Below are 144,179 nucleotides of genomic sequence, written 5' to 3' on the forward strand. Positions count from 1 at the left end.
CAAAACTTAATTGGTTATGCAAAATATAAGCCCAGTACTACAAACTCTTAGTGCGGGGAGTAACCCTTATTCACATAGCACCATGGAAGTCAGGGGCTACTCAAGAGAGTCCTTGCAGCATCAGATGCTATTACAGAATATTTTGGGGGTGCACTATGCATTATTTACATAAATAATTTACACCTGTCAAAAGAATAGATTATTACTATTTATAGCTACAGTCCCTAATGGGGGTCAATACTCCTAATGAAATTGGTATCTGTCTACTTATTTGTATGGCCTACTTGGCCTCATTAAATACATATTAGGAGGATTATTGAACTATGGCACATTGCATTTTAAAGTGACTTGTAAACACAGCTTCTCCATACTGAAATACTTTGTGATAAGACTCTCACTCTATGATGTCCTGGGACCCAGTGAATTCATACTTTTTTTGTGTGTTTTCGTAAACCAGATGGGTATTTTGCCAATCAACCAGAAAAGGTTGGTTGAGGATCAGAAGGAGAGTGGAGATGTGGAAGGTAGAACATTGTGTTGTCAGAAACCTTCTGTGCCCATCGCTTTCACAGACTTAATTTGTGATCTTTGCAAATCACATAACTTCTCCTTGCCTCGGTTCCCTGCCCCCCATGGGGATAAGTAACTATTTCTTATCTCATTTTGAGAAGGCACCTAATACAAAGTGCTATAGAAGTTCAAGATTTTTATTCAAGCCAACTATTAAAATGCTCTCTTCCTTTCTTTCCCATACAAATACACCCTGGCATTACCATGTCAAGGAATTAACATCGGTAACTTCATTAGTGGTAACAAAAATGTGGGGGCACCCTGAGGAAAAGTTACACAAATCACCCCAGGTCACTATATGCTTTAGATCTTACCCCAAAATCATGCTCCAGCCAATTCCTTTAGTAACTAAACTAAAGTGTTTTTAATAAAAGAAGAGAGTTATTGAATGGTTAAAGGAATCCTATACTTTACAATTGATTTCACAATCTGTAGGGCAGGGTAAGTCTGCTGGCTTGCAGTAAGTCTCTCTGGATCACCCAAAAGATGAGGGGTCATCAGTCCTTTGTTCAAAGCTTCCTTGTTGTTAGAAATCACAGTCCAGAGAAGTGGAGCAGAATGGAAGCCAAAGATGTGATGTCACAGTCTCCTCTTTTATACTTTCAGACCATGTGCCTGTAAAGTTACTGGCAAAAAGAGGGAGTCTTAGATCACATATCTCATTGCATCCTCTGGCAGCCAATGCCTCAATTTTCTCTTAAATGTCTCCAGGAGGGGTTCACTGGGCAAGCTGAGTGTCCTTAATGAGACATCAAGCAGGCTAGCTGGCAAATCTATCTTGGGGCATCACCTAAGAAAACATGTTTGAGGTACAACACATAGCAAATATTAATAACTTCATCTACACATATAGATTTAAATAGAACAATACTTAGCAGTCTATAACTTTTCCATTCATACCTTACAAGTCATACTTTGTACAAGAACTGTGCAACAGTAGTGACACATTAGTGCAAACATGTACTTGTGGCACCTTAGAGACTAACCAATTTATTTGAGCATAAGCTTTCGTGAGCTACAGCTCACTTCATCGGATGCTGTAGCTCACGAAAGCTCATGCTCAAATAAATTGGTTAGTCTCTAAGGTGCCACAAGTCCTCCTTTTCTTTTTGCGAATACAGACTAACACGGCCGCTACTCTGAAACCAGTGTAAACATGGTCACCTTTCTTTTACAGTGTCACACCCCCTACATGCAGCAGTGGTTGCTCTTTTGATAAAGTGTTCTCATATAAGCAGCTAGAGCAAGACTAAAGGGGACCAGCGGGTGAAGCAGAAACTGAAATCAAGGACAATAATCTTCTGCCTTCTGCCTACTTCAGTCCATTCTTTTCCTACCACTTTGATCAAAAATTAGCAGTCCACACACTGTGTAAGGGCTTCATTTATCCTGTAGAACAGATGCAGTTTCCAGCATTCCACGGTGGCTTTGACGTTGTCAGGTGAATGTTGCAGCATCTCATTGAGCTGGCAATCTGTAGCTGGACAGGACTTCAGGGGGTAGAAAAGTAAACTCACAGAATGCAAATGCTGACGTACCTGCCTCCCCCTTTTTAAGATTATGGTGGGCCTAATAATGAAGGGAATTGAGACGTGCAACAGAGGCTAGGAGTTCCTTTGAGATTGTGACAATGCTAAAATAGACTGTTTTGCACAAGAAGAGGGGGCTTGAATTTAAGCTAAGGTAGGTTGAGATACTAAAGGAATGTAATCAGGAATTCTTTACAGAGAATTAAAACATGGAATAAAGTGACACAAACATCTACACGAGCTACTAATCAATGTCTACAAAAAAGAATTAGAGGAGTATAGGGAAGAGAAGTTGTACTGAGGCTGTACAATTGTTAAAGCATGGGAGTGGAGCTAGGTCTTGCTGATGAAAATGGATCCATTGTTTGTACTATTTGGAAGTCTTCATGCTGAATGTTAATGAGCATAACAAGCACAGGGTCAGTGGATTTTTTGCATTAACTATTTCAAACAGATAAAAATGGAGGATAAGCAGAATTAAAGGCAGAGACTTTCTTCCAGCCATTGAATGTTTCTTTTTTCCAAAGGTTTCAGAGTAACAGCCGTGTTAGTCTGTATTCGCGAAAAGAAAAGGAGTACTTGTGGCATCTTAGAGACTAACCAATTTATTTGAGCATAAGCTTTCGTGAGCTAAGGGTGCTAAAACTGAGAACATGCAACAATTCTAAATGCAATTACCCACGTTCATCTCCAAAGCAAGATTCAAATAAAATGCTGTTGCAATTCTAAAGAACTCAGTTACATGGTCTCTAAAATAAAACCTGCACTGATTTAAGACATTCTAAAACTGAAGGTATTATTAATGGTTGCAGTTACTGTATCTTTATAGAAACTAACCAATACTCAGTTACTTCAGGAGATATTATATGGGGCTTTCTAATTTTTCATCGTTTCATCTTGTGTAACAACATAAGAACAGTTTGACAATTGTCTGGGTTTTTTTTTCCAATCGACTATTACATAACAAATCTCTCTTAGCTCAGGTAATATTTATAAGTGTCTAAAAACCGCAGTTTCTTATTTCTGTAACTATAAAGGAGATAAGATATGACAGGAGATGAATTACATTCTTTATTACAGAAGAAAAATTGTGTTTGTAAACAGTGAATATTTGTTTTACTATTTTAAAAAGCTTTGAAAATATCTTTAATTCTACAACAACATAAAGGAGAATACATTTACCAAAAATATTCATTTTGGACTGTAATGACAGGAAACTGATCAGTACTCTGACATATATATTGTATACCTCGTGAAATAATACTAACTATTGCTTACCTAACCAACTTCACATGGGTCTGAAATGACAGTTAAGAGTTATGGTGATGATCATTATAAGATGCTTTAGAACCAAAGACTATCATAAGCATAATGGCTGAGAGCCACAAAGGTATTTAGATGCTTAAAACTCAGACTTAAGCACCTAAATCCCAGTTTTGGCACCATTGCGATCCACAAAACTTCACCAAAATATATAGGCACCTCTGTTCCTGCCTCTGGGCATGCACACCAATCCCTCCCTCTAGGCATCCTGATGCTTATTTCCCATCTGAGCCCCAGAGCAATTCACGAACTGGGGGAAGATAGAGAGAGAAGGTGGTGAGGAAATATCTGTCATTGAGTCAACTTCTGTTGGTGAGAGAGACATGCTTTTAGGCTTACACATAGCTCTTCTTCAGGGGGAAGATAGGCGTCCATCTGCATAAGTGGAGTGCAGGACTCAATCCAGTCCGCATGCTCAGAGGCTTTCTATTGGATTGGGTCCCATTCACAATCTGGCCACCTACCTTTATGACTTCTTTTACCCCAGTGGTTAGAGCACGTGTGTGGGATGTGGGAGATTCAGGTTCAATTCCCACCTCTCTGCCAGAGGGGGGAAACAAGGATTTGAGCAGGGAGTCTCCCACCTCCTGGGAAGATTCTCTATCACTGAACTATGGGATATTCTTGGGGGAGGGGGCGGCTCCCTCAATCTTCCTGTTGAAGCTGTCCCACTGTGGCTTAATAATGAAAGAGGGATTGGAACAGGGGGACCGGCCTGACTTAGGTGTAGTCTAAAAAGTTAGGTCAACCCAGCTACCTTCCTTGGGGGTGTGAAAAATCCACAGGTAGTTAAACTGCCTAATCCCCTCTGTAGACAGCACTAGATTGACAGAAGGATTTTTCTGTCAACCTAGCTACTGCCTCTCGGGGACCCCTCCTGTTGGCGGGCAAACCCCTGCTGTCAGCATAGGTACACTCAAGTAGAGAGAAGCCCCAAGTATTTATTGGTTTCAGAGTAACAGCCCTGTTAGTCTTTATTCGCAAAAAGAAAAGGAGTACTAGAGGCTCACGAAAGCTTATGCTCAAATAAATTGGTTAGTCTCTAAGGTACCACTAGTACTTCTTTTATATTTAAGTATTTATTGACAGTGGAAGAGTCATTGGGCCAGAGACAAAGAGAGTGAGGGAGAATGACTGTAGTCCATGGGCTAGGGCTGGTAGACGGGACACCTTGGGTCCAGTTCCCCTGCTCCAGTCCCTCTTCCATTATTGATCCACAGTGGAATAGCTTTAACAGGAAGATCAAGGGAACCCCACATTAGAATATCACATAGCCCAGTGATTAAAGAATCCTCCTGAGAGGTGGGAGAGACCCCTATTCAAATCCTTTCTCCCCCTCTGGCAGAGAGGGGGGAATTGAATCTGGGTCTTGCCAGGTAAGTACGCTCACCGCTGGGCTGAAAGGTATAAGGTGGGTGCCAGTAATATCACCTCCTCCTCTTGCTGTTTTGTGTGGCTCCTAACTCATTCCTGCAAGAAAACCTTAGGTGCCTAAGCCCGTCTGACTCCAAGTGGCTGGTTTCCATTCATGGGTGGACCACTAAGTTCAGGGCAGGTCTACACTAGAAGGTGCTGCAGACCGCTGTCGCGCATCTGCTGAAGATGCTCTAGGCCGTGCTCTCCCATCTGCCATCTCTAGGGAGTGCTCTCCCATCTGCATCATTACTCCACCTCCACGAGAGGAGGAATCTATGTCGGTGGGAGAGCACCTCATGCTGACATAGGGCTGGTGTGGACAGCGCTTGGGTCTCTGTAACTTGGGTCACTCAGGGTGGGTGTCTTTTTCATACCCCTGAGCGATGTAAGTTAGATTGACTTAAGAGTAGACCTGCCCTTAGGCATCTATCTCAGAGAGAGGGGTGAAACATAGCACACACCCTCTGGTGGGCATCTCCAAGACCCTTTGGCTAGCTTAGGTGACTCTGTGCCTACCACACTGGCTTTTTGTGGATTGCATTCTTAGGCACCTATTTCTCCCCTATCCTCATTCATTGTATAGGGAGGTTAGGCACCTAATTTGGTATTCTGGATCTCTGTGTTGTTCCTATGATGTTCTAGGTGCCTAAATGTTAGGCTCTGTGAGGTTCAGTATTGCAACACCTAAGTACCTTTCTGGATCCCACCCAACATGGGCATTCTGAATTAGCGAATGGTTAGACTTGGGCTCCACTAACCTACCAGGAATTGGAATCAGTCAAAGTAATCTTCTGTACTCTTGCTGTAAGATTTAACCTCGGACTATGGTTTCACAAGGTTTTGAACTGCACAATTCTACAACACTGCAGGAGTGTCTCTAGTTACAGACATTACTTTTGTTATAAATATCCCACAAAATCAGCTTATTACAGTGTTTTAAAGGCCTGAGTTCAGTTCTGGGAGTTTTCTCTCATCAGTCTCAGCCTGACGGACTCCTTTGCATCTTGCCTCACTTTTTTTAGCCATACCCCAGTTTTCTCCCATCAACAACTGCTTTTAATTCATACTCCAAAGTTCATGTGGGTGGCACCCTGCTGTAGAACTCCCATCTATACATTCAGCCTTTTTTAACCAACACTACAGTTTACCAGGGGCAGTGCTCTATGTTGAAGTGAATCCTGCCTTCAACTAGATGAGTTTCCTGTGCATTGTGGTCCATAATTCTCTTTGTAAACTAAACAGCCAGTGGTGTTTTATTTTATCATATGTAATGCCCAAAACAATAACAGCTATTTTGTTAAGATTTTAATACTTCTGCTTCTCTCACTTTGGGAAAGAAGAGCTACACTTCCCAGAAACAAGAGTGAGAGTGGTGGAGACAGGGTGTGTGTCAAGAAAAAGGATACAGAAAAAAACCCAAAGAACCAGAACAATTATTCACTAAGGCCATGTCTACACTGCCATTTGTGCTGGCAAACTTATGTCGCTCAGGGGTGTGAAAAAACACCCCCATGAGTGACATAAGTTTTGTCGGCATAAGCGCTCATGTGCCCAGTACTATGTCGGGAGGAGAGCTTCTCCCGCTGACATAGCTACCGCCGCTTGTTTAGGTGGTTTTATTATGTCGACAGGAGAGCTCTCTTTTATTGGCATAGAGTGGCTACAAAAGTGATCTTACAGAGCTGGGCTGCTGTACGTTTGCTAATGTAGCCATGGCAAGAAATTAAGCTGTGAGATTTCCTCATATTGCAAATGCCAATATGTTAGAAAATGCCTTGAGTGCAACTTCACCTTAAATAGACTGGGGTAAACCCTGTTACCAAAAGCAAAGTGGGTGAGGAACACTTTTCATTTGCAGCTTGAGCTTAAACCAAAATCACAAACATTCCTAAGAGTCAGATATTTCCATGCTTGATATTTTATTTCATCCCAACTAGTTGGAATCTGTCTCATTACATGTGATACAGACTTTTATTCCGGTAAAAAAGTGCAGAGTTATTTTTTGATTGGGATTTTTTTTTAAATTTCAGCTGGAAGAGAATTGGGTGAGCTCACTCAAAATTCACAATCTGTAGGAAGAAGAAAAGCCCAACATGAATGTCTCCTTTTCCTTCACTACACCCCCTATATTTTTCTTAGCCCTCCCCTCAACTGCTCTCCAAAAAAAAAAAAAAAATCTCCATGGCCTTTTCTCTGAAAAACAATCGTAAGTTTGATCATAGCAAGACATTAATAGTTTCTTTGACCATCAGACTCTAACTCCAGCTTTGTAGGATACAGTAAGATTTTTTTAAAAGAACAAATATAGAGCAAAAGAAACATATCATACGGATGGGCTAATTAGTGAAGTATACTGTGGATTCTCAGCCTGGAGGTTGAAGTATTGCCAACCTCAAGCATTAGAAAAGCATGAATCAGCTCCCTTGACATCATGAGATTGTCTTAAATATTTGAGTTTTTTGTCATATACAAATTTTGAGTTGTTTTAATTTGCTTTCTGATGTTTGAGGCTTTAGGGTCTCATATTTTCAAACTTTTCTCTGAGACATGACGTTTAGAAACTTACCTTTCTTTTTATTTCGTTAACAAAGCTGAGATTTTCAAGTAATAAAATGATAATAAAAATGATTCTATTAGCGGGGTCTTTAAGCAAAAGATTTTCAATAAAACTGAAGTGTTGGCAATAGTGGAGGTTGTGATCGCTCTGCCTGTCCCATGTAAAATTTTAGTAAAATTAGCAGAGGGTCCTGGCATGGAAAACATTGAGAAGTGAAGTAGATGATGTGACTCCTTCTGAAACATTTTAAAAGACATTTTGTATTTGGAGTACGGGTGGGGAAGTTTTAGAAATGAATTGTCTGACCAGTAAAGTCAAAGCTAAAAACATTGGTAGACTGCAGCAGATTGCAGTACTGGTCACATACCAAAGTATAAAGACTTCAATTTCTTGGAGGCAACCTTTTGGTTGTACTGCCATTATGAACGCACATGGTGTGTGTTCTTTATTAACACGTTGAAGATATATTGCCTCCACCAAGGAACTGATTTTATACCGTGTATAAATGGCTTGTCTACATTGGTAGTCTGCGGTTAATAGAAACATCATCTTTCTGAGTTTTTCCAGCGGGGCAAACCGCTCCCATCATACAACTGAATGAAAGGTGGCTGCCGTGAGGTGCCACTTCCTGGGACCTGAGCTAGAACTTAAGACCCACAAACATCTTGCCACTGCCAGCAACCTTGCAGAAGGCAGAGTCAGCCTGACCGAAGCCGAATTCTCCCGGCAGTGGAACATGTGGCAACTACACGTAGGGTGACCAGACAGCAAGTGTAAAAAATCGGGATGGTGGTGGGGAGTAACAGACGCCAATACAAGAAAGAGCCCCCCAAATCTGGACTGTCCCTATAAAATCGGGACATCTGGCCACCCTACCTACAGGGAGGGACAGATCTCCAGGGGCGAGCTGGGACTGTGCACCTGTGCCTCAGGGCAGCCCAATGGCTGACAGGTGTGACGCTTAAAGGGCAGCGCATCAGCCTGGTTGGCACTGACGTGCACTTGGAATGGCGGGTGTTTTTGAGGCTGTCTTTGCTGCAGCCCAATTTCACGCCCAGAAGGAAGGCGGGGGGGGGGGCTCCCTGTGTAGTCATCCTGCTCCCCTCACAGGGAGAGAGATCAGGCTGGACCCCTTGCCATCAACGGCCGCCTAGGCCTCTGGGCCGCAGAGAGGCCCGAAGCCCCCCGGCCGGCCCCATCGCTCCCCGCCCCCATCTCTCCTCCCCCCCCCCCCCCCCCGGCTCAGCTACTCTCCAGGCCCCACCCCTCTCACCCCCCCTTCCCGGCCGGCGCGCAGGCGCAGAGCCCTTCCCCTGCCGGCGGGGCGAGCTGCGCGCAGGCGCCCTGGTGACCGCCTGCCCGCCCGGCGGTGTGTGTGTGCGCGAGAGAGAAGATGGCGGCGGCGGGGGCAGCAGCGTGAGGAGCCGAGCGGACGCCGAGCTCCCCATTGAAGCGGGGGCGCCATGGCCTTAAACAGCGCCCAGGTAGTGCCTAGCCCCGGGGCCCGCCGGGCGGGGGGTGGCGGGGGAGCCTGGCCCGGCCCGGAGGGGCTCTTTGGCCCCGCCGGCCCAGGGGAAGCATGCTGCCCGGGACTAGGCCCAGGGTGATTCTGCAGCCTCATTGAATCTCCTCAGGGGAGTGGCGGGCCCTGAATCCCCCCGGGGCGGGGCGGGGTGGCCGCCCGCCCGCTCTGATGGGGAGAAGGGACCCTGGCCCTTAATCGCAGGCGTTTCACTGCGGGTTGGTGCGGGGAAGGGGCGGCCTCCTAGGTGTCCTTTGCGAGATGTTGAGATTCCTTCTCCCTCCAAGCCTGGGTGGGGGCGCGGGGGGGGGGGGGGAAGGAGGCTAATGGGCTTTTTGCGGGGAGGGGAAGTGATTCTATAATGGACAGGGAATAAGGAGTTTGGGGTTTAATTTGGGTTTTCCCCTCTTCCCAAACAAACCGTAGTGCATATGCTGCAAAGGGCTGAGTAACGAGATTAACATGGGCTGCGATGTGTGCGAAAATCCCCGTGTGTGTGTTAAACCAAGCAAGGTATCAGTGCAGGGAATAAAAATCCTGCATTTGGGATGTGTGTGTAATAAACCAGCCAAAATATCTATGCAGGGAATAAAAATCCTTAGCTTAGCTAGGAAAGAAAAATCCTTAGTTTAGCTAGGAAAGTTAGCACTTGAAGGAAAGTTAGCACATGAGGCTTGATTCTTTGGTCCAATCTCTAAGGCGTAAAAAAAAAAAAGCAAATGATTGTATGGGACAAGTTGAACATTCATCGCTTTGCGTGTGCAAGTTTTGTCCCCAATCAAAGTTTTGGGGAATCAATATGCTGTATTGGCAGATGTGTATTTTAAAAAACGAAGTTTTATGCTTGATCAGATTAAGCATAATACAAATAATAATAATATGCTGTTTTACTTCTTGAAAAAATATTTTAAGAAAATGAAAGTGTTTAGTGCAACGTGATAATGCATTAGTTGTGTGGCATATTTTTCTGAAAGTCATTCATCAAAGAGTTTGTGTAGTAAAAGTAGTGAATTAATGGTGATGGCTGTGCTTTTTTTTTAAAGCCAAGAATATACTTCTTGTCAATCTTGATTTTTGAGATGGCTGTTTTTGTTTATACTTGAGTGCTGGAGGCAATTGGTCTGTGTGGCCTGTTTATCTGGTTTTAATATTTATAATAAAACATAATGGTTACAAAGTTTCTTACCTTTAATTTCGTCTGTAAGCAGTCTATGGGAATTAATATAATTTTGTTTTTCATGTGATTGATCAGTATATGATATTGAACAAACAGAATACAACATATACCATAATGAAAATCGAGAGAAACTCAAAGTTAAGCTTTAAAGATTTTTGGACTCCCTTCTACCCCATCCCCAAGTGAGTAAAATAAGCAGGTGCAGTGCAAAAGACAGAAGTTCAGATTTTCTTGATGGCGAATGAGACATTTTTTGCATTGATGCTTAGTTCATTAAGTCTCTCTCTTTTTTTAATGCAAAGAAAAAGCACACAACTGATAATTTACCTTTATATTGTAGCAGTTAAAGTGGATTATACATGCAGCTTTGCTCTTTTTCCAATATACACTTTTCACAGTGAGTATCTTCAAGGCCACTTAACCAACTGTGGGTAGCACTATTGTTAGTGTGACTATTCTGTATAAACTGAAGCATGTAAGTCTTTGCAGGATCAGGACTGAAGTTTGTGTATCCTTCGGAAAATGAACTTGCAGATTTTTATTTTTTTTTTAAATCAATCATCTTGGCACTTTACAATTTTCATCTGCTGATATTTGTTTATTCACTGTCACTCATTACTTCTGAAGATACTCTAGTTTTTTAAGGTTTCAGAGTAACAGCCGTGTTAGTCTGTATTCACAAAAAGAAAAGAAGTACTTGTGGCACCTTAGAGACTAACCAATTTATTTGAGCATGAGCTTTCGTGAGCTACAGCATCCGATGAAGTGAGCTGTAGCTCACGAAAGCTCATGCTCAAATAAATTGGTTAGTCTCTAAGGTGCCACAAGTACTCCTTTTCTTTTTGCTAGTTTTTTAAATGTTTGCTTAAAACTCTTATGAGCATGTACTGTTATAATCCAGTTTTGCATATTGTTTTTATTTTGGCATCACTGTAGGTGCAAGTGATAGTATTTTAGGATAGCATGCTTTAAATGTTAAAGTAGGAAGAGAATATTATTTGGGAGAAAATAAATTTGAGTTTATCCTCAGGACTGCTCTTTCCAAAAGGAGATCCTGAAGAGAAAAAGTTCTTTACATACTCGTGGGGTGGGGTGTGTGTGGAAATGCAATTTTAGATGTAGATGTGATGGGTTTTTTAGTGAGAGTATGTTTTGATATGACTTGTCTGTTAGTATGAGTCTACATTGATGATTTATTAACACATTATGTGCATACCATCATGAAGAGACCCAGTAAAGGTATAAAGCATTTATTTTTCCATGTGACTATGAACTAAATTTGTTTGAGAAATATTTGTCTCCAAGGAAAAGTTCTTCTGATTCTCTGACTGTTTTGGGAACCATGAAACATGCAGTCTGTTTTCAGCAGAGCAATGTCATCATCCAGAGAGTTGAACTTTAATGGAATGGAGAAAGTGTATACACTGGGCTTTAATTCCATGTTTACTATATTTTTATTTCTGTTAAAGTGATAGCACATGACATTTTTAAAGGAGTATCTTGAAATGACAGTTTTGACAATGTGCTGTACAAAATGCATTTCAGAATATCCCAATATAATTCAAATATACTTGTCACTTTTGGCTTTTTTATTTAATCAAGCTATTTCATAATCATTTTAATCAAACACTTAAGTATAGTAGAGTGACAGGAGTGTTTATGGGCGTGTACTTCTGAGCACATTTAAAATCTGTTAGATTTTTTTTTTCTCTCTTCAAAGACAGAACTTGAAATAAACCTGTTGCATCACTGCTGGAGTCCTGTATACTATTACCGGTATTAAGCTTTGTTTTAACATTGGCTGTGTTTGAAACTATATTACATTAAGAGAGTTTAAAAAATCCTACTCTTAAAATAAATTTCATTCTTCAGCAAATGTTAGAAGTTTCTTTATTGGCAGTATTAATACACAGTGCTAGTCATGAATGCTAGGAACAGCTCCTATTTCTGTTTGTTTTCTTTATCTTTTTAGGTGGAATTAGTTGTATGACAAACTTCATGCATAAACCTTGTGAAAACAAATTAAATGGGGAAAGGGATACAAAAGTGGGATGAATCATTGCTTGCTTGCTTGTTCTTTGACAAGATTAATTTAGTGCCATAGAAGTAACTAGAAGGAAATTTGTAACTTTTTCCGTTTGCTGCCCCCCTTCCAAAAAAAAAAAAAAAAAGTCTAGACTACAGTACTGGTTCAGAGACCTTTTTTTACAATTGCTACTGCAGTTTGCTTATTTACTGACTTTTGTAGTGTCAGTTTACGGAGCCTGTTTGTTGCTTAGACACACTGCTACCTCCATCATGTAACTATTAGAAGTAATTCTAAAGTTGAAGGGGGGGGGAAGTAATGCTTTTGCATATAGATAAAGTATGCTGTTCAGTTTCTATTTGTTATGATACATGTGCAGCATGCTGTGTCATACAAAACAGACAGATCTGTTTGTAATAGAACTTGCTGGCCTTGGGCCATTGGATTATAGTCATTTGTCACTTTAATGCCATTTCAGCAATGTAGATGTTCATTTACAAAGAATTACACATGCTAGAACTGCAGTTTTTCTTCTTAGTGGAAGTGCTTTATTTGTGACCATTCAACATATAATTTAGGATTAAGGAACATTGTACAGAACAAAGGTACTTCATAGTAGAAAACCCTCATGGTATATTTAGATACATTTTAAAATTGGGATTAGAAATCCATATTCCTGTTTAATTACTAGTTTCTTATTTTAGTGAATAGGACTGTACAGACCTTTTGGGTGATATTACCAGTGGTGGGTCAGTGTTTTCTGGGGTGGGCGAAGGAAGGGGACAAGGGGTAGAACCTTTTATTTTCCCATTTTGTCTAAATAGTATAATAGGATTATACTGTTTTAAATTACCTAAAAGATATAACTTTGTACAAATCAAAGTTATTGCTAATATGTAGATTTGTTTGTTAAAATTAGTTGAGTTATTGTGCCAGTGAAGCACAGCAGTGTGTGTTTGATTATTAGGTACAGCAGTCTTAATACCTAGTTTATTTGGAACATCCTAACATCACCATTGTATTCTGGAGTTCTCTACTTCACTGGGGCTTGAAATAGCCCAAATTAGTTAACCTTCAGAGCATGCTGCAAGGCCTCTTTTCCTCCCTTGCTTAAACGGAGATGGGTAAGGCTGGGTGATCCTTGGGAGATTGTCTTGGAGGGGCTTATTAAAATTCTGTTGTGTGTTCAGGAATGCATTTTTAAAAGATTGTCGAGCCTACTGTGGATTTTTATTTTGTAGTATAGGAGAAATGGAAATAAATGTTTAATAACACTTTGTGAAAGTGACACTGGTTGTAGTTATTAATCATGTAAGCAGTGATGTAAATCTAAGGAGGATGTGGTTGTGGAATCAAGTTCATAATATATGTTAAAATTTAATTAACCGAGAATCAATAATTTTCTATTCTGTAGCTATGTTTTATTTTGATAAGTGTTGGGGATTGGCCCAACTATTTTGGAATTCAGATAATAAACTTTAAAAGGATTGCCAGTCTGCAGTTCACTATTGTATCTTGTTACCTGTGCACCTCTCTCTGCTGCCACTAGTTTGAATATTTGGGTAATTCATTTGAATGGAATGTTGTGATCTTCCTGTACAGCACATCATGAAGCTAGGGCAACATTATCACTTTGGAAAAGGGAAAAAAAGTACTAAAAGTTTATTTAAATACTTTTAAAGTGGGGAAGAGGATCTGGAGGCCTTCAAAAAGAGGGAGGAGAAGAATTTTATAGGAAAGCTCTCTGTATAAAAAATTCTAGTTTTCAAACTTCCTCTAAAGGTAATGTGTGGGGAAACATTTTAAAAAAAAATTATGAAAAGATTGAGTTCCCTCCAATAACAGTGTGCATGGTAGATGCTTTTTAGGGTATTTTGTTGGAACTGGGCTAAATATCCTAGAATCACAACAATAGTGCAGTGCGATCTGTATTCCCTGAGTACAGTGGAAAGGATTTTTCATTTCATACATCATTTAAAATTTACTGCAGTAATTTCACAAAGTTGGGGCATCTCCTCTTAACTCACAGTTCTTTTCCCATTGAAAGCTACATATTTGTCATGGATTTACCAGTATTATTACAATCCATATTAGAGTAAAGAAGCTGTACATCCGTCACAGAGAATTTTATTTGTGGTGAAAATCACGGCATTGAAAACTCCTTGTGGTTGTTTCTCTGCAGACATCAAAACAATTTTTAATCCAAAGCAGTACCTAGTGAAAAAAGGCCATTGTTATCGTGATGTGTATTTTACTGTTTTGCCATAGGCAGAGCATTGATCTTTACATATTGTGAAACTTAAAGATTGTTTATCCACATCATGCTTTTATTTTTAACAGTTTAACAAAATACTAATACAAACTTATTCAAGTCTTCAAATGCAGTATGTGGTCACCAGAAACTTACACTTTTGTTTTTAAAGCTACTGCATTTTCTTTTGCCCCCAAGGCATAGATCCTGCACTGCAGGATTGAAATTTTGCTGCACATGCACTCTTTTACTCTGCCCTCAATTGTTTTTTGGCCAGTTGCCTAGCCCAGTACAGGTCTGAAATAAAGGAACAGATTCAGAGCCAGCCACACTTCCGGTCTTGCGAGGCAGGAGGTAATGGGAGCAGAACGCAAACACAGGGAAGTGAGGTGTTTGTAAATTTTTGCGTGGTGTAAAAGTACCAAATTATTCTAGAAAGGGCATGGGGTGGAGTGAAGAGAGAGAGGGAAAATGAATTGCTTAATTTTAAGGTGGAGGTTGGATTTGTTTCAGCTGCCTGCCTAATGGTATTTGGTTTACAGCAGCACTTACAGGCCTCAACCAAGAGAGGCACTGTAGCGAGACACAGTAAAAGACAGTGCCCCACTTTAAAAAATTACAGTCTGAATAGATGAGCTGGACAAAGGGAGGGGGAAACAAAGGCATATAGCAGTAAAGTGACTTGTAGTACAGCAGGTTAGTGGCTGAATTGGGGGGTAGACTCTGGATCTCGAGTCCCAGTCCAGTGCCCTATCCACTGGACCATGCTGCCTGTAGTAGTGGTGTCTGATTGGACTGGTAATAAAAGAAAGTGAGAAATAATGACCCTGTAGAATGGAAATCCTCACTCCCTCTCATCCCTTGTCTCCTCCAAAAAAAAAAAATGTAAACCACTGCTGTTTGAATTTCTGGTGTGTGATCTGTTACTATTCACTGAAGTAAAATCCTAATGTAAGGTGTATTGGAAAATCAAATTAAAGTTATAAATCTTTTAAAAGAATTATTTAAATTAGTTATGTGCCCATCCACCATCAACTGAAAGAGCTTAAGACAAAAAATAAATATAAATTAACATTTACACAATAATTTAAACATTTTTGTATTGTAGTAGGGGAGAACTGATTTTACTGACAACTTCTTGGGATTACAAGCCACAACAAAAATAAAGTACATAATAAAACCATACAAGAGTGAAGAGGAATAGTCCAGTTTTAGAATATAAAAAGTAAAACTGTAAGAGTAAAATTTGCTTAGTCACCCAAGTTCCAGTCTGTCTTGGCAAGTTTGTCTTTTATTCACAAACAAAACTGGATTCTGGTGGTCCCCTCTGCTACTTAGATAGACAGCTCCCTAGCAAAATTGGTTTAAGGCACCTCCGAAAGAAGAGCTTACCTTAAGGTGCCTGAGATACCGTAATGTTGCCAGGAGCCCACTCCCCCAAGTTTGCTTTGTTAGGGTAAAGATAATGAACATGTTATCATGATTAGTACCTGTGGTTGTTATATAGAGGCCATTAAGGGTGATTAGTGTCATTGCTGGGGTTTGTTGTTATCCTCAGAATAAACTGTTCCACAGAATTGTTACTGATATCAACCATGAAAGCAGTGTAGTGCAGAGTGCTAATTAAGTTATTCTGAAAGTATTCTTTCAGTTGATTTTTCACTTCATGTAGTTTCTATCAAAAGCCTTCTTTGGGCTGTAGCTGTCACATTGCCTATTATTACTTTTTTTTCATATTCTAAACCTTTCTTAAGCAGTACACAAATACAATTTAAGGCACACTGAGGTTTCATTTTTCATATCACCTCTGAGTGGACTAGCAATCAGAATGGAGAGTGTGTGTTATCGACACTACAAAATCCAATTTTCCAGTCAGCCAGCTTGCCTTATCTATCTCTCTCCCAACCCAAGTGTCACCAGGAACAACAGTTTTATGATCAGAGCCGAGGTTGCCAGACTCTTTGCTTGTGTGGCCCACGTTTTAATACAAAGATAGTCTCATTGATCTCCTGTTCCTTTACATTACTGTGGATGACATCCCCTTTGGTTCATGATGGCATAATATCTGGTGGTGGCTACAGCAGTTGCCTACATGGAAAAGTATTATTAGGAAAGTATATCCTGTTTGAAGCTGTATCTTGTGCCAGTTTAACAGCTGGAAATATGGAGGAGCCAGCAGTATATGTCACTTGGCTTTCTGTGGGCCACCAGCAAGTGCTCCACAGACCCCAGCTTTGGACTATCTTGATTGTGTTGGGAAGACTTCAATGTGATCAACTTACTGCACAAGTTGCTGCAGTGACAGTTTGGAGCCACAAGTGTTTAAGCAAGACTTTGCACACCATGCTTTGTATATTATTTGACAGTGCTTCATAATGACTTTTTACATGATAGCCACTGTTTAAAATGTTATTAATTGTAGGCATTTTCTCATCTAATGAAGGCCAGAAAATAACTCTTCTAAAATCAGTTTAAGCACAAGGCTCAGTACACCCCATATACTTCAGGAGCAATCAAAAGTTGTACATACTGATCGTTGGCAAGCATGAAATCAGAAAAAAAGTTCTTATTCACCGAAGCCTTATTAGTTTAGTTAGTATCCTCCAACTACTTGAACTAGTGTTGTGTAAGTAACAATGTTAGTGATTCTTGTACTGCTGTTTATGAAATAACTGTAGATCTTGCTAGGAGGTCTTTTTAAAAGTGGATTTGAAACCACAAGAGAAAAGGACTATGCTGACTTCACAGTAGTAAGATTAAAATATCCAGAAATCTGAATTATAGTTTTGAAGCATTGTGGCTGTTTTACCACTAATAGCATTTTAGATATCACTATCTTAGTAAAAAGAAAAGGAGTACTTGTGGCACCTTAGAGACTAACAAATTTATTTGAGCATAAGCTTTCATGAGCTACAGCTCACTTCATCGAATGCATTCAGTGGAAGAGAAGTTAAACTTGATAAAGATGATAAATTGAGTTGTCTGACATTTCCAAAATCTAGTCCTCTCCATTCTTACATTCTTATTGGAATGTGCAAAAGGGACTAGAAAGATCTCAAGACAAATAAATTCCTATAAGAAAAACATAAAGGAAGAGTTTAATATGCCAGAAAGTTACAAAAGTGGACACAGTTTGTATACATTAAAATAGTTAGGCTTTCTACACTACAATGTTAGGTAGGTGTAAGTCACTTTGTGTCAGTCTATTTGTGCATGTATCTACACTCACATTTGTCTCCAGCTGATGTATGCAGCCTTTTACAGCAAGGCAGTAAAACCACCTTCCCGAATGGCATAGAGCCATGGTCAACCTACTGAGGTTGACACAGTGGAAGTATAGATGCTGCATGACTTGTCAACTCTACCTGTCCACCAACAGATGTTCCACCATGCCCAATTCCATGCGACAGTGATCACTCTGGTCACATTTTTAAACTTGGCTGCCCAGGGGCTAGAGACTGGAAACTGTTCATTCTTTAAATTCCTTGTGTTTTTGAAATTTTTTTCCCACGATTGTTCACCTTGTTGAGCACACCTAGTAGCTCACCTTTGTTGTGTGCAGTTGCCCAACCATGCTCTCAGGCCTTGTCTACACTATTGCTTAAGTCAGTATAAGTTACATTGCTCAGGGGTTTAACCTCCTCTCCCCGAGCGATGTAACTTACATCGCCTTAGTGCTGTGTCAGTGGAAGGCGCTCTCCCATCGACTTATTGCATCTTCACCAGACCTGCTAAATTGACGCTGCAGCATTGATTACAGTGGCACCAATTTAGCACAGTAGTGAAAACAAGCCCTAAGAGAGGTACTAGACACATTCTTGCCTGGATTAGACAGGAAGTATTGGATCTCCTGGACCTGTGAGGAAAAGAGGCTGTGCCACGCACAGCTACAGCCCAGCCATAGAAACATTGACATCTATCAGCAGGTTGTATGGGGGATGCAGGCGGAGGGGTATGACAAGGATCAGCAGAAATGTTGTGTGAAGGCGAAGGAATTTTGTCACAATACCACGTAGATCTTGTGCTGTGCTGCAGACCTATCACTTCTATAAGGAACTGCATGCCATACTTGGCAGAGACCCCACCAGCATCCTGCAGAGCACCATGGATATGTTGGAAGACTGAGACAGAGACTCCTGCCATGAACAGCCAGGGCTGGGTGGGAGGAGATGTGGCAGGGAACTCCAGCCATGCAACGATCCAAGACCTGTTTGAGACGCCTCCACAGTTTAGCCAGTCCCGCCAGGCAAGTGCAAATGAACCTGATGAAGGAGAAAGGAACTCTGGTAATTCTGTGCATGCAATTTTCCTTATAGTATTTAAATGTAAAGATGGTGCCCAGCCTATCCACATGTTGACAAGACAAAATGTGAAGCTGTTTACGTACAGAGGGATAAAAGATCTCTTGAGAGATCTTGATTAAACTTTCATGGGGATGCGCTGCAGTCTTTTCCCAAAGGGTACTAGGAATGTCTCTCTTATTTCTTCCTCCTAATAGGATAGTTTCCCACACATCTCTGCAATGAATTTGGCTGGCAACATTGCAGTAAACAGGCTAGCAGCATATGGGGCCTGGCAGCTTTGGGATGCCAGTAGCAGCTGTGTTCTATGTTCCTTTGTGACCCACGGGAGTGGGAGATCAACTAAAATCACCACCTCCAATGAAAAACAGTGCCAGTATTCAGTGCCATTGACCTGTATTCATACCCATGCGATAGGGACCAAAATTATATAGCTTCATGCAATAGAAAATCCTTCTGCACCCTTTCCTTGCCGTTGGGAGACATACTCATCATGGCTGGGGCTGGAGAGCAATACTGTGTTGAGTTGCTCCAAAACTGAAGTGTCAATAAGCATTTCTTATTAAACTTGTTTATGGAAATAAGGGAAAGGAGTTTTGAAACATTCCCCTTTCCCTTGTGACTTTAAATCCAATGGTACGTATGTCTGTTTTTTTTATCAGCAGCTTCTGGCATGGCTGCCTTGAGGGGTGCCCCCCCATGCCTGCAGAACGCCTAGCCCTGAGGATGAGAAAGAAGAGGACTAGGGAGGACGTGTTCTGTGAGATTCTGAAAGCCAGTGCTGCATCGAACTGTAAACTAAGGACTTGGAGGGCCAGTATGACTGACAGTATGGACAAAGACAGGACAGGAAAAAGTCCTAGAAGCCCCAGCAGGAAAAGGAGAGGGAGATGCACCAGGACATAATGGGGCTTCTCAGGTAGCAAACCCAACTGCTGCAGACACTGCTTGGCCTGCAGATCCAAAAATCCTGGACTTTCCACCTTTTGCTATCCTTGGGGTACTCCATGGTTGCTGCTCCCTACACCACTCAACGTAACGTGGGATCATGGGGTGCATTCTTATCCCTACCACTCCACTCCGGAGGACATCAAAGAAAGCCACAGCTTCCCATACACTGACCTGTGAGAACCACAACTGGTGCACGTGTAGCCACAATGGACTACCTTTGTGTACTCAAATGAACACAGTTTTAAATTTTCTAATTTTAAATTTTCACTCTGTTCAGTTATATTAAAAACTTGTATAACATTGGCTGTGGATTTTTTTTAAACATTGATTTTTCTGCCCTTTTTTCCACTCTATAAAGTTCTGTTTTTGGAGACTCAAATTATCTTTATTCACAACAAATATTGCAGAATGCATAGCAGTCATCAAACCAAACAGTAAATACACATTGAGCACCGCAGACTTCATAGCTTCACTGAAGCACCCAGCCATGTTTTGTAAATGTACAGCAAGCACCCCAGAATTCATAGCAGCACTCCAAGCTCCAGGTTCAGAAAACACTCCAGCATAGAACACTACTGTAGCTGACAGTTAAAGTGCTCTTCCAAAGCCTCTGTCAACTGCATAGCTCCATGTTCAGCTCTTGTAATGCCCCTTATGTCTGGCTGTTCCAAGTCAACAGGCAGCTTCTCCACTTCCACCCTAGTGACAGCTTTCCCTCTTTTGTCTCACACATTTTCCAGGAGGCAACATGTAGCTATAATCATTGGTCTGTTTTTCTCCCTGAGATCCAGTCTAGTGAGTAAACACTATTAGCGTCCCTTCAGTTTAACAAAAGCACATGGAACAGTCATTCAGCAGCTGCTCGAGCCAATAGTTGAATCTTTCCTTGGTACTTTCGAGATGATCAATGTAGGGCTTCATGAGCAAGGGGCAGGCTGGCTCTCCCAGAGTTACTATTGGCATTTGATTATTGCCAGTGGTAATTTGGCGGTTGGGAAGTGTATCCCTGCTTGCTGCTTTCTGAACAGTCCTGTATTTTTAAAGATGCATGCATCATCTACTTTCCCTCAGCAGCCCGCATTAATATCAGTGAAGCTTCCCTGATGCTACTTTTCTATGGTTATGCAAACATTGGGGGATCATTTGCTGTTGATGTACTCTGGGGCAAGTTGGGCTGGTGCCAAAATTAGGGATATGCATGCCATCTGTTGCCTTACCATAGTTTTGGAACCCCAGTGCTCAAATCCATCCACTGTGTCTTGCACATTGCTGAGAGTCACAATCCTGCATAGCCATGTTAATCGTCTCCTGCTAACTAATCACATGACAATGGACCTTAAATTGAATTTTCCAACTCCAAAATGATTTCCCACTGACTGGTAGCAATTTGATGTTTCAAGCTTCCAGAGTGTGATTGTCACTCACTTCTCCACTTTCAATGCAGCTCTTATTAAGATGTCCGTGTGCTGAAGGGCTGGGGTGAACTTGGGGCACTGATTCAGGCATTTGGCCTTTCACATTCAGAATTTATGCAGCTACTTCTTGTCATCCCAAACATACATTATGATGCAATCCCACCAGTCAGTGCTCATTTCTCGGGCCCAGAAGTGGCATTTCACCATTTGTAGCTGTGCAAGAATGCCACCAACAACCTTAAATCGTTTTTCACTGTGTCCCTCAGCAAACTGTCCTAGAAGAAATCCTCATAGCCCAAGTTGTTGAAATACTTCCTGGTGGTCTGCAAACACAGGAGAATTGTGTGTCCTGTATTTGCAACATTTATGATGATAGCCCAGAGCTCTGTGGGATCCATGCTTGTCAGGGATGACAGAGACCAAAAAGTGTTTTGCAGATTTGTAGGACTTCTATTAAAAAAAAAAAGGTGAGAAAATTATTGGATATGGATGGAATTGTGGGGTGGAATAAGTAAAATGCTGGAAACTTTACCACTAGCTCCCAGAGATCCCTGGGCAAGTCATTGCTATCCCATAAAACATTGCAAAATATCTCAAAAGGCATTGTACTGGATGTCAGCGCTTGCCATACTGCGTTACCTACCTGTGGTACATGGCACTTTACATCAACACAAGCACTCCTGGTGATTATGTGCAGCTCCAGTGCAAGCAGCCAAGTATGCATGCACCTGAGCAATACATAAACTTTGGCGTCTATATGGCAACATAAATTGCATCGACCAAAATTTGTAGTGTAGACATGGCCTTAGAAAATTAGATTTAAAGCCCGTAAAACTTACTTAGTAGGGGTCTTTCATAAACTGTTAAGGTAGGCTCCCCCAATACAAACACACTTTTTTTTAAAAAACAGACTGCCATGTTTTTTACTGATAAACCCTGAATATGTTAGTAACTTTATATTATCCTCTTGTAACTTGAAACATTGTTGAATCTCTTGTTGGCACTGTCAGTGTTTAACAAATAGGCATTCACTACATGTTTAGGGGAGAAAGAATCCCAGATCTGCTATTAGACTATGGAATTTTCTCCCAAGGGAAGTAGTAAAACCCCTATCGTTCGGGCCATTTAAAATAGAGAAAGTTTTTGTGAATGCACATTAGTAAACGTGCAGTAGATAAAGATACTGCACTGACCATAAGATAAGAAATTTAATAATTATTTAAGCCATCGCTAACTTTAGTCAAGCTCCATACAGGATCAAGATAAGGAAGAATATAAGGGTTCTCTGATAATCAAAGTGCTGTTTGCATTGCCAGACTCCCCTCCAATTTTTCAGGCCAGGTATCTCATCCTAGAATTAGGAGTGTAAACAAAGTTAGTGAAAGAGTAAATCCCACTTTTGTATTAATAGATCCATAGCAGTATATCCCTTAAAAAGCAAAATACTTCCAAAGCAAAATACTACACTGCAAACAGTTCTTCCCCTTGGAGAGAGAGGATGAGAATCAACATCTCATGATAGATGTTGGTCATGTTGCTTAATGCATCACTGGAAGATGCTTGGATACTGTGGTGATAAGAGCAGTGTAAGAACCTACATAGAATTACACCCACACAAACTACAAACTATGTGATAAGAACATTAAGGTTGCAAAGTCAAGCACTCAAAAAGTTAGGAATTGCCCCCGTGGATTGATTTAAATCACAAGCAGGAAACCTCAATTTAAATAATAAATTTTAATCTTGTTTTGCATTTGTAATTTTTAGTTATTTTCGAAAAGAGATGTTGATTCCTATTGGGTGGTATAATTTGGTATTACTTGTTGCAGACCAGGGAGGTTATATCTACACATTTTATTTAAACAATTATATAGCTTAACATACATTTATTTAGATACTTATTTTTTATTAGAAAATTATGAATGATGCATTTCTTATTTACTAGATTAAATTCTTACTTATGATTTGTGTCAAGCTGCGTTTGAGTGGAAGTTGAGATTCAATTAAAAATGCACAAAATTCCATTTTAAAGTTGTTTTTATTAGTTCCATAAAACTACCTAGAAAGTGCTAGGTACGTAAGAGAAAAACAAGTTTATCAAAACATGTTTGCATTTAAAACTAACTAAAGTAGGTAGTTAAATAAAGGAAGTAGTATGTGTAATTACTGAATTGCACTGGTGTTTCTATTCACCACATCCTTCAGGATTTTAGAATTGGTAGAGCTCATCTTCTTACCCTTCATTTTTATTCATAGGATGAATAGGTTGAAGAAAAATAAGCTTTCCTGCTTTTTCAACTCCCATTTGGTTTTTCAGTTTTGAGTGAACTAGTTGTTGAACTGAACTAACTGAATAAACTGAAATGAGGAAAATAATCTCTCTGTACCTGCAGAGCAGGCTACTATAATCAAAAGATGGTTTAGCATTTCCACAAAGTCTGATTCTAGGTGCTTTGCCAGTGACTTCCACCAATTACAATCCATTACAATCTACATACCACACTATGCTGACAGCTTGTGCCACACGCTCTCAAAGAAACTGCAGAACCACCTGATCAACATCCTCAACAGCAAACAGGGAAAGATTAAGAATGAGCTCTCAAAACTGGATACTCTCATAAAAAACCAGCCTTCCACACAAACTTCCTCGTGGCTGGACTTTACAAAAACTAGACAAGCCATTTACAACACACACTTTGCTTCTCTACAAAAGGAAAAGGACACTAAACTATCTAAACTACTACATGCCACAAGGGGCTGCAGCAATGGTTCCCTTAACCCACCCAGCAATATTGTTAATCTATCCAACTATACCCTTAGCCCAGCAGAAGAATCTGTCCTGTCTCGGAGAGTCTCCTGCCCCTCCACCCCCACAAACATGGTACAGTTCTGTGGTAACCTAGAATCCTATTTTCGACATCTCCGACTCAAGGAATATTTCCAACACACCTCTGAACAACATACTAGTCCACAGAGACCTTTCTACCAACACTACAAAAAGAAGGTTTCTGGGTGGACTCCTCCTAAAGGTCAAAACAACAGACTGGACTTCTACATAGAATGCTTCCGCCGACGTGCACGGGCTGAAATTGTGGAAAAGCAGCATCACTTGCCCCATAACCTCAGCCGTGCAGAACACAATGCTATCCACAGCCTTAGAAACAACTCTGACATCATACTCAAAAAGGCTGACAAAGTGGGTGCTGCTGTCGTCATGAATAGGTCAGAATATGAACTGCTAGGCAGCTCTCCAACACCACTTTCTACAAGCCATTACCCTCTGATCCCACTGAGGGTTACCAAAAGAAACTACAGCATTTGCTCAAGAAACTCCCTGAAAAAGCACAAGAACAAATCTGCACAGACACACCCCTGGAACCCCGACCTGGGGTATTCTATCTACTACCCAAGATCCATAAACCTGGAAATCCTGGGCGCCCCATCATCTCAGGCATTGGCACCCAGACAGCAGGATTGTCTGGTTATGTAGACTCCCTCCTCAGGCCCTACGCTACCAGCACTCCCAGCTATCTTCGAGACACCACTGACTTCCTGAGGAAACTACAATCCATCGGTGATCTTCCTGAAAACACCGTCCTGGCCACTATGGATATAGAAGCCCTCTATACCAACATTCCACACAAAGATGGACTACAAGCCGTCAGGAGCAGTATCCCCGATAATGTCACGGCAGACCTGGTGGCTGAACGTTGTGACTTTGTCCTCACCCATAACTATTTCACATTTAGGGACAATGTATACCTTCAAACCAGCAACACTGCTATGGGTACCCGCATGGCCCCACAGTAATCCAACATTTTTATGGCTGACTTAGAATAGCATTTCCTCAGCTCTCGTCCCCTAATGCCCCTACTCTACTTGTGCTATATTGATGACATCTTCATCATCTGGACCCATGGAAAAGAAGCCCTTGAGGAATTCCACCATGATTTCAACAATTTCTATCCCACCATCAATCTCAGTCTGGACCAGTCCACACAAGAGATCCACTTCCTGGACACTACGGTACTAATAAGCGATGGTCACATAAACACCACCCTATACCGGAAACCTACTGACTGCTATTCCTACCTACATGCCTCCAGCTTTCACCCAGATCGCACCACACGATCCATTGTCTACAGCCAAGCTCTACGATACAACCGCATTTGCTCCAACTCCTCAGACAGAGACAAACACCTACAAGATCTCTATGAAGCATTCTTACAACTACAGTACCCACCTGCTGAAGTGAAGAAACAGAGCCAGAAGAGTACCCAGAAGTCACCTACTACAGGACAGGCCCAACAAAGAAAATAACAAAACGCCACTAGCCATCACCTTCAGCCCCCAACTAAAACCTCTCCAACTCATCATCAAGGATCTACAACCTATCCTGAAGGACAACCCATCACTCTCTCAGATCTTGGGAGACAGGCCAGTCCTTGCTTACAGACAGTCCCCCAACCTGAAGCAAATACTCACCAGCAACCACATGCCACACAACAGAACTACTAACCCAGGAACCTATCCTTGCAACAAAGCCCGTTGCCAGCTGTGTCCACATATCTATTCAGGGGACACCATCACAGGGCCTAATCACATCAGCCATGCTATCAGAAGCTCATTCACCTACACGTCTACCAATGTGATATATGTCAACATGTGCCAGCAATGTCCCTCTGCCATGTACATTGGTCAAACTGGACAGTCTCTACGTAAAAGAATAAATGGACACAAACCAGATGTCAAGAATTAGAACATTCATAAACCAGTGAGAACACTTCAATCTCTCTGGTCACTCAATTGCAGACCTAAAAGTCGCAATATTACAACAAAAACAAAAACAGACTCCAGCGAGAGACTGCTGAATTGGAATTAATTTGCAAACTGGATACAATTAACTTAGGCTTGAATAAAGACTGGGAGTGGATGGGTCATTACACAAAGTAAAATTGTTTCCCCACCCCCATCTCCCACTGTTCCTCAGACGTTCTTGTCGACTGCTGGAAATGGCCCACCTTGATTATCACTACAAAAGGTTTTCTCTCTTCCCCCTCCCACTCCCCCTCCCCCCCGCTCTTCTGCTGGTATTAGCTCATCTTAAGTGATCACTCTCCTTACAGTGTGTATGATAACACTCCTTGTTTTATGTCCTCTGTGTATATAAATCTCCACACTGTATTTTCCACTGAATGCATCCGATGAAGTGAGCTGTAGCTCACAAAAGCTTATGCTCAAATAAATTTGTTAGTTTCTAAGGTGCCCCAATTACTCCTTTTCTTTTTACCAATTCAGTGGTTTGACTTCCTTTAAAACTTCAGCAGAGCAAACAGATACGGTTTGAATATTTTTACTTAAATTAATAGGTTATAGTAATGTTAGACCTCAACATAGGCTGTCATAATATCAAATTTAATTTTAAATAGGTTTATTTTTAAAAAGAAAGATGCATTGTATTAAAATTGGGATTTGAAAAATTGCCTGTGCAACCTATATTTGCCCCTTGGTGCGTATACATTATGGTGATGTTTAATTACATGGTCATGTACTATTTTTCCCCCCACAGAACTGCTTCCTTTTTCAGAGCAGAGATGCTGTGGTGCTCCCTTAATGAGCAGTGTATGCAATATTTTGTATTATCCTCATTGTTCAGTGTGTGGCTCCATGCCTTATTCACTGTACACTATTCAGACCCTGCTCTGGGGACATTAATTGCCTCATGGGTTTTTTTTATGGTCCTCAACACTATAGTTTCTGGGTACTTCACAAACATTAATTTATTTTCTAAACACCCTGGTGAGATGAGAGAGTGGCATTATGTCCATTTTGCAGAGAAAGAACTGAGGCACAGAAACGAAGGTCAAAATTTCCATTAATTCAGAATGCCCAATTTGAAATATCTAGGACCTGATAACTTAGCATTCATATAGTGCTTCATTTGTTGAAATCAGTGGGAACTGTACTTTGAGTTACTACTGTGAATATGGTGCACTTCTGTAAATCAGACCCCAGGATATCAAGTTGATTACCCAACAATGTGGCAGAGGAAGGGATAGAATCCAGTTCTCCAGGACAGCATTCAGCTTCCTTAACTATCAGACTGTATCTTTGTCTTTCTGCAATCCCCTGCCTCCTTCCCTAGACGCCTTCCAGCATCTGCTACAGATGAAGCAGGGCTGCTTCCTTTATGACGCAGACCTGATTCATCCCCAAAGTAAGATTCAGTGAGCAGACCTTTGCCTTTTGAATTATGACTGTTAGTAAGTTGTCATTTTCTGTGTGGACTAGTACTGAAGGGGATGTAGGCAGAGGTGCTGTTTGCCGGAGGGTTTCACAATATTTACTGACAGTAGAGGAATGGTGAGATTCAGGAATCTTGGTTCCATCCTAGTCTCTGGAGGGGAGAGTTTTCTCTAGTAGTCACAGACTCTCTTCTGCCTGTTCCCTCCGAAGCACCACATCTGCCCCATCCTGTCCAACCAGTCTCCTCCCAATCCAGTCTGCTCTTCTACCACTGGGTCCTTGTACCAGTCCTCTTGATCTTTGGGAGAGGATTGCAGGGTACCTCCATGAAAGTTTAATTGAGATCTCAGAAGGATTCAAGGGATATCCCTGTATACATAAACTGCTCTATGTAGCCTCCTGTGCATAACTCTAGAGGGAAACGAAAAGCAGAGAACACTACTTCTCTTTGTTGTACCGCTAGCTCTTCTGGTATGAGTAAATTAATGAAAAGTTGATAGCTGTGTCTTATTAAATTGGGGGCACCATCAGTACATCATTGTTATGGGAAGTACAATTACACACTTACCCGAGGTTCTTCCGCTGTATTGGGTTCGCCCATGCTCGACTGCCAGGACCAACTGGACGGCAGGAGAGTCTGAAACAGGTTCTGGCTTGCAGCATAGCTGGACACCCCAGTCAGATGTCCCCCTATTATCCTCCTCCACCTCCTCATCCTTGCTGTTCATGCCAGGATCCTGTGACTCAGCTTCCTTGGAGGTATCCATGGTGGTCTGCAGGGTGGTAGTGGGGTCTCTGTCAAGTATGGCATGCAGCTCTTTGTAAAAGCTGCAGGTCTAAGTTTTGGTACCGGATCAACTGTTGGCCTCCCTGGCCTTCTGACATGCTAACACAGTTCCTTCTCTTTCATGCGGCGCTGCTGCTAGTCCCTGTTGTACCCCTTCTCCTGCATCCCCCTTGCAATCCGCTTAGAGATATCCACTTTTCTGTAGCTTGTCCGTAGCTGTGCTTGCACAGCTTTTTCTCCCCACAGACTTAGGAGATCCAGTATCTCCTGTCTACTCCAAGCTGGACCAGATATGGATCATGTAGTTGGCATGGTCAGCTGGGCAGTTGCATACAACAGTGAAGAGCTGCTAGGTGTGCTCACCAAGATGGACAATCAGGAAAAGGCATTTCAAAAATTTGCAAGGCTTGTAGGAGGAGGTGGGGGGCTTCTAGTTTCCATGACCATTGTTCTGTGGATTTCACAAGTGTGACCATGGGGTCAGTGTCTGGCACTGAGACAGCTGCTTGGAGGACTGTTTGGGTCAATGTAAGTTATGCATTTTCTATACTCCTGTTGCATCAACCTCAGTACATCAACTGTGGCTCAGCAGTACTCAGGGAGGTGTTGCTGTGCCGTTGTAACAGGGCCACTTACATCTGAGGGAGACAAATTTAAGTGTAGACACATGCACAACTATTTGGACACAAGGCACCTTACATTGACCTAACTTTGTAGTGTAGACCAGACCTTTGCCTCAGAGTTCAGTCAGTGGTAGTGTGTTCTTTTCAGACCCAACCTGTAAGGGGGTATCTGAGCAGTGGGAAGTGTCTTCACAGCAGTTAATTGTACTGTACTATCTGCACTGTTCGCCTAGCTGGAGTGAGTGTGACCATACTTCAAAACAACACTCACATAGGTGATTGGATTAGCTCAGGGGTTGGCAAACTTTTTGGCCTGAGGGCCACGTCGGGGTTACACAACTGTATGGAGCTCCAGGTAGGGAAGGCTGTGCCTCCCCAAACAGCCTGTCCCCTATCCACCCCCGACCCATCCAAACCCCCTGCTCCTTGACCCCTGACCACCCCCTCCCAGGAGGGGAGAGAAGACTGGATTGTATATGAAGATGATTGTGTAATTTGAAGTGCAGCTTTTTAAACTGTATTGTCAGATTTTTTGTTTTGCTTTTTGCATGAGTGCACCTAAAAAATCTCATAAAACAGAAATTATGATTCAGCAAATGTTTTTGTTAGGAACATTTTTGGGAGACGTTAAATGCAGTATTTTAAGTGTAGGCTTACCCTAAGAGCTATGGGGCAATTCCCTGAAATATGTCTTAAGGGTTCTGTTCTTCAGGGGTTAAGTGATGCTTTTGGGTATTGAATAGCTGATATATAGCAGCTGCTTAAAGAATCCTTAAAGGACTTAATGTTTTCATGGTCTCATATGTTGATCTTTACTTCAAGCAGCTAAATTACTTTATGTATGTAGTTCATGATCTTATGGTTGTTTTGGTCTTGAGAACAATAGGTCTTATGTATGGCCTTTGTGTGAAGTATTGAGAACTGAAGACATTTGTTTGTATATCAGTTTTATGTTTAGAAATACTTTAAATCAGGTTCTTGTAAGACTCCAAGTTCAAAAATGTTAAATCTTATGCATATTTTTGCAGTTTCTTGGAGCTGTAGCTTAAACTTTCTTTTTTAATTGCTAGTATATCCACCTATTATTTCTTTAAGGAAAGGAAACTGAGTAAAAAATATAAAATGCAATAGGGGTATAAAACCTACCACAACCCAACCTTTGATTTTATAGATGAAACAGCCACTCACATTTTCAACTCTGATAACTCTTTATGTAACACAACTCCAGACTTGGAAATGTGCATCTCCGTATGGCCAAGAGGATTTATCATGAGCAAGGGTAGGCGTTGGTATCATTATTATTCAGCTGGGTTTTCTGAGGGAGGCATGGATGATGTGTGAGAGTTTCACTGTTGCCATTGAAAGTTGCTGAGGAAAAGCAGCTAGTCATATTTTTTGTGGCAACACCACCCTTTTTTTTTTTTTTTTTTTGGGCTTCTCTGGTTCTCATCAACAATTTCTGTGGCTACTTTGTCTGATGCATTGTATCCTCTTATATTTCTAGACATTGAAAACTAGTCTCTTCCAGTCATCTACCTATTTCTTCAGTTTATTCAAATTCTCAGTCTATCTTTTAATAATATACACTGTGCCAACGACCTTACTTTGCATCATCAGTATATTTGGACACAATTCAACTAGTTCCACTTCCTAAGCCAGGGGCAAACTATGGCCTGGGGGCTGCATCCAGCCCTCCAGACATTTTAATCTGGCCCTCGGGGCTTGCCCCACTTCAGTCGGGAAGCAGGGTCAGGGGCTCGCCCCACTCCGCGCGGCTCCCAGAAGCAGCAGCATGTCCCCCTCTGGCTTCTACGTGCAGGGGCAACCAGGGGGCTCCGCACGCTTCCCCCACCCCAAGCGCTGCCCCCGCAGCTCCCATTGGCCAGGAAACGTGGCCAATGGAAGCTTCAGGGGCGGTGCGTGCGGACAGGGCAGTGCGCAAAGCCGCCTGGCCGTACCTCCGTGTAGGAGCCAGAGTGGGGACATGCCACTGCTTCTGGGAGCTGCTTGAGGTATGCACCGCCCAGAGCCTGCACCCCGACCCCCTCCTGTGCCCCAACCCCCTGTTCCAGCCCTGATCCTCCCCCCACCCTCTGAACCCCTCAGTCCCAGCCTGGAGCACCCTCCTGCATGCCCAACCCCTCATTCCCAGTCCCACCCCAGAGACGCATCTCCAGCTGGAGCCTTCATCCCCTCCCTCTGCATCCCAACTCACTGCCCCAGCCCAGAGCCCCTTCCCACACCTTGAACTCTTCATTTCTGGCCACGCTTCAGAGCCTGCATCCCTAGTCTTCGCCCTCACTCCAACCCCCAATTTCATGAGCATTCATGGCCCGCCATACAATTTCCATACACAGATGTGGCCCTTGGGCCAAAAAGTTTGCCTACCCCATCCTAAGCCATGGTCTACATTACCAACTTATGTCGATATAACTATGTCGTTCAGGGGTGTGGATCTAACCCCTGTGTAGATAGCACTATGTCTCCCGTTGACATAGATACTGTCTCTCGGGAGGTGGAAGACCTAAGCCAACAGGAGAAGCTCTCCCATTGGCATAGATAGTGTCTTCACTAAGCGCTACAGTGACACAGCTGTAACACTGCAAGTGTAGACAGGTCCTAAGTCTCTAAATAGGATTGGACCCAGCACTGAGCCTTATAAAACCCAAATTGTTAGACAGTCCCATGGAGATTTCGTGTAATTTACTATCCTTTTTTAACATTAATACCTGTAGTGATGGGGGCCTTCTTTAAAACTGTCAGTGTACACTGGAGCTCCAGTTACTGCTAGTGGGAATTTTAAGAGAAAGCTTGTTGTAGACAAGGCTATAAAAAATTAAGTAACTTGCTCAGGGCAAGAAAGGAATCTGAAAGAGAGTAGGGATGCAAAGATGATCGTTTTAGTTCCCGTTGCCACACACAAACCTTTAAAATGTTGCAGCTCTTTTAAAAATAAATCATTTTACCTTGAGTTTGCTAATGAGACAGTGTAAATCCTTATATAACAATGTGGGTTTTTTTTGTTTTTTTCTTTTTCTTTTTAGTATATCTTTGGGGAGTTCAGCCCTGATGAATTTAATCAATTCTTTGTGACTCCTCGATGCTCTGTTGAGGTAAGAACTACGTTTCAGTGTTTTATCTGAAGATGTGATGCATATTGTTTTACACAAATGTAGTAGGTTTATTAGTATATAATTAAAAATACAATAATCAATGTTGTTTTTATTGTTCACTTGTGAATTAACAAAGTTGTTCACCGTAGAGCTCCCTGGAATAAAATTTCAATTTGTATTTATGTTGATCGCACACTAGTTGCTCACTCCTGCAGTTCTTTTCCTGTCCAGATATATGGCAGCTATAGTCCCTGTTAAGCAGTGGTCTCTTGTTCTATCCTTACTCAACTCTTGAGTCAGTGTGTGAAATGTGGAGAGAAGGATCCTGGCTTCTTCTTTCTCCTTCCTCATTGCTGGAATATCTGCAATTGTAGTGATTGCATGTAGGAGTTGGAAAGGAAAGACCTGCTCAATGGAACCAGCAGCTTTCCTTATTTAACTTTTCAGTGATGGACGTAGTAGCAACTTTCACAGCAACATTCCTGTTTGTAGGTGAGATCCCAGATTTCTTGAGCCAAAGAGGAAGAGTAGAGCTCTCACTACAGTACCTGATGTGGCTTTCTGCCTCCTTGTAGCTGTTATCTGGAGTAGATCCCAGGTTTTGTACTCTTTGGACTCATACTGCGGGTAGCACTGGAGAGTGGAAGGAGGTATCCATTGGGTCCTATAGGAAGGACCAAGAACCTCCAGGATCCCATATCCCAAACCTGGCCTAAAGGTAAAGGTGATGAGGAACAAAACTGAGGAAGTGGTAAATACTTTAAATTTTCACTTCCCTCCTCTGACCCTCTTCTTCCCCCCTAACATAAAACAAACCCTCAACTGTATGTATATGGGAGGAAAATTTCCCCCCTCAGAATGAATATATTTATAAAGTAAGCTCTGTTGTCTGTCATTAATGTGTTTTACTAAGGTTCTACTGTAGTAATTTGATTTTCAAGTTCTTTGTGGCATACAGAAATTCAGTACCACATTGCTTTTCAAGTTCATGGGTGTATAGCTAACAACCCTTGGTAGCTTCTCAGACTGGTTGCATGAAGGAATGTGAAGGATACTAGAAGAAGAGGATGAGGAAAAATAGGTTGGAAGAAGACATGCAAAGGGAAGGGGGAGGAAAGAAAAAAAGGGGAGGCGAGGCAGCATGAAGAGAACTTAACAGGTAGGTAGTGACTTTCTGTGTTTGTGAGTAAGCTAAAGCTATATACAAATGTTTCTCCTGTCAACAGACTGGAGAAACTTAATGCATTTGCTGGATTCACAAACACCAAAGAGTTTGTCCTTTTACCACAAAAACAAGTTTTAGATTAAAATATAGTTTCCACAGTATTGGAGGACACCAGCCTGGAGTGATGGATGACTGTCTCCTCTGTGAAGACTGGGCAGGAGTACAAAATGTTTGTGACTGTCCAGTTCTTTTTGGTCTAATCTACTACTTCCTCCACCTTAGAGCATACTAGCAGGAGCAATATTCCTATGTCCTTGGCAGTAGGTGGATAGAAAGAATAAAGGGAAACATATGGTGCCTTTTGCTACAAGCTAGTTATGAAGTTGATTTATGCACATGATTGGTACACCCAACAAACTCTGCTCCAAAAAAAAAAAAGAGCAAGTTACCAGAACCTTCTTGCTTCTCTCATCAAGCTTCTTGGCTGGAGGTGAGAGCTCCTCCAAAGGGGTAAGAAAAAATAGGCACTCTCCTCTGCTTTCATTTTGAGTCCTTGATAGTTCTTGTGGGTTGCTAATGTCTTAAATCAGGCCTTTTTATATTGTCCTGAAGTTGAACTGTGCAAAACATAACCCCACCCTCGTGCTCCAAATTTGGCCCTTTAAAACTCTCCCTCAAAGCTGCCTTTTCATGCTTAAGTTTACTGAAAAAGTATGGGAGTATCTTCTAAGGACTCTAGCTAAAGAAGGAGCAGAAATGATCATCAGGGCTCCTGGTAAAGTATCAGAAGCCTTAGTGCACTGATCTCCCTGTGGTTTGCAAGATTTAGCTGACTCACTGATGTTGGAACTGTGATTTCGTCAGTGTGCTCACCATCACTTGGAGTGATAAGCAAAACACATTCTGTTAGGATAGAGGAAACTGATGGTTAGAGAGGCCCAATGGGGCAGTCCTGAAGAAGCTTACATGTGGGGTCTATATGTGTGAGTAACTCCAATCAGTGATATGTCCTTTGTCAGTTGCCTTCAACCCTCCATTGTGCCACTTCTCTCCTGCACACCACTGTATTCCTTCCCCACTCATTCCAGGAAATTAATTAAGGTATCCCAATTTTGAGGAACCCTAATTCATTGAAAATCAGGTCACCCTCATAGAAATAAAGAATGTGTGTATATTCTAGTAAAGTATTTGAGTCATGGCATAATTTCCTGTTGTATATAGATTTACTCTGGGTGGTAGTGAATCATTTCAAACTACTGATAGTGTGCAGTGAGGGAAACAAAGTGTTAGGAATAATTTAGAATGGATTTCATAATTTAAAAAAAACAACCCACATTTTATCTTCTCTCTTTCCAAATAAAGTGTTGCATTTTCTTAAGCCACTTGTAAAATTAATGACAAAGAAGATAAAAGCATTAATCATAAACCTTATTGTAAATCACAACTGAACATAGACTTTTGGAAAGCAAATCTGTTTTGCCTTGACCATGGAAGGAATGTGGACTGAGCATGGGTGAATTTTCAGTAAAACTGAAATCTTTCGGCACTTCATTGAGAATTATGACTTTATAACCCTGAATCATCTTGGATTCTTTTGGTAATACAAAAGATGAATTTTCAAACTTGGGTGCGTACAGGTAAGTACTTAAATCTGTCATTACAAATCTAAGTGCAGATTCAGATACTTAAATCAACACTTGGGAGCCTAAAATTAGGCACTTACATATATTTTAGGCATGTAAGTTTGAAGATTTAGGCATAGAGGTTACTTTACTAAAACCTTCATAATAGCTTGAACAACATGGGTATTGCCTTGAAAGAGTAACTACATCAGATATTTTGACTTGAGTTTAATATTTTTAATGTGAGTGAGACATTGTTTACTCTTGTATTTGACTGCGGAATAGAATTTGAACATCTGTCAAGCTTTGTCCATTTGTCTTTGTTCTGTCACCAAGCCCTGTAGTTACTCAAAGATCTAGAAAGAGTGCGTATATTTTTTTCTCTTTTGTTAAGCTACATTCTGTTTTCTACTTTACTCTCTTTATCTTCCCCTTTCTCCACCCATTCATTCTCGCTTCCATCCAAGAAGGGATGATGTTTATATAGTTAAAAATGTCTAAAATATGAGTAGATTATTAGGAATACAGATGTCTTCTCAATACTTTTATTCTGTTACTGTACCTAAAATAATTTTACATTATGGTATACAAGAAAGTTTTTTATTTTTTAAAATAAAAATAATTATTGTTTAAAGAGAATAGAAAGGATCAGATTCAATGGAGAAATGGTTTGTGATCTATTAGCATTTAGGACAATGGTACCAGTTATCTGCATAGCAGCTTGTCCTGTGTTTTCAGTGGCAAACTTGAAGGCTTTGATTGCTTTTATTCAGAGGGGAGAGAACATGGGGAGAGGCTGGGAAGCATGAGACAGCCAGTCTACACAGCAAACACTGGTTCAAATAAAAGAAGACATATATCTGCTTGTTTGAATAGTTCAGATTTGCTTTGCTTTTGCAGCCGAGCAGTTTGAACCTTCACAGGGAGGATTCAGGGAACCATGTGTACAAATAATTAAATGAAAATCCACGCAGCAAAAAATAGATTCCCCAGTCCTACAAAAAGAATTTTTTTTTTTACATTATCCCAGCTAGCCCATCACCAAAGAAAGTTTTCTAGTAAAATAGACTTTTACAAATTTTTTTTTACCTAAACAAGGATTTATTTTCCCTGCTACCATTTAGATATTGCTGAGGCTAAATGTTCAAAGATGAGCCATCACCCATAGATTCCGTGACACAGATTACTTTACTTAGTAATTCTTTTATTTTATCAATTTCAGGGTCAGTTTCTGACAGTTGAGTTTTTCTTTCTTCCTTACTCCCCCAACATCTCATTGGCTCCTTAGGGATTCCACCCACTTATCTCTTTCTCCTTTCTGGCACAAACTCCTTAAGTTTCAGCAAGTTCCTCCCAGAACTAGAAGATGCTTCAGAAGCTTCGTCCTCCAGTGATCTATTCTGTCCTCCCTCTTCTTCAATATCTGTTTGAGACCACAGGGAGAGGTAAGATTTCATGGCAGTGCTGCCGGTAGCGCACTGAGGACACCCAGCAGTACATCTCCCATTAAAGGTGTCTGGACCCATTTATCAGAGTGGTGTAAAACCACATGATCCTGTTAGTTCCTCACTAAGTCTAGATGAACAAGGGAGCATCATTATGGAAAATGCCTTCCACTTTCAGCTTGCTATAAATTTCAGCCTTTCTTCCCAGAAAAAAGATCTGGCCATCGTGATCCTTTCATTATCTCCAATCTGGATTGCTGTATCAGGGGCCAAAGATGAAAGTGATGCAGAGTTTCTACTTTCCTTCTCAGTGAGCTGTCACTGATTCCCAGTCTGCTTCCATTGCCAAATCAAGACCAATGAGCCTGACCTTCAAAGCGAGACCCTGTATGTTATCAACCAAATCTCCTTTCATGAGCCTTCAAGACAGCTGTTCTTCCATGGAACAAGGCAGTGTATAATGCCCAGGGCAGAATATATGAGAGCAGATTAAGATATTCAGCTGTGGAATGAACTTCCAGAGGGGTCTAAAGTTGGCCACCCTCAGAGTACATAGCAAAAGCTTTCTGGTCAAGAAAGCTTTCCCAGTATAATCAAAATTATTGTATTTTTAAGGTATATATCTCCACCCAGAGCCTCCTATAACCAGAAAAAGAGAAGAATGGAAGACTTCATGAGGCTCCACCAAGGAACTTGCTATGCAGATCTTAGCTTGAAAGCACATGTATAATACGATTATGGGTGCTGTAGAAAATCCTAAGATTTCTTGAAGCGGGTTTCAAGATCAATGTATGCCTATACGTTTGCAACTCAGTTGAGTGCCCTGTGCAGTGACACGTTATGTGTCTACAGACCACCAGGCAAGCTTTGTGGAAGAAGCTAAAGAGCAGTGTTAAATTTAACACCTCATGGAATGTACTATAGGTGCAAAGCTCCAGGATATTTTACTTTTTCATGTGAAATAATTATCATGGAATTTATTTATCCTTTAATTTCAGCATACTTGAGGCAAACCAATATATAGGCAATATACTCTTTTTTTTCATGTAAGTAGTGAAAGAGTTACATTAGTTCACTAGCTCCAGGTAATGGATCCTGCATTTTATACCAAAGTGCTTGATTCTCCATCCAGATAGTGACCATGTACTATGGTGGCACTATTTAAACGGGTAGTGCAAAGTTAATAGTCTTCATTTTGCTATCATGAACAGGATAAGATGATCAAGAATAGCTGCTTTAAATTTTGCTGTATTTTTAAGCAGAGGGTTTAAAACTCTTCAAAGGCAATACTACTTGTGGATAAAACAGAGGGCATGGAGTCAAAAGGCCTGGGTTTTGTTATGACTCTGCCACAGGCTTTTGTTGTGAACTTTAGCAAGCTATTTAATCTCTCTGTCCTTCCATCCTTTAATTCTTGGTATGTTTTTGCTAGCCTAGGAGAATCCTGAAGTGAACTGGAGGACAGCTTATGATTCTAGAGCAGGGGTGGGCAAACTACGGCCCATGGGCCAGATTCTGGGTCTGGGGCTTGCCCCACTCTGGCACTCCAGCCGGGGAGCAGGGTCGGGGGTTGCTCCACGCAGCTCTCAGAAGCAGCGACATGGGCCTCCTCCAGCTCCTATATGTAGGGACAGCTAGGGGGCTCTGCTCTGCATGCTACCCCAGCCCCAAGCACTGCCCCGCAGCTTTCATTGGCCAGGAACCGTGGCCAATGGGAGCTGTGAGGGCGATGCCTGCGGACAGGGCAGCATGCAGACTGCTTGGCTGCGCCTCCATATAGGAGCTGGAGAAGGGCATGCGCTGCTTCTGGGAGCCGCTTGAGGTAAGCACCATCCCGAGCCTGCACCCCTGAGCCTCCCCCCTACCCCCCAGCCCAACTCCTTGCCGCAGCGCTGATCCTCCTCTGCCCTCCAAACTCCTTGATCCCAGCCTAGAGCATTTTCCTGCACCCCAAACCTCTTATCCCCAGCCATAGCCCACACCCCAGCCACAGCCTGCACTCCTTCCCACACCCCAACCCCCTGACCCAGCCCTAATCCCCCTCCTGCCCTCTGAATCCCTCGGTCCCAGCCCGGAGCACCCTCCTGCACCCCAAACTCCTCATTCCCATCCCCACCCCAGAGCTCGCACCCCCAGCCGGAGCCCTCACCCCCCAGTCCCCAATCCCAATTTTGTGAGCATTCATGGCCCGCCATACAATTTCTATTCCCAGATCAGGCTCTTGGGCCAAAAAGTTTGCCCACCCCTGTTCTAGAGTTTGTAACTCGAGGTGGTGGTAGTCTTTATCTCTCATCTCTGATTATAGTAAATTAGTCTCTGTAGAGTGTCAAACTACAATGTCGGGCTGAGTGTATATATATAGAAATATAAGTTCAAGACCGCGTTTTGGACAATTGGATATAAAGAGTTATTTTTAAATGATCAAGGTATTTTTAATTAAATTAATATAAAATGTTGTTTTTAAAGAGCTGTTTTGCCTGTCATTAAATCTTATTTTCTTTTCTTTGCAGCTTCCTCCATACAATGAAACAGTTCCTTGTGGTATTAAGTCCACAGGTGAGCGTCATGATGGTAATAAATCATTCCTTTTTTTTCTTAATTTTTTCTTCAGGTTGTTGGGCTCTCCCCGTAGTGTCCTGATACAGTACAGATTGTCTTTAAATTAGTCCAGTTCAGGTTGATTAGCATGTGTATGCGCATGTATCTGTCAGGCTGCTTTTTCAACACTTGCTAGCCCATTGAAATCGACAAGAATGTTTGAGAATGTTGTTTTAACGTTTTTCTGTAGCTAACTGTAGTAAGTATGCTCGCTACTTCGCTGTGGCAGTTTGTGCTGTAACAATTCCGTTAAAAACTTCTTGTGGAAGCTTTTAGAATTCAGTTGAAAAAATTGCTTAGGGCAATTGCTTAGTATGGAGTTCTTAATCAAGGAGTGACTAAAATAAATAGCTTGGATAACACTTAACCATCTGTGGACTTTTAGTGCCCCCTCTGTAAAAGTCTCAACACAGAGTATTCTTTGGCAGTTGCAGCCTGAAGATGACTCTGAGAGCAGTGTTCTGCTTAGTGTTCAGCATGACATTCTGTTTCTATGTGGCTCAGCTGTTTTTCTGGAAAATCCTTTTTTGGAGAGTGAGAGAGAGAGAGAGAGAAAGTATGACTCGCAATGTAAAAATGTATTACCGAGCTCTGATTTAAAGCAGTAATGATCACTATTTTCTCCCCACATGCACACCTTTTCTCCACACCTTAAAAAGGAAAAAAACCAAACCCCTGCCTGGTTTCATAATGAGATAATATTTCATATTTACATAGCACCTTCCATCTGAGGATTTCAGTTCTTTATAATAGTCTGCATAATACTTTTACAAAGTAGATAAGTATTCTCTTTTTAGAGCTGAGTTAACGTAATTGTAGAGAAGTTGAGACTTGTCCAAAGGTATCTGGGAAGCTAGTGACAAAACTGGGAATAGAATCCAGATCTCCTTTAGCTAAAAATATACTTGATTTTTGTTTTAAATTTGGCTGGTCATTAGCGCGGCATTTGGAATAGCCATTAAAATTTTATAGAAGAACAAAATGCACAAGGTAACATTAGGGAAAACATAAACATAAAGATAAAAGTCATTGGCCATAATTTTCAAATTTTGGTGACTAAACATACATGCCTAAACAAAGATTCAGGGTACCTAACTAATCTTTTCAGTGGTGCTGAGCAACAACTCCATCTAAAGTCAGTGGAAGTTGTGAGTGCTTAGCACCTTTGGAAATCTGGAAAAAAAAAAAAAAATCCAGGTGCCTAAATATGGATTTAGGTGCCTGACTTTAAACGCCTAAGTTTGAAATAGGGGTGATTACCCAAATGGCTTTCTGTATGGTTTAGCACAGGCTATATAGAAAGCTGGTTTCTGCAAACGTTTTTCAGATCCTGCCCAGACCATAAATACTCCCTCCCTCCCCTGAGATTGGTTAATGATGGCAAATCAAACTTTGCCTCAAAAATGTGTCCTACTTAACAAACATGCACTATAATGCCTGCATAGTATCATAGTTATGGCTGCATAAGAAGCAGTTGAAACTAAAATGGAAAAAATTACTCAGGCAAAGTCTTGTTAGTAACGTTGAGATTACCCATTGATCACATAACCATAGTATAAAATGTTACTGTTTTTATGGTGTAATGATATCTACAGTGAATGGCTGGAGGAGCTGTTGATGCATATTATGAATAATTGCATTTGGCTAAAAAACTGCATGATAGAGAGTGCATACTAATTCTTAATACGCATTCACAGCTTTCATTATAATGCATTGACATGATACATTGTAACATCTTCAAAGGGTATCTTGTCAATGTGCAGTATTCTTCATACCTTCAGGTGCATCCATTTCAATCCATGCAACAATAGATCCTCGAAACACCACGGAATGGATTGAAACAAAGGTGGCTGGAAGCAAAGTGGAAGGTACAAAAATAACCATAAAAGAAAGTTGGTCTCTTTCATATTTTTCTTTAAAAAGGCACTAAATACAATGTTAAAACAAATAAGATTTTGTCATAACTAGTGGCAGTGTGGAAATGAGTGTTATGACCCAACCTTCACAGTTCCTGTAAATAAGAGGTATTTCAGGGGTTTGATTTAAAAAAGGAGTAAAAGTCTTAACTCCTTTTTGGTTGATTTTATCCACTTTACGGTTATTATAAAGTAAGTATTTTTTCTTACTGCAGTTTGGCTATAGGTAATAGACTTAAATTCCTTTGCTAATAATCCCCTGTTTGTGGGATTAATAGCATGTGCAATTTTGCTCCAGACTATAAAATCACATACCAAGTCTTAGTCCAAAAGCAATTTTTTCTAATAAGAATTTAGGAAAAATCCTATGCTTGATTGGTTTCAAATTTTAATAAGTTTTAATTAGGGATTGGAAGGGATAGGAAGATTTCAACAGGTATTAAGAAAAATACACAATTTATTCCTAAAACTTAAAAACATTGTGATTGGCATCAACTTTGTTATGCTCTGTTGCATAAAAACAAGTGTTCATGACACTGATACACTCATTAACGTGGATATGTTGAAATGCCGTGTGCACAAATAAATTGCACAAAATCGTGTTATCCTGTTAGCAAATGTATAGGTAAACTAGTTGAATCTGTAGATGTAGAGATTAGTGCACCATATTATAAGTATTTATTTTGAAATAGTGACCAGTGTTGTTTGAACAGGAATCCTGTAGGAAAAGGATGATCTGAAACTCACTTTTTAGCAACACTTTTTTTTTGTTCCTTTTGCAAAACAGAAAACAAATGTTTTCAAGCTCATGGAAGCAGTAATATATGTACCATAGAAAATCACACAAAATTGTTTTCTGATTAAATATTAATGAAAATTTGTCCTGGGAACCACTAAAATTCAAAATTAAAAAAACAGCATGAATTTTATAATCTTAATTACCTTATATACTCTGTCATAAGCCAAATATTTTTGGTAAAAAAGTGACGCATCATAGAGCGGGGGTTGGCTTATAAACGAGTCTACACCAAAATTTGATGATTTTAAACTCTATTAAATCATTGAATTGAATATCTAATACATTGTCGTTTTGTTTACCTGGAGCATCTGCAGGCATGGAGCCCCTCAGTTCCTTTGGCCGCAGTTCGCTGTTCCCAGCCAATGGGAGCGGCGAACCTCGGCCACAGGGAACTGAGGGGCTCCATACCTGCAGACGCTACAGATAAACAAAATGTCCCAACCCGCCAGCGGCTTACCCTGATGGGCCGGGAGCCAAAGTTTGCCAACCCCTGAAATATAGGGTTGGCTTATGAAAGGGTCATACAGTTTTTACTCTTTTTACCTATCCATCTTGGGGGGTCAGCTTATAAACAAATGGGCTAATGAACAAGTATGTACGGTACATTATACCCCTGTTTGGTATTAATGAAAATTTCTGTCATAGTTAATACACTTTAAATGTCAAGGCAGCCTGAGGCATGTAGTGTTTCTAGTTTTGTAATCTATTGATAAAATATACATGAGGTGGTTACTTAAGTTCCATACACGTGCAACATACAGTTCTTTGATATATGTATAAACAGGAATTTAGTTAGGGTTTTACATTTAAAAAAACATGACTATGACAGCATTTCGATATATTTCAGTCTGTTATGAGAAAAATTCTTAGCATTTCTTGAAAGTTATGAAATTATCGAGGTAAATTATTTCTCATTGTTCATATACTCACTTTCAATCAGTTTATATTTTAAATGTAATGTTGTGTCTGGCTTTGATCCAGTCACATTAGTTGTATTTCTTGTGACACATAAAATGAATATCCTATCTTTTTATTATTAAGCTGCTGATAATTTTGGATTTCCAAAACCTGAAACATTTCCAGTTGAGTAGAATGTAAAATATCATTCTGCCATTTGTGATGTGTCTTAAATATTCTTAATTAAAAAATCTTATCAGTTGCAAAGGTAGATTTTACTTTACTTTGGAAAAATGCAGTTTATAGACTTACTGTTATAGAAAATGACAGGTTTCAGAGTAGCAGCCGTGTTAGTCTGTATTCGCAAAAAGAAAAGGAGTACTTGTGGCACCATAGAGACTAACCAATTTATTTGAGCATAAGCTTTTGTGAGCTACAGCTCACTTCATCGGATAAATTGGTTAGTCTCTACGGTGCCACAAGTACTCCTTTTCTTTTTGTCATAGAAAATAAGACCTTCTTTAAAGATGTGCGGTAGTATGAAAAAGATGGTTCTTTTCATCACACTCTATGTTCCTCGTCCTGCAGTTGGATCCCGGCAGACTACCGGTGAAGTCATTGAGACTCCATATGGCTGAAAGGGTACAACTGTGTTTCTTGCAGGATCTGTGCCCATATTTTCTTAAACTGAAGTCCTACTCTGTGTTACAGGAAAACTTTGATACTTTTTTCATCCTCATTTCATTTTAAAATATTTAAAAACCATCCTTTTTCAAGATACAAATGGACATTGAGGATGTTTTTTGTTTGTATGAGGAATGTCATTTATACTTATATTTCAGGAAAACAGACTTGTCTGTTACTAATTTTGTATCTTTGTGACTGGACTTCACTAACAGACGTTTTTAATTTATTTTGTCCAGGGGAGGATTATCGGAGAATTGAATTTGGTGTTAATGAAGTTATTGAGACAGAGTCATCTGTGCTGAATAACACTGACTACAGTATTTCAAGCACTCTGAATCCTCAGGCTCCAGAATTTATCCTTGGTTGTGCATCAACTCAGAAAACCCATGATGACATTCTTAATGAAACTAACTACAACTCCATAGACTGCCAGTTCACTGATCCTGCCCTTGCTTTGGATAGCGGTTCTAATCCTGAAAGTGATAGCTTATCTGGGGGCCTTGGACAACGGGAGCGTAAAAAGAAGAAAAAAAGACCACCTGGATACTATAGTTATTTGGAAGATGTCAGTGATGGCATTGTTCCTGCAGAGGCTCTTGTAAATGGCCATGCAAATTCATCAGGACTGAATAGTATAAGCACAGAAGATACGGAACTTACAGGAGACATACCATCATCAGTCTCACCAAGGACTTGTAACAGCCCTGAAAATTCTGTGGACTTCATTAGTGAAGCTGTGTCTGATGATTCTGTTTCTAGTGTATTAGACAATACCAGGACTGCAGGGCAGCCTGAAATATGCAGTGTTACCAATTCTGAACAATTCTGCATCCCCTCAGAGGCTGGCAGAGAGAGCCCTTTAAGGACAGCTGTTGTAGAACCTTATGATGGTACTGATACTACTGAAAATCTTGGTGTTACTAATGGACAAACACTTGAATCCTCTGGTGAGGGCACAGCTGCCAATGGGGTAGAATTGCACACTATGGAAAGCACTGACTCAGACCAAGCTAAACTCGAGGATGTTTCACCTACTACTGAGGCAACAGCCCCGGTTTCAGGATCAGTCCCTGTTAATCAGCCTGCAAAATCGTGGGCTAGTCTTTTTCACAATTCCAAGCCCTCTGCTTCCACACCTGTGGCCTATGTTGAGACTAAGTGTACCCCTCCTGCCACATCTACTCTGGTCCCTGAAAAACAGGTTGAAGTCAAAGAGGGACCTGTTCCAGTTTCAGAGGATCCTGTAGCCATAAAGATTGCAGGTATAGTTAACAGACACTAGAGTGGATGTTCTGGTAGAAGAGTAACACATTTTGCCTAAAACAAAAGTGTACAGTATTGAAAGAGAGAAGAGACACTTACCTTAATGCAAGATTGAGTTTGATTTTAATTACACAATTCAGAAAACTAATATAGTTATAAAGTGGGTAACTATTTCAGCTTTCAGGTTTCACAGTAGCAGCCATGTTAGTCTGTATCCACAAAAAGAAAAGGAGTACTTGTGGCACCTTAGAGACTAACAAATTTATTTGCGCATAAGCTTTCGTGAGCTATAGCTCACTTTATCGGATGCATGCAGTGGAAAATACAGTGGGGAGATTTTATATACACAGAGAACATGAAACAATGGGTTTTACCATACACATTGTAACGAGAGTGATCAGGTAAGCTATTACCAGCAGGAGAGCAAAAAAAAAGCCTTTTGTAGTGATAATCAAGGTGGGCCACTTCCAGCAGTTGACAAGAACATCTGAGGAACAGTAGGGGGAAAAAAAACATGGGGAAATAGTTTTACTTTGTGTAATGACACATCCACTCCCAGTATTTATTCAAACCTAATGTAATGTTGTCCAGTTTGCAAATTAAATGGATACAAATCAGACATCAAGAATTATAACATTCAAAAACCAGTCGGAGAACACTTCAGTCTCTCTGGTCACTTGATTACAGACCTAAAAGTCGCAATTCTTCAACAAAAAAACTTCAAAAACAGACTCCCAACGGGAGACTGCCGAATTGGAATTAATTTGCAAACTGGACAACGTTACATTAGGCTTGAATAAAGACTGGGAGTGGATATGTCGTTACACAAAGTAAAACTATTTCCCCATGTTTATTTCACACACACACACCCCCCACTGTTCCTCACACGTTCTTGTCAACTGCTGGAAGTGGCCCACCTTGATTATCACTACAAAAGGTTTTTTTTCTCTCCTGCTGGTAATAGTTTACCTGATCACTCTCATTACAGTGTGTATGGTAACACCCATTGTTTTATGTTCTCTGTGTATATAAAATCTCCCCACTGTATTTTCCACTGCATGCATCCGATGAAGTGAGCTGTAGCTCATGAAAGCTTATGCTCAAATAAATGTGTTAGTCTCTAAGGTGCCACAAGTACTCCTTTTCTTATTTCAACTCTGTCCTTTGAATAAACATTGCAATAATCTCATATGATCCTAAAACAAAAATACAGTAATATAAATGCTACATATAAGCATTTAAAGCTACACGAGGCATGGTTTAAATTTAACAGCACAGAGTTTAATTTAACAGTCTTACTGGAGGAGCAGTTTAGAAAAAAGTGTTTGCTTTCTGTTGAACTGTATTTGCTAAATTGTATGTCTCATTGACCAGTGTTTGTGATCCTGTTATAATGCATATATTCAAGGGAAGAGTGTTCAGATTGCTTATGTTAGAGTTAAGAAATGCAGTTAATGTTAATCAGCTATAACATTTCATTAACATAATTCTTAGATTTTGTTTCATCCTTTTTAGGGCAGTCAAATGGTTAAAAAATGTATTGCAATTAATTGCAGTTTTAATCACACTACTAAATCATAATAGAATACCATTTAATTAAATATTTTTGGATGTTTTCTACAGTTTCAAATTGATTACAGTTACAACTCAGAAAAAGTGTACAGTGTTGAATTTAAATTATTTTGTTTACAAATATTTGCAGTGTAAAAATGATAAAAGAAATAGTATTTTTCAGTTCACCTCCTACAAGTAGGTAAGTGAAATCTCTGTATCGTGAAAGTGCAATTTACAAATGCAGATTTTTTTTTTGGTTACATAACTGCACTCAAAAACAAAACAGTGTAAAACTTTAGAGCCTACAAGTCCACTCAGTTCTATTTCTTGTTCAGCCAATCACTGAGACAAACAAGTTTGTTTACATTGATGGGAGGTACTGCTGCCTGCCTCTTATTTACAGTGACATCTGAAAGTGAGAACAGGCGTTCATATGGCACTTTTGTAGCCGGCATTGCAAGGTATTTACATGCCAGATATGCTAAACATTTGTATGTTCCTTCCAGGCTTCGGCCACCATTCCAGAGGACATGCTGCTGATGCTTGTTAAAAAAAAATTATGCGTCAATTAAACTTGTGACTGTACTCCTCCGGGTGAGAATTGTATGTTTCCTGCCCTGTTTTACTCACATTCTGCATATATTTCATGTTATAGCAGTCTCAGAGGATGACCCAGCACAAGTTCGTTTTAAAAACACTTTCACAGCAGATTTGAGAAAATGCAAAAAAGGTACAGATGTGAGATTTCTAAAAATAGCAACAGTAATCAACCCAAGGTTTAAGAATTTGAAGTGCCATCCAAAATCTGAGAGGAACGAGGTGTGGAGCATGCTTTTAGAAGTCTTAAAAGAGCTATACTCCAGTGCGGAAACTACAGAACCCAAAACACCAAAAAAGAAAATCAACCTTCTGCTGGTGGCATCTGACTCATGATGATGAAAATGAATATGCGTTATCAAGCGGAACCGCTCATCAGCATGGAAGCATGTCTTCTGGAATGGTGCTTGAAGCATGAAGGGACATATGAATCTTTAGCATATCTGGCATGTAACTATCTTGCAATGCCAGCTACAACAGTGCTATGCGAACGCCTGTTCTCACTTTCAGGTGACATTGTAAACAAGAAGCAGGCAACATTATCTCCTGCAAATTGTAAGCAACCTTGTTTGTCTGAGCGATTGACTGACCAAGAAGTAGGACTGAGTGGACTTTGTAGGCTCTAAAGTTTTACGTTGTGTTATTTTTGAATGCAGTTTTTTTGTACATAATTCTACATTTCTAAGTTCAACTTCCATGATACAAGTACTGTAGTGCAATCTCTTTATGAGGTGAGTTGAAAAATACATTTTTTTTACAGTGCAAATATTTGTAATAAAAAATAAATGTAAAGTGAGCACTGTACATTTTGTATTGTGTGTTGTGATTGAAATTCGTATATCTGAAAATGTAGTGAACATCCAAAAATATTTAAAATAAATGGTACTCTATTGTTTAAGAGCACAATTAATCACGATCAATTTTTTTAATTGTGCAATTAATCGAGATTAATTTCTTTAATCACTTGACAGCCCTAAAGAATAGAAAATTTAGTGTGTTTCAGTACGCAGTCAAAAAAAACCCTAGCTGCATTTGTGTGAATGTCATCCCCCACATCTGGAGAGGCTTTCTTTAAACATTATAAAATTAAAAAAAAGTCACCTCTTACTTTTAGCCACTGAACAGGCCTGAGCAAAAGCATAAGAAACCTCAGCCCAATGATACTTTGTGGATAAAGTTATAAATTGTAAAAAATAGGGACTTTGGCCAGAAGTGCCATCATATCCATAGCTAAAATGTACATTCTGGTAAAATTGAATAAAAATTTGCACAATATGTAAATGAACCTAATTAATTGTCCTTCAAGAGACTCAGTCCATGGGTATTTACTCTTCCAAAAATGTTGTCATATGAATCTGCAAAGTAGAATGCCTTATGTAAAAATGCTTGCACAAAATCCTGTTGATATGCCATTAACTAATCTATAAGTAAATTGGAAACTAATGTGTGGACAATTTCTAATGAAAGATTATCTGTATTTGGGAGTTTTCTACTCTAACCAGAAATTGACCTGGGGCTTTCTATCCCAAACCAGCAGGACTACTTGTGGAGGTAAATAGTCTATTTTCCCCCTGTCAGTAGTGGTTCTCTATGAGGCTTGTAAGTAGTAGGCTCATTCACTAAAGATACTTATGTTCTGTAATTTTGCCTTGGGGCGGGGGCAAATCCTACTGACTTATTCACACATGTAGTCTTATTTGCTTATGCGGAACTACTCACATAAGATGATCAGTGTACTGACCTAGCCCAGTTCTGCTTTGCTTTTAAACTAGATGAGATCAGATACAGTCAGAGTAGCACAGAAATGGCTGTTTAATGAGAAACTGTCAACTTTAAAATTACACTATAGTCTAATTTTTTCTCTAAAGTTGTAACACCTAAAATATTATAAGTGAAAGAAATTACAGGAACTGTTCTGTCGTTTATGTTTGAAAGCACTTCATGTTTTGTTATTTTCACTGTTTTCTCTGTATAGCCAGATACTATTTTTTCCCCTCCTTATATGTATCTTTCACCCACGTAAGAGGAGAGAAAAATGTATTTTTTTGAAAATTATTATAAAACTGCAAAGTTGGCAAAGGGGACTTAAACAGGTATAGTCCTTGAAATTAATTTTAATTTTTTTAAGTGATTAGATTACATTGACTAGATGTAAAGCATCCAGCAATTGTCTCAATACCAAAATTGTTGTTCCTGTATTTATTTTATCACAAGATGCACGTATACTTTTGTTATATATTATTTGAGTTTTCTTACCCTGTTAGCTTTAAAATGTTATAAACTGCACTATGGGTAACAAGTTTAAAAATTATGAAGGTTATTGCTATAGGAAAATGGTGAAGAACAATTTGACTTTACCTTTTATCCCTTTGAGTTAAAGGGCCATTGGAAAATATATATGTTCATTTTCAGGTTTGCAGTTAATTGTTTTTGAAAGGTTTTACAAATACTGTGGCTTTAGGGTCACCGCCAGCAGATGAGCATTAAGCTCTCATTATTTAAAAAAGAGAAAAAATGTATTTTGTTAAAAGTTCATAAAAAAAATTGTGTCGTAAAATAGTGAGATTTAACATATATATTTTGTGAAACTGAGTTTTTAACTTTAAGATGTGATTTTTTTCAAATTGCGTGTTGAGTACTTTAAAAGGATAGCTGAGTTAAAAAAACATTTTTTAAAAACAAATTCCCTTATTTTCAGCTGTTAGCAGCTGGAGTAAGTTAGAGCAGTCTTGGGGTTTCTCCATCTGTTCTGTGGATCCGCTCTACATAGAGCTGCAATAAAACAAAGCCACCTGTATGTACCTGATCAGCCAGACCATAGAATGTAGCCAAATAGGTGGTGAGGTATGTGTGTTTATCATATACATACATATACACACATGTTTAACTTTTTGTAATTCGTTAATACAAATAAATATATCAAAATATATGTACCAAAAACTTTAAAAAACCTAATGTCACTAAAAAATTTAATATTTTTAATGTTAAAATACTAAATTTTCTATTGATTTTTAGGGTCTCTAATGTTTTAAAAACATAAATCTGAATTTGGGGCCTAAATTGATCTGATAGCATACCTTTAAATCTGTCATGCAAGCATTCTAAAACTAACAGAGTACTTCACATGCTTTGAGCTTAGTGGTTATCATTCGATTCTAATATTTGTATTAGGCTTTAATGGTTTTGGTCCAGTCTGGCATGGTGGTGAGTTCTGGCTTTATGGGAAGGTAAGAGCATTTATCAGCTTATCACTTCATCCAATTGGGCCCGTTAGCGTTTTGGCATGTTACATTTTAAGTGATTTCAAGTAGCAGCGTTGTGCAATTTAACGAAAAATCTGACTGACTTTAAAATTATCGTACCATAGGGAATTTACATTAGATTCTATATACCTATTATCAAAACAATGCATTGTTCTGTTTTAAAAAAAAAAAACTTTCTAAAAATCCTTTTATCAATGATAGTACGTACGTACATACGTACACACACACACTCTCTCTCTCTCTCTCTCTCTCGTCGTCGTCTCTGGAACAAACATTTTTAAATAACCCACCCAAAATTAATAGGCAAACATATCTTTTTTTCTTTTGAGGGGATATTGCATAGAGTGGAGAGTAGGAATCATTTAATAGTATTTTAAAAGTAATTTAAAATCACGAGACTTCTTATAAAGTGTATGACTGACTGCAACTTGGTGTGTTGATCTTATGTCTCTCAGTATCAACCCTAATCTGGAGGGACTATGTTGAGAGGAGAGAGGATAGTTCAGTCTCTGTGTTGATTGGATCCACATCATATGTGCATGCAGTGATGGCTTAGTTGTGTATAACCAACTCGGTTCATATAATATTAGTCAAATTGTGCCATGCATGTGTACACGAGCCACCTAGTGTCTTGTCCATCATGCAATAGTGAATAATTAGCTATTAAGCCATTTTGTATCAGTTAGAACTAGGGCTGTTGATTATTTGCAGTTAATTTACGTGATTAACTCAAAAAAATTAATCGCGATTAATCGCAGCTAAACAACAGAATACCAATTGAAATTTATTAAATATTTTGGATGTTCTTCTACATTTTCATATATATTGTATTCTTTGTTGTAATTGAAATCAAAGTGTATAATATTTTTTATTACAAGTATTTGCACTGTAAAAATGTTAAACGAAATAGTATTTTTCAATTCACCTCATAGAAGCACTCTTTGTCATGAAAGTGCAACTTACAAATGTAGATTGTTGTTGTTATTACATAACTGCCATGCAAATGCCTGTTCTCACTTGCTGGTGACATTGTAAATAAGAACAGGGCAGCATTATCTCCTGTAAATGTAAACAAACTTGTTTGTCTTAGTGATTAGCTGGACAAGAAGTAGGACAGAGTGGACTTGCAAGCTCTAACATTGTACATTGTTTTATTTTTGAATGCAGTTTTTTTGTACATAATTCTACATTTGTAAGTTCAACTTTCATGATAAAGAGATTGTACTACAGTACTTGTATTAGATGAATTGAAAAATACCATTTCTTTTGTTTTTTACAGTGCATATACTTGCAATCAAAAATAAATATAAAGTGAGCACTGTACACTTCGTAGTCTTTGTTGTAATATAAATCAATATATTTGAAAATGTAGAAAGCATCCAAAATTATTTAAATATATGGTATTCTAATCGTGATTAATTTTTTCTATCTCTTGACAGCCCTAGATAAAAGGCATTACCAGTTGTTGTCTTACCAGTCACTTTTAACTTCCAGCACCTCTGTTGCTTACATCAACAAAATATGTTGGTCTCAAGCTGGTAATGGTCTTAATGAACACGTAATAGGTATGGTTATTGTGCTCCTTGGGGATCAGTTCTTCCACAGACGCCTTTATCTTCTGACTGGCCTCTTACCACCTTTCCTGATATCAGAAGAAATGTGGGAACATAGACTTGTAGGTTAATTTTCTGTCAAAACTTTCATTCCATTACTTTTGGCAAGATTTATTTTCTTGACCAAAACAGCTAAGTCAAATAACTTATATTGCTGTATCATAAGTGAACTTACATTAAAATCTAGCTTAATGCAGACTGAATATCATTAGAATACTGTTATAATAGTTTATTTATAGGCATTGTGAGACTAAAATCCCCATTCTTAAATTATCCAAAAATTATTTCATTTTTGTTCAAAATTACTGCAAGAAGATTTTTAATAAATCTGTACTACTATTCTTCCACCAGGTGGGAGCAGAGACACATTTCATAATGGAGGTGTTTGTAATATAACAAAATAACAATATGATTATACTCAGTTTTCTTTAGCAGCTTGGATTTTGATAACTGGTTTTCAAAGGGAAGAGTTCACAGTAGAAATCATTCTCCAGTCAAAAGGAGACTGCCTTTAGTAACAGCTGGCTTACTTGTAATAAAGTGATTGTTGCAATATAGAGAGCTTCTGTGTGAATACTGGCCATTCAACTGAGAATCTAAATACCCCATTAAAACTTGTAATCACTGTGGTTTTCTGATCTTATGGGAAAAGATAAGTACTAATATTGATCATTGGCTGTAAGTGCCAGAAAACATTTAAAAACTTTGGATGTGAAATACATTAAGGTGCTGGTAGGGGGGTTGTATAAGTACATACAAATGTGTGTAAAATATGAAAAGAATTTCATTTTATTGTTTTGAATTCATCCCCTTTGCCTAACTCTGCTGTGCTCCATTTCAGGTCCTGATTCTCTTCTCCCTAGGTGGACCATAACTGTATACTCATTCTGTCAAACGTTTATTTCTGTCTTGTTGTCCGAGTTCCCCAGGAAGCTCTGAAAACACCCTCCTCCTCCCATCTTGTGGTTCAAACATAGGACTAGGAATGAGGAAATGTGGGTTCTGTTTCTGACATTATCCTAGATACGTGTGTGACCTTGGTCAGATCACTTTTTTGTGCCTCAGTTTCACCAACTGTTAAATGGGGACTTAACCTCACAAGTTACCTGTGAGGTCTAACTTAAAGTTTGTAAAGTATTTGTACCTCAGATAGAAGGTGCTGTAGTAGTGCCAAAGAATAATTGCATAATCTTTTAGGACCTTTGTGATTTTAACCCTCTGCCTTCTAGAAGAACGTTCTGTAAAGCTCAAACATGCCGCTTGTTGAGTGAAGTAATGAATTTTGCTCCAAGGGCTGACACGGACACAGCTACTGCCAGCCTAGGGACACAAGACTCAGAACTAGAAATGAAGCATGGCAGAGTTAGGTCATTGGGATGCCTTGGAAATATGAAATTGAAATGTGTTTTCTTATCACACCATACCTTGTAGACACTGGTTTAATTTTAGGGTTGCTCATGATTGCGGTCCTGCTAGGACTCTTAATGTTTGCCTGTCCACCTCAATAGTATTTGCCATTGAAACTTTCGATGTTCTTCAGCTCAGGGTTATAGTTAATCATAAGGAGATGTTGTAAAATCAATATTTAGTATGTTTTTTAAAATTTAAAAATGGAATGCTAACTCTAACTAGGTAGGGTCTATTAACTTGTTTTGGATGGATAGAGGATATCCACTCTGAAAGTGTCTATTTCTTCTCTTTTACAAGTATGTTAAGCTTTGAACTTGACCTCTTATTTAAAGGATGGTATTGATTAGGGAGAATTGATAAATTTTCCAGCAATTGGATTGAAATCATAAAAAGATCCTCAAAACAACATGTTTTTAAAACATAAATTACACTTGTGTTTGAGAGTATTTGTCTAGATCAGTGGTTCTCAATTTTTTTAATGCCATGACCCTATGTTAGAACATAAAAATTGTCAGTAATCTCCCACCTATTTAGTCATAAACAAAGGGGAAGAGAGTGTTTGTAAACCCACTTCTCCCTGGCCCCATCTCCGTCAGGCTAAAGCAGAGTGTTTTTTAATTGTTTATATGTGCATGACTATATTGAAATAGCTTTTAAGTGAATCTGTATAACTGCAGGAAACAAGTTATGACAATGTGAGGTCAAATGAAATTAAACAAAATGCTTTTAAAAGTTTTTGAAAACTCATTTCCTGGAGATGTTTTAGATCTAAACATTGTTTCCCAAACCAACTTTGTGGCCACAAGAGAATCATAGAATATCAGGGTTGGAAGGGACCTCAGGAGATCATCTAGTCCAACCCCTTGCTCAAAGCAGGACCAATCCCCAATTAAATCATCCCAGCCAAGCCTGACCTTAAAAACTTCTAAGGAAGGAGATTCTATCACCTCCCTAGGTAACGCATTCCAGTGTTTCGCCACTCTCCTAGTGAAAAAGTTTTTCCTAATATCCAACCTAAACCTCCCGCACTGCAACTTGAGACCATTACTCCTTGTCCTGTCATCTTCTACCACTGAGAATAGTCTAGAACCATCCTCTTTGGAACCACCTCTCAGGTAGTTGAAAGCAGCTATCAAATCCCCTCTCATTCTTCTCTTCTGCAGACTAAACTAATCCCAGTTCCCTCAGCCTCTCCTCATAAGTCATGTGTTCCAGACCCCTAATCATTTTTGTTGCCTTTCGCTGGACTCTCTCCAATTTTTCCACATCCTTCTTGTAACGTGGGGCCCAAAACTGGACACAGTACTCCAGATGAGGCCTCACCAATGTCGAATAGAGGGGAACAATCACGTCCCTCGATCTGCTGGCAGTGCCCCTACTTATATATCCCAAAATGCCATTGGCCTTCTTGGCAACAAGGGCACACTGTTGACTCATATCCAGCTTCTCGTCCACTATCACCCCTAGGTCCTTTTCCGCAGAACTGCTGCCTAGCCATTCGGTCCCTAGTCTGTAGCGGTGCATTGGATTCTTCCGTCCTAAGTGCAGGACCCTGCACTTATCCTTGTTGAACCTCATCAGTTTTCTTTTGGCCCAATCCTCCAATTTGTCTAGGTCCCTCTGTATCCTATCCCTACCTGCCACCATATCAACGCTCTTCCTAGTTTAGTATCATCTGCAAATTTGCTGAGGGTGCAATCCACACCATCCTCCAGATCATTTATGAAGATATTGAACAAAACCGGCCCCAGGATCGACTCCTGGGGCTCTCCACTTGATACCAGCTGCCAACTAGACATGGAGCCATTGATCACTACCCATTGAGCCCGACAATCTAGCCAACTTTCTACCCACCTTATCGTCCATTCATCCAGCCCATACTTCTTTAACTTGCTGGCAAGAATACTGTGGGAGACAGTGTCAAAAGCTTTGCTAAAGTCAAGAAACAATACATCCACTGCTTTCCCTTCATCCACAGAACCAGTAATCTCATCATAGAAGGCGATTAGATTAGTCAGGCATGATCTTCCCTTGGTGAATCCATGCTGACTGTTCCTGATCACTTTCCTCTCATGTAAGTGCTTCAGGATTGATTCCTTGAGGACCTGCTCCATGATTTTTCCAGGGACTGAGATGAGGTTGACTGGCCTGTAGCTCCCGGGATCCTCCTTCCCTTTTTTAAAGATGGGCACTACATTAGCCTTTTTCCAGTCGTCCGGGACTTCCCCCGATCACCATGAGTTTTCAAAGATAATGGCCAATGGCTCTGCAATCACAGCTGCCAACTCCTTTAGCACTCTCGGATGCAACGCATCCGGCCCCATGGACTGATGATAAAGGATAGAGGATGATAAAGATCCTAGCATTACTGGTTGTTTCTTCAGTTTACATCTGACTGTAAGAAAAACAAACAAAACTTTATTTTATTTGTGGTTCTGCCACTTACCTGTTGTGTGATTTTGGGCAAGTCACTTCACCTCTTTGTGCTTTCATTTCTCCTCCCACCGTTTTGTGTCTCTCGTCTATTTAGATATGCCTGCTGTGAACATGTTAAGTCTGATCTACATTAAAAAGTTAGGTTCGACTCAGCTATGTCACTCAGGGATGTGAAAAATCCGCAACCCATAGCGATATAATTGTTCCTGTTGTACACAGCGTTTGGTTGATGGAAAAATTTTGACCTAGCTACTGCCTCTTGTGGAGGTAGATTACCTATGCTAACGGGAGAACCTCTCCCATTGGCCTAGGTAGCATCTGCTCTGAACTTCTGCAGTGTCGCAGCTGCAGCATTTCAAGTGTAAACAACTGTCAGTCTCTTGTTGTGTTTATACAGAACCTAGCACAGTGTGGCCCCGTCTCATTAGGGCCCAGATGCTACTGTAATAAAAGTAGTAATAATAATCCACTCTTGTTATAAAGGTACACTATTTCCCTAAGCTCCACATTTCATCTATCTTGTAAATGTGTTGTGGAGTGCTGTGCAGGTTCTAAACATCTCATCAGATTTTGAAACGAGCCCCACATCTAATGGTTCCTATGTAGGTTCTCAAATAAATGGCTATATTTACAAAACTGCTCATCCCCTGTTTTTCTCACTTTTGCAAATCTGATCGCCTTATTTTGAAGCCTAAATGGGAGCTGAGCAGTTTTGGAAAGGTTGCCCTAACAATGGATGGTAAGCACTTTTGAAGATCTTGGCCACATTTTTAAAACGGGACAAGAGACACAGATGGGTATTTATGTAAATCAGTGAGTTATGCTTCCTTTGTTGCTCTGAAACAGCCAGTAACTAACATACATTATGTTAACATCAGTCCGTGCTGGTGCACAAAGATATTTTGGATACAAAATTGTGTAAACTGAAACAGCTGTCAATTTCAGTTCCATTCAAACCAAGAGAGAAGTTTGCTAAATTTTCAGTAAAATTGGTTGCAGGGGATTACAACTAACGAAGATTTATATATTTTTTTTTAAAAAAAACCTATGCACACCGCAGTCTTGTCATGGTTTTTATAAGATCATAGGAGTAGGAATATTATTAAAGATTTGATATTAACCCTCACCCAAATTGGAGATAATCTTTCACTGAAAAGGATGTATCTGATATGCTGAGGAGTACTGCGGACTGCATCTTTGAGGCTGGATGTGAACACACCCTTTAATTAATATAACTTTCAGAATGAATTAATCAGAAGCCACCAACCTAAGAGATAAGGGGTTTGTGAACCTGCTCTGGAATTTGGATTAAGTGGATGGAGGGCTTTTTTTGAGTATTGGTGTGTGTGTGAGGGAAGGCAAAGGTAAAAAAAGCAAGAAAGCCAAGCAGTAGCTGGTGAGCACAGTGTGATCCTTGAGAGAGAGCTTTTGTGTCTGTTGGCTAAAGAGGATTGGAGCTGTAAGCTAAGAAACTGCTTCTTTTGTTCTTCATTCATTCCGCATTCAGAGAAGCGGGACATGTACATTACTTGCAAATAAACAAGATTGCATCTGAGAAAGTACCAGACTCCATTAATTTCTACATCCAACTGGAACATCCATAGGGTCCTAAACTTTGACTGGCTGTGTGGATCAAAAAGGGGCAACAGTACTTTAAATTTAGCCAAAAACAGGCTTTGAGGCAGAAAAATTTGTTGTTAGGAATTTAGAGGAGTGACTTGCATTGTATAGTTGAATTAACTTGGTGTTTGCTAGTTACCTTGTACATTTCTTTGATGCTAAACTTACTATTTTTAATTCTACAGAATTACTGGAGAATGTAAAATTAATACATAAACCAGTATCTTTGCAACCACGAGGGCTGATCAATAAAGGAAACTGGTGCTATATCAACGCTGTATCCTTACCTTGGGGAAATGAAATCTAATTTAAATGCATTAATTTGTATGGTATGGTAATTGTCAGTGTTATCTAGAATACACAATAGACCTGCAGCATTAGATTGACAGTGGTTCTAATTAGCTGCATTAACTGTCTGAATTATCAGTTTTGCATACAATTAAAAAATATTTGTACACTTCAGCAATGATTATTTTATGTTTCAAAAGTCCTTTCAGTTGTATACCAAAAGAAATAGTGGGTTCTTCTTTGAGGAGTGTCCCTGTGGGTGCTCCATTGCAGGTGTTGGTGCATCCCCTGCCTTTGATCGGAGAATTTCAGCAGCAGTGCTCATCTGGGTTGCGCATGCACTTTCCCTGTCTCGTGCTGCTGTCGGCACCAATCTAGTGCCATGTGACCTGACCCTCCTCAGTTCTTTCTCAACCGTCCTAGGCCTGAGATGGAGCTCCCAGCAGTGTTAAGACTGATAGCTATACTTAGAATTTAGAATAGTTTAGAGTAGTCTTTTTAGTACCCTAGTTAGGTTTACTTATCTCTTGTCCCCCATTTATATTCTTTTCCCCATTTATATATCCACTTCACTGCTGGCTCCTCCATCCTCTAGTGAGGAAGTAGATACTGAAGAGGAGTGTGCCTTCTCATCTCAGCGCTCCTCTCCCATTCAATCTACTGCAGCTCTGGGTCCACCTGTGCAATCTTAAAATTCATCAGAGGGCTGACGTTCAGGTATGGCCACCCATGGATGCCACCGGTTATGCCATTCCCCACTCAATGGCCCTACTGGGAACCCTGGATCACATAGGGGAGACAGTACTCCAGACTCCCAAGTCGATACCAGGAGAGGATTAGATCTCCCCCACCACCCTCAGTTGCTGCACCTTCAGAGTCTCCTGAGGAAAGCGTTGAAGAACAGGAGAGAGTCTGGGAACAGGATACATCACCAACATTTCTTCCTTGTCCCCAGATGAGGCCATAATGCCGCTGCCGCCTACATTTGCAGATGATCTTAAACACTTTCAAGAATTCTTTAAAAGAATCACTGATACAAATGACTGGACATTCTCCATATATCCTCCTCATCTAAAATTGCACTTCCCATAAATGACACATTCATGGAGCCAGCCAAAAACATATGGCAAATCCCAGCTATGATACTGCCCACCTGCAAGTGACTAGATAAGAAGTACTACATTCCCCTACAGGACTAGGGTTCTTATTTTCTCAGCCCACACCAAATTCAGTAGTGGTTGATGCTGTCAACCAACGAGACAGACAACAGCAACCTAGATCCACTCCATACAACAAAGAGTGGAAATGTTTGGATCTTTTTGGTTGTAGGGCGTATTCATATGCCACTCATCAGTTCTGGATTGCCAGTTATGCTGCCCTGATGGCAAAATACAACCACACAAATTATTCCAAACTTGCTGAATTTATTTACGTCATACTGGAGAATGAGACCCAGTTTAAGTCCATAATTTCAGAGGGCCAGCGCCTATCCAGAACCGCCTTTAGATGCAGCCAGTACAGCAGTGCGTTCCACGGCCACTGCCATAGTTATGTATCAAGTTTCACGACTCCACCAGACTGGCTTCCCAAGGGAGGTACAATCCACTGTCAAGGACCTCCCATTGGATGGCCAGAAGCCGTTGGTGGCAAAAACTGATGAGTCACTTCATACCCTGAAAGACTCAAGGGTGACGCTCCACTCCCTGGGTATATACACCCCCTACGTCAAAAAGAAAACTGGGTAAATACTACCCTATACAGCACGCAGGGTCTGTCCCATGCACCTCACTACAGAGGCACTATGATATGTAAAGGCAAAGACAGAAGTGTCCAAAGCATCACCAACCTCCAGCTCAATCATCGACATCCCACCAGCTCTCTGCAAAACAACAATTTTGAGGGTTTGGTTGAGGGCCTAAAAGATCTTCCCCATTCTTCTGTGCTGATGCCATCATTAACCATCCCCCATTTCGGATACCGGTTGATCCCTTTCTATCCAGCATGGCAATCCATCACTGCGGACAAATGGGTTCTGGAGATAATCCATTCAGGCTATACAATACCATTCATCTCCATCTCCTCCACCCATCCTCCCTCCTAATCCCTCTTCAGGGACCTCTCTCAAGAACACTTTCTACAGTAAGAAGTAAACCACTTCCTACATCTGGGTACTCTGGAACACATACCATCACAACACAGAAGGGGAAGGGCTTTTAGTCCCACTACTACTTAACCCAGCAAGAGAACGGAAGATGGAGGCCTAGCTTAGACTTCAGAAAACTCAGCAAATTAGTAAGGGTCCAATGGTTCAGGATGGTCACATTAGCAACAATAATACCAGCACTGGAATGGGGGGGACTGGTTTTCAGCCCTCGACTTCCAAGATGCCTATTTTCATGTAACCATATATCTCGCGCACAGGAGGTTCCTCAAGTTTACTCTGGACACAGAATGTTATCAATACAAAGTTCTGCCATTTGGCCTGTCAGCAAGACTTTGGGTTTTTGCCAAAGTGCTCGTGGTAGTGGTGGCATACCTCCACAAACTCCACAGATGGAGTGATGGTTTTTCCCTAACTGGACGATAGTGCTGTGATAGAACCGTCTGCATATCACACAGACACAGCCTAAACGGATGACTCATAATGCCATTCAGTGTCAGACTCACTACACTGGTGGACATAACCCAACAGTGTGTGCGTGGGAGTTCCTTTCACACAGACTGCACCTTCATTGATTCTCACAGGTTGGGTGGCTCGCCTACAACGTCACACAATTCAGGGCAGGTGGTTTCCTGTGTAAACACTGTTACACATAAATCTCACTTCACAGTTCGTGCTTGCATTTTCTACCATTGATGAGGAATGAGACTATATGGGTAATGATAGACAACGTTGCCTGCATTCTTAGTCACTATTACGTCTGCCAATGAGTGGCAGAGTTAGGAGCCCTCATGGCACACCCATCTTATACTATCTTGTTCAAAGATAAGGTCACCCTAAGACCTCACCCTAAATTTTTACATAAAGTGCCATTCTCTTTCCACCTGAGCCAACCAATCCATCTTCCCTCATTCTTCCCCAAACCTTATGGGAGCAAACGGGACTCAATATTACACACCCTGGATGTCACACACGCCTTAGTGTTCCACCCTGAGAGAAGCAAGACCTTCAGAAAGTCACTAAAACCTCAGTTACTGCATAAGATGAGTAACCTTCTTTTCTTTGAGGAGTGTCCCTGTGGGTGCTCCACTTCAGGTGACTGTCGAACAGTGCCCCATGGTGGATGGAAGGGGCTTTGGAGTTGTATGAGTAATTGATAATACTCTTAAGTCCTACCAATGCATCCAATCTTGAGCTCTGATCTATCGCATAGTGTTTTGTAAAGGTGTGCACGGATGCCCAGCTTTATATATGTTCATGATTGGCACGCTATTGAGAAAAGCTACTAAGATTGATAATGGCCTGGCAGAGTGGGTTCAGGTCTTCGGTGGGGGTTGTATGTCATGCTGTTGGTAGCACAGGTGAATGTATCCAGAAATCCATTTGGACAGCTTCTGCTTGGAAATGGCAGAACCTTCAGATAGTTCCGAAATTGAAATAAAAAGTTCGTTTGAGATGGTGTCCCTGTGAGTGCTCCACTACCCACCCTTCTCCTCTCTACTTCAGAGTTCAATCTGTGGACTCGGGGTGAAGAAGGAACTGAGGGTGGTCTGGTTGCATGGTTCTTGATAGGCTCCAACAATGGTGTGAGACGGGGAGAGTGCATGCGCAACTCAGACAAGTACTGCTGCTAAAATTCTCCAATCAAAGGCTCAGGGGTGCACCAACACCTGCAATTGAGCACCCACAAGGACACCATCTCGAAGAACCTCATTTACTGCACAGGGTGAGTAACCTCTTTTCAGGTGAACTAAAAAAAAAGAGAGAAATACAAGACTTACTAGTCTTCTATATCATACCCTCAAAAATATGTCTGCTTCATTCCATTCATTCATTCATGAGAAGCTATCTGTCCTAAGACATGATTAAATAGGCATACTCAGATATGAGTATTTGGTTTTATTGTTGACATGGGATTTTTTGTTCATTTATTTGGGATTTTTTCATACTGTGTGAGGCCTGACAAACAAGAGACAAATGCCATCTTGCTTTGTCTTGTGGCTTCTCTCTGCAATAGTTTTTCAGATAGGATCTTTCAGACTATCACATGTAGTTTTATATTGTTGGGAACAGTCAGAGGGAAGTTTTACAGAAGTTCTCTCCTTTTCCTAAACTATATAGCACACTTACCTTTATTTGAAATGTTAAAATTAAAAGTTAGGGCTGTCAATCACAGTTAACTCACACGATTAACTCAAAAAAATTAATTGCAATTTAAAAAATTAATTGTGATTAATCACGGTTTTAATTGTACTGTTAAACAATAGAATACCAATTGAAATGTATTAAATATTTTGGATGTTTTACTACATGTTCAAATATATTGATTTCAATTACAACACAATACAACGTGTACAGTCCTCAGTTTATATTATTTTTATTACAAATATTTGCACTGTAAAAATGATAAACGAAATAGTATTTTTTCAGTTCACCGCATACAAGTACCATAGTGCAATCTCTTTGCCGTGAAAGCACAACTTACAAATTAGTTTACGTAATTGCACTCAAAAACAAAACAATATAAAACTTTAGAGTCTGCAAGTCCACTCAGTCCTACTACTTGTTCAGCCAATTGCTAAGAGAAACAAATTTGTTTATATTTACGGGAGATATTGCTGCCTACTTCTTATTTACCATCTCACCTGAAAGTGAGAACAGATGTTCGCATGGGACTTCTGTAACTGGCATTGCAAGATATTTACATGCCAGCTCTGCTAAACATTCATATGCCTCTTCATGCTTTGGCCACCATTCCAGAGGATATGCTTCCATGCTGATGATGCATGTTAAAAAAATGTGTTAATTAAATTTGTGACTGAACTCCTTGAGGGAGAATTGTATACCTCCTGCTCTGTGTTTTACCCGCATTCTGCCATATATTTTATGTTATAGCGGTCTCGGACGATGACCCATCACCAGCATGTTGTTCGTTTTAAGAACACTTTCACTGCAGATTTAACAAAACGCAAAGAAGGTACCAATGTGAGATTTCTAAAGATAGCTATGGCACTCGACCAAAGATTTAAGAATCTGAAGTGCCTTCCAAAATCTGATTGGAATAGGGTGTGGAGCAAGGCGCTAGTGCGGAAACTACAGAACCCAAACCGCCAAAAAAGAAAATCAACCTTCTGCTGGTGACATATGAATCAGATGATGAACATGCGTGGGTCTGCACTGCTTTGGATCGTTATCGTGCAGAACCCACCATCAGCATGGATGCATGTCCTTTGGAATGCTGGTTGAAGCGTGAGGGACATAATGAATCTTTAGTGCATCAGGCACGTAAATATCTTGCAACACCGGCTACAACAGTGCCATGTGAACGCCTGTTCTCACTTTCAGGTGACATTGTAAATGAGAAGTGGGCAGCATTATCTCCCGTAAATATAAACAAACTTGTTTGTCTGAGTGATTGGATGAACAAGAAGTAGAACTAAGTGGACTTTGTTTTATTTTTGAATGCCATTATTTTTTGTACATAATTCAACATTTGTAAGTTCAACTTTCATGATAGATTGCACTACAGTACTTGTATTAAGTGAATTGTAAAATAGAGCGAGAATATTTATAATAAAAAAATATAATGTGAGCACTGTATACTTTCTATTCTGTGTTGTAATTGAAATCAATATATTTGAGAATGTGGAAAACATCCAAAAATATTTATATAAATTTATACAAATAATATTCTATTATTGTTTAACAGCGTGATTAATTGCAGTTAATTTTTTTAATCGCTTGACAGCCCTAGTTAAAATATGTGACTAGAATTAAATTATATCATGCGATATTGTAGGTTTATTTTCAAGTGACTCTTGTGAATTGAAAGTAGGAGCATTATCTTTTAACAGGATGGGGAAAATCCTTTCATTAATTTAATTGTGATTGTTGCATTGGTCCTTTGTATGCACATAAAGGATTTTACTTCCTGCACTGCACAAAGTTTGTCTTTGGATATTTAATGTATATACTATATTTTCTGAATAGCTCCTTAATACAATGGACAGACACTGCAGGCTTTGGTTGCTTGCCCTCCGATGTATCACCTAATGAAGTCAATTCCAGTGTATTCAAAATCACAGCGGCCATGCACCTCAACACCAATGATAGACAGTTTGTAAGTAATTTGTTGGAAAACCTTAGTATTTAGTTTCATAGTTTTAAATAGTTGAACACAGAGGTCTAACAAACCATTGTAGTATTGCAGTTGACGAAACTTGATACATAATTACATTCAGTAGGCTATGGGTTTTGGTTTGTTTAATGACACTTGGCTTTTGTAGTCAGCTTGTGGTTTTAATTATGGTAGACAGTGAAGGGAGGAGAGTATTTATTTAATCTTTGCTCAGGAACAGTTCAGGAACATCACTTTAGATATATCAAAGTGCAGTGAATCTGCAACAGTAGATTGTAATAAAGCTCCAAGACCTAAATTATCCATTTTTACCTTAGCAGTGACCATGTTAATTTTCACATATTTGAACCTAATATTACTCACTTTATTATAGTATGTTCTTAGCTTGATTTTGGCCTGCCAGGACCCACTTTGATCTAATATTTTAACTGATTTGCATGGAAATCGATCCTGTATTAATAAATAATATTTAGTTAACATGCTGGTGATGCCCAGTTGTTTCCTTTCTATTTCAGTGTTCGTCTCATGAACGAGTTCACTAATATGCCAGTACCTCCTAAAGCAAAACAAGGTGAGTGGGGAAAGAGTCTTCAAAATAGATTGCTAAACATCAAATGGTATAAGCTCTTTGAGGGCAGGATCCTCTCCTTATTGTGTGTTTTGGGTAGTGCCTGATATAATGGGTTTGGAGTTCATAAGCACTACTGCAATATACATAATTTTCCAAATATGACTTGTGCTGTACCTGAAAAGGATCCATCACATACATAAGGTAAGAAAGAGCATTTTTCTTTGTAATTAAGCTGTCTCATGGGTTTCATTTTATCTCAGACTAATCCATTGTATTATGCATTTACAAAAAAAATAGTTTTACTTGAGGAATTTATGTGCATTTGTTATACTATTCTGGGTTAGATAATTAATGGTAGTGTTTCTTACTACAAAAAGACACTACGGAAATGAGTCATCAGTTCCAATGATTTCCAAACAGGTGAGACATTTCTTTGGTTTGTCTTTTAGTTTTTGCCTCTGTGAAACAAATCAATCTTATGTGATTAATTTTTGGGGTCATTTTAACGACACATGGTAATTTGTCAGCATAGTTTCTGAGGCCAGATGTCTTCATTAGTTTGAACATTCAGTGTCAATAATTTTTATGGGTTTTTCCCAACCCCACAATTTGCCCGCCTGATTTTGACCTGCCTCGTTGCCAGTGGTCCCTGTTGAACAGGTTCCGGACCGGGCAAGGTCTCTGTGCAGCCAACCAGTATCGCTGGGGCCTTTGTGACAGCCTTTTGTGCAGCTGCGGTGCAACGCAGACGATGACGCACATTGTCAATGAATGCCTGCTGACTAGATTCAGCGGTGGCCTAGAAGAACTGCATCATGCCAGTGAAGATGCCATCGCTTGGCTACACAACTATGCACATGCTAGATAAATAAATGGGTTTTTCCTTAGTTGATATATAATGTAACAAGTGACCCATTAGTAATAGGAACATAAACTTAAGAATAGGTTTTTCTATGAGTACAACGTAGACACACGGAAAAAACCCAAATTCCAGAATTGTAAATTCATTCATTTTCTCATATGTTCTGGTCAGCTCCATTTGGTAAAGTGTAAGAGACTAACATCTTTTAAAATACTGACTTGGTGTTAGCTTTTTCTGGACCATCTACATATTCAAGTAGACACATGATGCTTAAGGAAAGTTGCAGAAGAAAAGGCCATATTGTAGAGATTCTTAAGAGAATCTTAGTTGGTAAAATACTATTTTAAAATCAGTTCTGGATTCCAAAACCACTTAAGATCTCTGAAGCCTGTGTAACAGGCGTAAAACAGAAAAAAGGGTATGTGGGGTACAGTTCTTAACACTGTTAGATAAAGTGCTCTAACTGGATGAAATAGTGAGAGATGCAGGTGACACTTTATGTGAATGCTGATAGTAGCTAATACAATGCTATACTAAAATATGCCTGTTTAAAAAAAATAAACACCACACACCATTTGTTAAGTTAGAGGATGAAGATGTTCTTTTTGTTTGGGCAGGTTTTGTGGAGTAAAATTAATGCATTTATGCTAGAGCGGTGAATGTTCTTATAAAGGGGGAAAATATAAGTTCTTGAAACATTTTTTGACATTGAACTTGTTAGTCATTAATACACTTTAATAGTTTCTCTGGAAAACATAAAAAATTAAATCTTAATACAGTTAGTCTTCCTTTGGTCAAACAGTTCATAACATGTCATTTGAGTATGGTTTATTTCAGCTGCTTGGTCATATAACTATTTGTTGAAGCAGTGAGTCAAGCTTTCCTCTTAATCTTTCCACTTCATGCTTTCTCAATATTGATTATTTTGATATTATGTCATTCCATTTGTCTTGCAGCTTTAGGTGATAAAATTGCGAGAGACATCCGGCCTGGAGCTGCCTTTGAACCAACATACATCTATAGGCTCCTGACGGTTATCAAGTCAAGCCTGTCAGAAAAGGTGCTGTTTAAAAATCTTTAAAGTGCGTGTCTCTAACGGTGTACATAAAGTAAATTGCATTTCAAAGCAGCCAGTATTCATAATATTATTTTTCTTAACAAAATAAAAGCCATAAAATCAGTCCTGTGTGTTTCACACAAAAACTATATTTCACAGTTAAAGTTAGTTTTTCCCTCCTAGGCTCTGAGTTCTGTCATAACTGATAGTGCTGTTTGATACAAAATACCTTGCAGATTCACTAAAGTATCTGAAAATTAAGGAGACAATGTCCTGAATCTACTTAAAATTGTAGACACCATACAGCGATATAATAATTTTAAAAATTAATCTTGTATTCAGGGCAGACAAGAAGATGCTGAAGAATATCTGGGATTTATCCTAAATGGGCTACATGAGGAAATGCTGACCCTAAAGAAACTTCTTTCCCCACACAATGAAAGTAAGCTCTTTTGTACCAAGCTGAATTCATTTTCAAATACTTATTGTAAAAATGGTTTTCTTTTTTGGAAGGGTGAAAGGAGGGAGGATGAGTTAACTCTAGGAGAGTGGTTTGAACGTGTGGGGAAGATGCCAGTTATGATATAGCTCCAGAGGGAGCTTACACAAAAGACAGAAATCTATAGCTTTTTTTTTTTTTAACAGGTTTTCATTGTGAAAATCAGTAAATAGATAGAATGGGACCATACATGCCAAATTTAATTGTGGAGAGCATTTTTTTTTTTTTTTTGGGCAAAGATACAAGGTGTTATAATGAAAGCTACTGAACAAATGAGGTGTTTCCCCAGTTAGGTTGGTCATATAGTCATATTGGACTTGATCTGATAATAAAGTAGCTTCTTGTTGAAGGTATGAACTCCCTTCCTTAGCTGCTGGCTTCTGTATTGTAAGTGTACCTAACTCAAGTGAGAGAATGATCAAAACTCCGGATGATTTACTTTAAAACAGATTTTGTCTACCAGTTATAGCTGTGGTTTCCAACTATTCACAGTATCTAAATTATGGTTTTAAAATTGCTTTTTCTACCTGATTGAGACAGTGTAGCGCAGCGGTGGACAACCTGCGGCCCAAGGGCCCGCCGCTTCCCGCAACTCCTATTGGCCGAGAACGGCGAACCGATGCCACTGGGAGCTGCGGGCGGCAGTATAAATGTAAACAAACGGTCTGGCGGCCCACCAGCGGATTACCCTGATGGGCTGCATGCGGCCCGCATGTTCACCACCACTTGTGTAGTTTATGTCAGTGACCTCTGATCAACCGTTGGTTAAGCTCTTGTTGTTTTCTGCACTGCAAGCTTCCTAGACAAAGAATTTTTAATAATTTTGTATCCATTTATAAGAGAACATATTAACTGGTTTTACTAATGCTTTGTTGCTGAAGTGCAAAAAATACAAACTGAAAACTCCACATCTTAGCCTGAAAGAACTGACAGGATTTACAGTGAACTTAAAAATGGAGCTTTGTCTTATGGCAACTGTTTTATTTTTGTGTTTGATGGTTTCCCAATTTAAAAATAAAACATTACTACTACAGTAGTACAGTCTTGTCATTATGAATTTTTTTTTTTTTAAGGTTTGGTATCCAATCTATTTAACTGGGTAAATTCTCTGTGATGTAGCACTATCATTTCATATTCTCTAGCTACATTAAGTACATAACTTTCTTTGTTTGGCACCCATACAAATATTTGCTAGACTTTGTGTGCACTGTAAAATATCCAGGTAACAACGGTGTCTTGGAGAAGCCAAGGTTTTAATTTTCCAGAACATCCCTTAACTTTCTAAAGTACAGCCGCAAAGGTTAATTATCTAAAGTTACATTGAACTTATGTGTTTTTTCATGTGTGGTTTGTATGCAGTTATGTAGATAAACTACATTCTGTTAAACACTTAAGTATTCCCAGTTGCAAAATGCTCAAGGAATGGTGCAGAATATTGTCTGAAAGTTGACTTTTCACAAGTTTTTTTTAAGTAAAATATGAAAGCCGTCTAATCTTCTGATTATTATTCCTATAAAGAGGATAAGAAACTTGAAACGACATCATATAAATTCTGAATCAAAACTTTTGATAGTGTGTTTTTAAAGCTATACCTCTCATTGCAACTCCAGACATGTCCTATAGGGACCTATTACTAATCAGTAAAGATAATTCTGTTGTTTACCAGCTCTCTCCCCCTTTTAAGGAAAAGTTGGGGATTATATTATTTGTATAAATCAATATCTACACACTTTTCTTCTTCTCCTTAAGAAATCTTTGTTTCCAATGGTCCTGAGATGCAATCTATAAACGAAGAGGAGGATCAGGATGAACAAGGAGAAGGTAGTGAGGATGAATGGGAACAAGTAGGGCCCCGCAACAAATCATCAGTTACTCGACAGGCTGACTTTGTTCAGACTCCTATTACCGATATTTTTGGTGGTCACATAAGGTATGGTACCTTTTATTAGTCTATTTTTAATACAATAAATTATACTTGTTTTGCAGCTGTGTGGAGGCATGGTCTGCATTGCCTTCCCCCATAAATTTTTCCATTGCTTTGCAACTGAGAAGATACACAGCCACCGGAGACTGCACAATTATTCCATGACCAGTTTTCTGTGGTTAAAAAAGGAAATGTGTCTAGTCCACAAAGGCTAGGGGAGCATAACATCCTAATCATGAAACAGTCTTCCAGAAGAGAGGGTTCAAAAGATTTCATGTCGTTGTGTAGGTTAGTTCCCAAAAATCAGTTCGTGATCCGTGTCACATAATAGGTGCATCTTGTGACATGTTTTACAGAGCAAAGGTTGGCTTGAAGAACAGATACCTACAACAATTGTTTATGAATAAGAAGATGAAAAAATACATATACTTTGCATATATATAGTTACTTTCATGCAAGGATCTGAAGGACTTTACAGTAATTAAATAGTTCAGGTTTAGAGATGTCTTGTGACATGCTAGCCCTTTTTATATGTGGATTAACTGAGACATAGTGAGTGTTTTGTGTAATTCACAAAGCCAGTGAGTAGAGAAAAATGGGAATAGAACTCAAAAGACGTGACTGTCAGCTAAATTCTGTCTAAGCTTTGCAGGTGTGCAGCAGCTTATTAAGTGCCGCGCAGACGCTCTAGGGTGGCAGGTGAGATGCCTCTCTCCCAGCTCTGGACCTGCCGTGGCCAGGGGGAGAGGTGCTCCTCCCCCAGACCTGCCACAGCCAGAGGAGAGGTGCCCCAGCCCAACCCCAGACCTTCCGTGGCTGGGGGGAGAGGTGCCTTTGCCGTGGCCCCAACTCAACCCTGGCCTGGTCTTGCTGTGGCCAGGGGAGAGACACCTATCCCGCGGCCCCAGCCCTGCCGCAGCAGGGAGAAGCGCCTCTCCCTCCTAGCCCAGGTGCTGCGGGGGGAGAGCTGTGGGAGTCCTCTTTCCCTGCCGTAACCTGGGGCAGCCTGCACCCAAACCCCTCAGCCCTGCTCCAGAGCCCACACCCCCAGCTGGAATCCTCACCCCCCCCAACCCTCGGCCTCACCTTGAACCCCTCCCACACACTGAGCCCCACCCCCACCACATGAATTTTGTTATGTGCACCAATATGGAGGTGATGTGTGTCACCTCACCTCCATATTGGTGCACATAACAAAAGTCATTCCACGCATCCTTGGGAAAAATTAGAGGGAACACTGACTGTCAGTTCTTTAGACAACACTGCTTCCCAGAAGCAAGAAAGACTAAGGTTATTTCTGCGCTACGGTTTATGTCAGCATAATTTATGTCACTGTGAATAAACGACCCTCCAGAGTGACGTAAATCACACCAACGTAAGCGCCGGTGTGGGTAGAGCTTGTCTGTGGGAGAGCTGCTCCGGCTGCTCATGGGGGCTGAGTAACGAAGCCAGCAGGAGAGCTTTCTCCCGTCGGCTTCGTCTCTGCATTAGCAGTGCTACCGCGGCACGGCTGTAAGCTCTCCAATGGAGCCCTAGCCTTACGCTAGGTTTTTATTAAAAAAAAAAAAAAAGTCACACCCAAAGAAATCTTTTTTGAATTCAATTATTAATTCCTGCAACAGCTTGCAGTGATGTGGGGCAAAGGCCCAGATATGAGTACAGGAAGACAAAAAGGGGATGTGAAAAAAATCGTTTAAAAGCATTATTTAAAAATAAATGGTTTAGAATATAAAGGCAGAGTAAATACTTAAAGAAAACATATTCCAAAACAACTAATGTTCGAGTATGAAGAATTATGTTTAAAATGGAGGGCGGACATTTAATTGCTAGTTTTGCACTCCTTGTGTTGCCAGGTATGCAGTCTAGAAATAAGAATAATGCTGGTTGGTTCCTTCCATATGCAAAACACTGAAATTATTCTTCAGAGATTTGAGTCAGACAGCTGGCAAATAAAAAGACGTTTTCCGTAGAATTGGCAGACAGATGTCTGTACTTACTGGAAAATTTCCCTGTTGATGGCATGTGCACATATCCTTTGTCAAATACCCTTATATATATATATATTGGAAGTGTGTATTTGTCATGGCCAGGGCAGTTTAGACCTCGGTATGATTGTTTCATAAATTAGTTAAAATGAAATTAAGGATATTGGGGGGAACACTATGTCCCCTGTTGAAATCCACAGAAAATACGAAATTTGAGGGATTACTTAAAAAGAGAATAAATTTGCACTGAGCAGCAGAACCACAACGTCCATTTCCACATCTGTTGTCTACTTTCACCCCACCCATCTCATTCTGCCTACAAACTAGGTCACACAGTAGACCGCAGAAACAGTATCCGATCTTGAGATGTTGGAAAGCTTCCTCTGCTAAGGCTGAGGGTGGAAATAGGGAGGATTTAAAGGCAAAATTGCCGGTAGTAGTCCACCAAATAAAAGCATCAGAAATAGAAAAATCAAATGGAAAAGACCGCTAAGAAAACATGGTTGAATTGGCACCATTCTGCTTAGATAGATTTTAGCCTGCCATCTACATTTGTTTAATTGATTTGTTGCATTCCTACTTAGGCATCATTTCTATAAATAATTTTTTTGTGAAGAAGAAAAAAGTAGATGGCTATAAACACTTAAACATAAATCTGTAGGTCCACATTTTCATCAGGCTTCTGATTTTGTGCATTGACAGAGTGCTTTTACATTTATAACTTGTTCAAATTTCAATTTTTCATGCAAATTTGGCGTACATGTAAGTCAGAGGCCTGGCAAAAATGTTGCTCACAAGATGCACTGACGTTTCTCTCAGATACTTTGTGATGAAGAAATCAGGTGTGTGCTTATGCATGGGAAGAGCTTTGCTTTGAAGAAATTTAAAAGCTGTTTTTTATACACTAGCTGCATCCACTTAGTATCAGTAAACACTGTTAATGCTACTACAGTAGCAAGGAAATTATGAACAACACACATTTTCAAAAGAAATTTTATGAGAAATGTCTATATCATACTATTGTTCAACTCCTTCCGATAACTTATGGTTGAAAAATCCTGTATTTTGTTTAAAATGCTGCATTTTTCCCTTGTGACTAACTTTTGCTGTAGTTTCTGCAAAAGAAAATGCTCTGTATATTAAATGTTATGCAAACCTAAAGTCCAGCAATATTGTTGCTATCAAAGGCAGTACTTTTATGTACTTTTGCAAAAATGCTATACTTGTATTTCTAATTCTGTTTTTTAAAAAAACATTTATCACTGGAAATTAAATTTTGGAATATTAGCTTTATTTTTAGATTAATCTCATCTTCTGTTTGTTGGTTTTAACTGGTTGGCGTTTGTGTACTGTACTTTGTTTGCAATATTTTGCAGTAAATTATTACATTAAATAATCAGGTTAGCGGGGGAACGGGAAGGTGTCTCAAAACAGCACAACTCTCAACAGTGGAGAATCTGTTTTTTTGAAAACATCAACCTTCACATGTGTTGAAGGTTTTGTCCTTAAATATAAGCCACGAAGGCAATGGTCACCTGAAATAAAGATGCCACTGTCTTTGGTAGAGTCCTTTCACTCTGAGGACTATACGTAGCCATATAAAGATGGATTGACCTTCTGTGGTGCTTCGGGCCTGTGCCTGAATCAGTGGAGCTGTTTTTAATACAAGCTTGCAGTGCAAGCATTAAACTTCTATGCTAATATTTAACAGACAATTCTGAGAGTTCAACAGTGTGAGTTGAATTGTAGTTTATTTTAAGACTTGCTGTATCAAAGTTTTCTGAAGGACTGTAACATGCCAAACAATAACTTATTTAGCTGTAAAGACATTACTGATTGTGCTTTTAAGTACCATCTTCAAAACAAAGGGTGATTAGATATATTTGCAACCAAGATTCAAGACAGCTGAAAATCAGTTAAAAAATCTCCTTTTGTTACAGTGTCTTTGGCAAACAATTAAACTATTATCAAACCATATATTCCAGTTTTCATATGAAGGCTGAAATGGATTTAAATTTCCAAATATAAATAGGAAGCTAGTTCTGTTACTTTAACACATAAAGATTAAAAGACTCCAGTTTTTATTCAAGACAGACCAATAAGTGAACAAAGCCTGGCTGCAAAATCTGACTGTGGGGAAAAAACAAATCGTAAAGCAATTCTGGAATATATTGTTAGAAACCATGTAAAGATTTTAAATTTTAAAATATTATGATTAGAGAACCTGAACTCAGTTAATTTTCACAGCAACATTACAAAATGACTAGATAACCGTTAGTACTTGTCAATTCTAAATATCTGTTCTAAAACATGTAATGTTTCAAAAATCCAGCATCATGATTGAGAAATTAAAATGTTAATGTTACCATTTTGAGTTTCTGCATGAGCACCATATGCTTCTCTGCAGCAACAATTAATTTCCAAACACCTTTCCCAGAACTGTCCATGTTCCACAGAAGCGAACAAAACTGAGCTATTTTGGCTCTTTTGTAGTTGTCATCATAGCGAAGATATGACATTTGCCAAGTGGAGAAGATAATGTAATTTTATTTTCAAGCTTCTATTAGACAGCTTGGGAAACAGTGTTGGAAAAACCTATATGACAGACTTGATTTTGTATTGTAGGTACTTATATCTTCAATGTAAATTTCACTTTCTGCGTAACTGTTCCCCAATGTGTGAGCTTTTTGATAAATCAAGCTGTTACTCTCTTACACTGTGGATAGAAGTAGGTGAATATACTACAAAATTTGTAAAGAAAAATGACTAATTATTTTGAAGACCCCAAACTAACAGAAGATTAGTAGATTTAAACATAATTAATTGTAAAACACAATACTTCAAAATCAGTTTCTTTTTTGCTTAGTTGTCAAAGATTCCCCCCCGCCCCATCACATTGGATGATTTAGCGGGGAGGGATAGCTCAGTGGTTTGAGCATTGGCCTGCTAAACCCAGGGTTGAGTTCAATCTTTGAGGGGGCCATTTAGAGATCTGGGGCAAAAATTGGGGATTGGTCCTGCTTAGAGCAGAGGGTTGGACTAGATGACCTCCTGAGGTTCCTTCCAACTCTGATATTTTATGATTCTATGATTCCACAGTACCCCCGGCTTTTGTTGGCATCACAGTAACCCCAACTGAAGTTCTTTAAAAGAAAAATGAAAACAGAGTGATCATATGCTCCTCCAAGTGTATGATGTCTTGCCAAATAAGCCATGCGTAAATACACGCATTTAAATATGCTAACCAATTATACATGTTAACAAATATTAAACAAAATAATTGTACTTGAAATTGCATTAAAGTGAAATCAGGTTACTGAAATTGATGCTTAACCTTGATATTCGTATTGATTTTGGTAGCCCAATGTGCAGCAAAGCAAGGGATGGACTAAGGTCTGAGGTAAAGAACATGTGGGTGGATTCATAGCTGCATTTCAGTGTCCTCTTTCTAGTAGCAGGTGGATTGATTTTAAAAAGGAAAACTTAATATGATTTAAATAACAATTAAAAAAAATTTAAATTTGAAAAATCTTTTATTTTTCCCCAAAATCAATTTTTAGTCACCCTGACTAGTAGCTTTTCCACTGTTAAATTTTGAAGGATGACAATACAGTAGAACCTCAGAGTTATGGACATCTTGGGAATGGAGGTTGTCCATAACTCTGAGTAAAGCACAGTTTGGGCTACGGGCCTAGCACCAGACACTCCAGGCCAGGCTTCAGCAGCAGCTGAATGCCCTACTCAGTGCTGGCATGAGTTTGCAAGCTTGTTCCCCTCCCTGTGGGGTGGAGGGGTGTGTGTGTGTAAACAGCATGTCCCCCTCCTGGTGGAGGGTGGGGGTGAAAGTGGCGCAGACCCCAGCACTGCTTCTGCCCTGCTGGCTCTGGCTGTCTTGGGCTGGCAGCCCCAGCATTTTGCTGTAAGTGTCAGGTGGGGGTGGGGACAGGCAGCCCAGATGTGCTTACCTTTAAGATGCAATGTAGGTACCCTACAATATTTGCCTTTTTTTTTTTTTTTTTGGTCTCTGCTGCTACCTGATTGGTTACTTCTGGTTTCACATGGTGTCTGGTTGACCAGCCAGTACATAACTCTGGTGTTTGTAGCTCTGAGATTCTACTGTAAATCTAATATTCAACTTTGTCTCCTATTTCTGTAGATCTGTGGTTTACCAGCAGAGTTCTAAGGAGTCTGCCACTCTGCAGCCATTTTTCACTCTACAACTGGATATCCAGTCTGACAAGATACGCACAGTCCAGGATGCATTGGAAAGCTTGGTGGCAAGAGAGTCTGTCCAGGGTTACACCACAAAAACCAAACAGGAGGTGTGTTCTGGTCTTGTCTGCTGGACCTTTTTATAGTCAAACATTGAATTTTAAGCGCTTTTCATACAGCTGTTGGTTTTTCAGTAGTTGCTTGAACATTAAACCTCATGTTAAGAGGTGCTAACATTGCAAGGTATACTATAAGTGTACTACGTATTTAACATGTACAGTCAAGGTCACTCAAACAAGATGAGACACTAATTCTGATAAATGAAATTATTGACAGTAAATCAGTGTATTTGCAGAACTGGTGTAATAGTTGGTTTGGGATTTTGTGGGTGGGGACAGAGAGGCATATAAATTAAATTCACTGTTTGAGAAGTGGTAGTATGTACTGTCATAAGGAAAATAATTTTTCCCTAATTTTAAAGCACAGAAACTCAGGTGACCTGGGCGTTGCCAGACACTCCTAATAAGACCGATGTGCTTCAAAATGTTGGTGGGTTCAGAGTATTTCCTGGCTTTTGAAGTAGATATTTATAACAGTCTCATGACTCAGAACACTGACCTCTGTTGCTTTCTGTTCTTGGGTTAGAAGGAACAGCGTGGAGACCATCCGTAAGAGAAGTTCTCAAACTTCTTTTTGTACTATGGGCCTCATTTAACTACGATAGCATAATATCCATATGAAAACTACAACAATTGTTTTCATGCTAAAACTATTTTGGGAAAGCACTGTTTACCCAGCTAGCTCTCTGTGCATTGCAGTTTGGCAATTTCTGGTCTTGAATGATGGGATATATTATATTTTGCTTTGAGTTTCCTCACACTATTCTCATCTTTTTCTCTAGCTGGCTGATCTTATGGTCTATTTACTGTGTGTCAGTAAAGAATTAAAATCTACCTAGTCGCATCTGTGCCTGGTCAGCAGAAGGGGCTCAGATTAAAATCTCATGTATAGTGTGTTCTTAATTACCTTAAACAGACAAGAAAGCAAAGGGGGCCTTTGAACATATGGTCATTCTTCACAGAAGGCATTGTTTCCATATATCTTACCTACCTCACTGTTTATCTAAACATTCAGAATATAATTGTGACTGGAGAATGGATGGAAAACTATTTTCCTTGAAAAGTTATAGGTAGACAGACATCTTTTTTCAGGATTATGTATCCAGTCCTCTAATAGGAGTGGAAGTGCGAAAATATTTTAGGGATTTCTTCCCATGTGGAAGGAACATTTGCAATGCAAGCTCATCATAATTTATCACAAGGATTTTGTTTTACTAGTCACTTCTTTTTGGTTTTTGCTGCAGACGGTTTTAACCTCTTTAAGGACAACCCAGTGTTCAGTTATGGGTTTTGGAAGAAATGGGTGTTCAGTTTAGGAGCTAGTGATTTGGTCTAGTTTAGTGTTTGAGTGGAAATAAAAGCATCCAAAAACGCCTTTTAGATCTTTCTTTTTCAAAGGATATTCAGGAAAAAATAGCAGTTTTTGTATTACATGTTGTGAAAATATTGAACTTCAATAATTTTTAGTGCATACCTAGTGGTTTATAGTGTGTGTTAATTCTCAAAACATCATTGTGGAGAAGGCAGGTAGGTATTTCATCTACACATTTGAGATGGGAAAAAACCAAGATATTTAAATAACACCAGAAAGAGTATCAATGTTAGAGTTAGTGCTCAAGAGTTCTTGGATCCATGTCCTATATTTATAACTTTTCGTGGATTGCGCCCCCCCCCCAAAAAAAACCAAAAACAAACTTAAAGTATTATTAGCTAAGTAAAGCTTTAGTCCTCATTCTGTAGCAGGTGGGGATGCTAAAGTAATTGTCAGGTTGAAAGATTCTACAATGGTGTTGCTCTTCTTTTTTATGTTTAGTTTTAAATTTTTATGCAATATTCTGCGTTGAAATATGATCTTTAACTTTAATGTGAGAGCATCATTAACTGCCTCAGATTCTCAAGATTTTAAGCTACACTTTTTGTGGTTTCTCAGGTTTAGGAGTGATAACCAGGCACTGTAAATATAGCTTGCCCTTCTGATTCCCTATTTTCACTCCGCTTAAGAATCACGAAAGTTTTTTTCCCTTTGAAGTTAAAATGTTGGTGTTTAATCTCAGCCTAAGGCTTTCTTTAAAAAAAAGAAGAAACAACCATTTTTTGAGGTATGAAAAAGATGTGTCCATTAATAAAACAAAATTAAAGACAAAAAGTGAAGACTGAAATATTACTCTAAGCCCTTTGTGTTTAGGGCAGTGGTTCTCAACCCGCGGCCTGCTTGCGGCCCAATCAGCACAGAGCTGCAGCCATTTTACATCCTCAGGACCATACAGATAATATTGGATGTGGCCCACATAACACCTTGTGGGCCACATATGTATAAATAGGTTGAGAACCACTGGTTTAGGGTGTTGCGGAGCTTCTAGGTATTTACGTTATCCTAGTATAGTAATACTTAAACATGTAGTCATGATGAAAGTCAAAGTCTGCCATCTGTAAATTCTAGCTGTTCATAACTTGTTTGTCAGTGCTGGGTACTTTGAAGTAAGAGTCTTGTAGCATAAAGGAGGCACCAGAAAAACGTTCAGTGGCTTTTCTGTTCCTATATTATGTTATAGTCATCAGTCCCGACCTCCTTTGACTAGATCAGTGACTCCGGTTTCATCCATTAGTCATGATCCTTGTGTGCTTATCTACATACAGTGCTGTGACATAATATGCAACTGGTCTGTGTGTGATATGTACTTACATTGGTACCAGTATTTCCAGCACTTCATAGAATCATAGAATATCAGGGTTGGAAGGGACCTCAGGAGGTCATCTAGTCCAACCCCCTGCTCAAAGCAGGACCCATCCCCAACTAAATCACACTGTGTTAAGTAATCCTGCAAGAAGAACAAAACTAATCCATGGAAAAATGTATTTCTGAATCGTAATGTTGCACTCCATCATTTCCACCAGCTTTTTTTTCTGTTTCATAAATATATAGTTAGTCCCTAGATTAAAGAACCCCCACTGAAAGAACCACACGTGGACATTATATTAAATTGTAATACTTTTTGCTTGAAGGTAACACTTCAGTGGGAAAATCCAATGCGCTTTAGAGGCTTAAAGTACACAAACAATGGGATATTTGTCATAAAACTAACACAATACAGACATAAAAATAACACAGTACTTTCAAGTGGCATACTTAGGTAAAATTCGTGTTCTACACACATTAGTCATGCTCCCTTGCTTTTTGTTTTCAAAAGGGTTGTGAACTTCAAGATACACTGATCCTAAAATTAAGATCTAATTTTAAAGCATTTTTGTGTTCTCTGTATTAGGTGGAGATCAGTCGAAGGGTGACCCTAGAAGAGCTCCCTCCCGTTCTTGTGTTACACCTCAAAAGATTTGTATATGAGAAAACTGGTGGATGCCAGAAGCTTATCAAGAATATTGAGTATCCCGTTGACCTGGAAATTAGTAAAGGTGAAGCTCTGAAATAAAACTTTTTTTGTTTTGAGGAAAAGAGAATGTTCTACGATTTCCAAAGGATAATAGTGAATTTTTGCAAGCTCAGTGTAGGAGAGACTTGATTTTTTTCTGTTGGGTTGTATACATGCGAAAACTCTTCTAATCTAAATGAAATCTTTATTATCTCGTGTGCCTTATTTTGTGTCTGTGCTAGCTGTGGATTAGGGGAATCCAGTCCAGTGATGCTCCAAGCTGATGTGCTCAGGCTTTATTTTACAGCACTTGCTGCCTGTACTGTCTTAATTTAGATCTCAGTCCTTCAAAGAACTCCACATAGGCAAACCCTGGAACATTTATCAGGCTCCATTGACTTCAGTGAGGGCTCATGCAGTTCCAGCGTCCAGCTGAGTGGAACTTGTAGAATTGGGGCCTAAGACTGTAAGCTGTTCAGGGCTGAGGGATGACTGTGTACCATGTGTTCGTACAGTGCCCTCCCTCAACTGATTAGAGTACCCTGGACAAGGTATAAATAATGAATAAAAATTCTTCAGCTTGGAATCCATCCAAAGAGGTGGTAAAAGCACCATAATAAAAACCATTGATCGGGCTGGAGAGGAGAAATGAGAAACTTTTTTTAAGACCAAACTATAAACATCAAAGCAATCAAATAGGTAGGTCAGATTTCAAGTGTTAATGCATTATAAAGTTTCTTCAGTTTTTAAATTTTAAGATCTATTCCTTTTTATAAAGTGTGTGTGTTATATGTAAACACCAGAATAATATATGTACCTTGCTGCATCGAATCTTTTTATTCTGACATTGACTGTTCAGTCAACCATTAGTTCAGATTGACCAATATTTTTATGCTGTCTGCAATATGTTCCAAGCTACCTGGAAATTGCAAGGCTAATTATGTAGGGATACATTATAAATGATGTGTTTACTTTGCCAGATAGTATAGTTTGATCTTGGGGTTTGTTTGTTTTTAAGACATACTGGGGAGGTTGAAATCTGTAAAGCACGTGTTACAGGTTGCTTTGGTCAAGCAAGACAGGCAACTGCTATATTCTTTACAATCTCTGCAGTTTACAGGCTGGCCCTCTCATCCTCCCACAAGAGGCATGGCAGGGGAGATAACTATGTCTTGGCCCTTTTCCGCCTCTCCTCTGTATCCCTGGGGTAGCTTTGAATGCTACTCTTGCTTGAAATCCCATATGCAAAGGCTGGTGCTCTGGCCATAAGAAACTAGAAGTTGACCCCCTTGTCTCCCACCACAGAAAAGACTTCAGTGTCTACAGTGTCAGCGTGCTGAGGTTTCAGCCATTTCTTTGATGTAGGAACCTTCAGATGAAAAACTGTTTGATTCTTACTTGGAAGTAAATGTTCACCCGACATCAGTTAACACAAAAGTGTTTATCTTGTTAAAAGTGTTGGGTTTTGCTTTTTCAGAGCTACTATCTCCGGGTGTGAAAAGCAAGATTTTTAAAGGCCAAAGAACCTACCGGCTCTTTGCAGGTATTTAGCCGTTTATGTCACTCTATCCCAAAATATTGCATTACTTACAGGAATTCTGGTTGTGGAAATGTTGTAGTTACTGCTGACTAGGATTATAAAATGTTTACTTTAAATTAGTGATGTAACTTGCAGGGGTAGTAAGTTCTAGTGTAAAGTGACGCATAAGTACTGAATATTCCGATTATGTGATTCCTGTCACATTGTTTCAGCTTCTGCCTAAGTAACATAGGATCACAGTTCTGTACCAGATCCATCCTGCACAGGGTATATAGATACTTGCTTTTCAATGAAAGAATGCAGACTGCAAAGCCTCTATTAAGATGCATATAGGTCTGCTCTGTCTCAAGTGGTGTACATCAATATTCATTTTTTCTCAATGAGGTTAAATATTAAGTATCTACTCTTCCGTGAGTATTATTCATTTATGATGACACTTAACACAAATTGTAGAGCATAACTGTTATTGATGATGAATTGGTGTTAGTGACATGCGACTCGAATGGTAAATACATCTTGTGTAGCCAGAAGAACATCTACAACTTTAATTTCGCTATATTTGACACATACCACTGATTTGTAGGGTAACTTTTCAGGTGTCTTTTAAAATTGCCAGTTTGATGTTGATTCATTGCATCGTTCTAAACACTTTCAAGATGAGTTCTTCTTGCAGTGTATGAATAGCATATTGTATGACTAGGGAGGTGCCACTGAGTTGACTGTTACATAGTGACATTTTTATGGTAGGAATATATTGAAGTAGCAAATGAAAGACTGTTATTGGTATTAAAGAATGGAAACTGGTGTAAATATTCAGAAGCATTTTATTAATAAACAAAACATTAATTTCCACAGTTTTTAAAAACTATACATAGATTAGTAAGATTTGCACCTGCTTATTTGGATTAGCATCAGAAGAAAAAGCTCAGGGGGCTGGAGCTTTTCACTTCTGGGTCACCAGTTTAGTTCCAGCCCTGGTGGGCTTGTGTGATGAGGTAGTTTGGATCCAGTTCTGTTTAGGTGGTATAACCAGGTTACAGAAGGTACCATCAAGACTGGCAATCTCAGCGGAGGGCAGCAGTTACTTTAGTGGAACAATTCTCACCTCTGGGGTGAGCTTCCCAAGACAGGGTTGGAGAGCTTGGATAAAACAGTATGAGGAAATTTGCATTGCTACTGCCTCATCTTTTGTGACTGTTCTGTAGACACACACACCATTTCAGTCTCCAGTCCATTATTGTTAGTCCAGAACTTTACACACACGGCATGCACAACTTGTACAAAATTTTAATGTCTGAAAAGAGGGTTTTTTAGAATTAAAGATATTTCTAATTAAAAATATAACAAGAGGTTTGCCTAAATATTACTCTGCAGTAAGATAAAATACAAACTGCATCCTAGAAAATCTTATAGGGTAATTTCTATCCTAAAGAACTCTTGAAATATACCAATAATTTAGAATGTGTATACTGTGTACCATAAATCATGCCTGTCTACTTTGTTTAACTTAAAGTACTCATAATATGTATTTGTCTTCATAGAAGTGTAAACAAAATCAGAGTAAATTTAAAGTGTGGTTCAGCTCTGAAAGGTAGACTGTGAAAATGACACTTTCCTACTGCTACTTGTTTTTACTGCTTTGTTTACTCCTCTTAGCATTGCAGAGAGAAACATAGCTAACAGAATGAGCTGGATTCTGTTCTTCCTTGTGCATTATTACCAAAATTATATACCAGTATAATTCCAAACAGTTACACCTGTACAACCCCAGTGAAGGCAGTAAAAATCCCCAGGTGTAGTTTGCACAGGATCAAATGGACCTAATTTTGCTGCAGAACATATTACAGGTGGTGACATTCTCAAAGTAAAGAATCAAACTTGGTTCCATGTTGAGATTGCAGGATTGGCACTCACAAAACTAACAAACAAACTATGCACATTCAAGTGCTTAGTATAGAGTGATTCTTATGGAATCACTTTTGTAGGGTGGAACCATAATTTAAGCAAAATTAAATGGGTTAGATGGGGAGTATCTTATGTTTGTAATAAAGACTTTTGAACAGAGAGTTCTGATATTGTAAAGTTTCATAATGTTCTCTTGTACATGAAGACTTGAGGTTTTATGATTAGATATGAATGAAGGTTGACTCAGGCTTTTGGTTTAAGTCACAGAGATGTCTGAAACTAAATATTGTAAAATACCTACTTTGATCTGCGAACAGTTAACTTGGTGAAGATCGTTTTGACTTGAAATGACAAACAGCAACAAACTGGACATGTAGGAGATTTCAAGCAGTTATGTTTGTTCTCAACTATTTACTAAGTTTGTCAGCACTAACTGAATTTTCTGAAGCTATGTTGAATTGTTGCAGGAAGATGGTCTGTCAATCCCATTGGTCTTTTCCTGTGAAGTAATCCTTCCCTGAAAGCCGTGTAGTAAATGAAAAATATCTATCTTAGACCTTTGGGACACTTGATCTTAAGAATATATTTTTCACTTCTTTAGAATCCTGAGTTTTTGTGCTGCCAGTGAAAAATCACTAGCATCACAATAGGTTTCTTCCTTTGTAAGTGCATAAAATTATGACAGTATTTGCTATCGTATAGATAATGCTGGTATAACTTTAAGTATTTGCAAAGGCATTTCTAAAGGTTTTAGTGGCAAATACTGTATAAGCATAACTTCAGTACAGGATAGCATGTAAACATGCCAGTCAACATGTAGTTAAACTCTTTAAAAAATATGTTCTTGATTTCATGTGAGTTGGGAAGTTTGTTTGAATTATGAACTTAAACAGAGGAACATCTTAGTAAATTTCTATTCCTGTTTTGTTTCCAGTGGAAGTATAAACATTAACTTCTCTTTGCAGTTGTCTATCATCATGGAAACAGTGCAACTGGTGGCCATTACACTACAGACGTCTTCCAAATTGGTCTTAATGGCTGGTTACGCATTGATGACCAGGCAGTCAAAGTGATAAATCAGTACCAGGTGGTGAAGCCGTCTGCTGAACGCACAGCCTACCTCCTGTACTATCGCCGAGTTGACCTGCTGTGAAACTTCCCTCTTTATGCTGTGTGTGCAAGATACCTGCTTTGTAGAACGCCAACTATCACTAACTTTTTTCCTCCTTTAAATGCTCTTTTGAGTGAATCCTTTTTCCCCCTGCAACTATGGGATAGAGTGAAAAAGGAATCTACCTTGGGGGTTGTGCACAACATGGTTTGTGTGTTGACTTGACTTTGCAGAATGAAGTCATTAGGTTGAAAGACTCAGTCTCACGAATCACAAAAAGATAAAATATTTCTGAGTTAATGCTGAATCCTAAGATGATAAAGGGGGTTTGCATTTGATTCCCACTTTCTAATTGCATAGTAGAAGAAAACCCTGCACCAGCAACAAAACTTGTAGATTTCTGTGAAAATAAGTTTTATCTTTACTTAAATAAAAAAAACTAAAAAAAAAAAAAAACCCTCTCTACTCCCCCAGTAGTTTTTGATAAATGATAAAACATGAGCCAGTGTGTATCAGGAGACAATGGTTCTGTGCTTCAAAACAATGTACAAAAGTACAAAATGCAGAGTTGCTGGTTCCTAACAGGAAAAAAACCACATTTTAATAATTGTGCGATGAGAAACTGCTTAAGTACACATTGCAGATCAAATATTTGGAGTTAAAATGTTAGTCTATGTAGATGGGTGATTGTAACTTTATTGCTATTAAGAGATTTCAAACTGCATTTATGCTTCTGTGTACACAAGATTTTAAAAAATGGGCAAAATAATGAAGATTGATATTTCTTTAAGTCTGCTTTGTTTAATTTTGCTGTCTGCTCTCCTATAATGTTGAGTTCCTAATTGTACACAGTTTAGTGATATCTAGGAGTATAAAGTTGTCGCCCATCAATAAAAGTCACAAAGTTGGTTTAAAGTTGTGGGGTTGTGTTTCTTTGACTTTGAGTGTAAATTTCAGTTGTGGAAACTCTAGTCTAGAGTTACTATGCATTTTCTAATTTGAAATAATGCTATTTAGCAGGATAAAATTCACCCTGGTGCAGAGGGCACCAGAAGACCTATGTATCATGTAGGCCTTATTTTGAGGATTTAAGTGCAGGCTCCCTCCCCTCAGGGGTGCTATGATACTCATGAAAGCATAATCATTACCTGATTTTAAAAAAACCATGCCTACTAAGTCAAATGAGTTTTGCATTTAAAAAAAGAAAAAAAAGCAAATTGCAGGAAAAAGTTATTTTCTCCACTGTTTTCCCTTCATGTTTTCAAAATGAAGTAGCTGCTTTATGTTCCAGAAAATTTCTGTAGCATTTCCTTAAGCTGCCTAGATCTCTCTCTTCACTTTTTATCTCTTTGTCTGGCACAGGCAGGACAGTTTCTTTCCATCTAACTTCTCTGTGATTGTGCTGCTTTTTACTGTTTGTTGAAAGAACTGTACAATTTGCCTTTTTAGTACCTCTAAGGTGTTCATAGCCCACCTATTAATATAGTATCTGGTCACCCTTTTTGTGCTATCTGTTTGGCTTTTTCGTTAAAAGGCAATTAACCGTGTATTTGTACAGCACCTCACGCAATGTGGTTCTGGTCCAGGACTGGGCTCCTATGCACTACAATAATACAAGTTGTTAAGAAGAAGAAGGGGCTTTGGTCACCACGCCATAAAGGAGGAGTGGTGGGAAAGTGTTAATCCACAGCTTCAGCTTTCAGAATCTCTTCATCCAGGGCTGATCCGAAGAGGTGCCCTGCACCTTCAATTTTCATGGAAGTTAATCAGGCCCTTATGTCTACACAGTCATTCAATGAGGAGCAGTAAAACTTTACACTTTAGCTTTGAGAAAATATTGGCTGCCTCTCTCAGTAGAACTTCATTTAAGTCTCCCTGATACTGAGAAAACTGATGTTGAATAGGAGAGATTGAAAGTGACTTAAAAAGAATGAACACACATTGTATGCTGAACCGTGATCCTCAGTCTTTAATGTATTTCTTCTATTAAAACGTTAAAAAGAAGTAAAAATTATACTTCCTTAGCTGCAAGTGTCTATTACAAATCTTTCATTAGCTATATAACTATTCAGTGAAACTGGAAGAAAACCTTATTTTGGATGCTATAAAATCAAATCTTGACTAAGATTTTAAGAAAGAAGTAACGATGTTCCCCATGATTTGGCCAAATTCAAGTTGGACAACCACATTCTCCCTACTGAAGTTTGCACTCTTGCTTTAGTTGGATTCTTCACTTCATTTAATTGTTGGGAGGAATTGCTGTGCATTGTTCAACTGCTGGTGTCTCCCATCCCAGAGGTGGGGGCATTTAACAGTCCCTCTATATAGTTTGTATTATACACTGAGTGTGGTTTGGATGTAAGTTGCTATACAGATGTTTGTTAGAGCTGGTTGGAAAAGTTCCAATGAAACTTTTCCTTCGGAATTTGCTGAATCAAAACCTAAGCACTTCGTGAAGACAGTTTGATTTTGACAAAATTCCACTGAAAACCAAGCAGGGTTCTTGTGGAACCTGACCTGCCAGGTAGGTTTCCTACCAGTTCATGTACCTGGCAGACTGCCCCAGAGCCCAGGCTCCTAGAGATGGGCAGAGAACATTCTTGTTTGATGGAGAAATTTGCAAATTTTGAACAAAAATCACTTGTTAAGTTGTTGAACCATGGTCACTAGCAAATGTGACTTCTCTGTATGTGATGAGACTTTCAGATTTTGTGAAACAAAATATTCCATAGTTTTTTAAGATTTCTACTCTTTATAGTTTCTGTAGAAGTTAATTATAGTGACATTTAAAAAAAAAAGCTGAACTATTAATTCTGCAATTACAAAGTTTCTTGTGCCGACACTAGTAATCCTAGTGTGGAGTTATTAGAACTGGACACACAGTGAGAAAATAATCTTATTTCTTCACTTAAAACCTGATCCAGCAAAGCAAAGAGACTATTCACAGGCTTAAAGACAACAGCATACCACCATCATATTAATCCATCCATTATAACATTAAATACATATATAAGCTTTCACACATTATGTCCCTCCCCGTCCTCCTTTTGAAATTGATGTTATAATTCCCATTGATGTCAATGGTGCATGATTAGACCATTTTACCAGCACTAAAAATGTTTTGTAATCACACTTGTAATTAACATACACTTTAATCTCACAAACCTGCACTGAGCTTTCCTATGTCAAATAGGAAGTTGAAATGTGAAACAGACATGTAAGTTTACATTCCTTTTTCTGATGATAGTAGGGATTCTTATTACTTTAAATATCTAGTTGATATTTTTTGTATGTATATATAGACTGTTTCTAGTAAATGTAGGCTATTATATAAAACCAAGGCTATGGCTACTCATAAGAGACTTTTCACAAAAGCTACACTCTAAATCAGTCTTGCAAAAGAATATGAGCTCCTTTAGCTAGGTTTACTAGGGACCACGTCAAGTGATAATGATGGTTTTGAAAATATTGTGAAAGAGGAAATTCTATTACAAGCACAATGTAAAAGTGAAATACAGTAGTCACTATGATTCTGCATCTTCATGCCATCTTTATAATTTTCTTGCTAAACTAAAATGAGAGATGCAGTAGAAGTGTCTCTTGTTTGTTTTTTAGGAACTGGCAGCGATTAATTTCAGGTGTAAAAACAAGTATTGCAATGTCTTTTGGTACCAAATAAACTGTTGCGTAGGGATTTTTAAAATTTAATTTGCACTAAGGATGTTGGACATGCAATTGTTGATGAAACCAGTGCAGTGAGTTACTCAAAGAAGTCAGTGAAAAGCATGTAGCAACATCTGTCATTACACAACCACAATTTTTATTTTCTGTTAACCTGTTCTTCTTGTTTTTGTACAAAGTGTGTATGTTCTTGATTTCTATCTGTAACTGATAATGTCAAATGCATCAGAGCTAAGTGTTATAATTATTTAGTGATGTTCTTAAAGCAGATTTTAACCTGAGGAAAAAACTGTCTTGAATGCAAAAAAAGCCAAGATTTTCAAAAACAGAAGCCTGAAAATAGGGATCCTGAATCCTATACTTGAAAAATCTTGCTCTAAGTATAGCAACCAGAGCATGCCAGAAGTTCATACTGAAACAGGCTGTCTCAGGGGTGATTTTTCAGAAGAGCTATAGTGACCTACAAACGGAAGGTGGGATTTTTCAGGAGACTGTCACATTTGGAAAATTCCACCCCTAGTGAATTAGTCAAAAAGTCCAGCATATCAGAGTATTGATTAAAGAAAATCAAGAACAGTTCAGATAAGCGCTATGTGATAAGTATGTGTTTTCATAACAGTTGACATAGCATTTCATTGTATCATTGCTTTGTGAAATACTTAGCCACCCCCATAGGCTGGCTACCAATATATCATTATGCCTCAGCCCAGGATTTTTAAGGTACTGGAGGAGCACCATGGAAAACCACAGAATTAGTCCTTTTATGAAGCATGTTTGAAAGTCTTTTTATTTCAGACAGTCTTTGGGCAGCATCTTGGTTGTGCTTTAATTACAATATTTCACTCTCCTATAGGGCCATCCATCCAAGGCTAGTCTTTCATGAATTTAGTTCCAGACTGGTCTTTTGCTGTCTGTCATTACTGTTCTCTCCCAATTTGCAGATAGAGGGGCAGAGGTTAAGTGACTCTCTCTTTAATCCATACAGCTAATACCAATAGTGAATATTTTATGTTTTTATTGTTGGAAGGGATTTGTACCATGGAAACTGCAGAAAGTCAGTGAGTAGTATATTGCTTTGGGTACACAGGTATTAGCCTGTAGTTCGAAAACCAGAAACAAATGGAAATACTTTCCCCTCCATCCTAGTTAATTCACTGAAAGAACCTTCTGCTGGTTTCGAAGATTTGCTCTTGAATTTGTAATTTGTCAGTTGTAAATCCATTTGTGCAAAACCTTTTAAATCACTGATGGAAAACTACTGGTAATGATTTTTATTGACCTAAGAGAAATATTCATATAGAGCAATTTTGAATGGATTCTGCCTTACCATATAGCTCATGCTCTTCAGACTCTTGCTAAGCATGGTTTGTTTGGGCCTTTTCATTTCTCTAATGGGAGGCTACCATGAGAAATCCAGGATGCTGAAGTAGTTCTGATGAGTTGGCCATGTGAATCTGTCCTGACCAATGCCTCAGCATGGTAATAAGAACACTGTGTTGCTAAAGCAGTGATCATTCCTATTTTAAAAAAACAAAACAAAAACACCAAGCCTGACCTTAACCACTCCTGGCCATTAAAAATCCCTTGACACCCTTCTCAAGAGCAGGGGTGCTAGCTCTGAAGTTGTAGCCAAGTGGGCTAATCCTATTCCAGTTGCCAAACATCTGCAGTTTTAAATGGATTTGGGTTGTGTTCATTTCACTGTGTCATTCATTAAACTGTTGCAACCTAGGACTTCACACACCATGGCCATTTGGAATGTCATGGAGACTATTGGAACAGAACTTCCTGCTCCAAAATTGCATACCTCTGGAGACAATGGGCCGTATACTACTAACAGCTGTTAGTAGTATACGGCCCATGGTTTACAGTGGTGTAGATCTGAGTCTATCGAGTAAGCAGTATATGGCCCATGGTTTACAGCGGTGAAGGTCTGAGTCTATCCAGTAGAGTGCAGTGGTACACACACTGAACGATTTATTACTAAAGTTCTAAACTACTGCAGAAAATTTCTAATCCACTTAACTGTTGGAAAACAATAGCTGGTCTCACAAACTTCTTGCCATAAGAAATCTTAAGCACTTATTTTCATTTTCAATAGAACCTCGCTTTTTAAAAAATTATTTGCATTATATGTTGCAGAGAAATCTATGGGTAATTGTGCATTTTATTTTGTTAGCTTTATGATATTGGTGACAGCAGAAGGAGATTATGGTGGTTTATATCAGAGCAAATTTATAATTAACTTTTTTTCCTTCTTTGGGCAAAATCTCTAAAGAGAGAGAGTCGGGGAAGCTTCTACCAATTTCTTGCATCTGCAAACTTGCAATGGAAATTCACAAAAATAGGCTTTCTTGCAGGTTAGTCCAGAGGGGATTACGCTGATTTAGAAGCATCCCCCATGCTATTTCTGCTCATGATCACTGTCTTCCAAATTGATCAGAAGAGGGGGAGAGTATATTGGGACCTCCATTTATGTTTGAGAATGCTTAATACATATATTGTGGCCCAGAAATTATAAGCTTGATGAGGAAGGAATTGTCTTTGTTTGTACGGCACTTAGCACAAAGGGGTCTTGATTTTCTGATTGGGGTCCCTAGCCACACTGTCATAACAGAAATGGACTGACTTGAATCAATAACCTGTCTCGGTACACTAACATGTGCCTCTTACGTGAGCATATATTTGGATTAGAAATGGAGTGTGATTCTGTTTGTCTAAAATCAAGGCATGCAGTCTGCATGTTAAATAGTGAAATAACTGAAATCTGTCTTTGTTTCTGTTTGTTGGCTGTTACATAAAAAGGTTTTTCTTATAAATTCAATCCATTTATGTGGCTTTTCCCACATATGAACCAGAGAAGTTATAATCAAGACCATAATAACTATGAAGTGAATGGTTAAAAGTAACTTCTGATTTGTTTTGGCATTGACTGAATGTAGGACTTGAAACAGCTGAATGAAGACAAAATGAAAATTTAAACGTAATGTGAAGTGTTGGTTTTGTCTAAAACATGTAGCTTCCAACTCCTCCCACGGTCACAACAATTACGTATTACTCTGAAGTGAGTCAAGGCTTAGCAACAGCATATGGGACAAAGTAATCAAGATTTGCATCAGATAGGAAGAGTCTTGTTTCTGGCACGTTTGTTTTCAGAATCAGATATGTTTGAATATCTGTCCACATTATGGAAATCCAGCCTATTTTAGTCGTTTAACAGTAGCCATGAAAGAGACTTGCATATTTTGGACTCTTGGGAAAATACTTGCAGAACATGATGCAATCTAGGCAACTGCCTTCTCTTTGATCCTTCACAATAAACGTATTATCATGTTCCAGTTCCATGGAAACACAAAGTGGACCAAATTCATGTATTTAAGTCCATTGACTTCAGTGAGCTTACAGCAGGGACAAATTTCATCCACTGAATTTGTATAGCTCAAAAATATCCAACAGAATCCCAGTGGAGATAAGTAGTAAAAATATGTAGACAACATAATGTTCCACCTCTTCATACTTCAATTGAAATGAGCCCTAGCTCACAAGTGATGAGAAGTTTAGCGGACTCATCCTAGTCCATAATACAACTGGATACAGTGTCTGGGCTTGAGTGATGGAGCTAATGTACATATCAAAGGAATACATCCCTTAAAGCAGGGGTTCTCAAACTGGGGGTCGTGAGGTGGCTATGTGGGGGCTCACGAGCTGTCAGCCTCAACCCCAAACCCCGCTTTGCTTCCAGCATTTATAATGGTGTTAAATATATTTAAGTGTTTTTAATTTATAAGGGGGGTCAGACTTAGAGGCTTGCTATGTGGAAGGGGTCACCAGTATAAAAGTTTGAGAATCACTGCCTTAAAGCATCAAGAATAAATTGTGGATAAATTGGAGAGAGTCCAGCGAAGGGCAACAAAAATGATTAGGGGACTGGAACACATGAGTTATGAGGAGAGGCTGAGGGAGCTGGGATTGTTTAGCCTGCAGAAGAGAAGAATGAGGGGGGATTTGATAGCTGCTGTTCTCAATGGTAGCAGATGACAGAACGAGGAGTAATGGTCTCAAGTTGCAGTGGGGGAGGTTTAGGTTGGATATTAGGAAAAACTTTTTCACTAAGAGGGTGGTGAAACACTGGAATGCGTTACCTAGGGAGGTGGTGGTGGAAAAACCTTCCTTAGAGGTTTTTAAGGTCAGGCTTGACAAAGCCCTGGCTGGGATGATTTAACTGGGAATTGGTCCTGCTTTGAGCAGGGGGTTGGACTAGATGACCTTCTGGGGTCCCTTCCAACCCTGATATTCTATGATTCTATGATAATAGGGAGATGGGTAATTCTGTTCAGACTGACTCACTGGAAAGGGTTAATTCACAGCAGGAATGTGTGGGAATTACAAAATCACAAATTCCCCCTGGATCTGGAAATTATTTGAAATTTGTATATGGTGGTTAAATGAATTAATCGACTTTCTGGTAATACTAATGCAGCATCTTTAAGAGGCAGATGATTCACTGCGCCAGAGCAGTGTGTGGTTTGTACCACTTAGACTAGTGCTCAGACTGTCTTGGGAACTGGAGCCTTGTCATGTCTCTGGATTTGGATGATTCTCAGTGATTGCCATTGGAGGGGTGAACTAAAAAGAGGTCAATGGGCCTAATGCTGTTGAGTTGGTGGAAAAAAGGTTAGTCTGTGAATTTAGCAAAACCATCAGTCCTGGAAGAAACTGTGGAGCAAGAAAATTAATTCAAGAAAAATACAGTCCTATCTATGACTTCAAAGTAACTATGGCTATCTATCTGCCACTCCAGTCTGTCTAGTGTCCTGTTCATCGCAGCATCAGAGCATCAACTCATTTTGGGCTAAGGCTAACATATGCAAATTCCACTGAATTTCTATAAGCAAGGTAGAGCTGTGGGCTACAGATAACGGGCCATATGCCATTGTTTCACATGTGGAACTCCTTTAAAATAAACCAAAATGTCATCCAAATACAAATAGAAAAGGATTGACCTGACAGAGTGGATAATATTGTAGATATATTGTGATCTTCATCTTAGATTGTTCTTAAGGAGACTAGGTGTTTTGCACTCATGTTGTTCTAAAGAAAGATATTGATAATACTTGCCAGTGGATCTAATTATTTAAAAAGCTGTGCAGACTGGACGCCATGCTAGGGGATTTCTGTAAGGAGAACAGATATCCAGACAGATTGGATTCTGAAAACAAGATATCACTTCTCAGAAAAAGCTTAGCTCTGAAAAATGGTGAAAAGCCAAGAGTGATTAAGCAAAGACATCTATAGGGGTCAACATTTGAGAGAGGGGGTTCCCCCCACTGGTAAATTGCCCACTGTACTGGAGAGAGCGGGCCTTGTTTCTTATTTAATGAAGATGGTGTTTCTAATAATCTGTAAATCAAGTAAGATAAATCTATTTTTGATTTGCAAGCTTTGCTGTGTTTTAAATATATCCTTCTTTGAAGAATACTCTGAGAGTCGCAGTCTTCAGACAAGGATTGATGGGATAAGCTATTGACTGTTGGAAAGACATTGGGCAGCAGTTTAAAAGAGAAAATGATCCAGACTGTTTTAAAAAGACCTTGGTGGTTTCTCGTGTGTGTATTTGTGTGTACACATACCAACATTTCTGCCTCCATCTTTCTTGAATGCCCCTAGAGAGAGTAACTAAGGGATTCTCATTCAACCAATGGATTGCAGAGTATTGGTTTCACTGGTTTATTTCCCTAGCCTTTTACATTCAAATTCTCTTCTGCCCAAAGCACTCCCTTTGACAGCCACCAAAACCCTGTTGGAATCAATGCGTTGCTCTAAAATCCACAGGGTGGCTTCTTAGCCATCAGTCACAGTTATTTTGTTGTTTCTTCTGTTTTTAATGAAAGGGAGCCGGGACTGGCAGCGCCTCTCTGCGGAGCTAAGTACACAGGCGATTCGGGAACATCCCGGCTGCAGTCTGCAAGCGCGGTCCGGCTCCGCTCGCCCCTGCCCTGAACGCTGACCCGCCCCGCCCGCCAGGAGTCAGGTTCAGACGGGCAATGGCTTCTCGGCAACTGCGGAGCAGCGCCCCCTGGCGTCCCTCTCAGCACGCGGACGAGCGGCATGGCGAGGGGAGAGAAGAAAGCTTTGCAAAGTGACAGCAAAGCCTTGGGAGATGAACTGACGTTTGCAGCCATTGAATTGCGATTTTCCTTCTTGCAGCGGTTCCCCACCTCTCCTTCCTCCCAAGCACACGCTGTCACCTCGCCGGTCTCTCGTTTGGCTTGGTTCATAAGGCAATTTGGTTGCAGGGCTTTACGCTGCACCCCCCCCCCCTTTCCTCCCTGCCTTTGAATCTAAATTGGTTTGTTTTGCAGTTAAAGCCTTTCCTTTGATTTCTCTCCCCCCCATCCTTTTCTGCTGCGGGCAGGAGGCTCTTGCTTAGCTGGGGATCGCATTTCCCATCTCTCCTTCGCAGCCAGAAACTTCGGAACAGGCGGAGCCGCAGCTTCGACTCGACTGATCCTTGGAAAATTACGAGTTAGTGGTTTGGGGTTTTGTTTTTGGGCTCTTTTTTACTTCAAGGGCTGCAGCTAAGTGATCTCTTTGGATTTCACTGGTGAATTAAATCTGAGTCCAGAGCCCTGTCTCTCTGGCCCCATCCGTGTAGCTGGTTTCATGGAAAACTTGTAAATTATCATTTGGTTTTAATTATTGGTCCCTCCTCTCCCCGTCTCTGTCTCCTCCCCCCGCCCCCAGTTTTTTTTTTTCCTCTCTCTCTCTGTTATATTACTCCATTTGGTAGGGCGATTCTCAGTTTTCTTGGGCTAGATGGTATCTCCCGGCTGCCCTGAGAGATTTGATGACACCCCTCTATTTTTTCCTTTTCTCAGAAAATAAAGAGCAGTTGCCAAGATCATAGAGGGCCAAGAAATGATCATAACCCTGGAGAGTATAAATATTGGTGGCGAAGTTCTGTGAGAACAGCATTCATCACTACCAGCTGTGCTGAGACCTTAGCATTCATTGCATCTAGAGACAGTTGTCACTTCCCTCCCTCCCTCCCTGTTTTCATATTTAAAATATATAATTTATTTTCCACAAGCAGGTTTTTGAGGAGTTTTGGCTTCTGGTGGACTTGCAGATTTTGAGAGGTAAGTGTTAAATTTTAACACCAGATTTTTGACACTTGTTTTAAACCTTTTGTTGTGTGTAACAAAAATCTCAGTGTTACAGACGTAGACGTTTAATAACGTCTCCAAAAGATTGTGTGTGATGCCAAATTGCACTTTAATAGTAAAGTTCCATTTATAAATAGTTCATAAGAGGTTAACAAAGTAATAGATGTTGTTACATAAATAGCATTACTAGGGTTATAGACATTCTAAGCACATAAGTGGAAAGTGTCACTGATAATTGTAATCAACCAGTAGACCTGTTGGATGCTATAACCTCTAATAATTGACTGACCATTTATTAAAACATCTACTGAGTGTTTCTTAAACTTTTATAAACTATTTATATAAACTATTAAATATAAGTTATTTATTATATTTATGAATCTAAACTGGGTCTGTGACTAAACCTTCAAATACTAGTAGAACGAGGTAACTTCTGTTAACAGTTTAAAAAAAACAACTTTTAGTATAGCTTTAGGTAGAAACTCACCCTCTTGTATTACACTAGAGTGGACGATGGTAGATCCAGACATTTTACCTCTGACCTTGAAAACATAGATTTTACAGTTTTAGGCGGTAAAGATGACAACGTGTTCTAAGTCACAGCATCTGTAATTTCACTCTGAATATTCTGCTGGGATTATGTTTGCAGAAAAACCCAACAACTTTGTAAAGCCTCAAATATGTGCATGTTGGCTAAAAAGACAAGGCTGCATACACAAAATATACAGTGGGCATAGTGCTTTAATCTTGAGTTTATGTATGTGAGTGAAAATCTGATCCACCACGGGCTCTGCTTTGCTGGTTTTGAGTTGTTGCTGGCATCCTATGTTAACTCTTGCATTTGCCCATTTCCTCTGCCTTCTCTGTGTATAATATCCCGTGGCACTGCAAATATTTGCAGTAGTAGCATGTATAATCAGGAGAATAATCCAACCATTTTAATATTTAACTAGGGGGCATTTTAGAGATCAATAACAATAAAGCATTTTAAGGTCTGGTGAGGACACCACACTGAGGCTGACTTTGTCTGTTTGCCTGTGGGTTGAGTAGGGAGTTTTGCATGGCAGCTTCTAGAGGTTACCCGTGCTTCTACTGTCTGAGATCACAAGCTATCCATTAGTCTAGGAAGTAACTTTTTGTCAACGGTCTTTTCAAAGCCCATTTAAATATGACCTCTTCAGATCTCAGAAAATACTTCTTCCTTTGTCCCCAGTTGAAATACAGTAACTCCTTGCTTAACATTGTAACTATGTTCCTGAAAAATGCCACTTTATGCAAAATGATGTTAAGCGAATCCAATTTCCCCATAAGAATTAATGTAAATGTGGGGGGGTTAGGTTCCAGGGAAATTTTTTTTCACCAGAGAAAAGACATTGTATACATATATAGTATAAGCTTTAAACAATTTAATACTGTCCACAGCAATGAATGATTGCGAAGCTTGGTTGAGGTGATGGAGTCAGAGGGTGGGATATTTCCCAGGGAATGCCTTGCTGCTAAATGATGAACTAGCACTTGGCTGAGCCCTCAAGGGTTAACACACTGTTGTTAATGTAGCCTCACACTCTACAAGGCAGCGTGGACTGAGGCAGGAGGGAGGAAACACAATAGATGCAGGTCAGTCACTGCAAACACTTCCCTGCAAAAACTGACATGGTAATAAGCCCACGTGATCCAGCTGGAGTGCACCACTCCCTCCTCCTGACGGCACATGGACGGCTGCACAAGTGCTGACTTTCCAAAGTGCTGGAGTGAGAGAGAGAGAGAGAGGTGCATTACCCCTTTAAGTCTGCTGACCGCACTTCAAGTATGTTGCCCTTTTAAGCAGATCAGCCAGTTCAGACAAGAAGCAACAGCTTCCAGCAAGCTCCCTCCTTTCTGTCCCCGAGCCCTGTCCCCCTCCACCTCTTTGTGGAGAGGGGGTATGGAGCAGGGGGACATCCTGATATCAGCACCCTTCTTCTCCCCTTCCCCCAGCAAGCAGGGAGCTCCAGGGAGAAGCTCCAAGGCAGAGGGCAGGGCAGGAGCTGCGTGGTCACCTGAACTGCTGATGAGCAGCTGCTGAGCCACATACCTTACAGGGAATTTAGGGGAGCCGATGGGGTAGGGGGGCTGCTGGCCCTCCTGGTTCTAATCCCCACAAGAAAGGGCTGCTCTTCCAGAGAATCCTACAAACAGTGGACAAAGCAGGTGGCTGCCAAAGGATGTGATAAGGGAGCATGGCACAACTTTCAACGAGCGTGTTCCCTAATAGATCAGCAACAAAACAACCTTAACCGGGACAACGTTAAGTGAGGAGTTCCTGTATATTTGGCCGGTGAGATGCCTTCACGTCTGAACGTTCTGGAGACAGTTTCTGCCGATTCACTGGTTTCTGATCAGTCCCAGATGTTACCATGGCATCGATACCATGAGCCTGATGCGCTTGAAAAGAGGTCATAGAAATGCTTTCTCCCCGTCCCCTGAATAAAGCAAAGTTTAGTCAGCTGGGACAGTGGTTGAGGAAGCTATCAAACTTCCAACTCGCACACCATGTGCGTCCAAAGAGTTTCCACCATTGGGATGCCAGTGATCTGGTCGCTGTCAGTGACAGGCTACTAGACAAGATGGACCCTTGCCATCTTATAAATAGGGTAACTACCTACTATACTGGCATGTTTATTCCCCCCCACCCAATGGCACTCCCTCCATTTCACTCATCGTTCCATACCCTCTTTGGTATGCTGGAGAGTTATTTGTTCAGATAATTCCCTTCACCTGGGAAACTGGTGCAACTGAATGTCTTTGGGCCAAGTTCTAGCCCCATTGAAATTAATGTCAAACCTCTCCTTGATTTCTAATTGAAATCAGTGATCCTATGGATGCACATTCACAGAGGATGCAATGGGTGATTTGTCTGGTCTAAAAGCACAGAGTGCTGGAAATGATACTTCCCCCCTACCTGAAAGTCAAGTACTTGAAGCAGGGACTGAATACTTAGTCCACGAACATTAAAACTAGGTTTCAAGGCAGCCCAGTTGGGGAGAAGGGATCATGCTGTTAATTCACAAGCAGAGGAGAGGACTCAGAGAATAATGCACCATCTGTTACACTGTGTTGATTAGCAGCTGAAGGGCTTGAACAAAGTAGCCAAGGGTCTGTTGAGGACTTGACATGTTGACTTCATCACGTAGTAACAAGTTTGGTATGTCTCTGGGCTGTCAGATGATTCAGCTGATTCTCAAGTTACAATTTCTTGTACCTGCACTGTGTGGCGGACGGGGCCCCTGGTTAGAAAAGGGAGTAAATCTAGGTCAGTAGGTATAGCTATGCCAGCTGTCTGCTTCTCTCCGCCATACCCTAAGAAGCAGGCTGCATTTAAAATTCCTCATAATAAATAGCCACGGCAGATCATCTTTATTTAAAACCTCTTAGGGAAGTATCTGAAAGTAGGAATTGTTCCCTGTCTTGGGCCAGATGGTCTACAAAAGTAACAGCTCATTTCCCACCTAGCCAGTTAGGCTTCATTTATGGAGGGGTTTGTGCCAGCAAACAATGCCGAGAAGAGAACGAGGTTAAAACAATATTTATCTTTTAAACAAATGGAAATTGTGTGCCTTTAAGGATCTTACTGGCCTAATTCAACCTCTATTTAACCAATGAAACACTGAATGGGGATGACGCTTGCATGTTACACTGCCTCTATAAAGCAAGGAAGTATTCTAGTGAAGTAATTAAGACATTTTCTTTGCATGGCATTATCGTGATCGCCATTGCTTTAGGAAAGCCCAGCTCAACTGCTTAACACTTTGCTTAGGAAAAAGTATTAGTGGTTGGTTGTTTATTTGTGCCACAGTAGCACCTAGGAGACTCAGTCAGGGATTTGGGCTACATTGCGCTAGACACATGCTGGGACAACATAGGCCCTGGGCTCGATTTTTAGGGGGTTGACGCTCCCCTTGACTTCAACTAGAGTCTTGGGAGCTCAGCACCTCAGAAAATTAAACCCTTTACGTTTTGCATTCTGAGCATTGTCCTCATCAAAATAATTGCGTGCTGGGTCTGCACCCCTGCCTAAAAAGCTGTTGTTGACACCTGGCTGCATTTCCATTAGATTGGAAGCAAAATATTTCTAGATTTAAATATAGAGCATGCTCTGATTTATGTTTTTCCACCATTAAAAGCAGTTCTGCTGTCCCCTTAAAGACATAACACTCTGCAAGAAAGAAAATGAACCACCTCTTCCAAACACATTTAACGCTATCAAGCCATGAATGCCCCTGCTTCAGAACACCCAGTGGGGGAAGATGTAGCGGTAATTTGCTATGCTGTAAATTTAAACAGTAAAATCTGCAGAACTGTCACTTAAAGAAAATATTTGCGGGCCTATTCAGGAAGGGGCTCTAACTGCTATCACACAAAAGGCTGTTTAAAATGACAGCATTAGGGATAGTTTTGACGAGGGAAAGACTCATCTCTTGGAATATTCCCTCTTTGTAGAGCTGCCCTGACATACAGTTGTTCCCGTTGGCATGGTGGTTCCCAGATTGCAAGCCTCATGGAATAACACTGGAAGTCCTTTATTCACCACTTTGGTTTTATGAAGAGGAGACTGGATAGTTCCACTGTTGGATGTGCAGTGTGAATGTTTAAACCCTATTACGTATTATTCCTATGATGGTAGCTATTACCGGTCCCACTTGAGATCACAGCAAACTGGACAAACCTCTAGTAAGAGACAGCATAGTATCTATATAAGCCAAGATAAATGGCCCTCAGGTGAGGGAGTAAGTGTGGACTATTAATGAGGAGAATCAGGGTGGAGAATTTGCTTGAAGATTACAGGTGCGTCTGAAGGAAGGGACAGAGAGGGGGCCTTGCAATTGAGGACATGGATGATTAAGGCTGGAGATTCAAACCATCATCAAGTCAGCACATTTAAATTTAGGGCCAGCCATTCCTCTCTGGTTAACCCTCCCCATTAAAGGCAGGCTGACTCATGGCAACCGAGCAGTGCAGAAGTGGTTCCTGTTTAAGAGGAGGAAGGGAAATCTACTCCAGCTCCTCTCCTAATCTGTAATAATTCATATAACTGGCTGCACATCTGTCTCCAGCTAAGTGCAGTAACAGCGTCAGTGAGAACACCCCAGTGCGTCACTTGCAGACAGGAATTTTGATTGCTTTGATATTACGATGACATTTTCACATAAACATACAGAGATTCTGGGAGCTGGCAGCTGGCTCTGCCTGAGTCTATTGGCAGGCGGAGGCCTCTGAAATAGCTGTAGTTCATGTCTGACCTCTGTGACTTGGCTGCTGGGGAAGTTTGCTTTCCCTTTTGTTAGGATCTGTTCTCCTTTAAGGACGACACTTGGAAGAAATAATGTGTCATTGCTCACCCTGCATACGTGAAAAGGCACAGTTTGGATTATGTGATGGTTTAAGGGCCTGGGGATTGATTCACCCTGATGGATACAAATTACAGCTCAAAGGGGAATCTATATATACTCCAAAGGAAAATTCAATTTTCCCCATCTTTATGGGCGTTCCATGGCTGTCCGGGCAATGCTCCGCCCCCACACAGTCCCACCCATTTTTGGAGCTACATTGGGTCCCTCTAGATTCTGCATGTGGAATGGGCTGCAAAGAGGTTATGAGCACATAACATTGGTGCAACTCTCTTTTCCCTCCAGGGTGGGCATGCTGGAAGTAGGTGCAGGCAAAAAGATTGGCCTTGCAAAATTCATGTGCAACGGCATATCTAATTAGTTCATATAACCCCAATGATTGTATGTGCAAATTGAGTAATGGTATGTGGAAGAGGATAGATGTGGAAAAAGAGAGTATTCAGCATGAGATCTAGATAATGCCTAATTTAAGAAGGAAATAGGACAGAACATCCTATCTGTGACGTGGTAAACATTGAGGTTCATCACTGCTGTGTAGGAGTGAAAATAATTCATTTAACTTTCAAATTTACATCGCTCCTTTATTGTGCAAAAACCAGAATCCAAGGCCTCTTGCCTCTTTGGAAATTCTATGGGATGTCGATCTTCTTTAGTGGTAGGTTAAGTGACTGTTTGTTTCCCGCCTGAATTTCAGATCTGTACGGAGCAGTAGAGCTGCCTTTGAGAAAACCAGAGTGCTTCCATCTTCTTCATCTCGACTTCCATTGAGTAGAGAATGACCATGAGTCCTGCCCTGTCTTTGTTCCTCCCTCTTGGATGTTTACTGGTTTTGATGCACGAAGCGCAAGGCTTTTTCTTGCCCAATGGCACGCAGTTCGAGAGCATTTTGAGCAGATATCACTCCAGAGCCAAGAGAGCCATTCCAAGGTCAGACAAAGAGGAGATTTTGATGCTTCATAACAAGCTGAGAGGTGAAGTCTACCCTTCAGCCTCCAACATGGAATATATGGTGAGTTCAACTACTGGTACTGAAATTTGTGTGACCACTGCAGTTTTTCTGGCCAGAGGACGGTAACAAATTCTGCTAGTGGTTTCCTGGTGCCATCTTATGCCACTGAATTGTTTTTGTTTGAAGGGTCCATTAGTGGGTCAGCTAGTCCATCCCATTGCATAGTTTCAGGACTGATTTCATTATTCATAAAACATCCTCAATACTGTCTAGTCTAGCCCTGAATGCCTCCATTGATGGCAATTCCACAACCTCCCTTAGCAGCTTATTCCATACTTAAATGTCATCAAAGTACCCCATTTTCCCTTACATTTAACCTCCATTCTCCCGGTTGAAGCTTCAGCCGATTAAGACTCTGGCATTGTGGGATGCCACTGTCTGCACAGAGAAGCCACACCAGCCATCTCTGAGAAGCATTTACTCACCTACAGGAATCACGCCTTTGCCTGGGGTTCTTTGGATTGCCGCAGTTATGTCCCAGTGCCTCTGGTGATATGCTAACACCGCCAATTCTCATTGACTTCAGTGGGAGTTGAAGATGCTCAGCACCTTGGGAGGATCAGGATTTCTCCATCTGCAATATAGGCCCAATCTGTTAAAATCTTTAGAAAGACTCCCACTGAGGTCAGTGGTAGATGGATTGGTGGTATTTGTTGGTTTTTTCCCCCCTGAGCTCAAGGAACCAAAATACAATTTTGGTCAATGTGTACTCTCACTTCAGAGAGAGCCCTTGAAAAGTCTAAGTGTTACATGTGTCTTTACCAGCAGCAGCAATTAAGATGACTACATTTTCACCATAGAGCTTTCTATACAGGCTATTTCTGGGGTGTCTTCAAAATATTGTGGAATCAGAGAACGACAGAGGGTAATAATTTTTGTGCATTTATCTCTCCTGCAAATATTGTTACTGCAAAAATAGCACCAATTTGACAGTCTGTCGGTCTCTGGATTGATTCAGTGAGCTGGTAATGGAGACCGTGTACAGAAAGGATTTATGTGATATAAAAGGCATCTTTTATTAATAATACCTTTTGCCATTTAACTGGATGCCAAAAATGTAAAACTCTGTCTTAAGAGAACAGCGAGGAAGAGTAAGGGAGAAGAGGTAGAAGTAAAGACAGATGTAATATTGCATCAGCTCTTTAGATAAGCCTTCAGAGTGCCAGGTTCCTTGCTATTAGTCATTGCTGCTTTGTCAGTGAGAGAGAGTTACAGTCCCTCCTAAGAATTGTTTTACTGTATCACTGTTGTTCAGAAGACGGCGATATTCTGCGGGCTGCCTGTAAGATACTGCAAGGGAAGATGTGGCTTGATTGATTCCAAGAAAGTAAACACAAAGCAATGCAAGAAAGCCAAATGTATTTTCATTGGCTTTGGGGATTTAAAAGTGCTTCAACTGTGTAGTGTTCACTGGCTGACTTCTATTTACTCGTCCAGGATGGTTACTGTTTTATGTTTGTCTTAGCTCAGTGTGCTTTTCTAGTGGTTTTATGGGAGACTTTATACAAATGAAAGAGCCTTGTATGCTGTGAAGAAAGAAGCTGGGTATAAATTGGTGCTTCTTGGAAAGACTATAATCAGCCTTTCATGTGTTCATGTTTACCTAATATTCCTCGGGAATCCTTGCACGCATTCTGAATGCTAAGTTAACTTTAATCCTTTGTTTTAACAGAACACTTCTCAGTGGTTTGAGCATTGGCCTGCTAAACCCAGGGTTGTGAGTTCAATCCTTGAGGGGGCCATTTAGGGCTCTGGGGCAAAAATTGGGGATTGGTCCTGCTTTGAGCAGGGGGTTGGACTAGATGACCTCCTGAGGTCCCTTCCAACCCTGATAGTCTATGATTCTATGACCTAAAGCTGCACAGAGAGCTAATGTTTTCCAGGAAATGGAGATATTAATCTGCTGTGTCATTATCTCTTATTATCCAACATATACCAAAACTAAATGATGTAGCCAGTTCAATAACATACATGTATGCTGAACAACATATTCCCTTTATCGTCTGAGAGCAGTTATACATCTAACTGAAGCAAGAGAATGATTCAAGCAAAGGGAAAAAATGTCTGAGGGTGGGGTAACAGTAGAGTGGAGAGAGAATAGAAATTCAATAAAGCCGTAACCTAGTGCAATGCAAGCTGTTTTGCTTGACTGTGTTAGGGTAATGGAGTTCAAGGTTAGCAGTGGTATTCAGTGTTAATGGAAAATGAGTTCCATGGCTCCCTTTTGGCAGGCTTTGTTCTAGGCCAGATGTGAACAGTGTACATTCTTCCAGATGAAGCTGGCCAGAAATAAAATTACCCTAACCACCTTGCAACTTTAGTACATAGACTTTCACTGTATGTTTTTATTATAGAACAGTAGTAATGGTGATGGCTTACGGCCAAAACAAAACAAGCTCCATGTTTATAATAACCCTTGAAAAATAAGCAGCAACTTCTAAGAGACCAGTGACCTTTAGGTTGGCTTAGTCAGAAGCAATGAACATCAAAAACCTTACCTTGCCCAGAGGGTCTGGATGACTTGTGTATTGTCTCTCAGTTCTCAATGGATTTTTCCAACAAATTAACAGGCTACAAATGATTGATGGGCTACACATATTCCTAGAAGGAAAGTATCTTGGTTCCCTTGCATGTGGAGTTAACCTGTCCTTCCTCTACGTGATTAAAAGTAGTGAAATTACTAATCATGGATGTGGAGGGGATCATATTACTTGGCGGTACAAGCAAGCTGGTCCAAGGTTCTGCCAACGCACCTCAATCCACCTTGTAGAATATCTGCTTTTCCAGTTCCACGCCACTCATGAGAGTAGAGTGCCAGTCCTGACACGGCAGTGGAGTTGGTTGAGATTAGCCAATTACTTGTGTGAGCTTAAAATAGCGTTCCAACCCGAGTGTCACATTTACCAACCGGACAGGTGAGCACATGCATGCCTAATTGTGCATGCTCCTATTGTTAGTGTAAACTATGCATGTGTTTTGTGTACATAATTATGTCCTTAACTTCATTCAAAAACTATCCCAAGTCTCCAGAAGTAAAACGTGTACGAAACCATTTTGAATCATGTTCACCGCCAGCACGTTTTAAATCGTTTCCTGGAGATTATCCACCACAGTGAAGACTCGGGCAGTCACATTCGCCAATATACGATATGTATTTACTTTCTCTGGGTTACAGCTACCTATTGCTATGGCAGTTAGGTTACAGTCAATCTGAACACAAGAAAAAAACCCAACAATTTAAGCTGACACTTGAAACCAATTAATGCAGTGGTTCTCAAACTTTTGTACTGGTGACCCCTTTCACATAGCGAGTCTCTGAGTGCGACCCCACTTATAAATTAAAAACACTTTTTTATGTATTTAACACCATTATAAATGCTGGAGGCAAAGCGGGGTTTGGTGTGGAGGCTGACAGCTCGCAACTACCCGTGTAATAACCATGTGACCCCCTTAGGGGTCCCGACTACCAGTTTGAGAACCCCTGAATTAATGTGACTTGCATCTTGCCCTGCAAATTGCTAGACTCAGGCGCTTCCAGATTGCCAAAGAGTGAATTTAAATTAGTCAAAGTGAGCGTAGGTGGTTACTGCAGTTCCGGCTTTAATGTTGATTTTAGATATTGATTTGAGTATTTGGCATTAAGGGGTCTTCAGAGAGCAGAGGACAGTCTGAAATCTATTTTGCTGATATATTTATTGCATATGGAATCATTCCAGTGTCCTGAAGGCATTCATATGTTGAAAGAGAAGCAAATGGAAGCTCTAATTTAAATAACGTGGTTTTGTAATGGGATGCCGGCAGAACCAAGCATCTCCTAATCAAGCGTGAATCCACACACAAATCCCTAGCTCATTCCCAGTCTGTCATTGAGTGTCTCTTGCCTGTATTGGTTTGTTTTATCCATAGACACCAGTGGAAGATGTAGCACATATGTTCATGTCAATTTCCATGTAGTGGTCTATTGCTCATGTCATATGGTCTCTGCATTAAATTAGGAGACTTGGAAAGCAACTGCCTTTGAGGCTGCACTTTGGAGGGCTCTGGTGGAAAGCTCTGAAATACTAGGAACATTAGGATCTTGTGAGCGCTTCCGTGGCTTTAGACTGGATTTGAAGAGAGTCAGATAATGGCTGGAGTTTATATGGTGCACAAAGTGGCAGACCACAAGGAGACTTGTGTCCATGTACAAAGGCCAACCATAGTTGTAGTCTCTTCTCTGAGTCAACAAGTCACCCAAAAAGGGGCAGGGATTACCAGGGCCATGGCCCCCTACTCGCTCCTCATTGGCCAGTGGAGCTGGATGGCTGGAATAGGGAGCGCATAGTGGTCATATTCCCTCTGTATGTGAGGTAAGCTCCAGGAGACATGGCATTTCTCTCATGCTCAGCATTGTGTGACCCTGCGTGGCCCTCAGTGTAACTGCCAGACTCTGCCCCTAAATGTTCAGTTGCTCATATGCCATCATAGTTGTGTATCTGCTGGATCCTGAGTGCCCTCAGCTTCCATAGACCTTTGCAAGAGTTGTGGGAGCAAAGCACCTCACAGGTTTGGGCCCAGTGGCTGCCTGTCTTGGTGAAGATAGAAGATCCTTCCATCTTCTTCCTGGTACATTAGGGAAAAAGTAACGTTTTCATTCATAGCCTGTGCAGTCCAAAACATGGTAAATGTTCAACAGGGAACAATCTTATGTTGGCCTGGGTGGACTAGGTGTGAACTACTAGGTCTTTTCTGCCTCTGGATCCTATGCTTTATTTTATTTATGGACACATGCAGCAACATTTCAATCCCAATAAAATTTCCCATCAGTACCTTTGTGGTCAGTAGGGCTATCAATAATTAAACACAAAAACACATTGCAGTTCATCGACACACCACTATCTACTATGTTCAAAAATCCATCTTTCAGAAAAGTCTCCAGATTTGTTCATGATAGACTGCAATCAGCTCCGAGAACAACACACTCCACATTGAAGTTGCACACAAAAGGGTAGTTAAGAGGAATACGCGGACGTTAAGTTTGGACACTCATCCCACATCTGCGCCATTTCACCGAAGAATCAGGAGCTCAGAACTAGACATGATCATATGCGGTATCTCCCAAGAAGTGCAATGCCAGACGTTGAAAAGTGGGACTATTTTGTGCTGCATCCATGCATTTCCATTTTATTAAATGGGGAATTCACTCCCAGGTCAGGGCCCCGTTGCATTGCATAATACTAGGTCTGAAAGGCTGGGCTGGGGACCACGTCTAAGTCTTAACTCTCATAGGTTCTGCTGGTCCCGTCTCTTGGTTCTTAAGGTATGTCTACGCTGCATGCTTCTTTGAGCAGCATAGAGAATACGGACATGGGTAGCCCCCCAACGAGGGTATACATAGCAGTGCAGACCATGAGGCATGGCTGGGGCAAGTAAAGACACACCTGAAGGCGGTGGGTATGTACCCGAGTACATATCCTACATGGCTCTCTACTCATCTGAGCGATGCCTCCCTGTCTACACTGCTGTTTTTAGCAATGTAGCGTCCCACTGCTGGAGTCTTTCATGGATACGTGTAGCTACACATCATACACATCATTTCTTTTCACTGCGGCACGTAGCTACATGTAGCCTGCGTGCGGCCAGAGCTGTGTAGCGTAGGCTTGACCTAAGTCTAATGTAAGACGTTTTCACACTGAGAGTATTTGTCAATGGATCTGTTCCTTTGATTCTCACGCAGACCTGGGATGATGAGCTGGAAAGATCTGCTGAGGCTTGGGCCCATGAGTGCATCTGGGATCATGGACCTGCCAGCCTCATTATGTCCATTGGTCAGAATTTGGCTGTTCACTGGGGCAGGTAAGAGATGGAACGCTGAGTGTCTAATGTATCATATCTGTTGACAGTGACATTGTGGGTCTCGCCCTGTTCGGCAGTTTGGGAGGTTTGTCTTGTCAATATTTAGTAAAAAGAACTTGACTAGCTGGAAAAAAGGAGCTGGGGAAGGGAGAGCGCTTAATGTTTTCTTGTTGCTTCTGTGAAACAGATACAGCAATACCATCTATTGGGCCTTTAGCCAGCAGTTCCCAATATGTTTAGGAAATGTTAACTAAGCCTCACTGTGTGGTGGGTTTGCCTGTGAGGCACAGAGAGGTGAAGGGACTTGCTCAAGGTCACACAGAGTCTTAGTGGTAGAGTTGGCATCAGAATCTAGGACCCTGACCCCCAAGTCCCCTGTTTCATGCAGCTTTGCTCTCTCTTATTCAGAAAAGAAGTTTCTCAGGAACCATTTTTGGCCACTCCCACTAGGTCTGAACACTGTTAAAAATCCTCTAAGTGCGTTGCACCACATTTCCTTTTCACTTCCCACTTTATCTTTACTGCAACCACTTTGTATTTGCTTGCAGATGGCCATGTAATTCTAGGTGAGCAAACAGTTTGTTTTATACTCCCCGGAAAAAACCCTGGAGCTTTGGAAATGGTGTTTCTGCATCCACATGGATTGCTTTGCCAGCTCCTGGTGAGAAGAACCCTGCTGGTGCTTTCCACTGAGGAGATGCATCAAATGGCAATCTGTTTCTTTGTTGTAGTTCTAACCTTGGCTCCACTACAGACTTCCTGAGTGACCTTGGGCTAATCATGTACTGTAGGTCCCAATCTTGCTCCCATTGAAATCAGTGAGAAAACTGCCATTGATTTCAGTGTATGAAGGATTGGGTCCATAAACCCTCTGCCTCAGTTTCCTCATCTGTAAAATGGGGCCAATAGTACCTACCGCATGACATACTGTGACACAGAATTCATTAATGGTTTTAAAGCATGTTGAGGTAATCAGACAAAGATTACGATGGAAGTGCAAAGTATCCTTGATAGTGACATCTGTGATTCTAATCATCTGCTCATTTACATCCTGGGTGGATTGCTACATCTCAACTTGATGTACTGCTAGTTACAGTTGGTGAAAGGCTACCTGGGCCCATCCTGTGCAGCATGCACTGTGTGTATGAGTGTCTGTCTAGATGATTATGCTGACATTCACGTTCCAACTCCAGAAGCACGGATCACAGCACAACTGTGCCACAAACAGCATTTACAAGTGCACTGCATGCCCAAACCACATACTGCACGTGCCTGCTGCCCGGCTGCTGAGGATAAGAGTGTACTTCCAGATGTAACGAATTGTCTAGTGGTAAAATAGGTACATGACTTTCTGTTTAATATGTTTGGCAACCTCTAGCTGATGTTTACTTTCAAAATACAGCCTTCTGCCAAACTAGAAGTCTTTTGTAACTGAGTGGAAAAGCCAAGGGGACGTTTCAGGTCAACGGCTTTTGAAGAGAAAGTTAAACCTATAAATACTACAGAATCTCCTATTGGGTCATGGATTTTAAAGAAACAGTCCCTAATACCTGCCCGTGTGTAAAACACCAGAGATTTGTCATTGGTCAAAATATTATGGTGGCTTTTTCTACAATTTCCTCTGGTCCCTCCATTTGTTAAAGTCGCAGGTCCGTACCAAGATGACACCATGTTGCACTGTGAACTCACTTTACAATTATCCTGTACCGAATTATTGGGAATTTCATATTAACAAAAGAGGACCCGGGCGTGCTGAGGTTGGGTTGAAAACTCACAATTCTAGTTAGCGATCCAGCTCATCATGTATCTTTGGTCTTTCAGGTATCGTTCTCCAGCCTTCCATGTCCAATCTTGGTACGACGAAGTTAAAGATTATACTTACCCATATCCCCACGAATGTGACCCTTGGTGTCCAGAAAGATGCTCTGGAGCAATGTGCACACACTATACCCAGGTAAGGAAGAGGAAGGAAACATGGAGTCTTGTGTCTGAACTTGGTGCGTTCCCTCATACCCCGCGTAGCCCATAGAGCCTGTGTAACCCACACGCCTCATGGGTGCGGTGTTCTGTCCCATCTAGTCCCACCCACCGAGACCACTTAGAGAGATTGCATTTGCTCTACAGCCTTAGCTAACAGCTGCATGGCTTTTAGCTCATGCAGTAGAGGCTTATGTATTTAGCCCTGGAGGTCTCAGGTTCGATCCCGCCCACCGACGACCAGGGTCTGTTGGCATTACATTAGCATTCATTTCATTCAGCAGTAATGCAAGGCACCTACAGGCCTGCATCCTGTATGACGTTGGCTTCAGCCGTTTTCACAGGCCTCAAGCCTTATGCTCTTTGGCACAGATAAACGACCTAACGGTCACCCCCTACATTTCGGGGAATTGGAAATAGTGTGTGTTGGGGGAATTTTGTCCATAACGACACCAGCCAGCCACAGGAACGTGAGCTAACACCAGCTTTTGGATAGAACCTCTGCAGATGTCTGACCACAAGAGTGCCATGGCAATGTATTGATGTATATGATAATAAATTAAGACAATTAATATACTAATCTATAGTATACAACATTAGTAGGGTGAGGAAATACAAATAAGGAAGAAGGGAGAAACCTCGGCTGAATATGCATTAAGTATAGTGGCATCAGCGTAATTTATTATAAAAGTTGTATCCCAGCCTGTCTGTGGGGGTGGGAGGAGATATAAATGCTAGTCATTATGAAAATACTCAGGAAACTTGAACGAATGTGCCTTTTGTGGCATTCTGTTTTTTAAAATGCCTGTGTTATGCTTTCAGATCGTTTGGGCCACAACAACCAAGGTTGGCTGTGCTGTAAACGTCTGCAAACAAATGAGTGTTTGGGGAGAAATCTGGGAGAATGCCGTCTACCTGGTCTGCAACTATTCTCCCAAGTAAGGAAGACACAATAGGTTTCTTCCCCCCTCCCTTCCTACCCCCCGCAACTCTTAAAACTGCATGCTGTCAGTTGCTTAACAAATATAGAATCTGGTGCAGAGATTTCAATCAGGTGTGGGTGGTTACAGTTTTTTAAACATTTAAATTATGGTAATACATAAATGCCAACAAAGTTGGGGTCCCGTTGTGCTAAGTGCTACACAGACAAGTAGCAAGTGACAATCTCTGCCCCAGAGAGCTTACAGTTACATAACTCAAGCGTTCAGGATTGAGCCAGTCCTGGGTTGGGCGTCTTCTAGAAGTGGAAGTTGCATTTAAAATCTTCGAATGAATGCATCTGTGGCAAGATTTGAGTAAGGGATTTGGCCTGGGTCACAGAGCCAGCTTCTGAAAAGGACTGCAAATTGATATTGATGTTAATATTGTTTCATATTTAATTAGTAGGCCTTAGAAATCTGCCCTGTGCAGCAAAAGACACAAATATCAAAGCTGCCCCTGTTTAGAATACAGTTATAGAAAGGCAACACAACACTGAAAGATCTGGAGAAAGAAGTCAATATATACATGAAGGCACTCTGATTGCAGACGCCATTGAGTTCTGCTGAGCGTTAAGGTGGGGGGAACACAGTCATCACAGTTTGTGGTGGTGAAAACTGTTGGGAATCTTATGGGTTTATCATCCAACAATAAGCCCTCCCTGCCCATGAGATACTGAGCACCTTTAGCTCCTACAAAATGGAGTGCAATTTGAGGAAACTCGTTGTCATGCAGGATTGTACCATGTGTGTCCTCTCAGGAGAAGGTTGAACTGCTTTGCATATCATCAGTTCAGGACTGCTGAATGGACAAATACTCAAATTATAAGGCTCTTCTGGAGTTTCTGCTTGCATGCTGAATGAATGCAGTATCTATGTAGGATTTTAATGTAAAAGTTTAATGTAATATTATAATATATATACATGCATGCACTCTTCTGAAACAGGCCTTTTAGAAATGAAATGAGATGAAGCCTTTGTCTGAAAGTAACAGGCTTGCAGTGGCAACCCTTTCAAGTTTATGTGAGACAGCTGCCGAACATTCAGTCAGTCTGTAGTGATTACCACAACAGTGGAGAATGCTGCTGTGGTGTCAGAGGCAAAACTGAGGGGGTTTTGAGTCATTAGAAAATGGGGTGCAAGGATAAATGTTCCCAGACAAGTTGTCTAGAGACATCAGCACACACCACACAACAAAAACACTAACCCAGGAACCTATCTTTGCAACAAAGCCCGAAGCCAACTCATCCACATATTTATTCAAGTGACACCATCATAAGACCTAATCACATTAGCCACGCCATCGGGCTCGTTCACCTGCAGATCTACCAATGTGATATATGCCATCATGTGCCAGCAACGCCCCTCTGCCATGTACATTGGCCAAACTGGACAGTCTCTACACAAAAGAATAAATGGACACAAATCTGACATCAGGTTGGAAAATGGAACAGCTTTTAAATGGAGATGAGCTGCGTTCCAGGCTGGCCTGTGTAGCTGCTGGAATGATCTGGAGAGCAAAGAAATGGTGGTAGACTTGTGGCTCTGATGACCGCGATGAACACACATGAGAGAGCTCAAGGCAAATACCAGTCTCTGACTAACCAGTTGTGAAGCAGAAGGGAAACTACTGTACTGTGCTGCGTTTACTTAGTTTGCTCAGTGATCGTGAGAACGCTGCAAGTTGTATGTTCATGGAAAGATCAGAGACTGGCGGTCCTTTCCCATATTTACAGCAATCGAGCAACATAGAATTACAGTGGAAACATTCTTTTTCCACAATTCCTCAGTGCCTTGAGGCTCAGGGCTGCAGGACTCGGGCACAGGGCCTGAAAGCGAAGTAATGGAATTGTGAGTGTAGTATAGAAGCTATTTAACAGAAAAACATTTCTCACATGCTTTTTTCAGAGGGAACTGGATTGGAGAAGCTCCTTATAAAAATGGCAGGCCCTGCTCTGAATGCCCACCTAGCTATGGAGGAAGCTGCCAGAACAACCTCTGTTACAAAGGTAGGTGATCAATAAGCTATTTCTCTCAGCTCAATGCATCATGGGGAAACGCAAATGATCTCACCTAGGTCCTTGCTGTGTGATATGGAGAAACTGGAAAAGAAATGTCTCTGGAAACTTTTCATTAAAAGCAGTTACAGATTTGTGTGCTTTTAATTCCCCACCGTTAACTCTGAAACATACAGAATAAGGTGAAGCAAGTACTATATGAGAATGTCTGAAGCAGAAATGCCAAGTAACTAAAACCTAGAGATCAAATTTGGCTTGTAGGCACTGGTATAAATCCAGAGCAACTCCATTAGTTCAAGGAAGTTTCTCTGTGTTACCCTGGTGTAACACAGATCAGTTTGGCCCAGTGAATTTAGGCTTGTGTGTTTTGTAGGTACAAGCAACACCACCCTCATTTGGTTTGTTCTATAAATGGTGCTCTGTTTAGTAAATGAAAACAGTTATTAATTCTGAAACCATCAGTGAAATTGCTCATATCATTTAAAATAGAGAATGCACTGGAGTTATGTGTTGATGGTATCTTCTTTCTTTACCTACATAAGCCTTTTCCTCTGTGAAGGAGTGAGCCTGTTTTCATAGATGCAGACCAACTCACTGGAGACTTGTTCAAAGCAAAGATTTTGGGCCAAAATCAATTTAGGTGCTTGATTTTTAGTCGCCTGAGCACCTAAATTGATTGAGCAATGAGGAAGCAAACACAGTGTAGGTATGCAATGTATTTCCATATGGAAGAGAAAAGAGAGAATGGAATGAGACCACTGGCTGGAGGGGAGAAATTCCTCTGCGAGATCAGTCATCGGTTTGTTGGTATCATTCCCCTCTCCATTGCTGGGGATGTAAGCAAAGTGAGGTTTCAGCTAGGACAAGTGAAGGGAAGTGGATTTAACCAGCACCACTTTGGAGCCTTTTTCCCCCTAACTATGGACTTTGGGGTATGTCTACACTGCAGTTAAAAACCCGCAGCTTGCAGGGCTCGGGCTGTGGGGCTGTTTCATTGGGGTGTAGACTTCCGGGCTTGGGCTATAGCCCAAACTTTGGGACCATCCCACCTCCTAGAGCCTGGGCTCGGAAGTTGGCACTGCAGTGAAACAGCCTCCCAGAGCCCAAGCCCCACAAGCCTGGGTCAGCTGGCACAGGCCAGCCGCGGGCATCTACCTGCAGTGTAGATCTATCCTCAGAGGGCACAAGAACATTAACTTTGCAGCACAGTAAGGAGAAATGAGTAGTGCATGCTGTGTAACTTAGCCACCTGACCATTTAACTGGTTAGGATCCTTTCTTGACAGTCTCCAGTGAATATGCCTGACTATCTTAGAGGACTGACCTTTTCCTCTACTGAGTAAAAGCTGTATTGGTAAATAGCATGATAAATAATAGTAAGACATTCACACACATGCATCAGCATTTGAAGTGACAGATCACTTCAGCCAGGTACACCGTAGTTCTTTAAACAGTGCTTTAGATGCTGAGTAAATGAATGGTATAAACCCAGGCCTCTTTCCCTGGTACTTTGAGTCTGGCCCATTCTGTATTTAACTTGCATTTTGTTGAGTTTCCAGCTGTTTAGAAATAGATCTTTGTCGAACCAAACAGAATCTTCCATGAAATATCAGTCCTCCTGCAGCTTGTGTGACTTTATTATTAATGCAAGGATACTGTTTTACCTCTCCCCACCCAAAAAGATGACCACTACGCACAAAAGCCTGAGCGGGATGAGACTAACGAAGTGGAGGTCCCACAAATCATAGAGGAAAAACACGTGTGGGTGCAAGAACAGGTGACCAAACCCACCAAATCAACCAAGATCAAGAAAATCACCACAACCGTGGACAGTTTCATGAGTAAGAGAGCTTCTTTGTCTTCCACATCCTATAAACTTTTAAATATCTCTGTAGAAGTGTGTGTGCATGTGTGTGTGGATGTGGAATGAGATGCCAAGAGGCCTCCAGTGCAAACCTGTGTTGAGGACCAGTTAAAATCATTGGATTTTTTTTTTTTTTTGGCCAATTTATTTGGAAGCAATATTTTGTGTCCAACTTGAGGCCTGATTGTTCAGACAACCCTGAAAAGTAGGCCCTTTTAGAGCATCTTGGGCTGGATGCCCAAGAATTGGGGCACTCAAAATCATTAGTTGGTCTAGTCTAGTCTATTCTGGTTCTTCTATCACACTCGTTGTCATAATATCTGATCACCTTTAGAAAATCTTGGCCAGGATCACTCGATGATATTCATATGGAGGCATTTTATTTGTCCTTGATTTACTATTTTACTCATTTGAACTATTCTGAACTCAGTGTTCACCACCTTGACATCCTTTCTGGATTTTGTCCAGAGGGAAAAGGGGGTCCAGCTCTGCTTGGCAAGGTCTGCTGAAATATTCATGGAATTGATAGTATCTCTTTAAAGGTTTTTCTAATCACTGTAATTTAAAGAGTGATCTACGGCAAGTGAGCTGAGGGGAGTGAGCATATCTTTCTCAAGTCTATCTACTGGAATGTCGGTAGCCTATAATTAAGTGGATGATAGGAGTGCTGAGCAGGGTCTTTAGGCTATAAATTGAAGTCTTCTGGTGTCAAGCGTTTCCTCCAAGTTAATATTTACAAAGACACCTGTGTGATAAAAGGAACGGCTAAAGTGGCAATAAAGTGACTGATGTAAAACTGCTTCAGGCTTATTGTTCTGAGTTAGAAGTTCACTACTGCCCAGTTATTCTGTGATAAGAATTCAATCTTCCCACACAGAAGATCTCCTGGAGACCATGTCATGTACCTGAGTTATCACTATAATGCTGTCGACCATTTATCTCTGGGCAATTTTTTCCTTGCATTCTTGTCTCTTATGTCTTCCTCCCGCCCCCCTCCCCTCCTCTTTTTTTTTCTAGCACAGGTCATTAAGTGCGACACCAAAATGAGGGACAAATGCAAAGGATCAACATGCAACAGGTAGCGTTTTATTGACTTCTGCCCCAGTGTCATTGAAATGGCAACCTTAAACCTGGCTGGCTTTTGCAAACATGGAGCAGGCTGGGTTCTATTTATTGTGACTAGAATCCAAATGCTGTCTAAATCCCTATGAAAAAAAGTCTTTCATTCCTCTTAATACAAATGGTTTGGCCAAGTTTAGCAGTAAGGTGACTCAATTTACTTCATGCTCGAAATGGTGAACGGCCATGATAAACCACAGCTCCCAGGTGGTCAGCCCCATTTAGTAAAGCTTGGCACAATCATTTTGCACTCCTCTTGTGTTACATTTCCATCCAACGTTAGACCATCAATTCAGAGCTTGTCCCCACCTAGGAGCCCTGGTTAAGATCCCAGTAAGGTACACTAAAGTTTATTCCTTGGAAAAAAACAAACCCACAGAATCTAAATATTGATCTCATTCTTAAGGGAAAAGGTATTTGAAAATGTGGCTGTTTTGCAATGCTGGTTTTAAATGGAGTAGTTAAATGACACTAATGGGATCACTATTAAATTAACTGTAATAAAAGTCTGACTCACATTTCACACTCACCACAGATATATATATATCTCTCTTTAACTAGGTATCTGTGCCCAGCTGGCTGCGTTAACAGCAAGGCAAAAATCTTTGGAACATTCTATTATGAGACTGTACGTACTTTGTTATGGCTGATAGATGACATTTATTGGGGTTTTAATGGTAGTAATAGAAATGGAAAATGCTGGCAGTTCTAATGTAACATAAATTTTCTGCCCTCCTATGTTGGTGCTGTAAACTGTCTTACTGTAAACTGTATTAACTTATATAACAAAGGTAATCTGCATTTCCTCATCTATATGATAAAATCAGTGCTGAAAAGAGTATCTACTAAGGGTTTGATTTTGGTTCTGAGTGTCCTCTAGGCCCACTAAGTTCAACAGAAGTTGAGTGCCCTCCTGTACTTCACAGGAGTGCATGGCATCTTTCAGGATCTATCCCTCAGTGCAGTGAGCTATTGGGATGGAAGAGAAACTTTATATTAGAATTGCTTCTCAAGATGGTTCACAGGATGATGGATTTTTATTTTTAGGATGGCTCATTGAATCTTAAATTGTCAAAATAGTTTATAATTAGGGCAGGTCAACAATTTCCTGTCAAGACTGATTTTGATGGAAAACTGGGGGTTTGGTTAAACAATTTGGTTTTTACAAAATGTGCCTGCTTTCCAATGAAAATTTTGATTTTATTACTAAAAAAAAAAATGCCCCAAATATATTGAAGCTGAAATTCTGCTGCAGATGGCTCATGGGAGTTGTAGTTCAGTTGCTTTGTGCTCCTGTTCTTCTCTATGGGCTGGTTTTCCCTCTAGACTGCATCTCCCATGATGCATCATGGCTGGACAGCTGCCATGATGCACCACCTCCCCTCACCAAGGGGTTTTCAGCTGAAATATTTCAGATTTGACATTTTTGTTGAAAGCTCAAAATTTTCCTTTTGGGGGGGGGAATGAAACATTTTCCAACCAGCTCTCCTTATAATTTACATTTAAATACTATATTTTTTATTTAAAAAAATCCATGTTTGTCCTTAAATCAAGTAAGGCTTCGAATAAAAATAAATGCATGTGTGTTATAACAGTAAAATCCAGCAGGCTGAAACGATGCAACATTTGCTCAGTAAATGTAAAGTCTGCGTAAACTTCAGCTGGTCTTTAAGTATTTCTTTTACATACTTGTTTATTAAATGGCTTAGAACTATTTAGGAAACATTGGTATTAACATGCTATTTGTGATGTGATTTCCAGGCATCCAGTATATGTCGCGCTGCAATTCATTATGGCGTCATAGATGATAAAGGAGGTCTGGTTGACATCACTAGGAAAGGGAGATCACCCCTTTTTGTCAAGTCAACAAGAAATGGCATTGAATCTTTAAGGTAATGCTTCCCTCAGAAACCAGATCTCTACGTCTGGAGGGCCATGACTTGTACAATAAATCGTTCCACATTTGTCACTGTTTACAAGCAACAGAGAGTAGATCTTAAAGCAACTGTAGTGCATTTATTTGTTAAAGGTCAATGAAATATGTACACACATTTCTTGTTTTGCTTTGCAGTAAATATAAACCTTCAAATTCATTCATGGTTTCCAAAGTCACAGGTAAGTTTTTAAATGCCCCTTTTGTCATTATAACGTTGAGAAGAAATCAATGGTGCTTGAGTTTATTGTAATATATTGACATCATCATTCCAGAGCCATGTTCTTTTATGAATCTTAAATGGGCAAAACTCTTTGTAGTCAAGCGACTCTTCCTATTTGTGATTAGAGCATGTCAGGAAAAACAAAAGTGGCATTTTTCAAAACATTTCCTGCCCCTGCCCCATTTTAGAACCCATTTGAATAATGCCTCGGCCTAGCGTGACCATATTTCCCAAAGGGAAAATGGGACACTGCATGGGGCTGGCCCGAGTCCTCCCCATCCTCCCAGCGGGGGCTGGCCCAAGCCGCTCGCCCTCTCCCCTTCCCCCCCATCTGAGCTCTCCCTCAGGCAAGGCTCGAGTGAGCAGTGATGCACATACTCGTTAGGGTGACCATATTTACCAAAGGTGGGGGCTTGCATTGCTGCTTGCCCAAGCCCTGCCTGCCCCCCCACCCGAGCCTCCTTTTACTGAGGACCCCCCGCTTCCCCACATGCAGAGCTGGCATTTTCACTCACACCCCCTTCCCCCATGTTCCTCTACACCCTACTTTGTGACAAAAGTGGGCATTTGTCCCGTTTGCTCTCGCCAACTAATCAAAAGTTGCAAGAGCAAATGGGACAAATGCCCACTTTTGCCACACAAGTTGGGACAGCTGGAACAGGGCTTAAAAAAGGGACAGTCCCAGCCAAAACAGGACGTATGGTCACCCTACTGCTCAGCTTAAATACAACCAATATTTTGGCTCGTGTTACCTTGAGCTGCTTTAGGGTGAAGCCTCTGGCACTGGCAACTAGAAAGTTAAAAGCAACACTGTCATTTAGACTCAGAATTAGACCCAAAACCTGCCCGGGAACCCCCTCCGTATTCAAAAAAATCTGTAACAAAATCACACTACTCCATTTCTCAGATATTCTTTTCTTTAAAAAGCCATGGTCCTTGGAGAAGGATTTTCTAGCAATTTAGTAGATCTCCAGCATGAATCCTAATAAAAATATCTCTTCGATGGAAGCTGTTTCTAATGAAGACATTGAAATTATTCTTTTGGCTGCATCTGCTGGACATGCATCCTGTCAGATGTGATGCATAACTAATGCTTCTGTTTACTTCAGGAGCACCAGCTATTTGGCTTTGTAATTCATCTCTCTATATTGATTTCCACAGTGCAGACACTGGATTGTTACACCACCGTAGCTGAACTGTGTCCTTTCAAAAAGCCAGCAACTCATTGTCCAAGGTAAGCTGCATATCTCAAATATGATGCTATTTCCTTTGAAGCTAGACCTGTACTAGGGTAAGGGAAACAGAAGCTGAAGGATTGGATGGAGATATTGAACTCTTCCGATTTGAAGCTGATAAATTAAAGATATAGATTATGTCAGATTAACTGGGGTAAAGGTTAAACGAGGAAGCTTTTTCCATATCCAAAACAACATACTATATGAATAAAATTGCCTGCTTTCACAAACATGTTTGTGATCTGAGCATACTCTCAATGCTGGCATACAAACAAGTTCCAGGATTTAAAATCCATATTTTTGTGGGTTTATTACTGAGTTTTTTACCTGCTTCAGCAATATAAGAGGGTCCGAATAGAAGACCACCTCAAATTGGCCTCAATATGTGCATGTACAACTTTGCACACTTTGTTCAGTCACGTGCATGTGGTGTTTTGGGACGCTATCACTTGTACACCCAAATGATAAAATGTACACACACAAAACCTTCTTCCTCTTGATGCTGGCATGCGAACGAGCGTTGCTCATGGAAATTCCATCAGGTGCATGCATGAATGACGACGGGCAAAAAACTCTACCTGCAAACAATTGTGTGTGCGGGGCCAGGCACAAGGTCGGAAGCTACGCTTGGAGAATTTGGCCCAATGGCCTTCATTATCTCCTGTTTCACTGGCCTAAAGGAGTCTCATTTGCAGCTGTGTAGACACTATCGAGTTTCAGCTGAAAGGGGGAAAAAAGAACCAGTCAGCTGCTGCCACCTGCAAACCAGATGCCGGCCCTTGAAGGCTTCCTTCCAAGAGCTCAAGAATACAACTGTTTTTTCTCTTACTCCTTGATGTAGCGAATAAATATGAATAAATTGTTTTTCAGGGCTTACTGTCCAGCCCACTGTAAAGCTGAGCCAGCATACTGGGCACCAGTCTTTGGCACCAAGGTTTATGCAGATGTGAGTATTCCACTTTCCTATGTCTCTCCAAATAACAAGGTGACTGTATTGAAATGAGTGGATCCCCATGGTCATTTAAGAGATTCACATTCCATGAATTAGAAAGGTCAGAATTACATAGAGTCCCTATAAACAACAAGGAAATACCCTGCCAGCACATGGGATAGAAATGTCCCTTGAATTAGTTGGACACATTGATTAAATGTATCTAGTGTTGTACTTCAGAGTCAGCATTATAGTGCAGTGGATAGGGCGTCAGGGGTTGCACTCCCTTTTCTGGCACTGATTTGCTCTGCAGCCTTGGGAAAGTCACTTAACCTCTCTGGGTTTTTGTCTGTAAAATGGGGTTGATGCTTGTCCACCATCGTGAAGTCTCTTGAGGTGTACAGATGAAAAGCGAATAGCTTTGATTGGTACAAACGTTATATTATTACTCGACATAGCTTGTAAAAATAGATTCCCCCCCTTCTTATCTGTAAGTAGAATATGATTTGTGAGCAGTTGTTGTGGAAATGAAGTATGGGGGTGGGGTTTTGGTTTTTTTTTGTAGCTCTGTGAACAGCTGTCGAGTTGATGTGGATGGACAGAGGTTAAATGGCAAAAAATAAATGGACAGATATGCAAAGGAACTTTTTATTTTATTTTTTTTTGGTCACCACTTAGAGAGAGCATGTGTCTAAAATCCACTGACAAAACAGGCTTAGTATAGCTTCTCATTGCTCTTATGGATCATCTCCACATGGGGGAGGTGCAAACATATTGGAAAATATTCCTAGCAGGATCATGGGAGTATACGAAATAATACGCTTGGTATTGCTGGAACCATTCCATATTTGGTTGAATCAACTCTGCCTAAACTTCCACCTGGAAAAAGAGTGCTCCATTGGAGAGGGAGGGCAGGTCTTGGTTCCATTTTTGTTTGTTATAGATGTCCAGATCAATAAAGAAAGAAAACGGGCATTAGAGATTTGTTCTGGAGTTTGTGGGCCTTGGTGGAGAATTGCCTGTTGTTTTGTTGATGTTAGTTAGCGGAGTTGTTTCTTTTTTACCTTTGTAGTCACAGGCAGAATTAGGAAAAACACAGAGGAATTTGAAATTGGTGCCAGTTGTGGTTTGGCCTCAGAACTGGCACATGGTTAAATAAGTTTGTCCCTGCAAGGTCCCAAGAATAACAATTTCATTGGGCAAATGATCAGGTAATTAACTGATCAGAAGAACCTCATGCAACTATTTCAGTTGATATTTTTATAAAGCTATATGAATAAAGTTGCATTATAATCACATGCCAGTTTTCTGTTTACTCTAATCATCTATTAGGGCAATGATTCCGTTGCCTGTTTAGATACATAATAAGCCAAAAATTGGCATATAATTGTGATAATAAAATGTTACGTTTCTAGAACGCCTTTCCCCCAAAGCTCTTTCCAAAATATATACGCAGGAAAGATTTCAGATATCTCTGAAAAACAGCCACCCTTGCTGGGAACCATAGCATGCGCTCTGTGTGTGTGTACTGTATAAGCACAGGAAGTAGAGAAGAATACTATCCAGTAGAAACAGCCGGGAAAGTTTTAGTGGCGGTGAAGCACTGGAATGGGTTACCTAGTGAGGTGGTGGAATCTCCTTCCTTAGAGATTTTTAAGGTCAGGTTTGACAAAGCCCTGGTTGGGATGATTTAGTTGGGGATTGGTCCTGCTTTGAGCAGGGGTTTGGACTAGATGACTTCCTGAGGTCCCTTCCTATCCTAATATTCTATGATTCTAGTGGGAAGAATGTGGCTATCCACACTAGATCTGCAGCAGGAGGAGTGGTGAAGACTATCATAAGATCTTTGAAGGTGACAAGCACTCAAGACCTCAATTTTGCATCTGATCTGAAAAAACTCCATAGCTGCTAAGATGTCCCTGAGGCACTAATTAAATACCACCATCTCAGTCCTGCATAATTTTATGATTTATACTGACTCAAAGGCACTAGTGTCCTGGTTCACAAGCTCCACTTCTTGTGAATCTCTGAGTTTGGGATTATATAAATGGGGGCATGGAATATGATTTGGGGGAAAAAATACTGCTCTGTCAAGGATTTGATAGATCTCCGTTAAACTAGTATGGCCAGGGCGTCAGAGATGATGGGTCTAACAAGGCATGTGTTGAAGAGTTTAGGAGCGTTAGCAGAATGGCAGGAAAAGACAGGAGTAGACTTGATAGAGAAGAAGGGGCTTGAGGAAGCTGTGGCAGAAGATTGTAAGCACAGTGAGGGGTACAAATAGGAAAGTTCTTTGCATTAACAATAAATCCGAGGACTGGAAGGCTGACAAAATAAGCAAACATTCAGTGCAATGAGAATTTAGTCCGAAGCCTTTCCCACAGAGGGTACTGTGTGTGTGGAATGCTCTGCAAGAAGGCATGCAATGACGTAGCATAAGCCACAAATCAGAAGAAAAATTAAAACCGACAACAAACAAAACTAGACAAATGCTAGTCTTCTCATAGGCCCTGTGGATTCCCATCCATAAAGTGGCACCTTCTTGGGACTTGTGTATATATGTCACAGACTCTGTTCTTTTTAATAGCTTAACTAAAGAAAACAAAAAGTATTTTTCCCCATTGAGTTTGTGCTCTCGCACTCTCTGTCATGTCAGCAGCACAAAACCCTGACCTGCAAAATGGTTTGGCAGCAGAGGAGTTAACGGGGCAATAACCTGCTAATCTGTGGGCATTAGCATCATAAAGTCACTACTAAGTAGGTACCAGAATCCAATTCAATGAGCTTGTAACCTTCTGATCCGCCTTGGAGAGCTTCAATGTTTACATGATCCCAGGATGCATGTGAAAGTTTGTTTTACCACAGAGAACAAAGCTCCAGCATCAGGAAGAAAGGATTTTGGCTGTACTTGGTTCTACTTGGGTTAGTCCATAGCCCCAGGAGCAACTAACCTCTGCAGCATGGGATTTTAACAGCTTTAAAGAAGATTCTGTTTTCTTCTCATAGAAATAAGGATGCTATTTTAGGTTGCGTGATGTCAAGGGCTTGGGAAACATATGTTTATAGGAAGTGAGGTCAATGTCGTTTTGGAAACCAACCAGGGACAAAGAAGCCAAGGTACTCATGATCAATGAGAAAATAGTAAGACCTCTAATGTGTTGCTGAAGTGTAATTGCTAGAGCCTTAAAACGTGCACAATAAATTGTGGAAGCGAACAGTAAGGAGGAGGAGGCGGCAAATGCAGGTCATCAAATCCAGATGTTCTGCAGTTCTGCTAAAAGTTATTTCCAGTGTAGAAAAAGATGTTCCATGACCTTGAGGAAAGCAGGACACTGATTGTGGTTAAAAACAGACAAATGAAAGCACATGCACAACTCTCCCCTCCCTGGCTTCAAGCATAAAATGATTTGTTGGGCCCATGCATTGATGCACCTTATTACATGGCCATGTGCATTAAATGGATGAAGCTCCAAAAGCAGGAACAGGTGCATTTGTAAGGGCCCCATCATTAACTTTAATAATGCATTTTGTTAGACTTGCAAGTTTGGTTTCGGTCTTTCCAATATGAGAGATTTAGCTCCGCAGAGGTGTAACCAAGCTCTCTCACCCCTATCTTTTATGGGCAATAGGCAGCCTGGATGGACCAATCCTGGCTCCCGTTACAGACTTTGGAAAAAATTTCCATTGAGGGCCTCCCACAAATGCAAGACAGATGTAAAGGCTGGCATATTTTACAAAGCAATGGTGCTATCTTCTGACCATCTCTGGTGGATTACATGTAAATAGCCAGCATTGTGTTAATAACAAAACCAGGGTGAAATTCTTCATGGTGATTCAGCAGAATGATGGAATGGTTCCTCCAGAGATAAAATGGAAACCTTAGTATATTTGGACATTTAAAACCGAAGTGGACAGAGCATTAGAGCACATGCTGTAGGGAAAAGTTTAGATCTGGCTCCAAACTTCACAGCTCAGGCCCATCTCCAAAAGAATCCCGTTTCCAAGCAATAGAAGGGTTAAGAAAAGTCAGAGCTTCTTTACACTAGATTTCCAGAGTCAAGTGGTATACACGGGACATGGCGGAACAACTGCCAATACCCTTTCGGCAGGAACCATGTGGCCAACAAACTCCATCTTGCATTGCTTCAAAAAATCCATCAGTTTCTGCTGTGTCTAACAGTTTTGCTGTTTTGGAGGGCATATGGCTGGGCATCTTGGATACTGAAGCTGGGATAAGCAATGGTCACATTCTCATCTTGGAAAGATCACAAGTGAAATGCACACATCACTGTCCAGTGAAATAGAATAAATGGATGTCGTTGACTCTTTCCACGTCTTAGAGAGAAGCCAAATAACTGTTTGGATTAAAACCGGATTGGGTAGCCAAGTTTGCTGTTAAAAGTTTAGGACGGGGATTGTTATGGGCTGAGACAGAAACATGGCCTCAGTTTCTACCGAAGCTAACTTAGCCCTCCATCCGCGCCCCACAAAATGACTTTGCTGTGAGGGGCACCTGCAAGCTGCTATACCGAGATCTACTTTTGGTTGTTGGGTTTAGTGTGCGGATGCTGAGTGCGGTTGGTGGCCTTGATATACAGGAGGTCAGGCTAGATGATCTGGTGGTTCCTTCTGACCTTAAACTCTCTGACTGGTTTAGCCAAATCAACCAAAATATGGATGATTTTTCATTCTTTATCAGCAATAACGTCACTTATTTCCCATTCCAATTAGTTCCAGTTTCCATCGGTGCTTCCTTTTTGAATGGGGCTGGCTTCCAAACAAACTGTACCCCGAAAGGCCTTGCGGAGTTAGGCAGTTGAAATGCAGAGATAAATAATATTGGTGGGAGAAGGAAATGAACTGGCACAGCCAAAGAGGAGGGTGTTATGTTCATGGCATATGCGTAGAGAGTTAGGAACCCCCCCCCTTTCATTTATACTGTTCCTAGAGGTTTGCAAGGTAACACTACTTTATTTCTTAGAATCCAGAAACCTAACACAGCAACAACCAGAAACAGAGAGAAAGCAGGCTGCCCCCTAAGGCAGAGAGGCAGTACTCAACCCACTTGCTCCAGGCTGGCTCTTTTTCAGACTGACTGCTGAAAGAGCCATATATCAGGCTTCCCGACACAGCCCCCTTGCCTGGAAGCAGAACCAGGAACCCCTTTACAACTTAAAGTGATAGCTTGTAATTTTAACACAGGTTTCAATACAGCACAGAAGGGAGGTGTTTCAGCTGAGATCTGAAATGAGGCAGAGGGAAGCAGACTGTTCCAGGCAGCAGAATGTGCAAGGGAGAAGGCTCTTGCACTAACGATTGGCTAGACTGTATGGAGGGACAAAGAGAGGAGAGTAATATTAATGCTAGCTGTGGTGGAGGAGAATGGAAAGATTGCTGGCCTATATTCTGTGGTGATGGACATGCTATACATAAGTTGCAAGGTGAAGCCGCAAAGGATTGTTTTTAAGAGGGATTTGTTTCTTTATGGTAGATAAAGGGGCCCCACAGGGATTTTTCCCTCCCCTTATTTGTTTTTGCCTTACAAAAATCTGCAGTTTCACTTCTGGTTTTGCAGGCAGCCATTTCTCACTGAAGTTAATGAGAGCTACAGGTGCTTGGTGGTGCTGGAAATCAGGTTGCTTCTGTTTTAGGCACCTAAATGTGGTTGTTGGATCTTAAATGTAAGAGCCAGGTTTGAAAATGTTGGCCTGGTTCTTTGTAGCGGTTAAAATAAAAGGTTGGCCTGTTCCCGTCTGCACCTTCGTTTATTCAGCGAAGAAAAATTCAACGGTTGCTAATGCCGAAAGGAATGTCTCTGGGGCTGTGGGCTGTGTATCAAGCAGGGATCTTTATCAAAGCTATGTGAGAGTTTTTAAGCTTTTATGAAACACAGGAGCACTGGGAAATGTATACATAACGAATCGTGCAGCCTTCTTTCTTGGTTCATGGTGAGACTTGCACTTGAAAGGGAAATGTGTGTCCCATTCATGTTCAGGAACCCTGAGGAGATGAGAGAGAGAGACTCTCTCTCTGCTGTTGTGAGATAAAGGTAGCTTAGTCTCCAGCTGTCTCATTTGTGAGGCAATTAGCTGCGGAGAGATTTCCTTAAGAAGGAAGCCTGCATAACGAGGCCGATTTTTATCACCAGTGGAAACCACAGCATGTTGCCGAGCCCCCGAGGAGGAGGACATCTTTGTTTTCAGGCTAGTCACACTAAATGGGGACTTGATGGGTGACTTACGGCTTCTCTACTCTTGAGATGCTACAGCGGCACAACTTCAGTGTAGACACTGCCTATGCCAGTGGGATGGGTTCTCCTGTTGGCGTAGGCAATCCACCTCTCCGAGAGGCAGAAGCTAGTCAACAGAAGAAATCTTCCGTTGCCCCAGCGCTGTCTACAGTGGGGGTCAGGTCAGCTTAACGAAGCTGCTCAGGCTGTGGATTTTTCACACCCCTGAGTGACCTAGCTGGGTCAACCTCATTTTTAGTGTAGACTAGGCCTTAGTTCATAGGCCTGTTCATTGCTAATAGTTTGATGCAGCTGGTGCCAGACAGGGCTCCCCGGAGATCCCAATTCTGCAGGATTCCAGAGATACTAGGATCCATCCCAAGAAAGTGGGGCTGAGGCAGAAGCAGAGAACCTGCTATGTGGTATCTTTTGCTGTGCGATCCCTGAGGCCCCAGTGCCCTTCCTTTTGGGAGAAAACTCCTCCATCCTCCTAGTGCTTCCCATCTTCAGAGCACTTTTCCAACAACTCATTAAGATAAAGACTCATTGGCAAGATAGAAGATAGGAACCCAATTGGCTGATAGGGGAAGCGGTATGTAAAAAACAGAATGGCCAAAGAATGAACAAGCAGAGGAACAGCAAGTTCTGGAAGAAAGGAATGCCTTGGAAAGAACACCGTTAAGGATGTGTCCCCGTGGAGAGTGTTACAAATCGCCTTGGACAGTTTATTCAGGACAGTTTAATTTAATGAGCCAATTTTAGATTTACAGATTTCCCATTGCATACTAGAGCAAATTCAAAGCATATCTTCCAAACAAAGTGTTCCTGTGCTGTCTTGCCCATATATAGAAGCAAAACCAAACTGGCAATTAAAACTGCGAAAGCTGCCAAGAGATAGGCAATCCAAAGTGATAAATATATAGGGAATGAGGGCAAACCTGCCTTTTAAGGCCTTGGAGAGCGAGCGAGCATGATCTATAGTATGCAGATGCCGCTGGAATATTGCTTTGCAGGTTCTGCAGTGAAAGTTTGATTTTTAAAGATCAAGAAGTTTGTGGATTTTGAATTTTCACCTGTTCCGATCCTCAGTACTAGAGCTGATTTTTGTTCTGCTCCCTAGCAGTGTATAATCTTTTTAGAAGGTTCACGTCCAAGTTCATAGTGAGCCTTCTCTGCTATCACTCTATTTCCTGGATGTTTTTGTAGGTTAGTCATCAGTTGCTGGTAGGTTCTGTTCTTGCAGCAAACAAAACAAAATAAAATAAAAAACAGAAGCAGTGTGCAATACAGAGATTGCAGGCCTCATTTTCATGATTGCCTGCTATGCTTGGTGTAGTCAGTGGGAGCTGTGGGTTCTCAGCACCTCTAAAAACCAGACAATGATGAAAAGCTCATTTTAGCTTTTGGGAAGATGGGACCTAACGCGTCTCAAGTTAAAGATGGGATCTAACGCTTCTCAAGTTATTTTTTTAGGCCAAATTCACCAAGGATCTCTGCTGTTTCACACCAGCAAACAGTTGCAAAACCTCTGACAATGCAAAGTGGCCACACCCTCTCATGTGGACAAAGGCAGGGTTGAAGAGGTCAAGAAGTGCCATTGCAGCCCCAAAAGAGGGCTCATGGACTAGTAGACAGGGCCTAGCTGACTGGTAAATCCATTGATTCAGTCATTCTCTGAAAGAAAAGGGGGACTTGTGGCACCTTAGAGACTAACCAATTTATTTGAGCATAAGCTTTCGTGAGCTACAGCTCACTTCATCGGATGCTGTAGCTCACGAAAGCTTATGCTCAAATAAATTGGTTAGTCTCTAAGGTGCCACAAGTCCTCCTTTTCTTTTTGCGAATACAGACTAACACGGCTGTTACTCTGAAACCTGTCATTCTCTGGATAATCTCCCCTTAGCAGAGTTCCTGTTGAGACCAATGGGCTGTTTGACCAGCCTGTTGAGAGAAGTAGTAGAAATACTGCTTACCCTCCATAGGGCGGTCACTACACCTCCCTGTGCCAGCCATGCTGAATTCTCACCCTTTGCAATTAGTAGCAGGGGCCATGTGTCATCTGCAAGAGCTCATCTAGGTTTATTTGGTCCTGCCTCAGCACAGGAGGCTGGGCTAGATGACTTCTCAAGGTCCCTTCTAGCCCTACGTCTCTATGATTCTGTGATCTGTAGAGTCCTTTCTCACTGCTCAGGCTGGAAGACAAACAACGTTCCCATAAGTCTCCCTTCGTTCTTCCTTATTTTCCTAGTCGTCAGAAAAAGGTCTTGGAACCCCAGCTAAATTAATTTACTTTATGATCTTTCAGAGTTCCAGTATCTGCAAAACGGCCGTGCACGCTGGAGTCGTTAAAGATGAGATTGGCGGTTACGTGGATGTAATGCCTGTGGACAAGAAGAAAAATTACACTGGCTCCTTGAAGAATGGCGTCCAATCTGAGAGGTAGGGTCACTTTTCTTTTTTGCGATCAGTTTGTGAAAATGTGGCTGATGGGAATTGAATATACAAGGTAAGTGATTCTAACATGTCAGTGTAAACTCAGAGAAGCAAACGAACAAAACAGTGTGTCATCCCTTCTTTGCCTTTTGCAGCTGAATGCATTACTCTTGGACTCCGTATATTAAGGATGTAATACTATTAAGCGTCTCCTTAGTTTACAAATTAGTTTAAACTAGTCAAAATATGAATACACTGTTAATAAATTTCACTGGGTATACAGCACTTTAAAATTTACTCTGGTTTTTAGCAAAGTCATTATTAATGTTGGGGGAGCAGTTTCACATGAGTTTTATCCTCAAACATTCTGGCAAATTAACACCACTGAAAAGATAAACACGTGGTCTGCATCTTTCATCGTACAGTCAGCTTTGTGGCTTTCACTTGGGTATTCCACTACTGAGTTCTGGGAAGTCTAATATATTTAATAGCATAAGAACATGAGAATGGCCATGCTGGGTCAGACCCATGGGTCCTTTAGCCCATGCTGCAGACGTTCATGCCTTCAAATCTATTACAGAGTAGTGGAGGACATGCATGGAATAAAGCTGGCATCTTCTTAAAACAAGGCCGGTGAGCTATCCGGGGGTCAGTTTGGATACAGTTGTTGTTCTGCATCAAATTTTTTGCAGTTACACTGTGCAAACGTTTTGTTTGTTTCAGTTTGTACATGAACACGCCCCCTCAAGATGTTTGCTCAGCCACTTGTCAATGGTGAATACATTAAATCCTTAACACACAAAAGAGGAACTAGATTCAAAAAGGCCCAGATTTTCGGATCTTGCTTTTCTGCAGACCTACATTGTCCTTTTACTCTGATGGAGCAAGGAAGTGCAGGCTTTAATGCCCAATTATGTGCCTGGCCGGTCTGTGGAATGTATCATTGGTGCAGTTGTATGTGAAACACACTTGAATTTAGGCACACATTTTGCACGTGCAGCACTCTGAAAATGCAACCTAACAGATTTAATAATCTCACTTAAATGCAAAGTGTGAAAACGGTCACAGTTCGGCTCAAGGAGAGGGGAGAATGAGACTCAGAGAAGCTGCCTGTGGTTAGTCCGTAGCGTTTGGGAATTGTGCTGATGGGAAATCTGTAGGGTTGCCATCACTAGTATGTGTGGGATGCAAAGTGCATTTACCAGGAAAAAAACCCTCTTTTTTTTTTTAAATTGCAATTGGCAGTGGACTGGAAACTGCCACTGTTATGTTCTTCCTAACAGTTCCTTGGAACACACAGTGTAATTAACATACAAGGAAGAATTTATTGGGTTAATTCCACCAGTCCAGCAGGAGAAGTGTCTGTTGCTCAGTCCTGTCAGCAGAAATGATTAGGAGGAAACGCAGTGTCCAGATTTCTTTCTTTCTCTCTCTCGCCCTCACTTCCCCCAGGGGTGCTGGACTGAGAAATATTTCCCAAGACAGTTTACATCAGGAATTAGTGAAAAGAGAGATCTCTAGAGCTGAGACTGTCTCCAGAGACCCAGCTGCTTTTATTTTTTCCCGTGGGTGCTCCGCTCCCACCCCGAGGCTCCGTCCCTTCCCCCAAGGCCCCACCCTTGCTCTATCTCTTCCTGCCCCCGTTCCGCCCCCCCCAAGGCCCTGCCCTCGCCCCGTCCCCACTCCACCCCATCCCCTGAGGTCCCCCTCCTGCCGCTTACTGCTCTCCGCTCTCACCCGAGCATCTCCTGCCAGCATCCAAACAGCTGATCGGTGGCCCCTACAAACAGCTGATTGGCGCTGCTGCCAAACAGCTGTGGCTTGTGGGTGCTGAGCACCCTTTATTTTTTTCCCATGGGTGGTTGAGCCCTTGAGCACCCATGGAGTCCGTGCTTATGGATGGCCCTCAACCTTTACACTTTTGCTTTTGGTGTGGTACTCATGGCCTCCTTGCCACTTGCACTGACTCCCTTGTCGTGGTGACGGCTCACCGGTCTCCCGTATTGAATCTTGTGGGAGGTGGTCATGTAGGTAGCAGCTTTTCAGTGCACTCTTAAGTTTCACCAGCTATGAATGCGTGCCTTTCTGTGAAAAATACATGCCTCAGGGCTCAGTGTGGTAATGGAAACTCCTGAACTGGGAGTAATGGAAGCTCAAGTGCTTCAGAAATTCAGAATGCAGATGTGCAAATAAACATGCATTCAAATCAAATGAATAATTGAAGCCACTGATCTCCTTACTGAAGTGACTATGTGGGGAGCTGCTGCATCTCCCTAAGGTTCATAATGATTGTTCTTTTTCAGCTTGAAGAGTCCCAGTGAAGGGATGGCTTTCCGAATTTTTTCCGTGAAGCAGTAAATTCCCCGGGAAGGTGCAAGTTTCTTCTGGAGAACAATCCACTGATCTTGAGGGACAGCAAAGTTCATTTGATGGCATCTGCTCTGAACACATTCTCCTTGCCGATTTCTTTCAGGGAAGAAAGATTCTGACTCAACTGTCCACGTCACATCTGCACCAGTTCAGCGTTTTGTTTTTTGTAAACTCTAGGGCATTCAGACTGTTGTAACTTCAAATTCCAAAAGCGGTGTGCTGAACAGCTTGAGTGTGGATTCATTTACAACAAACATCGGAACCCCTGGCTGGTCCACAGATAGTGTTTTAGGTCTTGAAGTACCTGCCCCAATGGAAGTATCAACACATGGTTGGCAAGGTGGAATACATAGTGAAATATTGTGTGGATGGGGGGCCCTTTAAAACATAGTTTTAAAGCTGCTCCTTTTGTGGGGTGGGGCATACGACTTCTTTGGAACTGTTTGTATGGCAGGGTTGGCTTTTCTGTTTTAAAAGCAAAACCTTCGTGTTTACCTAATCAGCTCACATGTGCATAGGAAACGTTGAGTCAGATCTGTGGCATATTGCATTAGGTCAAGTGGTGTCATGATGTAACATGAGGTCGGATGTCCGTGGCTGCCTGAAGGACTCTTGGAGATGAGGTTGTCTGAAAAATGTGGTGAAAATAAGAAAAGGTGATGACAATCCCCACCCCTGAGAAACAAGGACCCCAGCCAACCAAAAATGGGGTGTTGGTGTTTGCTGGCCAAACATTAGCAGTTAGTTAGGAATTTGGGTTTCCTATGAGAAGTTGTGGAATTAGCGCTCCTGTCCTGGCACATCTCTGTATTATGCTACACACCGGTTTTTTTTTTATTTACAGTTAAATGCAATTTATTGTTGTATACAGCAGTGCTGGTTTTGTCTGTAGTAGTTAAGCAGTGATAAAAAGTTAATCTTATTTTTGTTAGAAATGGGTGCAACTATATAAAGTATGTTCACTTTATCTTTATGAAGATTTTTTGTACAGTTCTGAGGATTTAAATATACGGCATGGGGTTGGATTGTTTGCTTGCATACAATCGATAGCATATAGTGATCTTAGCTTCCAACATGATTTCTGTGTCTGAGAGCATCTGGAATCAAAAGTGTTGTGTTTTTAAAACTTATAGGTCTTCTATTGAATTTATATTTAATAATTTGAGTCACACTGCTCCGAACAGCTGTTTAAATACATTGCATAGAATGGTTTAGAAGGAATTAAAACTAGCCACAAAATCAGCCTAGTATGAAACTGCCCTGTAAGATAAGATAGCAATCTTGTGATTTATGGCTGAAGCTAATTTGTTCACAACTTTTAGGGGGTTATTAGAATTGGTCTAAGCACAAAACTATTTTTCCCTTAATGGTCAGACATACAGTAACTTACATTACATTACAAGGCAACATAATCTTTATCTCTTTGGTTGATGTAAAAAGATATCCCTTCACTCAGTAACTCGATTTTAGTATGTAACATATGAGGAATATTTCACTTACTGTTACAATTATTTAGCCACTCTATCTGGCAGATGTTTCATGGCTTTCCATAGCCTTCCAATGTCCAGGCTATGTTTAAATTAAATTAAAGAGGGATAGGAAAACCAGCTATAAACCTATTCCAAAATGTAGACCAATAGCATTATATGGATAAGCACTTATTTTATTTAATTTTTAAACTCCATGAAATCAGCACGGAAATTACATTTGTCAGTCCCTTTGTTTCATAACTGAGGTTTCCTTTCCTTGTGAAATCTGAGTTTAAAAAGAGACCTTTCATAACTGAGCAGGTTTGCTCGTTTTCGAGAAGTTACACACAGCAAACCTATTTTTGGAATGGCTCTGGTAAACACCTAGTCTTTATTTATTTAATGTGGTCTTCTAAGGTATGTTGTGTTTGCTTTATAGTAAGGAAAACCATTTACATTTTCAAGGTAAATTTATGTGACAAATAGCTGGAATGTGTCTTTAAAAAGTGCCTGTTAGGAAATGACTGAAATCTTGGCAGTGAGTTAAGTCAGGTTCCTTGTTTTGCCTATTATGAATGATAACATTGGAAACAGGCTAGTTTAATCCCACCACATTTTGAAGTATGAATCTGTGGCCTCCACAGGCCAAATAGGAGTTACACCTTCAATAGCTGAGGATAGAACTGGAAAAATGTAATAAGGATCAATCAATTGTCCACTGAAGTCAGTGGCAGCCTTTCCATTGAATTCATGGGTGTTGGATTGGGCTCATGTTTAGTTCTATTGTACATCCCAGTCAAAGTAGAACATCACTGCTCCATTACCCTGTCTGTGAGAATCAGTCATCTTGTAGAAGGAGGGAAAGAAATCTGGACTGGAATAACAGGAAAATCTGAGAATCACCAAGAAGCATATGTACAAATTCAATTGACCAAGAATTTATCTTTCTTACAAAAGAGGAAGGTGAAAAACATAAAAAGTGAAGTTGTGAATATAAAATAAATGATATCCTCATTCTATACCTTGAATTATCTACAGCCAAACAATTTGGATTTTCAGAAACTGGTATTAGCGTAAGTCTGTGTCTCTGGTTAGTTTTATAGGTGCTGTTCAACAGATAAATCAGGAATTTGAGGAGCAACCATTCTTTGAGGTTCTGGGTGCTATTAGTTAAATAATATCTCTATCGTATTTAGGAAGGGTCACATCCTGCCTGGCATTATTAAGGCATATCTTTAGTTGTGTTCAATTGTATATACCAGCTGCCCATATTTAGGAGGAACAGGCTCTGTTTTTAGCCAAATATATACTGATTTTACATCCGTCTTTCCAAGCATTTTTCAATCTAATATGTTTCAATAGAGTTTCTAGGGGCAGTGTCCCCTTGTCTTTATATTATCAAATGCCCTGATTCAGCAAGGTTCTTAAGAATGTGCCTCACTTTAGGCATGTGAGTAGCCTCACTGATGTCAAGGGGGTCATATTTTTAAAGGTCTTTAGGTGCCTACCACTGAGCTCAACAGGCATTAGGCACCTAAATACCTTGGAAAATCTGGGCCTAAGGGATCCAGTAGTTAAGCACCTCGCTGAATTGAGGCCTCATAGGCTTTCATTGCTGGCGAGTAAGTTTCATTTCAACACCAATATAATCAACCAGAAACATCATGTCACACAATTGCCACTGAAAAGAATCTGGTTCCACACGCTGGATTTCCAGAGAACATAACAAGTTTCGTTGGGAAACTTTGCAGAGTTACTGCAGTGCTTTCCTGAATCAGGGCCCCACGAGTAGTCCCACTGGAGTTAATGTGCATTGGAAGCAATCTAGGGCAGAGTACCTGAAGTCAATGGGACCATTAACACAGTAAGGTGCTACTGAGCAGGAGTTTGTGTGCCAGAATTTGGCTCCTATTTTGATTTTTTCATTATGCGGAGTGTGGATACAGGAGAACAGCAAAGAGGGGAAAAACCCCACTAAAATATAAGAAGTCACTTTGGTTTTTATTTTAGTGTCACACTAAAATTTTAAGGCAATTGATGTTGGGAATTAAATCATTTGAAACCCCTCCCTAGTAACTGCATTTCTGTTGCTCTTACCTGGCTTTGAAGCAGCTATTGAGTTGAATAGCTATTGACCGTAGGCTGCCTCAGCCTGCAGTTTATGTATTTGCTTTTTTTCTATGAAAAACGGGTTTTTTGTTTTTACTACTTCCTGTGTACAAAAGTTTAGTGTAAATGGGTTTTGCCTTTGCATGATCTTTACGGGGCTGTCTTTTTGTTTATAAAACAATAATTTTTCTAAATACAAAACTGTTAAATATCTTTGTTTTGTTTTCTGAATTGTGAAATAAAACCCATACCAAAAACAGATGCCAACCCCTTGTTTTTAATGTTTAATTTTTCAATGGCTTTATTTAGGAGGCTGGCCTGGGCTACCTATTTTTATTTATTTATAGCACACTAGCACCTGGGCACCTCAATTAAGATCCCGAGGTGCTCGGTGCTGTGCAAATGGGACAGCTACCATCTTGGCCGACGTACCGCGGATTGAATCAGGGACTTCCAAAGCTGAAAGCGTAAATCTTTAACTGAGAGGCCAAGCTCTGTAGCTCGGGTTGTAACAAACTCACATCTTCTGTCGATCGGGCACAGAGGGGAATCTATTATTTTGGGGAAGTTCTATGGCCTATGATATACAGGAGGTCAAACTAGATCACAGTGGTCCATTCTGGCCTTGGAATCTATGAATCTACAATAGACACTGAACAGTAGGTTATATATAGGCCTGGTCTACCCTACAAAATTAGGTTGACTCATGTCTACACTCCATCTGACATAAGTGCCCCATTACAACGACACAGTAAAACCACCTTCCCGAACCGTGTGGAGCCCTCATCGAGCTACCTAAGTCAACATAATGTGAGTGTAGACACTGCACGACCTGTGCCATCCCTAACAGTTCTCCAACAGCTCAGGTCCCACAGTGTCCTAATCCCTGTGACAGTGATTGCTCTGGCCACAGTTGTAAACCGCACTACTCATGAGTTATGGAGACTGGAAGCCACACAATTCCTTTAAAATCTCCCAAGTGTTTTGGAAATGTCTTTTCCTGATTGCCTACCTTGGTGGAGCACACCGAGCCGCACTCCCTTGTTCTGCACAAGAGACCATGCGAGCTCCATTTGCTCGACCCATTCATGCCTGGAGTAGACAGGAGGAATTGGTTCGCGTGATCCTATGGGAGAGAAAAGGCTGTGTAAGGTCAGCTATGGACCAGCTGTAGAAATGTGGACATCTACAGAAAGATTGCACAGGAGTCTCAGGCAAAGCAGTAGGACAGGGATCTGCAGCCGTGTCACATGAAAGTGAAGGAACTGTGGAAGGCATATCATGAGGCCAGGGAGGCCAACAATCAATCTGAGGCTGAGCTGCAGACCTGTCTCTTTTACCACAAGCTGCATGCCATGCTTGATGGAGACCCACCAGCACCCCACAAACCACTGTGAACACCTTAAAGGTGCCTGAGACAGAGACCCCTGCCATGAACCGTGAGGAGGAGGAGGTGGGGAAGAAGGGGGTTGGGTCCAGCCAAGTCACAGAGCAGGACCTTTCGAGACTCCTCCACAGTCTAGCAAGCCAAGCCCAATGAAGGGAAGGGACCTCGGCTGATAGTGTGCGTGCATTTTCCCTTAAAGTGTTTATATTTAAAGATGGCTCCCATCCTGTCCCCAAGGTATGACACAGGTATCTACTCTTCATTGTTTTACTCATCCTATAAGAGGAGGCAGAATTGTTATCTGCTTTACATTCCCCTGTTGGGTTTGGCTGTTGGGCATGCAGAGCTGTTCATTTATGTACACAGGGATATCCCTTGTATCCAGGCATGCCAATGGGAGAGGGGGCCAAGGGGTTAATTGCCCACGGGCCTGGCGATTTAAAAGGGCCTGGGCGGATAGATACGTATTCTTTTAATAAAAATTAAGATAAAAACCAAAAGAACTCCAGTTTCCTGCGGCTCAGTACAGAGCGCCGTCCCTCGTTGTGACAGTAACCATTTGCCAGCACACTTCTGCACCCTGCTGGTCTGGCAGAGCATCAGCAACAGCAGCCTGGGACCTGTGCAGCTTGCTGCCCCCTCTGGCTGCTTGGGAGCAGCTGTGCCTGCCATGCTGGCTCTCCGGCTGCGGGGCTGAGGACAGGGAGACGCTGACCTGTGAGAGCCACAATGGACAATGTATGTGCACTGAAATGGACAGAAATTTTGCTGCCTTTCCACTTTCAAAGTCCCATCCCATTAATCTGTGTCAAAAGTTTGTAGTGCAAAGTTGGGCGTTGTTTTTCTGCACAGGTTTTTGCAACTCAATACCTTTCTATTTTTTGAAAATAAAATGATAGCTCACAACACATATTGAAGAATGAACAGTGGTACTCAAAGCACCCAGTAACTTGTAAATGTAGAGCAACAAAGGAAGCCCTCCTGGGTTCAAGAAAATACCCAGCTGTATTTATAAATGTACAGCGAGGGCTACACAATTCCTAACAGCACCCAACACTTCAGGCTGAGAGAACAGCCCAGCACAGAACGTTACTGTGGCTGAATGTCAAAGTGCCTTTCACAGACTTCTTCAAGCTTTTGCAATGGCCTTTGTGTCCAGCTGTGCAGAGTCAGCAGACAGCCGCTCCACCTCCGTCGTCCACCCTGGGGGCAGCTTTTCTTCCTTTGCCTCACAGCTATTATATGGGACGCAACAGGCAGCTACAACCATTGGGATATTTTTCTCAGTGAGATCCAATCTAGTGAGTAAACGCTGCTAGCTTCCCTTAAATCTTTCAAAAGCACATTGGACAGTCATTCTGCATCTGCTGAGCTGGTACCTGAATCTTTCCTTGGTCCTGTCAACATAACAAGCGTACAGCTTCATGAGCCACAGGAGCAAGGGGTAGGCTGGGTCCCTCGGAATCGCTACAGGCATTTTGATATTGCCAATGGTAACCTGCTGGTCAGAACAGAATGTCCCTGCCTGCAATTTTCTGAACAGTCCTGTGTTCTGAAAGATCTGAGCATTGTGCCCTTTACCTGACAAGTCCACATTGATATCAGGGAAGTGTCTCTGGCGATCCACCAAGTCTTTCATAACTGTAGAAAAGTAGCCCTTTCCTGCTGATGTACTCTGTGGCAAGGTGGGCTGGTGTCAAAGTAGGACATGTGTGCCGTCTATTGCCCCACCGCAGTTCAGGAACCCCATTGCTGCAAAGCCATCCACTATGTCCTGTACATTGCTGAGAGTCAGAGTCCTGCATAGCAGGAGACAGTTAATGCCCCTGCACACTTGCATGACAATGGCTTCTCCTCTGGATTTTCCAACTCCAAAATGACTTCCTACTGACTGGTAACAATCTAGCATTCTAGCATCCAGAAAGCTGTCTTCTCTCCTATCGGGGAGGGAAACTATTTTTCCCTGTTTGGCCATAGACTTTAAAACATAATAGCATTAAGTATCCATATTTCCTCACATACATTTCATGATGATATTAATCACCAGTTTCATTAGCTTTCAGAAAATACCTAACTCTTATAATGCAGTAGTATTGTATACAATCAGTTGATTCAATTGCTTATCACTTGAGGTTCAGATTCCCTGTCTTTATAGACTGGTGAAGCTTTGCAATGGATTTGTCTGAAGGTTACTGTTCAAGCTGTGGGGAAGGTGACAAGAAGTCTGGTGGTAAAGGAAGCTCCATGCTGTTTCTTCCCCCACTTGCTAGCTTAATAGCTTTGTTTACCTAATATGTAAAAATGGACCATTTTTTGGCTGAAGATCAGGTTGGTCAGAGAATCAAAAACACATTCCTTTGTCTAGGGCAGACTTGTTTACCAACTTCCCTGGACATGCCTTGTTTAAACAAACTTTAGTCAGAGTTTTAGCCTATATCTATAACTCTTAATACTCACTGTGTACATACATCACACAGGAATATAAATGATCAGTGAGTTATTAGTTTTCAAATGATACTTTACACAGTATATTTTGTACAAAGATTACAGTAATGTGTGGGATGCTTACTGTCACACACAGCCCCTCTAGCTGCTGCAATGTAGGCATACCCAAAGAGCTTCCACGCAGGGGTTTAATGCAGTTTAACTAGTCCACTTTAAATTCACACTGTTAGTTAATTTGGATTACTTTTCCTGAGTGCCCTGTGTAGACAATCCCATAGTGAAGTTTGTCTTCTTAGCCTGCAGCCAGACTGACACAATAGCTCTGAGGAGTATGAACTGCCCAATCACCTTTATGGGTTATTAACATTAAAAAAGATGACCCCCATAAATGGCAACAGCATTAACTATTTCACTGCTCATTATTTTAGCAAAGCACTTCTGGTAGCTAATGTGCTTATTCCACAATCCCAAACTGCCTCCTCCACCTCCCAGATGCAAAAGCCCCTAACAGTCCCCCTACTCAGTTCCCCAAACTCACAATCAATGCAAAAACCGGTGGCCCATTGGAAATGTGGGCAGGGTCATATAAATTGAATGTAATAGCAAAATAAATACACAGGGGCCGCCATGTGGATTGTAATAGTCGTTTCCACATTTAATTAATTAAAAACCCTCTGTGTCATCTTAAACAAAACTCCTGTAGAATTTCTGGTCTTCTGCACCAGGGTGCTGCAAAACACCCAGGGCCCTTGCTGCAAAACTGAGGTCTAGCTTGCCAGAGGGGGAACCTAGGGCCTTGTCCACAGTCTTATTACTCTCTCACTGATATCTCTGACCAGAACCTCCACTGGTGTCAGTTGCCATTAACTTCAGTGGAGCTATGACAGCTGATACCAGCAGAGCATCTGCCCCTTTGTCTTATCTCTTCTTAAGCAACATGTTCTACCATGCACCTGCCCACAAAAGCTATTCATAGCATGAGCTATCTGCAACCTATACTGCTATTGCCTATTAGGGCTGTAAGTATGAGCCAGATGTGCAAAGGCCCAGGGCAAAACCCATTGGTCAAAAAAAAAATAGGAGAGAATAAGAAAAAGCATATTTGTGCTCCTCTACAGTTTTTTAGCCCAATTTTTCCATCTTGTTGGCTTTGCACCTTGGTTCCACCTTTTCCGCTTGCTCTGCCCTGGTTACAGCCCTGGGGAAAATACCCCAGGTTCTCTCTCTCACACCTAATATAACAAAGAAACCAGCCTTTTGAAATGGGGGGGATCCCAACCTGAGAATTTGGTCAGCCCTGTTATTGGGAACATGGGGTAAGGATTTTACCATGAACCAAGTCTAGCTTGTTAAGTGTTGGCTACTAGAAAGTGTTTTATCTTAATTTCTCTTGTAACCATTACTGAGACTTGAATTCGCTTAAAATCCTTTCTTCTTTTGTTAATAAACTTGTTTCATTTTTTATTCTTAAACCAATCCAGCACTGAGTTTAAACTGAACTATTTGGTAACTCCAGTTAAAGTAGCAAACTGTTGAATATTGACCCTTTACAGGGGCAACAGACCTTTAATAGCTGCACTTTGCAGGAAAGGGCTGGACAGGGCAGAACACCCCTTTTGGGTGAAATTGAGGACTGGGAGTGTGTTGGGGTCACCCTGCAAATAGTAACCCAGGCTGGTGGAAGCTAATGTTGCTGACAGGCTGCTGGGGTCAGAGTTGCTGGACCAGGGCTGAAGCTATACACAGACACTTAGGTGTGCCCTGCAGGCTGGTAGAGTATTTGTAAGCGGGTCAGGTTGGAAGTTAAACAGCAAAGCATTGTGAGGCACCTAAATTTGCAGGACAGGGAGGGACATAATCCCTCACTGGTCGGGATTGCACCGTGAAATGTCACAACCCCTTTCTGTGGGGCAAGAGGATACTTTTCTTTCTTTGACCTGGACATCTCTTCACCTGAGATTTCTGACTATGTTGCAGTCGTAGGGAGTCTGACTCCTTGGTAGAAATGTTTCTCACATGGGCTTGATGCGAACCTGCAAAAGGCTCCCTGGCACATTACAGTGTCTCTGAGCCATACAATTCCTCACATACATTCTTTTTAATAATGGGTTGAAATAATCTGAGGCTATAAATACAAAGCACCATGCCTGGTATGTGGGCACGTTCTTTCTGAGCCCTGCCATGATTTGTCAAATGCAGCTCGGCAAGGTTTTCAGGCACCTATGCCAGCTATGGGCCTGAGTCTCATTTATGCTAAAGGCTCTCTTTAAGACACTTAAATTACATTTGTGCTACTTTAGGGTATAGCAGGAGCAGTGCAAAAGTGTAAATGGAAACCAGCCCCTATATCTTCCCGGCTGTGGTTAAAATAGGATTGCTGAGTTGAATCAACAGACAAGGGATCCCTAATGCAAACCCCTTCTGGAGCGTTTACTCACCACCAGCTGTACTGTGTGTACAGTCAAATGCTGTATGCAATTTCCCTCATCTCCCCGCTCCTTCAGAGCCAAGCACATCTTAGTGCTATTAAGTGTCAGACTTAAATATAAGCCTATTTACAGTGGGGTTCAAACTCAGGGTACACAAAGAACATTATAGCTATGAGCTAAAGATGATCGAGGTCCAAGCTCACAAAACCAACTGAGTCCTTAGGAATGCTTTGCAAATATCATGAAAGCACAGTCCATCATAGACCTAGAGGACCCCTCTTGTAAACAGCTGTGGGAGATCAGTCACCCTGTGAGAATACAGTAGACAAACACTCAGAATATATTGCTAAGAGAAGTGGTGGCCTAAAGCACCTTGAGGTTCTTATTTCAGCAGCTTTCTATAAGTCCTTCTCTTGGTGAGCATGATACACCGTAAGATAACGAAGCGAACTACTGTGTTACTCTCGCACCCCACTTGCATACTACACCAAGAAGATAGAGGAGCAGATTTTCAAAAGAGTTCAGCATCCAGGCATTTCCATTTAGAGCAATTGTGAGAGCTGGCACCCTTTCAAAAATCTGGCCCTGAGGGAGCAAGTGCACTCTGAGCAGAGAGCTAGAAATTCCTGAGGGACCCTCCTAGTTCTAACATTGACGAACCTGTGGCCTTGGGCAAGTGGCCTATCTCTTTGGCTCACCTTTGTAAACTAAGGTGAATACCCACCTCACAGGGGTGGGGCAAGGATTGAGTCCTTATTAGTTAAGTGCCAAAGGAGGGATGAAGCCAGATTAAAAAATTATTATTTGTATTCTGGTAACACCGAAGGGCCCCAGTCATGGATCTGGACCCCAGTGTGCTGGGTTCTGTACAGAAACAGTCTAAAAAGATGGTCCTTGCCCCCCAAAGAGTTTACAATCTAAGTATGAGATGAGAGACAACAGACGAGGACACACAAGGGAAGCACAAAGAAACGAGTCGATATGGGAAGCAGTGATCTCTGCACACCAGTGGTCTAGCCATTGTAGGCATGGCAAAGGAGAATTTTAAGGAGGAACATGATGTTTTGGATGGTTCCAGGGAGCTCTTGCCATGCATGAGGGGGCAGCCTGGGAAGAAGCCTGAGGTTTACTTGTTTGAAATGTTAACAAATGGGCAATGTAGGCTGGTATCATTGTAAGAGATGTCACAGAACGAGGTACATGCCTCTGGGTGGGACCACTTTCTAACAGCTGTCCGCCTATGCATTAATCACAGCCATCCAAGAATGTGGTGTCTGTAGCTTGGCAGAGGATGCTGAGCGCGTCAGGAAGTTAACACTGTCCGAATGGAATTGAGGACAAACTTTTGCTAGACACCAGGGAGATCTATTTTCTCCTCAGCAGGGTTATAAAACAATCTTGGCATCAAAGACCCAGCTGGGGAACCAGGATGTGTTTTCCTTTCAAGATGAAAATGTGAGATAAAGCTGGGCTAAACGGGTCTGGTAGGACAGATGGGCTATTCCAAAGAGAAGTGATTTATAAGTAGAACTGGTGGGAAATTTTCCAACAGAAGCATTTTCTATTGGAAACGCTGATGTGACCAAATCCAATTGTTTTGCAAGAGCATGTCGATTGTGTCAAATTTTTGATGAGAAATTATCAGAACATTTTGTATTGATAAGGTCAAAATTCATGCACACCCACATGTTAGATAATATATGAGCTCAGGTGAAATCAATGCTAAGTCCCTAATAAAGAAATTGTGTGTCCAATTTGCAGTCTACTCCTGTGGTCTGAATGCAGACTGTAGCTCTGACAGATTTGCCAGTTTAAAAAAAAAAAAAAATTTGCTCAGAGAGCCAGATTTAAAATTAGTTGCCTCAGCAGAGCTATTGGGAGAGAATCTTGCCAGTCTAAGGGCCGCAGCATTAGAGGTTCAGGGGGTATAAAAGAATCCAGCAGCCCAGTTTAAATTGTAACCAAAAAAGTTTGCTCAGGGAGGGTTCCCTAGCTCTTTGATGACAGGCGTCTCCATTAGCTCCTCCAGCAGGGAGAACAAACTCTATAAAAAGACTTTCTAAAGTAAATATGAGTGAGTCACAGATTCATGATTCCAAAAGCTAAATGTTAGTAATTCATATACTGGAAATATAAATATTGGTGGGATTTTTAAGGCCGGTCTTTTCATATGCAATAATACAGAGAGGTACATGTGTTCCTTCTTCCACTCATTTTGTCTTGTAGGTTCCAGTATTTCGAGTTGGGGATCTGACCCGATGTCTCAGGTCAAATAAGTTGCTTTGGCTCAATGCAGTCCCTAGGGGACAACAGTCTTCGCTGGAGGAAAACTATGTCAGATTCAGCTGACTTTGGCACAGCTAAGCCGGCTCTGCTAAAGAAAAGCATTGTACACAGAGCAGCAAGGACTGGAGGCCGACTTGCCTTGGTCAGTCCAGGTCAGTTTGAAGGTTAGTGGTGGGGCGCTCTTGGGAACCCAATGTACTGCTCTGCAGATAGATGAGCAACTGACCCCTTCTTTTTCACAACTATAGGTTTTCATGCAAACCCTGGATCTCCATAGCACTGTTACAGAGTTAAGTAACACACTGACAGGACAGGTGGTCTTAATTATTCCATCAAAACATTTTTGTTGGATGAAAAATGGCTTTTCAACCAACTTTCCCCCCAGTTTGGTCAACATTTCCAGGTTTTGTTTTTGATTTTTTTTCTTTTAATTTTTACTCAAAGCAGTTGTCAAAAAGTGAAATGTTTTGGCTTTCAGATTTTAATGGAAATGCAGAAAAATTTACATTGGAAAATTTTTGAAATGCCCCATGGAAAATATATCTATTACCAGCTCTAAGTGTCAGACCTAAATAATGATTAATGGCAGAGGAGTGGGTACAGTATAGGCAAGGAGGGGAAAAAGTTTTCTGCTAGGACTAGAAAGGAGGAGGAGGGGGAGAGTCAGTGAAAAAGGAAGATGATTCCAGGCAGCAAGAGCAGTGGAGGAGACACTCTTGTATCAGCGGGACCAGAATCTATGAAAGAGGCAACTTGGGCTCGCTGAGAAATGAAGATCATAAAGAAGGCTGGAGTAAGTCCAAGGAGGTTTGTGAAAACATTGAAATGGACACTGAAATGAAGGGGAAGCCAGTCCCCAAAAGCCAGTGGGGTTGTTTGAGGAAAGGGATGGATCATGATGCTTTGTCCCATCAGAAACCCAACTTCCAGTTTCTCCCAAAGAGAAGTGACCTTTACTTCCCCCCTGTTATTAAAGACTGAGTCTCATCGCCAGGGGCTATTGTACTCCTCCCTTTACTACTGGCTTTAGATCTCTCCCTCTCTTTCTCTAGCTGGCTGAGTATCTAACCGTGCCAGAAGTAGGCAGGGAGCAGGACTCCCTGCTGCTGCTTCACTGGTCCTATATTGCTTTTTGTCCATTGTTATCCAGCTTGCTCCTCATCCCTCCAGCCATACCCAAGCGTTAATGAGGCCTCCATTTGCAGGGGAAAACATTTAGCTCCCAGCATTTGATTAAATAATTAGCATACGAGGCTTTAGGTCTGAAACTTTGAATTTTATTTTTTGGTTTAGAGAAGCAGGTCAGGTAGAGGCCTCTTTCCAGGAACTGGGGATTGATAGTCACTCTACAGATTTCTTCTTTCCGTCTTTGGATTCTTTCCAGCGTGCAGAGAAAAGCCATACTGTGAGCTCGAGGATAAATATTCATTCCTAACAGAGCCAGGAGCTGTGTTGGCACAGGATGCTAGCAAGTGTGTATGGAGCTGACCTGCTCTCACACCACCGAACCTGGGCATCTCAAGGAGGGGGAAAATAAGGGCTTGTCTACACCTGTGGTAAAGCACTGTACAGCGACGTGATTTCTAAAGCGCACTGATGGGTTGCACGTTGGTCCTCGCAGACTCTGATGGGTGCACTAAAAGTTCACTAGTGTGCTTTAGTATAGTGCTGAAACAGCACGGAGTTAAAGGTGCACGACGGAGCTTTTAGTGTTCACGAGCAGGGTCGACATGGAGCAATTAATGAGCAACACATTCGTGCACTTCAGAAATTACACCCCTATGGCTGCAGACAAGCCCTAAGGCTGCTTCTCCCACACCCACTCTGTCCGCTCTCCTTTTGTGGCTCTGGGGGGGCATGTTGTTTATGCTGGGAATTAGCTGAGGCTCCCCAGGCAGAGCTTGACTCTTCTTCCCTGAAACAGTATGAGAAAGAGGGGCTAGAGGCAACCCTGCCTTTCACCGTGAACATCATCTGCTATAAACTGTGAATTTCCTATTGCTGGTCTCAAGTGAAATGGGCATTCAAAGGCAATTCCTCCCTGGAGAAGTCTCTCCAATGGATTGGGCACATAGTCAATTGCATGGGTGTGTGGTGTATGTGTGTATACTTCCTTGTCCAGGTTCAGGTGGGCTCTTAAGCTCATGCCTCCTGTCACGGGAAACAAATCCACATCTCCATCTGACTGGGAGGGAGTCAGAACCCCCTTTCTAAGGACCAGGGCTTCTCTCCTGCCCCAAGGAATGCAAACTGTTCTTATTTCCATATTCAAAGAGCAAAATGTCCATGCTGGCTGGCTGGCTTTAATTTGAGGTTCAGGAAAACAACAATAAAGAAAAAAGATATACATTGATGTGTGAGTGAGAGAGAGCACAGTGTGGGTTACTCACACCTGCATGGACTCCCAAACCGACCCAGCGGCTGAGCAGAGCAGCTCCTGACCCTTCAAGCTGCCGTGCACAGAAAGGAGAGCACCATCTCTGCTACACTGACTTTTCTGCATGCTCTGCATAAATGGGTTATTTCACAGCAGGAGACAAACATATCCGTATGGGGATGTTTCTCTGATATACAAAGGCCTTGGAAAGCCTACAGCCGAGCAGTGCTGGTGGGAGTTGCTCGCAAAATGAAACAGATGGGCTGCAAGTCCCGAGGTGGTGCTGCTGGTGGGTAGCAGGGAGGAAGGGCAAGAACTATTCTCTCTCCTCGGGGCGCCAAAATCTCGGCAGATGCTGAGTTTTCATCCAAGCCTCAAGGAGCGAAATTGAAAAACACTCTGGGATGATGATTCCTCCTTCCCTTCTTATTAATGCCACCTGCCCTTCCAGCCTTTTGTAATCTTGGCCTTTAATTAAAAACAACAGTGGATGCCTTGCAACTAGGATGACCAGATGTCCATATTTTAGAGGGACAGTCCTGATAGTTGGGGCTTTGTTTTATATAGGTGCCTATTACCCCCCACCCCCAGTCCCAATTTTTCACACTTGCTATCTGGTCTCCCTACTTCCAACTTACACACTTCCTGCTTTGCATGCATCCTCCCCCCACCCTGAGCTGAATGGTAGTGACCAGGCTCTGGGTGTAGAACGGCACAGCAGTAATCAACTGGTTTTCACAAATTAATAGACTTTGTTGCCAGTGTGTTTGCAGGCTGTCTCGGGGGCATGTCATGCTTACAGGCACCACTGCTTTACAAGAGTCAAACAAAAACATCTGTGTTTAAAAGCAGCTGTCTCCAT

The 144,179-nt window shown here is 40.9% G+C and overlaps 2 protein-coding genes across 5 annotated transcripts; both read left to right on the top strand.

Moving 5' to 3' along the window:
• The first annotated feature begins 8,736 nt into the window (after positions 1–8,736).
• Positions 8,737–83,344, top strand: USP10 (ubiquitin specific peptidase 10). 4 transcript variants are annotated; one of them, XM_073308088.2, is made up of 15 exons: positions 8,737–8,879; positions 31,739–31,807; positions 38,550–38,610; positions 40,419–40,505; positions 43,173–44,198; positions 56,878–56,969; positions 63,152–63,261; positions 63,795–63,850; positions 65,669–65,772; positions 66,112–66,211; positions 68,018–68,198; positions 74,334–74,499; positions 77,772–77,916; positions 79,351–79,416; positions 82,284–83,344. In XM_073308088.2, exons 1-15 carry the CDS (start codon positions 8,859–8,861, stop codon positions 82,469–82,471), a joined length of 2,472 nt encoding a protein of 823 aa, XP_073164189.1. In that variant the 5' UTR covers positions 8,737–8,858; the 3' UTR covers positions 82,472–83,344. The 4 variants fall into 4 exon arrangements, with proteins under 4 accessions (XP_073164189.1, XP_073164190.1, XP_073164191.1 ...); XM_073308089.2 differs by having other exon boundaries at positions 38,550–38,595; XM_073308090.2 differs by lacking the exon at positions 40,419–40,505.
• Positions 83,345–92,019: 8,675 nt separating this feature from the next.
• Positions 92,020–132,457, top strand: CRISPLD2 (cysteine rich secretory protein LCCL domain containing 2). Its single transcript, XM_073308093.2, has 16 exons — positions 92,020–92,635; positions 92,989–93,249; positions 99,358–99,672; positions 105,389–105,507; positions 107,329–107,461; positions 108,307–108,422; positions 110,370–110,470; positions 112,161–112,319; positions 113,360–113,420; positions 114,023–114,089; positions 115,223–115,353; positions 115,533–115,576; positions 116,779–116,851; positions 117,723–117,798; positions 126,318–126,451; positions 128,749–132,457. Exons 3-16 carry the CDS (start codon positions 99,439–99,441, stop codon positions 128,801–128,803), a joined length of 1,503 nt encoding a protein of 500 aa, XP_073164194.2. The 5' UTR covers positions 92,020–92,635; positions 92,989–93,249; positions 99,358–99,438; the 3' UTR covers positions 128,804–132,457.
• Positions 132,458–144,179: the final 11,722 nt, after the last annotated feature.

This window comes from Lepidochelys kempii, chromosome 12 (assembly GCF_965140285.1).
Source record: "Lepidochelys kempii isolate rLepKem1 chromosome 12, rLepKem1.hap1, whole genome shotgun sequence".
NCBI lineage: Eukaryota > Metazoa > Chordata > Testudines > Cheloniidae > Lepidochelys > Lepidochelys kempii.

Bases quoted from the DNA above. Each gene is read 5' to 3' on its own strand.
- USP10 (XM_073308088.2), top strand. From the start codon at position 8,859: ATGGCCTTAAACAGCGCCCAG. The intron at 65,773-66,111 runs GTGCTGTTTAAA...TCTTGTATTCAG, and splicing joins AGTCAAGCCTGTCAGAAAAG to GGCAGACAAGAAGATGCTGA. The intron at 77,917-79,350 runs GTGAAGCTCTGA...TTGCTTTTTCAG, and splicing joins TGACCTGGAAATTAGTAAAG to AGCTACTATCTCCGGGTGTG.
- CRISPLD2 (XM_073308093.2), top strand. From the start codon at position 99,439: ATGACCATGAGTCCTGCCCTGTCTTTGTTCCTCCCTCTTGGATGTTTA. The intron at 107,462-108,306 runs GTAAGGAAGAGG...TTATGCTTTCAG, and splicing joins TGTGCACACACTATACCCAG to ATCGTTTGGGCCACAACAAC. The intron at 115,577-116,778 runs GTAAGTTTTTAA...TGATTTCCACAG, and splicing joins CATGGTTTCCAAAGTCACAG to TGCAGACACTGGATTGTTAC.